Below are 144,179 nucleotides of genomic sequence, written 5' to 3'. Positions count from 1 at the left end.
CAACTTGAATGGGCACCTAGGAAAATCTTTCCTTAATAATAAAAAAGTGAAAAGAAGAGTCAGAGAATTTGTGAGAATACAAAACCACTAATCCAAGACTAATAGATCAACATCTTTTCTTTTGAGAAAAATTTAATTATGGTATGCTTTCTGCCATCAGTACTGATCTTGCCAATACTCTGAAAACTCTGCGAAACTGTAGATTCAAAATAAGAAAAGAAAAAAAATAAAGCCTGCAACTAGAAATAGTATAAAAATAAAGCCTGCAACCAGTTGGTAACAAAGAATTCCACACACCCACACAGGTCAATATGAGTACTTCCTCAGCCATTTGTCAGATCAGGACAAAATAAATCATTTCAGTTATACTAAAATAAAGAACTGAACTACATGTCAAGAGATTAGGCTCGAGGACTTGAGAGGTTTTAGCTCCCAGAAAACTCAGTATTAATTCTTCTATATATCACAGAATTACAAATTCTCAGAACTGAGAGGGCCCTCAGAGGCTGTCTAGTCTAAACTCTACATGAACAGGAATCTCTTCTACAAAACTCCTGACAGGTGGTCATCCAACCCTTGCAGAAAGATCCTCTGGGAAGGAGAGTCTATTACTGAAAAGAGAGAGAGAAAAAGAGAAAGTTGAGATGATAGAAGTATCAATTTGCTGGAAAAGACAGAAGGGGATGGCATTAGGGATGCATGTAGAAGAGTCCATTTTGGCAAAGGGAAGGGCTACCTCTTCATGGGAAACATGAAGCTGTCATTATAAAATGAGATAATAATTGTAACACACTTAACACAATGTCTGCTACATAGTAAATATTATACAAATGTTTTTTAAAAAACAGTTAAAGAAGCAGATAATTAGAGAACATGTCTAAATGATGTAAAGAAGGTGAGAGAAAAGGAAACTCTTAAATGGTCTCAATTTTTGCACGGAGGTAAGACTGTTAGTTGAGAGATAGGGGGTATACCATAGAAGATTGAATAATAATAATAATAGCTAGCATTTATGTAATGCTTCCAGGTATACAAAGTGCTTCACAAATCTCATTTTATCTTCATAAAAACTCTGGGAGGAAGGTGCTATTATTATCTTCATATTACATCTGATCAAGTGATTTGCCTAAGATTACACATAGTTAAGTGGCTGAGGCTGGATTTGAACTCAGATGTTTCTGACTTCAGTTAGAAGTCAGCACCCTATTTATCTAGTTAAGGAGGGATGAAAAGGTTTGGAATAACTTCTTTGGTGAGTGGGAGAACAAATCAGTTAGGGAGGTGTGAAAGATTGCCTTGCTAAAGTAAGGGTTCAGCTAAAACTATGTAACACAGATCTTAGTTGGCCCAGTCAGCATGATTTCATGATTTTCTCCAGCTTTGTGCAAGTATTTTTATCTTCATTTTACAGCTGAGGAAGCTGAATTTCAGGAAAGTTAAGTGACTTATGCAGAGTCAAGCAGCAAATAAAAGTCAAAAGTTAGGACTGTGAAGGCAAGCTTCTTTCACCTCTAAATGTAATACTTTTTCTTCTATAAATTGTATGAGTCAAATATATTTTGCATTTAGGTCTCATTAGTTAACATTATTTAAATTAACATTAGTAATTAAAACAAAAACATCATTTAAATATAAATATATTATGTAAATTTGTTTGTCATATATTTATACATATAAATAAAATAAAACTAAATAACATTAATTAAACATCTAAAAAATTCCAATTACTGTGCTCTATGCTAGAGATACAAAATAAAAAATGAGAGTCCTTGCTTTTAAGCAGTTTACATTCTAATAGGGGATATACCCAGAGGATTCGGCTGATTCATCAATTATTAAATTTTTAGTACAAATATTTATACTTTGGAAATCAGAAAATAATTTAAATCAAGACTTGATTTATTGTTTTGTTGATTGTTTAACCTTAATAAAGTGATGAAGAAGATGTCAAGTAAAAGTATGTCAGATTTAAATTTTGCCTTCAAAGAGCCAATTGCTAAGCATTTACCAGTACATCCCTGGACAATATACATAAGGAGATAGCAGCTCCTTATGGGAAGAGAGTTGATAATGAATGTGCAAGAGAGCAATTATCAATCCTCTTCTAGTGGCAGTAGTAGTATTGATTTGATTATTGTACCTAAAACATCGAGAAGAGAGTGAGAGAGAGTACATGTGTGTATATGTATATGAGAGAGAAGAAATAGAGAGAAAGACAGAGAAAGTTAGGCAGAGATAGAGAGACACCCAGAGAGAAACAGACAGAGTGTGTGTGTGTATATATATGTGTGTGTGTACATATGTGTATGAGAGAGAAAGAGACAGAGAGAAGCAGAGAGAGAGACAGAGAGTAAAGACAAAAACAGAGAGTGTGTTTATGTTTGGGAGGGGGGCAATCCATGGGAGCAGGGTAGGTGATTAGATGTTCATGCTGGATAAACAGGGGTGTTTTGGCAGAAGAAATGGAAAGCATAATCTGGGACCATTTAGATATAATGGGCCAGATGGTGACTGACACATTCATTAAGATAGATCCCAAAGCAGAGCTCCCTAAATGAGCTGATTAATTTTCACAGGGTGATATGGTTCTGAAGTTCTGATCCTAAGAATTGTTGTTCTTAGTGACTTCTTTAAATGGAGATTCTGGAAGAAGTTGTTCAATTAGAGAGATTGCAGAGGTTATCTTGAATGTGTGTATTCCAGGAGTGGACTGAGGCTTCAGATGAAAAGTTGGGCATGGGTGGCTGGAGTCTGATTGACAGGTGCCACAAAGAATATAATCCTCATTTGTAAACAGAATTTATGGACATTTTTGGTTCGTGTTCAGTTAATTGATTATACTAATTATTAAGTATTTACTAAGTATATAAATATGTGCATCTCCAAGGCTCAGTTACTGACTCAGAGATCAAGCAGACCTAATGCATCAAACATTTTCATCTTTAGCTTGAAAAACGTAACTTAAAAAAAAGCAAAAAGCTGAAAATAAAGTGTGTGTTAATCAAGCAGGAGATAGCTCAACAAACTGTGGATGTCAAAGTAAAAGAAAAGCATTGTGCTGTTAGAAAAGACAAATATGAAAGATTCAGAGAATCTTGGGAAAGCTTGTATGTACCGAGGCAGAGAAAAAAAAATGGAACCATGACAATAATATACACTGTGACTCCCACAATGTGAAAGAGACATTGGAAGATAGAAGAACCAAGGTAATAACCAAACTTGAGTCCAGAAGCCTGATGATGAAATGTACATATGTCCTTTCAAGAGAAGGATATAGAATGGGGCAGAATATTGTCAGACATATTCTAGGTGTCTTTTTTGATTAATTGTACTTTCATATTAGAAGGGAGGATTCTCCTAGGAGTGGGATAGGAGGCTTGGGAAATGACAGTGATGTTAAAAAAAAACATCATCAAGATTTCAGAAAGGCCTGGAGAGACTTACATGAACTGATGCTGAATGAAATGAGCAGGACCAGGAGAGCATTATACACTTCAATAACAATACTATATGATGACCAATTCTCATGGACCTGGCCATCTTCAGCAATGAGATGAACTAAATCAGTTCCAATGGAGCAGTAATGAACTGAACCAGCTACACCCAGCAAAAGAACTCTGGGAGATGACTATGAACCATTACATAGAATTCCCAATTCTTATATTTTTGTCTGCCTGCATTTTTGATTTCCTTCACAGGCTAATTGTACATTGTTTCAGAGTCCAATTCTTTTTGTACAGCAAAATAACGATTTGAACATGTATACTTATTTTGTATTTAATTTATACTTTAACATATTTAACATGTATTGGTCAACCTGCCATCTAGGGGAGGGGGTGGGGGGAAAGAGGGGAAAAATTTGAACAAAAGGTTTGGCAATTGTCAATGCTGTAAAATTACCCATGCATATAACTTGTAAATAAAAAGCTAATAAAAATTTTTTAAAAATCATCAATAAATCATTTGAAAAATGTAGCCTACAAAACCATTAATTGTCACTAAAAACGTGGCAGTTGCTGTCAAGGAGATAAGCATAAGGAAAAGTTTTTTTTAACAGAAATATCTGATTCAATGGCTCAGTAGAATTAAGTTAACGTATCATTCCCAAGAAGTTGTACTGGAATAGTGGAAAGAGTGTGAGGCATACCAGATACTCACCTCCCCTTCTTACACATTTGTGGTGAATGAAGACTAAATGATATGATGCAATAAAGTACAGATCTTAAAAGTGATGTTTGAATGTCAGGTTTTATTTTGAAATTAAATACAAATGACAATCACACAAAAACGGTTCATTGAGTTCTTATTTAAGACTACTGTCTGATTTTCTTCTTTCAGATTTGTATGTTCTTTTACATGACTGATGTTATATAGAATTCCCAAAATCCTGAGATTCACTTAAAAATTACCTGAGACAATAACTACTTATGATTTTCTCTGACACTTTTCATATATACCAGACATATCTCAATATTGACTCCAATGATACTATCCACCAGTTGCCTGAAGAAAGACCACTGACCAGGTCTATTTAGGATAATTTATTCATTCACCTAACAAATATTTTGCCTATTGACAGATTAGTTGCTTTTTGAATTTAGAGCCCTACACTAAGCATTAAGGAAATAAAACATTTAGATAAAGATGTCCTGCCTTCATAGAGTTGAGGGATAAGACACAAATACAAATTAATTATATATACCACATTACATGACAAGTTCATTAGAGAATTACAAAACAGAGTATTATATGAAGTCTGAGAGATACTGTTAGAAGCCATCCTTCATAGTGGAAGTGGTGTTTGAGTTGAGCTTTAAAGGATGGATAAGAAATTCAACAGACAAAAGAGGTGGGGAAAGACATTTTTGGTGTAGAGATCAGTAGGAACAAAGGCATGGAGGTGCAGGATATATTTGGGAGCAGAATCCTGGGTTAAATGGATGTAGAATGCTTGGAAAGGAGTTGGTTGGTTGGTGTCCTTTACTCTCAGACCAAAATGACATCACTATGTTAAAGTCAAGTTATACTGTGTCTGACTATAGTGGATCCAGACCAATACAATCTCAGAATGCTCTGTGACAGTTTGGGCACAAATAGTTCATGTGAACATTTAGGGTAGATTCTCTAAATCTGTGTATCTTGTATTTCTTTTGGGCTACTTCAATTCTATTTTGCCCATAGAATATAGAATCTTCTTTGATGCAATGTGTCATGCTGGATGGTCCTTTGCCAGTGACTTCCATGTTATACAGTCAATTCTAGAGCTTTTCAGAAAAGAGGGTAATAATATGAAATGTCTGAAGAGGTTACAATGTCAAATTATAAAGGATCTTGAATGTCAGATAAAGGAATTTAAACTTTATATAATAAGCAATAGTGAGCCACTGAAGATTTTTACACAGAAGAGTGATATGATCGGATCTGTATGCCATCAGCTCAATTTTGTCAGCTGTATGAAGGAGGGATGTGGGAGAGCAGGTTAGGGACAATTATAATAGTCTACAAATGGAAATGAGGATAATGGGTGTGAGTGCTGTTTCATATAAATAGACTGGACAGAACTTCAAAACTGATTAGGAGATGTGAGATTGAGAGAGTCAAAGATAACTCCAATTCAATTCAACAAGCATCCATGCTATGTACAAAGCATAATATTAAGCATTAGAGATGCAAAGATAAAAACAAAAACAAAAAAGTTGTTTCACCTAGGAATTTTAGATACTCGGTGAATATAACATGAAAATAAATAAGTAAATATTAAGGTAATATCAGGAAACAGAGAGTGATAACTAGAGTGATAAAAAGAGACTTCATATACTAGGGAATACTTGAAAGAACTTTAATGGAAACTAAGAGTTCTTAAGAGTCAGAAGTGAGAAAGCAGGATATAGGTCTAGAAGACAGCCTGGGCAAAGGTATTGAGGTGGGAGATGAAATTCTAAGTAGCAAACATCAAATAGGCCAATATATTTGCAATTTAGAATATGAGGTGAATAATGTTAAATCAATATGAAAAGTAGACAGAAGTCAAATTGGGAGAAGTTTTTAATGGTAGATTAAGAAGTTTAGGATTTATTCTAAAAGCAATAGGAAACCATATGGGCATGTTTGAACATAAATATTCTATGACTAGTTGTGTTTTGGGATTATTATTTTAGCTACTTAAAAGATTAATTAGAATGAGACTAATACAAGGTTCTTGCAATAACCCAAGAGAGAAGTGATAAGAGACTGAACAAAGATAGTAACTTTTTGAGTGAAAAAAGGGAACAAATGTGAGAAATTATTTGTATTAGAATAAAAAAATTGGCAACTGCTTAAATGTGAAAAGTAAGAGGAAAAAAAAGAGTTAAGGATAACTCTGAGGTTATCAACTTGGGTTACTGGGGATGGTCCTTTCCTTCACATGAAGAAGCTTCTCCACAGAGAAATTTGGAGGAAGGTTGAGTTTGAGGAGGGGGTGTGTATAAAGCTTTATTTTGGACATTTTCGAGATTCAAATAAATAGGACCATTACTTTTTGTTGTTATTCAGTTATTTCAGTCCTGTCCAACTCTTCATGACCCCACTTGGGGATTTCTTGACAAAGATGCCGGAATGATTTGCTGTTTCCTTCTACAGCTCATTTTGAAATAAGGAAAATGAGGCAAATAGGGTTAAGTGATTTGCTCAGGGTCATATATCTAGTAAGTGTCTGAGACTGGATTCAGCTCAGGATTTCAGACCTGGTATTCTACTCACTATCCCCTTGCTTCTCTCAGGGTCACCACTAACCCTAGGTAAAAGGACTTTGTCCTAGGGTATTGATTTAGAGGGGCTTTCTTCCTGCACTCCCCTCTAAGTTTCATTATATGTTCAGGCACTGTCCCTGGGTCATGTTCAGCTTCTATGGTACCCTGTCACTATGGGTTCTACTTTCTCAACTGGAGAGGAGTCAGATTTCCCCTTTTCCCAGAATTACTATGTTAGCAGTTATAGTGTTCTCTGTCCTGCAACTACATTCCCACTCCACATTTCAGTAGGGTAAAAATATTCTCCATTATGACTCTTCTGACTGGACATGCAGGACTTATACAATAGGCAAATAACTGTGGAGGATTAGAATTTAGGAAAGAAATTAGAGCTAGTTGTATATATTTAGGAACCACCTGCTTAGGGATAATAACTTGCTTTATATGAAGTCATAGGATGCTGGAATTAAGTCTGGAAGGACCTTAGAGTCCCTCCTCCACCATTCATTCTTTCTTTCTTTTTTTATTTTTGATTCTTTTTTTTAATCATTTTTATTTTCCAAATACATGTAAAGATAATTTTTAACATTCATTTTTGTAAAATTTGTGTTCCAGATTTTTCTTCCTCCATTCTTTACTTCTTCCTTCCCCAAGATAGCAAGCAATCTGATGTAGATTATGTATATATACAATCCTTTCAAACATATTTCCATATTTGTCATGTTATGCGAGAAAAATCAGATTAAAAGGGAAAAAAATCATGAGGAACAAACAAATAAACAAACAAAAAAATGAAAATAATCTGCTTCAATCTACATTCAGTCTCCAAAGTTCTATGTCTCGATATAGATGACGTTTTCCATCCTGAGTCTATTGGAATTGCCTTGAATCACCACATTCCAACCTCCTCTTTTTATTAAAAAAATGGAAGCATATAAAGATAAAGTGATAAGATTTGAACCCAGTCTCACTTTAAATCCAGGTAATGAGATTGCATAAAGTGTACAGTATAGTAAGAGAAGGGAAGAAGACCCCAAAGCAGCCTTTGGGGAAATTCTCAGTAATAGAATGGAAAATGAATGATGATCTAGCAAAGGAAATACTGACTTATATTTAATTTTCTAATAACTATATAGTATTTTGATTAAAGATAATGTAATAATATTAATAATGATGATACTAAGCAGCAAAAAGCAATGATATTTTGTGAAGGATAAGAATGCTTCTTCTTCTGAGAATAGATGCAAAGAGAGAATGGAAGAATGATGCGGAGAATTTTTGGAGAATAGAAGTGGGAAGCTGAATAATTCACATTGGATGGTCTCATTCTACCAGGATAAATAAGAGGATAAAACAGTTTGTTATAGGTGTGGGCTATGGCAATGTGATTGAATGCAAGATAAGAAGAAAAAAAATTGAAATATTCACAAAGGAAAATTAAATTGAGAGATGAATAAAAGTTTTAGGGCGTAAGCCTCTTTGCCTATAGAAAAAAGACTAAGGTCTTTTTTTTTTTTTTTTTTGGTTTAGTATTCTAGACTATTCCCAATTGGACTGTAACTCATGTCTATAGTCTTATTTCACACTATATTAAATCATATGGATAACACTCTCTCTAGAGTTCTGCACTCTCAGCTTGCATTAGCACTGGCAGAGTTCCCCTTGGGCATTGTGTCTCTGCTAGATAGGTTACCCAGCTGGGCTCCCAGTGTCTTCTCTTCATAGTACAGCTCTATGCTCTGCTGTCAAGGGTGACATTCATTGAAGCTGCTTTTTTTTCTTCAGTAACTTTCTCTGAATCCATGTCTCTCTGGAATGTGAATGTCTGTGACTGATGTAGTACCTTCCCTTCAAAGCTACATAACCCAATAGTGAAGGGTGGGGAGGTAGGGGACAGTGGAGAGGTGGGGGTGGAAGGAGAGGAGAAACATTCTTTTCTCTGTCTGCACCTTTCCCTCCCCTCTCTTCTCCATAAGAAGCTCTTGATTTGCAATTTTCCCACTCTTGAACTGCTGAAATTTGCCCAGGGTTTGGCTATTTTAAAGTCTCAGAAATAGAGATAATTTGTTTGCTTAGCTAATTGCATTGTTCCTGAACAGAGAAGTATATCTACTTTATAAAGGGGATTCATCTTGTTAATGCCTTAAAATTGCATTTATGCATTTCTACATGATATGACAATATCCACTGAACTCGAGGAAAGGGGCTATGTTCTAGTCATATGTTCTATACTTTTTCATCTCTTTACCTGTGAATCTGTATCCCACAATCTGGAATTACATAGATCGTATCTAATCTTGGTCGTGGATCTCCCAAATCATTATCTTTTTGGCTTATATTGTTCCCACTCAGAGTTGCCCCTGGAATATCTCAGAATACAATTCAAACATAGTCCAAGTCCAGGTTTTCACAGATGCAGGTAAAAGAACCCCTACCTCCTTTATAGGATCTTAAAGTAATGCCCACTCAAAGTAGGTGAAAGACAGCTTTTATTCCACACATCACAGAAAATGTAGAGTACTCATAGGAGCCAATGAAAATATAGAAAATATAAAAAATAAATACAATTCTTCCTTCCTAATGAGTGTCACTGTGCCCCAGGGATATATACACCTTTTGATTTTTATTTTTCTTGAAAGGAACCCTAATTTAGATTTATGGTAAGGGCAACCCTCTGATATTCATATATTCTTCTTTCAGCCCCAAGATATATACAGGCATACAAACACTTTTAGAAGGAAACAGATTTTGGAATTTATGGACAGCCAATCTACTTTCCATTCTATACATATTAAGTATTCCTCAGAGAAGACATTTTTTTTCCCATAAGCCATCAAAAAGGGTGGATCTTCTCAAGACATCTCTTCACTAGGATCCAATCCAACAAATTCACCTCTAATCAATGATATACCAATGGGCCTATTCAAATGTTTAATAGTAATATTCTCTTAAAAATTACCCCTCCCAGACTAACCTCTCTGACCTCTCATCTAAATTGTATTGTGAACCTATCAGACTTTCAAGAAACTATTAAGTCCCTTGAGTGAGGGACATAGCTTAATTAATTTTGAATCAAGGACTACAAAATTTAGCAAACCTTTTATCCCAGCAATACTAAAGAGAGTTTTAAAAAGGGAAAGGAACTCTATGTATAAAGATATTTATAGCTGTTCTTTTTGTGGTGGCAAAGAATTGGACATTGAATAGATGACCATCAACTGGGGAATGGCTGAACAAGTTGTGGTGTGATTGTGATGGAATATTATTGTGCTATAAGAAATGATGAGAGCTATTGCATACCCTTTGATCCAGCATTGTTACTACTGGGCTTATACCCCAAAGAGATACTAAAGAAGGGAAAGGGACCTGTATGTGCATGAATGTTTGTGGCAGCCCTCTTTGTAGTGGCCAGAAACTGGAAACTGAGTAGATGCCCATAAATGGGAGAATGGTTGGATAAATTATAGTAAATGAATATTATGGAATATTATTGTTCTATAAGAAATGACCAGCAGGATGAACACAGAGAGTCCTGGAGAGACTTACATGAATCGATGCCAATGAAATGAGCAGGACCAGGAGATCATTATATACTTCAACAACAATACTATATGATGATCAATTCTGATGGACATGGCCATCCTCTGCAATGAGATGAACCAAATCATTTCCATTTGTTCAATAATGAAGAGAACCAGATACACCCAGCAAAAGAAATCTGGGAAATGAGTGTGAACCACTACATAGCATTTCCAATCCCTCTGTTTTTGTCTGCTTACATTTTTTATTTCCTTCTCAGGTTAATTTGACACTATTTCAAAGTCCGATTCTTCTTATATAGCAAAATAACTGTATGGACATGTATACATATATTGTATTTAACATATACTTTAACATATTTAATATGTATTGGGCTACCTGCCATCTGGGGGAGGAAGTGGGGAAAGGAGGGGAAAAGTTGGAACAGAAGGTTTTGCAAGGGTCAATGCTGAAAAATTACCCATGCATATAACTTGTAAATAAAAAAGCTATAATTAAAAAAAAGAAATGATGAGTTAGGATGTTTTCAGAAATACCTAGAAAGACTTACATGAACTGATGCAAAATGAAGTAAGCAGAGTTAAGAGAACATTGTACATAGTAACAACAACATTGTATGATGATCAACTGTGAATGATTTATGTATTCTCAGCAATACAGTGATCAAAAACAATTTGAAAAAAAAACATAATGAAAAATGCTATATACTTGCAAATAAAAAAACTAATAAAGTCAGAGTGCAAACTAAAGTATACTTATTTTTTTTACTTTGTTTTCTTTGGTGTTTTTATTGAGGAGAGGTGTCTGGTTTTTTTTTTTTTTTTTTTTTTACAATATGGGTAATATGGAAATATGTTTTGCACAACTGCACATGGGTAAATAATGTCAAATTGCTTGCCTTCTCAATTGAGGATGGAAGGGTAGTCCCTTCTCTCCCTCTCTTCTCTCTTTCACTTCTTTCCTCTTTTTCTCTCTCCCTTTCACCCTTCTACCCTTCCTCCCTCTCTCCTTCCCTCTCTTTTCTCTCCCTTCCTCTTTCCCTCCCTCTCTTCCTCTTTCCCTCCCTCCCTTCTTCCCTTCCTTCCTTCCTTCCTTTCTTCCTTTTTTCCTTCCTCTTTCTTCCTCTCTTCTTCCTTCCTTCCTTATTTCCTTCCTTTTTCTTCCTTCCTTCCCTCCCTTCCTCCCTCCTTCATTTGTTCATCTGTTCCTTTCTTCCATCACCTTTCCCCACCCTTCTCCCAGAGCTAGACCATTATGTCTAAGTTTTGATAGAGCGTTGTTAAGCTGAATAAATCAATGAACAGCCTGTTTTAATGGAAAAAGGCCCTGGAATTGGGGTCAGACAGCCCAGCTCCCATAAGCCTACTCCAGCAAAGCCCTCAAGTTCACTCCAGACAGAATAATGTGTGAACTATAGTAAATGACTTTTTCTCCCTGTATATTCACAAAATGCCAGAGGCCCACAAGCAATAACATTCCCTCAAAGCCAATTCAGGGTTCACAGTAGCCTCTCAGCATAACCAGAAACAAGACATGTGTGGTATGTGACTCTGTGTCTGCAGACAACAAGAGCTGAAGGTTCCACTGAGGAAGCCTCAGAATGGTCAGAAAGCTCTAGACCTTGAAAGCCCTGGAAAGCAGCATTTAGGCAGTGAACAGCTACCAAATTGGGACAGCCTAGCCTCAGGGATTTTGAGGTTCCTAACATTCTTTTTTGAGATGACAGAAAGAGCCCTGGTTATCCAGGGCTCTAAACCTCAAAGGTTTGAGGTGGAGGATAACCCTGAAGTAGAGGTTGGGATAGAAACCTAGGACAACCAAGTAATCCGAAACCAAAAATACCCATGATATAATACCAATGACAAACTTCCTATATTATTAGGCTTTGCATTCTTTACTTATTTTATCTTGGGTCAAGAGCTGAAATATTTCATCAGTTGTAAGAGAACTCCTGGTGTAGAAATCCACCCCCTACTCACCTCCTTATTAATTATATTTGTCTATTTATCATACTTGACTTTACATTGTTAAATAACTTTTGAAATGTGCAAATCTGGTCTTCCCTGTAAGAACAGGCTTCCCAAGAGCTCATACCTAGTCTTATAATTCTTTTATATGCTCCACAGTGCCCAGACCATTATAAGAGATCAATAAATACTCACTCAATTGAATTGAACTCTCTGTTTCCTTTGCTCTGCAGACTCATGGCAATAGGTTATTAAAGAATCCAAAGTTTTCACAGATGGATTTCCCTTAGGCTCAACTTAATCACGTCTAGGCTCTTGCTTATTTCTATAGCTGCTTTAATGTTCTTTGGCTCTATTAATACATGTGGCAGATCTTGTACTGACTTTTTGTAAGCAGTACTGTTATTACTTAGATTTGAATTAAAAAAAAGAATTAAGGTTTTCTATGACCACAACTCATTCTGAAAAAAAAATTTTAAATAAAGCATACTAAATACACTAAAAGTAAAAAGCAAAAAATGCAGAAAAAATGAATAGGAACTCAAAAGATCAATTTCAATCAAAGGCCTTCAAATAAGAAGTTTGGGGCTACTGGCTATTATGTTCTAGGGAAATAGATACTCTAAAACCCTTATACACATCATAATGTGGAGGTAACTCTGGGTTCTCATGCTATGTCTATGAAACCCTAGTTCTTGGCAGGTCTTTCCAAAATGAAATGGCTGAGTATAGGTGTGGGAATGAACTGTGTGGCTCTGCTTCTTGTCAGAATCTAGATAAATGCAGTGAGCTTCATTGCCAGAAAGCTGGTCACCAGCCTGGCCATAGCAACACATGAAGACTGACTGCAAAACTGTGGAGGCATCTGTTGAGCGATTACACTGATCAAAAACCTGGGATCTTTTTTAGTATTGAAATGAGACTTTGACACAGCAAAAATATCATATGGCTCTTGCTAAGTTGATATTTTGCTAATTTAAAAATATTATTTTCTTTTTTCTTGAATGTTAATATTTTATTTTTCTCAGTTACATGTAGAAACAACTTTAGACCTTTATTTTTTTGCAATTTTGAGTTCCAAATTCTCTTTCAAACTCTCTCCCCTCTCCCATCATTTAGAAGGCAAGCAATTTGATGACGTTTATACATGTGTAGTCATGAAAAATGATTTTATATTTTTCAATGATCAAGTATAGATAAAATCCCACAGATCTAATGTCTATCACGAGGCTGATGATTCTCAAACTTACCTATCCTGATCCAATTTTTCTTCGGACTTTCCATCTCTCATCTACAAGTGTCTTTCAGAAATCTAAATTTGGATATCCTAGACATCTTAGACTAAACATCTCCAACCAAAACAGAACTCATCTTTCTCTTTAAATAACAGTCCCCCCTCCCAACTTCCCTATTATTTTAGAGGACAACACCTTCCCAGTATCTCAGACTCACAATCTAGATGTTATTTTTGGATTCCTCATTTTCTCTAAACTCCCATTTCCAAACTTCTGCCAAGGCATATTGGCTACTGCCTCTCTTGTGTAGACTTTCAATACCTCATACTTTGTTTGGTTATTGCAACAGCTTGCTTGTGGGTTCTGCTGTATCAAGTTTCTCCACACTCAAACCCATTCTCCATTTATCCATCAAAGTGATTTTCCTAAAGTGTGTTCAATTATGTCATACACCTTGCCATCTCTCCACCCTATCCCCTATCTCCTATCCCCTCTACTTAGTACATGCTAATGGTTTTTATCACATCCAGGATCAAATACAAAAATCTTCTGTTTGGCAATCAAAGTCCTTCATAATCTAGTCCTTCCTCCCCCCCCCCCCCGCCCCTTTCTATCTCTCCAAAAGAGATCCGGTAGCACTGGTTTATAGGCTGTTTCTTAAACAAAATACTCTTTATCTCTTGACTTAGGCTAGAATGCTCTCTTCCTCTTTATCTCCATCTACCACCTCCATTAGCTTCCTTGAAATGGTCCACTAAAATCCTATTTTGTTCAGGAAGACTTTCCTAGTTTCTCTTAATCCCAGTACTTTCCCTATTTTAATTGTTTCTTATATATCCTATATATATAGCTTATTTATACATAGTTATATGTTTGTTTTCTCCATTAGATTGTAAGCTCCCTGAATATAGTGTCTTCTTGCTTCTTTTTTTTTTTTTTTTAACCTCAAGCACTGGCATATAATAGGTGCTTAATGAATTCTTATTGACTGACTGATTTTTTTTTCCCCTTCTTATTTGGTTCCCACTGGGAGAAAAAGAATAAATAATCCCTATATCATATAAGCAGAGTCTGGCAAAAACATATTCCCAAATTGGACACACACAAAAATGCATGTCTTATTCTGCATACTAGTCCATCATTTCTCTCTTAGAAAGTAGACAGTCTTCTTTGTCTATAGTCTAGAATCATAGTTGATAATTTAGTTGATCAGAGTTCTTAAGTATTTAAAAAACTGTTCATTTTCTCTAAATCATTATTGATTAGAAAAATGCAAATTAAAACAACTTTGAGGTACCACCTCATACCTATCTATGGCTAATATGAAAATATGAAGAAGGAAGAGCAATTTTTTAAAGGAAGGTTAAAAATTAATAAATAATCAATGTATTTTAAAATTGTTCATTTTTATAACAGATGTTAGCATATAAATTATTTTCTAGGTTCTGCTTACTTCACTCTGCCTCAGTTCATACAAGTTTTTTTTTCATGTTTTTTGAAGTCATCCACTTCATTATTCTTTATTCTATGACATTTATTTACCACAATTTGTTTAGTCTTCTTCTAGTTGATAAGTATTCATTTATTTTTTGCCATAAAAAAGAGTTGTTATAAATATATTTATACATATAGGACTACTTCATTTTTCTTTGACTTGTCTGGGATATAGGTCTAAAGTACTGATTAATAACTTTATGTATGTAGCCTTTTCAAGTTAAATAACTTACTGTCAGTGCAGTGGCTGACAGTGTCTGACAACGTTGCTGAAAACATTATGCTAAAAAGCATGGGAGCAAATACACAGTTTGCTTTACTTCACTGGTGACTGGGAAGATGAAAGAGCATTGTCCATTATCCAGAATCCACGCAAGCCTGCCATCATGAAACTGATGTAGAAAACTCTTGTATACAGAATTCTGCTCTGCTCCTGACATTTCTTTTGAAGTTGCCAGGCAGCAAATACTATATTGACCATTCTTGGCTCTTTCTGAAGACAACTGGCTATTGGATAGATGACCATCTTCAGGTGAAGGATCAGGCCCTCAAGGAGAGCTCCAGCAAGAATCTTGCCAGCAATAACTAACAGAGGTCCACCCTTCACCTACCTTTGTGATTGTCACAGAACAACATTTTCCTTTATAGAAGTGAACCATGGAATGGAATGAAGTTGCATGCTTGAACTCCTGGGGGATAATCTCCTCTTGCCATATAATCTAGAAGATTTCAGTCAGCTTTTGCAAAAGTAGGGAACTCCCTGCCTTGTAAATCTCAGCTGGAATAGGATCAGTACCAGGGGCTTTGCCACATAAGAGGAACCTAATGACATTCAAAATCTTTTGTTCAGTTGGAAGTTTGGCTTCAGAGGGATTGACTTCAATCTGAGAGATATGGTCAAAGGCTTCAGCATTAATTGATGATGGTCATCTTTCCAGGATCATGTCCTTATCACTAATCCATATAGCTCCTTCAGCACTGAGTAGTTGAAATGCACCATAGGTCTTTGGTCCATAAATAGGCATGAAAGCATCATAAAAGCGCTTTGGATCTCTACTATCAACATAAAACTGGATTTCATTTATCTTCTTATCAAGCCCCAAATCCCGCATCTCTCTTCACTTGCACTCTTCTTTTGATGGAGTTAAATGCTGCCTTCTTAAAGACAGACAAACTATGCTGCTGGTAAATCCTGTGGAGTTCTCATTTTTTGTTTAAAAACTTTTGAATTATCCCATCATTTTTGTCAAACCAATTTTGATGTTTGTGAGTTCTGGCCCAAATGAGTAAATTCAGTCGTGTACATCAAAAGCTGCCCACTCCTTTTCTGTTTCACTGGTACCCACCATGTTTGGCTCAGCTTTCCCTCCAAGTTAGCAACAAATGGTTCACACTGGGAGAAGAGCTCTAATCAGTTGACACAAAATCTTCTGGTAGTCATTTTGGCTTGGGGTCACCACTTTTTTGCATATGAATGTTTAGTTTGGAGAGAATAAGTCCATGATCACTCTGTACCACCCAATCACCTCACGTCCTGTCTCTCTCTTCTTAAAATGACACAGCCTATTAAATACCAATGTCTGCTATGAGTTTGCATCCACAAAGTTTTATGGCATTAGGTAAATGGAAGACAGTATTGGTGATGAGAAGATCATGAGCACAAGTCTTTGGTAGTAGGTGATTGTTGCTATTGCTGTTTCTGAGTTTATTCCTCCCAATGACTCCCTGTCATGTCTGAGAGTCTGTGCTACTCTGGTGTTAAAGTGATCCAGAACTATAAGCGTCTCTTATTTTGGCACATTGGGGATGAGTGTGTCTAGGTCTACATAACATTTTTCTTTGACCTCATTAGGGTTCATTATTATGGAACCATATGCATTGATGATTGGGGTATGGTGCTTTCCTTCAAGGGGTGATTGTATCATGAGTCTTATTTTGAGAGGTATATAAGCTTGTTGACTAGATTACTTTTGATCACAAACTTATACCAGCTTCATGTCCCCAGAAAAATGTGCATCCCTCTCTCACTTAAGTAAGTAGCCTTCATCTGCTATCCTTGTTTCACTCAGGGCTACTACTTGGATATGATACCTGCCGAGTTCTCTCACTACAAGAGCTGTTCATCTTTTGGATTTCATGTTGTCCCTAAGTTATACCAATAGTGACTGAAATAGACCTTCACAAAAGTTTTTGTACATTTTTTGACCCCAGGTTAAGATCCCTATTTTTCAAATTAAGGTTTAGGATTAGGTTGGATGAAGCAGACAGTTTTTAGACCCTTCCTCACACATAAGGGTGAACAGTGAGGTCCTTCAAAAAGGCTGTTCAGACATCCAGGGGGCAGCTGAATCCCAGGGCTGGCATTTAGAAAATAAGATTATGGCCTGAACCTTCTATGAGCACGGTTGTGACTAGAGCTTCCGGTGTATCTTCACGTGGTGCTTTGTCACTCACCTGAACCACTTTGGGAGAGGCAAAAATAGTGAGGTGGGATAGGTAACGGCACATAAACTAGATGAGGCAGAGTTGTGCTAAGTTGTCAGCATCACTCACTCTTCTGGAGTCATCAAAGTCCAGGAGCAAGACAATAATCAAGATGACAATCAATAGATAAATATACCATGGATGACCTTGCTGTCTGACGTCTGACCAGGCTGGAAGTGTCCCACAAGCCTGCTCCAACTGCTTTCATGTACTTTGTTTGGAACAAATTATTCATCTCTGCTCATTCTATTAGGGAAAGTTGTCACAGACTTGTGATAGACACCCTCTTAACTCACTAAGAGGTTTAAAGCCGCCTGGGTTATCTTCAACTTGGTTCAGCCAGTCTACTGAAGCGGTTTATCAGGGTTTATGCTGGATATTACACAGCTTCGGGGAGCATGAGGTGAGAGATGGGGGGCAGGTAGATACTTAAGTGGAAAGGAGCTGTGAAAAGGCTGGGCAGCTCTCACACCAGAGGCAGTAGTCTTCCCTGACATCCATACACCCCAAACACTATTACAACCCAACCCAACAGAAATACAAGTTGGATCAAGAGCAAAATAGAAACTTTTGTGCACCATCAATAGAATAATGATAGAGTAGTTATTGTAAGGGAGATAAATGAAACTTTACCTAGCCTGAAAAACTGAATAGGTAAGAGAAGATGCATAAGAAATGAATCAAATGCATCAGAATGGTGCATAGATTACTAGTAAAGTACCTCATAGTAAAGCATCAGACATTAAGTCTGATTACACATTTCTAAATAAAAGGTCCCATTTATCTACTTCCTAAAGATAAGAATACCATTTATCCTTAGAAATATAGGTCAGTACTATGTTTCTGCAGTTTATTCAAAACATTTAAAAGTTATATCACAAAAAACCCAAACAAAACAAAACAAAAATCCAAAACTCTCAACTGTAAATATTTACAAGAAAATAATAATTTGAGAAGCAAAAATGGTCTGGAAAAAATTCCAGAGGTATAAAACAATTTATTATTAATATTGTAATTAAACTAGTCATCTCAAAGCACCTTAACTTTTCTATTGTCTTTATTGATTATTAGAAAGTCTTTTATGCAGTTTAGCACTCATGGATTATTCATGTATTGTAAACATGCAAAACAGATCCAAGTATAGTGAGAACTCTGGATTATTTGGTGTCCCACATGGAATAGTTCCTTATTTAAATATGTCACCAAATCAATCAATCAGCCAGTCAATCAATGGGCATTTATTTAGTTCTTCCTAGGCTGTTTTTTCTAAATTATTATTTTTTAAAATTTGTCATGGCCTATGCTAGCTTAGGATGAAAAAAAATGGGGAAAGGTAAGGAAATTGCAGAAATAGTACCTGCATTCAGAAAGCTTACATTCTAGTAGAGGAGCTAATGTCTAGAATAATTCATATAAAACATGGTATCTCTTAAGGAGACAGTTTAAATTCCTTTAGACTCTACCTAAAAAGATACTATGATTTAATCGATAGCCAGGATGACCTGAGTCTTACTTCTGTCATATGCTGATGGCTTGACCTTGGACAAGAGTCACTTAATCTTTCAGTGCTTTAGGCACCTCTCTGAAAATATAAATTGTTTTGAAGGTGCTAATCTCCATTGGAAGAGGGAATTTACTCACATAGAAATTCTTTACACCAAATCACCAGTACAGTCTCTGGATCACTATTATTCTACTTAGATAAAACCATTATTATCTCTCCTAAGTAGAATTAAGTCTGACTTCCAAATTAAAAGACTCAAAAAGGATATATCAAGATGTATCGCTCCACTAAAAAACAAAACAAAACATGGTAAATAAATTCATCTCATAAAAATTTAATAATAATAAATTAATATTTATATAGAAAATTTATAATTAGTGATTTAATAATTAATGAGAGGTTTCATTTAATATTATTTCATCTCATATTCAGATACTTTCTGTAACTATCTCCTCCTCACTCTCACATGTGGCCCTTTTCTTTACCAAGGTAACATTCTCCATATGCACAAGTTATAGAATTTCATCCTCTCTTCTCCAGGAGTTTTCCTCTCCCAATATCTCCATCCTCTCACTTAACTTTAATTGTCCACTGGCTGGGACAACTGGGTGGCACAGTGGATAAAATACCAGGTCTAGAGTCAGGAAAACTAATCTTTCTGAATTCAAACTGGCCTCAGACACTTACTTACTAGCTGTGTGATCCTAAGTAGGTCAATTAACCCTGTTTGCTGCAGTTTCATCATCTGTCAAATGAGCTAGAGAAAGAAATGGCAAACCACTCTAATATAAACATTCTAAGAAAACCCCAAACGGGGTCATGAAGAGTTGAATGTGACTAAAAATGACCAAACAACAATAACTACAAACATGCCCATGTCTCTCACTCTTCATAAAATTCTCCTTTGACTCATCCATACACATTAGCTTTCATCTCATTTCTTTTCTCCCTTTTGTGCTAAACTTCTTGAGAAGACTATCTTGAGTTGATTTCATTACTCTTTTTTTTTCTTTTTAGCTTCCTACACTCAGACTTCTGATCACATCCATCAACCAAAGTTTCTCTCTCCAAAATTGCCAATAATCTTTTAAATGCTCTATTTAATGGTTTTTCTCAATCCTTATCCTTCTTCATTTCTCTGTTGATTAATGGTCCTCTGACTGTTGATTAATGGTCTTTTTTGTTATCTTCGTCTCTATATGTTTCTGCAATACTACCCTATACTAGTTCTCCTTGTACCATTGTGATTGCTCCTTTTCAATCTCCTTTGTGGGATCTTCATCCAGGTCAAGCCCATTAACTTTGAGTATTGCCCAGGGTTCCATCCTAACCCTCTTCTCTTCTGTCTCTATATATTTCACTTGAGAATTTCATCAGTTTCCCTGGATTCAATTATCACCTCTGTGCTGATGATTCTCAAACCTACTTTTCCAACCTTCACCTCTTTCCTAACCTCCAGACATATCTTCAACTACTTATTAGACATTTCAAACTGAATGTCCCTTAGATATCTTAGACTGAACTCATTATCTTTTTTCCAAATCTCCCCCTTCCTTCAAATTTTTATATAACTGTCCAAGCCACCACCATCTTCCCAGTTCCCGAGACTCACAATCTAGATCCTCAACTGCTTCTTCTTTCTCACCTTCCATGTCAAATCTGTGTCCAAGTCCTGTCAATTTTTCTCTTTTATATTCCCACTTCTCTCCTTTGACAGTGTTCTTACCCTACAGCAGGCTTTTTTAATCTAGATTTGACCATACCATTCTCCTACTCAATAAACTGTAGTGGATCCGGGATCAAATATAAGATCCTGTACTTTGCATTCAAATCACTTTATAACATGACCTTCTCTCTTTCCAGTCTTCTTACATTCTAGTGAGTCTGATTTTCCTGTTGTTCCTCACACTAGGAAATTTGTTTCCCAACTCTAGGCATTTGCACCAGAGCTTACCATGTCTGGAATATTCTCCTATTTCCTGGCTTCTCTGCCTTACTTCATTCAAGTGCCAGCTAAATCCTATTAGCCTTTCCTGATCCTCCTCAAGGCTTATTATTTGTGTTCAGTCATTTTAGTTGGGTTCAATTCTTAGCGACCCCATTTGGTGGGTTTTCTTTTTTGGCATTTTACAAATGAGGAAATTGAGGCAAATGGGATTAAGTGACTTGCCCAGGGTCATATGGCTAATAAATGTCTGAGGCCAGATTTGAATTCAGGAAAACGAATCTTCCTGACTCCTGCTTTGGCACTCTTATGTACTGCACTATTTAGGTCCCCTGCTTTCTAGTACTCTTCATTTTGGAAACTTATTCCATCTTGGACCATTCAGTACCCTCAACAACTAAGGCTTCTTCTCACGAGCTGTTTCCACTCAGAAATCATATAATGTGGGTAAGATTCAAAAGCAGAATCAAAAGATCCTCACTGGAAAACATCCACATAAATTCAAGCAATGATAGTTTGACAAAGAATCATCAAACAAATGTAAGTCATGAAGATTTGTTGACAGAAATAGAAAGACTTTTGATGACAGAAACAGAAAGACTTATGATGACAACTTAAAACTAGATCATCACCATCAGAAATTTCAGGTCTGTTATGCATAAGGATGCCAGACTTTCTGATCAATTCATATTGTACAAGGAAACAAGAGGAATTATAACACCCCTGAAAGATGTAATAATGTATCCCCTGCTGAATACCTAACAACACATTATTTGATTGTTATAATTATAAATCAGAAGCTCAGTTTTTAAAATAAAATAATAGAAGACAAATCTCTATAATACAATTATAGACTTCAAATTACCCTTGAGGATTCACCAAATAAGCTATATTTGAATTGGACCATTATCACAGACAGAATTATTACCTACAATTTTCTGGACATTACATTAATCCAAAAAGATTTAAGGAGAGGGAAGAGGACAGTACCATGTTCCAGATATTGCACTTTAAGTTTTCATATATTATCTCATTTGATTCTCCCTACAGCCCTGTGAGATAGATTCTGTTATAATCCCCATTGAAACAGATAAAAGGTTTAATGACTTGCTCAAGATCATATAGCTGTTATGTAACTCAAGGCGCTTTTGAACTTAGACTTCCTAACTTAAGGCTTAGCCTTATTTATTGTGCTACCTAACTGCCTCTGAACGATTTCAATAAATGCCAACATACCAGATATTCATTCACAAATCTCCAAGAGGTATGAAACAAAAACCTTTCCAAATAAAGATACAGAAGAAGAAATCAAAATAATGTGGGAACAAGACAAGTACATATATCATTCCTCCTATCTGCTTTCAGATTGATTGAAAGATACTTTCAGTGAGTTACAGAAGATGAGCTTATATCCCAATACTTCTGCTTAATTATAAAAAAATCATCTATTTTATCTACTTCCCCAATAATCCACAGAACAATAAATATAAAAAGAGCAAGATAATGACTTGTTCCACAATCATTTGTATCTGAACTCCATTAAAAAAAAGATGAGAAGAATGAGATGAACAACAATAATAAATTCAACAGTAGAAACATTGCCAGACATAGTTAGAATGAAAATAAAGGGCCAAACAAATCAGAGTGAAGTAAATTAAAATTTAGGGTCTGGATTGGCTCTTTATACACTTAACACATTAAAGATTAAGAAGATATATTTCTAAAATTTTGTTCTCTAACCAAGGGCTTTAAGTCTCAGCAATAGAAGATTTTATTAGTGTTCATATTAATTAACTGAGAACTAAAAATAAAACACGATCATAGGGATAAAAGGGACCTTAGATGTTGTCTAGTCCAAATCTCTAATTTTACATATGAGAAAATTGAGGTCCAAAGGGAGCATTAATTTGTCCAAGGTCACACAGAAAGTAAATAATGGAATTATAATTCCAACCTATGTTCTCTATCTCCCATTGGAGTACTGCGTTTCCATTTCCTAGCTTCTATGTTACCATCATTATTTCCTACTAAATTATAAGCTCCTAGAGGTAATACTTTGCCTTCTTTTTTTCCCCTTTATTTTGATAGCCTCAGGATGCTGCACAATATTTTACACATGATAAAAGTTTAATAAATATTTGCTGAATTGAATCAAATCATCCAGGCAGTTCTCAAATGCTTTGTGGTTTATTTATAGACAATTGATATGTAAGCCACTGTTCCTTCACTGCTGGGAATGACTTTACACTGTCAAAATAACAGATCCATACAAAACTAAAATAATTTCCATGTCAGCCTGTACTAAATATAAATAATTAAAGTAAATCTATAGAAAAAAAAAGTGCCTGTAATGGATTGGAACAGAACTTTTAATTATAAAAAGTAGTTCTACAACAGTCCCCAGAATATTAGATACAACAGAATAATAACAGCATAGTGACTTGTGCCTGAACCATTTCTATTTGAATTCTACAAGATAAGAATTATCCTTCTAGATCATCTGAATTGTTCCTTAACTCAAATATGTACAAAATTATTTTTTGTACTAATTATTAATACAAATAGCATTTTTGCATTCAAAAAATTTCTTCCAGAGAACTCATTGGCTTAGTTATCTTTCCTACTAATATAGATACTTTCTTGTTCTGTGATATTCTTTTCCACATTCTCAAATAATTTCTTTATAGAAGATCTACCTAACATACTAGAAGTTTTCTTTTATTCGTCTTATTATTTTATGGTTGCTAGTGTAACCTACTGATCATTTATCCATTCTATTTCACTCTTGTTACATGACTAGGTCACTTCATTTTATGGTAATTTTTATGTTTGATCTATCAGTCAATTAATAAGCACGTGTTAAGTGCTGGACATATAAAGAAAGGCAAAAGACAGTCAAGGGGCTCACAATCTAATGAGGGAGAAAATAAGCAAACAAATATGTACAAATAAGTTACTTACAGGATAAAAAGGAAGTAGTGTAGGAGAGGCACTAGAATTAAGAGGGATTTAGAAAGGCTTCTGTGGAAGGTGGGATTTTAGTTGAGACTTAAAGAAGGTCTGGGAAACCAGGAAACGAGAGAGAGAGTCAAAGAGAGAGAGAGAGAGAAACAAAGAGGGAGGGAGGAAGAGAGAAAGAGAAACAGAAAGGGAGGGAGGAAGAGATAAAGACAGAAAGACAGAGACAGAGAGAGTCAGACAGAGGGAAAGACACACACAGAGAGACAGATAGAGAGACAGAGGCAGAGAGAGACAGACAGAGACAGAGACACACAGAGATACACACAGAGAGATAGAGACAGGGAGACAGACACAGAGAAAGAGAGACAGAGACAGAGAGAGTCAAAGATAGAAAGACAAAGAGAGACAGAGAGATAGACAGAAACACACAGAGAGAGTATATAGGGAGACAGACAGACACAGAGAAAGAGAAACAGAGAGAGAGACAAAGAAAGACAGAGAGAGCATTCCAGGAATGGAAGATAGCCAGAGAAAATGCTTAAAATAAGGAATGGAGCATGGAACAGCTAAGAAGTCAGTGTCTCTGGATTAAAGGGCATGTTGGGGAGTATAGTAAAAGAACACTGGAAAGGTAGGAGGGAGCTAACTTATGAAGGACTTCAAATGATGGAGAACTTTGCATTTACTTTTGGAGGTAATAGGACACCACTGGAGTTTATTGAGGAGGAGAATGATTTTAGGGAAGTCACTTTGGTAGCTGATCAGAATATGATCTAGAGTAGGGAAGCAGACCCATAAGTAGGCTCATAGACTTAGAACTGGACAGGACGTTGGAGGCCAGTTACACTCTCATTTTATAGATAAGGAAAATGAAGCACAGAAAAAGTTCATCGCCTTGCCTAAGCTCACACAGGTGGTTAATGGCAGAGCTAAGATTTGAATTTAGGTCTTGTGAATCCAAACCCAGGGTTCTTTCTGCTGTGACATGCGGCTTCTCTTCTATCATTTCTGGCACAAAATTATCAATAAACTATGGTCACTTACACTTCATCCATTATCATTTAGATCACTTGAAATTTTGATTCTTTAGAGACTTTGGTATCACAAGGGAGATTTGGATCAGTAGCAGTGGAGAGATTACCTCCATAGATGAAGTCATAGATTTATAAACTGTTGAGATAAAAATCCTACAGGTAATAAAAGGCATTCCTAAAATGCCTGAAATTTGTAGTACTTTAATACTCAGAGTACCTTAGTACTCATACACTCCAGCAAATCTGCAATCTCATTGAGGAGGGTGTCCCCTCTGGTCATACAGAATGCATTCTATTCATCCATTTATCTGTTTCACTTTTGTTTAAGACCACAGCAGTCATATTCAATGTGCTGGGGGCCTTCCTCAGTTTTTTCAGACTTTATGAAGATAGAAAATGTGGGCTTTTTACCAATTAGCCTTTACCCTAACCACATCTTCTATTTCAATTAAACATTTCCCTGATGGCATCCTTGATAATGATTCTTCTCCTAAATTCCTTATTTATTATATGGTATAGCTTGTTCACACAACCAGTCACCTTTCTGATATCCTCTGAATGATACTAATTCTTAATTCCTTAGAGACTATTTTTTCAGTATACATTTCTGTGTACATTGCAACCACAAAATAATATTAGTTGAAGAGCATTATTATAAATGTAGAGCTTTATTTCTGGAAGACATTTAAGGTCATTAAAAGAGTGCTGCAATTTCCTGAAGAAAATCTGGTCAGTTCTCCTTTTGTTTATTCTGTACAAAATATTATCCATTTATTTTCTCTGTCCAAGATGAATACAAACTGGTAAATAAGTAACATAAGTTGTTCTTATAACTACTATGAGTTAGATCTTGCCTATATTCTCTTTTTTTTATTAATTTTTATTTTTTTTTATTTAATAGCCTTTTATTTACAGGATATATGCATGGGTAACTTTACAGCATTAACAATTGCCAAACCTCTTGTTCCAATTTTTCGCCTTTTACCCCCCACCCCCTCCCCTAGATGGCAGGATGACCAGTAGATGTTAAATATATTAAAATATAAATTAGATACACAATAAGTATACATGACCAAAACGTTATTTTGCTGTACAAAAAGAATCAGACTCTGAAATATTGTACAATTAGATTGTGAAGGAAATCAAAAATGCGGGTGTGCATAAATATAGGGATTGGGAATTCAATGTAATGGCTTTTAGTCATCTCCCAGAGTTCTTTTTCTGGGCATAGCTGGTTCAGTTCGTTACTGCTCCATTGGAAATGGTTTGGTTGATCTCATTGCTGAGGATGGCCTGGTCCATCAGAACTGGTCATCATATAGTATTCTTGTTGAAGTATATAATGATCTCCTGGTCCTGCTCATTTCACTCAGCATCAGTTTGTGTAAGTCTCTCCAGGCCTTTCTGAAATTATCCTGTTGGTCATTTCTTACAGAACAGTAATATTCCATAATATTCATATACCACAATTTATTCAGCCATTCTCCAACTGATGGACATCCATTCAGTTTCCAGTTTTTAGCCACTACAAAAAGGGCTGCCACAAACATTCGTGCACATACAGGTCCCTTTCCCTTCTTTATAATCTCTTTGGGATATAATCCCAGTAGTAACACTGCTGGATCAAAGGGTATGATCTTGCCTATATTCTCATTGAGAATACCCTTGCTATACATTGCATGATAGCACTACTACCAAGACTTCTCCTCTCTCCACCACATAGGTCAGACTAGTTTTTCCCCTACAAAACAACAAACTTGTTTCTGGGATTTGCTTGGTAAATGATGCTTTCCATCTGGTTTAATGGTTAGCAAAGGGCATAAAAAGATCCACCTACATGAATTTGAGCCCTTCAAACTTAGTAGATGTTCCAAGACTACATTCATCACCAAACCCTATTTTGATAAGAAGATACGTTTCATATACAGGGGGTGACATCTACCCAAGTTAAATCCTATAGTATCCTTATTGAATATCCTTTAAGACTAAGTAAAACTCCTGTTATTACTATCAAATAAGTGTTTCATTTTGTTCCGACACCAAGCCTAAATTAATAGGGCACTGGCCAGAGTTGGGTGCCTTCATTACATAAGTAGGTAAGTCTCAAAGAGATTTTATATGAACGAGAAAGTAGGAATATAGGTTGGCAGTTGTTGATGTCTCAGCTGCCTTTTTAAAATGTTAATGAGGTTCAAGATTTTTTTTCAATACCTTTCACAAATTGTCCTCCTAATCTATGCACCAAATACTTCAAAATTTGCACAATTTTGTCACTTCCATCATGGATCTTGTCCCTGTATATCTAGTCTAATATAGCTGTTTTTCCTATGTATATTTTCTTTAATGCCATTTCTATTCGCTTTATAGAATATCTCATAAAGGATTCATGTATGATAGTACCTCTGACTTTGATAATGGACAAAGTTTGTAATAAAAATCTTTTCAAACCTTATCAATTTTTCTTCTCATAATTGTCCTCCTTACATTTTCAGTTTTCAATATCCTTGGAACGACATTGCTTAGTTGAGACTCTTTCTAAGCTTTTTTTGAACTGGCTTTGCCCTCTGTTGCTTGTCTATTTTTGAGGCAATATTGCTTATAATCTTTCATCATCTATTTCCATAAGATTTTACAGATGAGTTTATACACTAAACTGATGTTGCCCTTGATTGCCATATCCTTCTTGGCAAGCAAGTAGAGTGTTTTCTGAATAAAATGCTTCTAAGTCTTTTTTTATTTTCCTTGTTATAGCAATTGAGTTACATTGGTTAGACTTCTCTATATTATTCCTATAATTTTCATCTATATCCTTTCTTCCATATGTATCTCATTTTTCATGATTAACTTGTTTAGATAGGTCAGGATAGAAACATTTTAATTGCATGTTACATATTTCTGAGTTTTATTTTTATTCTTTAACTTTATACTAATTTTGATCTTACTCTTAACAAGTTGCTTGTCTGACTACACACAGACAGCTGTTGCAGGAATGATTACTACATCAATAATGAGTCATCATCTATTTGTTAAAAATAAAAACAACTTCATTTTTTGGGGTAATATATTTGAGTACTTGCCATGTCCAGTTTCTGTTCCCCACTAATCCCTTAGGATGCTATTGCAGAGGATGAAGAAAGTAGAGAAATTCTACAAAGAACTTGGCAAGGCTCTCCAGTTAAATTAAGTATACTTTGTTACTTGGTGACTTCTTTGCAAAGGTAGAAACAAGTGAAGGAAATATGCTGGAAATATGGATCAGGAATGAGGAATGAGAAAAACCAAAGACTTGACAGAAGTATCAAACATGCCATCACATCAATACTCCTGAGTATGGCAGAATTAAAATGTAATGAAGAAATATTTAACAAAATAAATACAAATACACTAGAACATAGATAATGTTAATATGTGGTTTTCTTAGTACCATACCCCCTACACGGATTCTTACATATGTTTTAGTAGCTTCATTTCTATTTGAGATTGACACCATTGTTGTAGACTCCACACTAGCCTTTGTCTATATATTCTGAATGCATTTTCTGGGAAAAAAAATGTGTGTATATACACACACACACATATGTATAGCCATATACATATATGTATGTATATACCTATATAATAGACACACAACACACACACACATGTATATGTATATACACATATATGTTCATCCGAATGCCCAGATAATCCCATACTCCTGAGTCTCTCCATGATCTCAGGCTTTTACATCTCAGTGTAAAGTAGCTTGTTGCCAGTCTTTAAAGGAAAGTGCCCTGCTCACCTCAGGAACTGGCCCAGGTGACTCCAGGGCTTGCCTCTTTCCTTCTTACAAGGGACAGAAGCCCAAGGGGACGACTTCATTCAGTTACCAGTGCAGGGAAGGATGTAAAAGCACGAAATGTTACTTAGGTTTCTGAAAGCCGAGTCAACAGTCTCTGGTTCAAAAAACTGGGTTTATCATTACCAACATTTTCTCTTGGTTGAACAGAGTAATTGGAGTTCTACTGAACATAGAAAGCCTAGTCCCTGCCCAAGAAATTTAGCATTCCAAGTGGATTAGGACTTGGCAGTTCCTGCTATCTCAGGCTGTACTCCAATCAGCTGCTGGTGCTTAGTATGCTGTGACATAGTCACCCTCAAAGGGAAAGGCTAGCAGCAAAACTTTGCTGTCAGCAATGCATGGTTGATTTCTGCTCTAATAGTCTGTTGTCCCAGTGTGCCCCTACGTCAGTGGGAGTTCTAGGCACTCAAGAAGAATAGGATGTCTGAATCAAACTCCATATTGGAATTTGGAAAGGAGAATTTCGCCTGAAGCCATTTAATTTTTTTTACCTGTTTTTCAGCCTTGAAGTATAATTCTGGGGGAAGTTTCTGCCATTATATGTCCTCGTCCTCATGTAATCGAATCTTCATCTGCTATTTCATTTTTATTCCCTCCTTTTGTATTATTCATGAATTATGAATTAAAGATGTGAACATGGAGGAGAGGAGACCAGTCATTACTGTTTTGACAAACTTTCTTTCAAATTTTTATTCCACTGCTAACACAGAACGCCAAAGTTTGTAATTCTGGAGCCACATTGGAATCTTTGAATTTAATGTGTCCTCTGCTTATTTTTTTTTTAATTAAATCTGACTGAATCTCAGAGTTGAAAGGAACCTCAGGAGTCATCTTCTAGTCCAACATCTTCTTGATGCCTGAAACACTCATACAATATCCTGAACAAAGGGTTATTCAGTCTTGTTACAAACACATACATTCATAAAGAAGCCACTATCTAATGAGACAACTGATTCCATTTTGGGATGACTCTAGTTGTTGGCAAGTTCTTCTTTATATTGAAATGAAATATGTCTCCTTTTAATTTTCACCCATTGGTGCCAGCTCCCTCCATAGAGCCATACAAGATGAATCTAAATAATTGGCTTTGGAGTTTTTTTTTTTTTTTTTTTATTAAAATGAAGGCCCTGGATCTGACATACTGTGAAACTTTATGTGTCATTTCACTCCAGTGAAGCTTAGTTTTCTCATCTATAAAACCAGGGATGGCAATCTTTACATCATTTATCAGCAAGGGATGTTCTGAGAAAACTACTTTGTTAACAAGTAAAATATAAATTTGGTGTTGTTCAAGCATATGTCTTCATATACCTGAAGACAGTTACTGGGTCCTCCCTGAATTTTTTGTTCTCCAAGCTAAATATGTTTTTTTTTCTCTTCAAATAAGCTTCATATGGCATGGTTTCAGTTCCCCTCTTCATTCTCATTGCTGCCTTCTAGATATATCATAATTGTTTATGTCCTCTTAAATTGTACTAGTCAAGAAATAAACACAATATTCTAAATCGGTCTGTTCAAGGAAGGGCACAGTATCTAGTCATATCACTTCTCTTCAGAACCTGTCCTTGGCTGTTCCCTATTAATTAGGCTCGGCATTAATGACCTATGATATGGTGTCAATCTAGCTTTCAAATTTTATCTCATATTACCCTGTCCTCTATAGCCTCTTCTTACTTATTTTCTGTCAAGAGAGACTCCTCCCTTGGAATTCTCCCTTGTATCAACAATCAACAGACTTCTGATTTCATAGAAGTCTACTGAGTAGGGACATTTTTCTTCTTTCCCCTTTCAGGTATGTATTCATTCTTTATATCGGTTTAGAGGAGAATGATTCTCTAATTCTAGGTCCCCTCCCTGTTCCTAAACATTGGGTGGTATCCCTCCTACCCATGTCAACACTTCCTATAGGTCCAGTGGTTCAATAGAGACTTCTAATTCAATTTAACAATTAGTCAACCATTTATTAAATACCCAAAGTGTTCCAGGTACTGTGCTAGTGGCTAGGAATATAAAGAACAACCAAAAAAATAGTTCTTTCCTCAAGCAGCTTACTTTCTGCTATACCTTCACCCCAACTTGTCCCTTGAGGACCTGTATTTTGGGGACCAATTGGGCAAAGTGATTGAAATTACTTAAGGTTGATTTCCCCAAGTTAAAGGGGTGGTTGCATAGGTGGGTGGGGATAGAATGAAGTCATAGTGGGGTCATTTTGTAAGTCTATTTTGAATCTACCACAGAACCTAAAACAGTTCTCTTCAATGAATTTTTGTGAAATTAATTGAATTGGATTGTATTTCATTTCAAAGTGGTGAAGATTTAGGTCTTCATAACATGAGCTTAGTTAAATAAGAGATGCTGATGGGACATCTAAGTGGAAATGACATGTATGTACCCAAGAATTCAGGACAGGAAAAAAAGATGAGAGGCTAACTCTGGAGACAGACTTGAGAGCTCTCTGCATACAGTTGGTAATTGAAATCATCTGAGTGGAACTTAGGCTAATGAAGTAATCTTCATACAGAAGAAGCTCTGAATTAGTTCTTGGGACACAATGGCAAAAGATCCAGGTCTCATAATTGTTCATGGGGAAGATATAGCATAGTGAAAGGGGTTGCCTTCCTCCCTATTCACTGCCAAGAAACAAAATAAGTGGACAATTTGGCATTCTAAATCATCTGTCCAGCCAAAAAGCAAAAGGAACAGGGCTTCTCCATAGCAACCCAGTCATAAATGGGCATCAGACAAGATCCAGAGCAACTGCTCACTTAGGAAAAGCCCTTCCAAAAAAGCTCAGTCAAGGTTCCAAAGTTCTTTTGGGGGACTGGAATTTGAGAGCTAGAAAAGATCTCACTACATAGACAGGAAAACTGAGACCCAGAAAAGTGAAATGATTTGCTCCCGTGGTGACCCAAGTAGCAAAGATGTAATTTGAATTCATGTCCTTTGATTCCAAGTGCTGTAACTCATTTCCTTGTGCCAGCCTGCCACTTCCTATAAAGGTATTGGGAATAAAGCACCTATTTGCTGGCAATGGGAATAAACCAATCAAGTATTTCAGAGCAACTGCCAAATCATAAAAATTTTCATTCATCTTATTATTAACCTCCAACTCCCTATTTGACATCTTGGACTGGATGTCTTGGAGACATCATAAATTCAACACGTTCAAAACAGAACTCCATATCTTTCTTCTTGAAGATTCTGTCTCTTCCAAAAGTCCCTCTTATTGTTGAGGGCTCTACCATCCTTCTAGTCCCCCAGGTTCACCACTGAGGTGTCATCCTTGATTCTCTCACCCCTTATATCCAATCTGTTGCGAAGGCTGGTTGATTTTACATTTGCAACATCTCTGAATACACTTTCTTCTCTGATACTGCCATTGCTCTCGGTTTATACCCTCATCTGCTTCTACCTGGACTATTGTGATAGCCTGATTCCTGCCACAAGTCTCTTCCCACTCTGATCCATCTTCCCCTCACCTGTCAATTACCTAAAGTTTAGATCTGACCATGTCACCTGCCCTCTCAGTAAACGCCAGTGGTTGCTACCAAACTCCAGGATAAGATACAAAATCTTCTGCCTCTTAAAGCCTTTTACAATTTAACCTCTCTCCCTCCCCCAATTTTTTCAGGTATACTTTATACCTTTATACCTTCTCTCTTTTCTCCAATGTATTCTCTGTTCCAGTGATACTGATCGCCTTACTCTTCTGAAAAAAAAGATGTGCCATCTCTGGACTGCAGATGTTCTCAATGGCTATACTTTGTGTATAGAATACTTTTCCTTGTCCATTCCCCCTTCTTGGCTTCTTTTGAATCCCAGCAAAAATCCTATCTTCTACAAAAAGGCTCTTCTAATCCCCTTTATTTTAATGCCTTCCCTGTGTTGATTATTTCTAACTTAACACACACACACTAACACACAGAGACAGAAACAGATACACAGAGACAGAGACAGAGATAAAGAGATAGACAGATACACACACACACACATACAAAGACAGAGACAGACACACATACACACATACACAGAGAAAAAGAGAGAGAGAGAGAGAGAGAGAGAGAGAGAGAGAGAGAGAGAGAGAGACTGAGAGAGAAACTTTAACAAATAGTTGTTTAACATGTTCTCCCTCCTTAGACTGTGGGCTCCTTGAGAACAGTATTCATCTTTTACCTTTCATTGTAAATCTAGCATTTAGACAGTGCTTGGCACATAGTAATTGCTTATTGATATTATTGGCTGACTACTATTACCACTCCCATTGCCACCACCACCACTCTTCCTCCTGTTCCTCCTCCTCCTCCTTCTCCTTTTCTTCTTCCTCCTCTCCCTCTTCTTCTTCCTCCGTTTCCTCCTTTTCCTCCTCCTTCTCTTACTACTACTACTACTATTATCCAATTTCAGCATTCAACAGAATGTAAGTTGAGGGAGGGGGTTTTAATCTTTATATCCCCAGTGACTAGTATAAGGTCTACTACATATAGTGGCAGGTTGGTAAATGAATATTTAATGTTTTAGAGAACTTTTTTTTTTTTTTTTTAGCAGTGCAATAATAGAGAAGTAACTTAATCCTGCTTTAGTCTCTTCATCTGTAAAATGGGCTAATTGTACTTTCACTGCCTACCTCTCAGGGTTATTGTAAACCTTAGAGCCCTATGTAAATGTGAATTATTATTATTACATAAAGTTAAAACAGGAAACTACTCTCTTTTTAGCTGACTTTTTGAGCTGTCTTTTATGTTATCTGTGAAAGGGACATTAATAGTTACTGAACATAAAAATAAATGTCAGTGTAAAACTTGAAATTACGGTGTTTTAGGGAGAGATAGGTGTTATTTTTCACATTTTTTATGTAGTGTGAGTGGCATGATATGGAGTAATGTGAAAAAAATTGTAAATAAGCCTGAAAAGTGCTTATTTTAAGACATGGCATGAAGCCAGCTTATGCGCTATCTTTACAATATTTGCAAAAATGTGTGACATTTGTCACTGTTTAAAGAAGAGACATTTTCTCACAATATTTATCTGTCAAAATGAGACGGTGCAACAGAGCCATAGTTGTGTTTCCTAGAACCTAGACTATGATCCTTTGCTTTCTAAATGAGATTGACTCTGCTGACCTTGACTTTATTGGAAGGATAATGGGTGGACAGAGAAAAAGAAGATAGCAATAAGGCTGACTCCAGGACAAAATGTTGACATCATTTTTCTTTCTCTTTCCAACTATGTCCTTTTGAATGTCTTGTTTGCCCTTCCACTTTGCTGCTTAGGTCCTGTGGTGTTAAAACTGTTTTTTTTTTTTTTCCTTTTCAGCCTCTTTCTAGCTGCCTAAGAAGACAGATAGGTATCACAATAGATAGAGTACTGGACCTTGAGTCAGAAAGACTCATGATACTGAGTTCAAATCTAAGCTCCAATTCTTATCAACTATTTTGAATATAGACAAGTCACTTTACCCTGTTTACTTCAATTTCCTTATATAAAATGATATGGAGAAAGAAATGGCAAATCATTTCAGTATCTCTGCCAAGAAAGTTCCAAATGGGGACATGAAGAGTCAGGTACAACTGACAATGACTGAACAATAACAAAGCTTCCCAAAAGTCTCTCTAGCTAATTTGATAAATGTGTCCATTCAAATGGGAAGAGTCAAGAAGAGAAGATAATTCCTTCTATCCCATTTTCTTCTACTTTTAGGTAGCATATGGGTATTTTATCAATGGTAGAAGGAAATAATGTTTTAGGTCATAGAATTACAGGACTTAGAACTGAGAAGACTAGTTATTTAGACCAACATGAGTAAACTGAGGCCTACAGAGTTTGCTCAAGGTCACACAAAAGTGGCAGAACTGAGATTTGAATACAGGTCTTCTGACTCCATATCTGGGGCTCTTGAAAATCTAGTCTTATGTATTCACTTTATAGATTAAAAAAAAGGTCTGGGGAAGTGGTGGTTTGCTCAAAGTTTTGCAGGTAAGTTGTAGGATCTGTATTTAAATCCTGGTTCTCTGAATCTAATTCTAGTACATTCCTTTACATAGAACCCCCTTCCTTAGACTGTCATCTCTTTGTGAGCAGGTAGTGTGTTTCCAGTGCTGCTTTAAGGCTCAGGCTGTATTTTAATGTTTATGTAACATCCTCTAAGTGAAGAATGTTTGATAAGAGAAACCTTTCACTTCATTTCATTGGACCTGACTATACCCTAATATGCCTTTTAAATGTTAGTTTGAGCAATAAATGGATACTACAAAAAAAATTATCTCAATTAATTTTTTAAATTAAATTAAAATTTAAAATTAATTTTTATTTTCAAAAGATATGCATAATTTTCAACTTTCACCTTTACAAAATCTTGTGTTCCAATTTTTTTCTCCTTCCCTTCCCTTCACCCCCTTCCCTAGACAGCAAGCAATCCATTATATGTTAAACATGTGCAATTCTTCTATATATATTTCCACAATTATCATGCTGCACAAGAAAATCATGTCAAAAAAGGAAAAAATGAGAAAGAAAACAAAATGCAACAAAAAACAACAATAAAAAGAGTGAAATACTATGTTGTGATCTATAGTCCCCACAGTTCTCTCTCTGGATGCAGATGGCTCTCTTTATCACAAGACCATTGAAACTGATCTGAATCACCTTGCTGTTGAAAAGAGCCACGTCCACAGAACTGATCATCACAGAATCTTGTTGCTGCTGTGTGCACTGTTCTCTTGGTTCTATTCACTTCACTTTGCATAAGTTCATATAAGTCTCTCCAGGCTTTCTGAAATCTACCTGCTCATCATTTCTTATAGAACAATAACATTCCATTATATTCATATGCTATAACTTATTCAGTCATTCCCCTGTTGATGGAGAGTTTCCAGTTCCTTGCTACTATAAAAAGGGCTGCTATAAACATTTTTGCACAAGTGGGTCCTTTTCCCTTTTTTATGATCTCTTTGGATACAGGCCCAGTAGAAACACTGCTGGATCAAAAGGTATGTATAGTTTGGTAGTCCTTTAGGCATAATTCCAGATTGCTCTCCAGAATGGTTAGATCAGTTCACAACTCCACCAATAATGTATTAGTGTCTTAGTTTTCCCGCATGCCCCCCCCATCCCCCAGCATTCATCATTATCTTTTCCTGTCATCTTAGGCAATCTAAGAGTTGTGCAATGGTACCTCAGAGTTGTCTTAATTTTCATTTCCCTAATTAATAGTGATTTAGAGTATTTTTCATATGACTAGAAATAATTTTAATTCCTTCATCTGAAAATCATCTGTTTATATCCTTTGACCATTTATCATTTGGAGAATTGCTTGTATTCTGTGATGACCATGTATTTTAAAATCAGCCAGAGTCAGGAATTCAGGTTAAGGGAAAATCCTCGATCTTTATTCTTTGTGGAGATGAAGGGGGATGGCAATAGGAAGTGAGAGCAGTTGTGACAAGAACCTGGCCAGCAGTCTCTCTCTGCCTCTCTCTCTCCACCCACCCAAATTATCTCAACGTCGTTTCCTATACAACACATCAAAACTGGCACAAAGAGTGGGCGGGGCCATTCTTTCTTCAAGCATATATTAATAGAGTATCATCCAATTGCTATTTAGCCTCACGTGCTTGGGACCTCAGTGCATCAACTCGAGCTTCAGGCCATTACAGTATTCTTATAAATTTGAGTCAATTCTCTATATATTTTTAAAATGTGGCCTTCATCAGAACCCTTAAATGTAAAAATTTTTTCCCAGTTTACTGTTTTCCTTCTAATCTTGTGTGCATTGATTTTGTTTGTGCAAAACCTTTTTAACTTAATATAATCAAAATTATGCATTTTGCATTCCATAGGGTACTCTAGTCCTTCTTTGGCCACAAAGTCCTCCCTTCTCCACAGATCTGAGAGGTATACTATCCTTTGTTCTTTTAATTTGCTTACAATATCACTCTTTATGTCTAAATTATGAATCCATTTTGACCTTATTATCTTGCTTAATATAGGATGTTAGGTGTGGGTCAATGTCTAATTTCTGCTATCTTAATTTCCAATTTTCCCAGCAATTTTTGTCAAATAGTGATCTCTTATCCCAGAAGTTGGGGTTTTGGGGTTTATCAAACACTAGATTATTATAGTCATTGACTCCAATTGATTCTTACATTATTTTAGGAGATATTTACAGGGATTATGGTACTAATTTTACAGATGAGGCAACTGAGGCCTAGAATGATTAAGGCACTTATTCAAAGTCACATATCTATTAGATTGGACACACTCAGGATTAAAACTCCATGTTCAATACTTCTTCCTTTGAAATATATTTACATTCAGATTTAAATAATAATATGAGGCAATATATGACATAAGCACAATACCTTGTATATGATATTATTGTTCAATTGTTTTTCAGTCACACCTGATTCTTCATGACCCCATTTCATGTTTTTTTTTTTTTTGGGGGGGGGTGTTGGTCAAAGATACTAGAGTGGTTTGTCATTTCCTTTTTTATCTCATTTTACAGATGAGGAAACTGAGGCAAACAGGGTTAAGCGACTTGTTCAGGGTCAGTCACAAGGTTGTAAATGTTTGAGGCCCGATATGAACTCAGAAAGATGACTCTAGGCTCATTGCTTTATTCACTGTACATAGTGTACATAGCTGTCTATTTTGCACATAGTAAGTAGGTGCTTAATAAATGTTTGTTAGTCAATCCTTTTACATTTGTAATCTGGAGGCAGTTGCAGCAAAAAAACATTGATGAAGAATTAGAAAACCAGGGTTCTAATCCTGAATTTCGCTTTTATCTTGGCCAAAGAATTAGAATAAAATATAAACTATTTGAGGGCAGGCCTATTTTTGTGATTTTTTGCCTCCTGTGCTTAATACAAAATTTTGTGCAGAGTTAAGAGTTAGGTAAATGTTTGCAGATTTGGGTTGAATTAGATAAGTTACTTACTTTATCTTTCTGGGCTAGTTTCCTCATCTATAAAATGTGAGAGTTTAGAAAAGCTAAAATCCTTTCCAGCTATAAGGTTCTATGAGGGGAATTTTAGATGAAGTAACATGGCAAGTTGGCAGGAGAATGGCTTAGGGACCAAGTGGGTTTCTCAGTCTCTCAAAAAATCATACTGAGGAAGCAGCTGCTTGCCACCTAATAGGTCATTGCTCCTAGACTATGGAATCATATATTTCTATAGATAAGACAGAGTTGGTCCAAGTTTTTGCAGAGGGGAAGTACAAATCCCTCCTGCTTACCCACCCCCTAAAGAGGTGTGAAAGCAATAAAAACTCCTAAATTTGATGGTGGTTATTTCAACCCTTGTCTTTGGACTACTAAATTGCCTGAAAACCCTGATGAAATAATTCTTTTGCCCTTGGGTTAAGAGAAAAAAAAGCTGTTGGAACAGAGAAAAGCCAGGTGATTAGGAGAAAGTGAGGGTTCTATGATATTTGCCCTGTAACTTAGTGATCCTTTTCATCTTGCCAGAAAGCAGTCAATAGTATTGTATAGGTAATTTGTGTTGTAGATCATTTCCTGAAAGCTCCCTAGAGTCATCAGGCAACAGCAACTGTCAATCACTGAAGCAGCAGTGGAATGTGTGGATTCTAGAAGTGGGAAGCACTACCACTTCTGATCAATCATTGGCCCTCCCCGTTCTTCACTTAGAATGAAATTTAGTAGACATATTAAAATGCAGCCAAGCACAATAAAATGCAGTTTGAAGTCTAAAATACAGCTTGTCAGTGGAGTATTTAGTAGTGTGCTTTAATATGCATAAGTGCAAACAAAAATTTAGTGTGTAGGCTACAATACACATTAGCAATTTCATAAGTGATCTGAAATTGAAGGATACAGGAGGGTTTAAACAAGAGGGGACCAAAAATGCTGACCAAAAATCTTCAAGACATTCTCCTTTCTGTTCTGGAATAGAAAACAGGCTTTCAGGCTAATGGTTTTCTTTATTTTATTTCATACACCTGGGTGCATCTCTTGACACCTGCATGCTCTGCTAGGGCACAGGAGATGCCTGCTGCTCTGGAAGAATTCTAATACTGCAGTACGGGGATAGAAGACCAGGTTGTTCAAAGCCATTGGGCAAGCAGGAAGAAACTCAACTTTGAAGCAGACTTTGGAAAGGGGATTCGGTTCAGCATCATCACCCAAAGTGGAAAAGGATGCTTGCCCCAGTGATTGAGCTCTATTGAATTACTTAGAGTATACTGAGAGTCAAAGAGATCAAAGCAGAGGTGCTGTTATGCTTACAGCTAAAGCAATGTCTATGAGTTTAGAACACACTGATTGAGCTCCCTTTGGTCACTTCATGGATACATTTGCTCAACACTGAGATTCTCTGGGATGCTGCTGCAATCTCTTGATCCCCATGATAGGAAGGGTTTTAGTCTTTTGCTAAAGAACATGTTCAATTCCATTTAATTTCCCCTGTCCTATGATACCAACCACTGACCTAGGAAGAGTGTCCCATTCAGTGGACTTTAAAAGAATGATTCCATCCATCTTTTCTCCTGTCTTGGAGGTAGCTGGTAATGCAATGGATACAACATTGGGTCTGGAGTCAGAAAGATCTGAGTTTGAATTTGACCTTATATACTCACTAGCTGTATAACCTGGAGATAATCACTTAACCACTGTTTTCCTCAGTTTTCTCATCTGTAAAATCGGGATAATTATAGCAATTGCTTCAGAATTGTACAAAGTAAATGAAATATTTGTTAAAAAGAAAAGAAAGCACTTAGCACAATATCTGCTATATTATAGGTACTATATAAACACGTATTTCTTTCCTCCTCTTTCTTTCTCTCTTTTTCATCTGGGGAATGGGTTGAGACATTCTTTTGGACTTCCTATAAGGAGTTGCCCTCAATCCCTTCAGCTAATGTAGCAACAGATATGTAGTCTGCTGTAATGTCCGGGCTAGCTTTCTGGAAATCCTCCGGATGGACCTTTGGTCTCAGTAGTCACCATGAGGATAGTCAGGAATAGAGTCAAAAGTCTTTATTGTCTCCTTCACAGTCTGTATCTCTCACAGTCTGACCCAGTCGTGATCTTAGTGGAGGAGTACAGGAAGCAGGAGAACTACCAGGAGGATGGTCAAAAATGGAATGTCTTATTTCCAATCCTCAGCCCTTAAATACCCTATTACAATTACATCATTACAGCATATTGATTATGTGTGAACTAGAGAACCATTACATCACTATATATATATATATATATATATATATATATATATATATACTAAAGAACCATCATTTCATCAATTCCACTGAGTTAACCTTGTTGTAAGTATCCTTATTTCAAGTATACTTCTCCAGAATTCTGGCCCTCTACAATCTGTCTAGGTTAAATCTGAACCTGTGCTGCTTCTAAAACTTTGGGTTTTTTTCTTTGAACATAGGTGATTAACAGAATCCTGAGATGGACATTTTCTCCTTTAGAGGAAACCTTATGAGTTTAAGAGCCAGTAAACGTTTCAAGTTTTAACATTTTATGCATCAACTTCCTGAGAGGAGTTTAGTAAAATAGCAATCATGGGTTATTGTTTCAATCTTTTTATTCTTTGTCAGTGCCTGCTTACTAACCTTTTGTTTATTTCAAATATTTTTAAAGTAGAGAAAATAAGTAGCTGCCTTAAAACTGATTTACATTGTTTATTGAGTAACTTTTTCATCACTTTTGAAGGAGATTTGAGTTGAAGTAAAACTAAACTCTAAATGATTTCCTTTGAGGCTCTGAAGGAGGGTCATCAAAACCTAGATAGTATAAGCAAAACAACTTCACTCCTATCTTTAGAGGTCAAGCACCCCCAGTATTCAACTCACTAATTTAATTAGTTTGCAGCTGGTCCTGCTTAGCAGGGGAGGGAATCTTTAGTCATTCTGGACTGAGGGCCTTATTACAGCATTATAGCATTTCCTACCTCCCCCCTCAGATTTGTGATTTAATTGTAGTAAACTGACGTTGAAGAAGCTCTCTCTTCTAAAGCAAATGTACTATTCTACAACTTAGAGAGAACTGACACAAGGCACTGGGAGTTACTTAACTTGTCCAGGGTTACACAGTCAGTATTGTATGTGACAAAGGCAAGACTCAAATCCAAGTCTTAATGCCAAAACAAACAAACAAACAAACAAACAAAAACAAACCTTTTTAGACATTATGATTTATTAACTCTTATTATAAGAGCTTAGTTTAATAATTGGTCAGAATCTGTGCATTATTTATATATCAATGATGTCTGGTTGTGAATCATGAGAAGAATTAAAGTAGAGAATCACCAAAATGGTAATTCAGAGGCTCATGATGGGTATGAATAGACTATACAATATTACCAACCAAGGACTGAGCAAGAAAAATAGTACAAAGGAAGTTGTCCATAAGATTTATGATGGGAAAAGATAGTGAGTGAGTCATAAGGTGAGAGTAAGGTATAACTGATGGACAGCTTGAATGCACCATTGGCATATTCATAAAACATCAAGAGAACTAGAAGAAACTCTTCAGTGTGTTAGATACATCCCTGTGTAGACATAGACAAGAGTCACTCAGGATAAAAGGGCTTGGGAAAATTGCAATCTATATCTCCGAAGGGATTATTTAAATCTATGAATTCACTGATCCATTGAAGTATATAGATGCATTTGTCAGACCTGAAGACCTTCTGAAGTTTCTGTTCTCAACTAAATGATGATTCTGAAAATAATTTACTTAATGCAATATCACTGAAAATCTTCATTACACCACCAACACAGAATATTTTATTGAAACCCATAAAAAATAAATAAAATTATGCCTAGAATAGGTGAGTGGCTCATTGCAAAGAGTGCTGGACCTAGAGTAAGGAAGATCAAATACAACCTCAGATACTTACTTACTATCTGGGCAACTCATTTAACTTTTGCTTGGCTTAACCCACATGGAGAAGGAGATGGCAAACCCTTCTAGCATCTTTGCCAAAAAAATACAAGGTATTAGTGTAAGGTGGTCTACAGGGTCATGAAGAGTTGGATACAACTGAATAACTAAACAACAGCAACAAACTGAATCTGCCTTGATGATTAACAATGTTCCTCCTATTAATTGTGGGTGTTCCCCAAAATTCCATCTGAGGTCCTCTTTTTTAATTTTTACATACTCTATTGAGACTTCATTAGTTATCCTAAATTCATTTTGATGCAGATAACTCTCATAGCTATATGGCAACTCTACTTTGTTTTTTGAGTTCTGGTCTCAAATTACAACTGCCTTTTCAACATTTTCATTTGGATGCCCAAAGCCAATTATAAAAATGGAAATCATTATCTTTTTGTGTCCAAACTCGTAACTTTCAACTTCTCTATTTATTTTCCATGTACCTCACATTTTTCCCAGGGTCATACAGCTAGTAAGTGTCTGAAACCAGATGTGAACTTGGAAAGATGAGCCTTTCTGACTCCAGGCCTGGCATTTTATCCACTTGCTACCTAGCTACCCCTCGATTATTATATTGATTATAGTAGTCAAGTCTTTCACAATTGATTATCATTTCAACATTGTTGCTCCTGTGTATGATTATCTTCCTGTTCTCATTTCACTTTGCATGAGTTCATATACATCTTAGCATGTTTTCCTGAACCTTTTAGCATCATATAGTTTCTTTCATTGTCTCTTTTAATTAGGTATATTTTTGCTTTTGCTTTATCTGGGATCATGTTTGCAATCCTTACTTTTTAACTTTATCTGAAGCATATTCGATTTTGTTCTTTGTTTTAACTGTGTGTCTTTCTGTTTCAAGTGTTTCTTATAGACTTTCTTGGGCTATAGAGCTCCTAGAGCTGTAGTGTTACTTCCAAGTGTGTGGGTTCTGGACAAGCCACCGTACCAGTGTCACAGACTTCTGCTGACCTCTTAAGTTTCCTTAGGCCAGAAAAATGTCCCACCCTGACCGTTTGTTGGCTCTGTTACTCTAAAATTTTATTTTATATGTTATTTTAAAGTTGTTTAGAGGGGAATGTTGGGAGAGGTCAACTGAGTGGCTATCCCTAATTTGCCATTCTGGCTCTGCCAGCTTTGGCCTTCTAAAATGTATTCTTATTTAGCCTCCAAGTTCCAGTTGCATACTAGCAATGTTGCGATAAAATTTAATTCAACATATACCAGCTCAGCTCAACTCAATTCAATTCAATAAGACTTCGAGATGCTTTTAAGGAAAACAAGGGCTGGGATTCTCTCACATTTCTTTTACCAAAAAACAAAAATTCTCTTTTTTTCTTTTCTATTGGCAATTTTATACTGAGCGGGACAAAAAGTCAGAGGTACTGTTGTGTGGTATTGTAATTATTAATGAGTAGATCTTAGAATCATCTAACTTTAGATTTGGGAAGTCCAAATTTTCAATTTTATAGATGAGGCAACTGAGTACATATGATTTTTAAAAGATTTAATAAGCATTTTATTTTTCCAAATATATGCAAAAATAGTTTTCAGCATTCACCTTTGTAAAACCTTGTGCTCCAAATTTTTCTCCCTGCCTCCACTTTCCCCTCTCCCAAAGACATCAAGCAATCCTACATAGGCTAAACAATATATGCAGTTTTTTCAAGATCCATTTGGACTAGATATTGTATATGTCACTGACTACATAAAAACCCTAAAAATACATTCTAATAAGGATGAAGTCCAGTCAGAGGCAAGGACAGTCTGCAACTGATATTGTTTAGTTAGAGACAAGGACAAGTTGAGAGGAAATATCTTTTGATTATAAAAAATGTATTCAACCAAATGAGGCAGTTGGTACATGATCCACTGATTAGGTACCCTAGGGTTATTGGTAGGAGAGGTAAGTAATTAGAAGATCTACATTTCAAGACTGAAATCCAAAAATGTAGTAAACTATTTACATTCTGAGGAATCAAAGTGTATTCACCCTCCTTGTTCTAATCCAAAGGAAGGTCCTGCCTTTAATGGGAACCCTGGGGATTATGATTTTAGTGTGGTCTTGCTTTTCAATAGAAAAACAAAATGTTGAAAGAAGTCAGACGGATCAAAGAAAGGAGGATTCATGAGGCTCATATTTCTCCTAAAACAGAAATTTAACACTAAATTTTTAAAAAATTAAATTGAAAAGAAACCATTAGTATTCTTGGCAAGGATTAATGTTTGAGCTTTTGGTGGGAAAGATCTTCCTTCAGTGGTAGCCTAAATTTTGGAAAATTGAAAGCAGTGAGCATGAGAAGTTGGTTGAACTTTTGATTAATACTCTAGAGCCTTTTCTTAAATTAAGACAGTGATATTAAGTCTTTGCTATATGTAGGTTTCCAAATATTTATGAAAATGTTTTATGCCACTGTCAAAGTCAATAGAAAAATTAGTATATGCTTCACATCCCATCCCATGTTTAACTTTATATAGACATACACAAACATATGTTTATTACCACCACAAAGCAAAGAATGCATTTTAAATATTACAAAGCTTTACATTTATGCAGCACATTTACTCAAGAAATTTAAATCACAGTGTAATATGAAAGCAAATTTCTGATGAAAATATACATGTACAAGACAATGTTATGCTGCTTCTCAAACCCAATGAGGCAGCTTTTCTCCTCTAAACCCATAGGGTGAGCAAAACATCCTCAGCCCCAACCTTAGGCCTTCTGCTATTTTTCTACATTTCTAATTCATCACTAAATAGGGAGGGATTTGTTTCCAAAATCATTAATTAGTCTGGTCCCCTTTTTGATCAAAAGGCAGAGAACTGACTAGGTTTAGTGTGCAGTGGATGGGAAACATTGTGAAAACAATCGTTCCACACAGAAAGTGAATACATGGCCTTGATCTCATCAACATCAATTCCCGAAAAAACTGAAATGTTAAGGTAGATAGAATGAGCAAAAAGGAAAACAAAAACTTTATATGCAAGAAGAAAAATACAGTATGAATAAAGATAATAGAGCATTTTATATTTTTTGAAATGTGTACATTTCTATTATTTCTCAGTCTATTGATCAGGACTTAACAGTGTCTGACACATAGTAAGTATTTAATAAATGTTCATTTATTGATTAATTGATGCACTTTTCTTTTTTAAACATCATTATCACTACCCACAACTCTCTTTTCTGCTGTCTTCCCTGAATAGCATTTTATTTTTCCAAATACATGTACAGATAGTTTTCAACATTCATTTTAGTAAACTTTGCATTGCAAATTTTTCTCCCTTTCTTTTTTACCGCCCACTTCCCTAAGACAGCAAGCAATCTGACATAGGTTAAATATGTGCAATTCTTTTAAACATGTTTCCATATTTGTCATGTTGTGCAAGAAAAATCAGACCCAAAGAGAAAAGAAATGTGAATAGAAGAACAAACAAAAAAGTGAAAATACTTTGCTTTGATGCAAAATTTAATTTTAGGGTTAGCATTTTTTGCTAATTTTATTTCCCTCTGTATGTGACTGACATTTTGTACCCCAAGTCTATTGAAATTGCCTTGAATCACTGCATTTTTGAGAAGAGCCAAGTCCACAACACTTGATCGACACATAATCTTCTTGTTATTGTGTACAATGTTCTCCTGGTTCTGCTCACTTCACTTAGCATCAGTTCATATAAGTCTTTCTAGGCTTTTCTGAAATCAGCCTGCTCATCATTTTCAATAGAACAATAATATTCCATTATTTTCATATACCATAACTTATTCAGCCATTTTCCAACTAATAGGCATCCACTCAGTTTCCAGTTTCTTGCCACTACAAAAAGGGTCACTATAAACATTTTTGCACACATAGGTTCTTTTCCCTTTTTTATGATCTCTTTGGGATACAAGCCCAATAGAGACACTGCTGGATCAAAGTGTATGCACAGTTTGATAGCTCTTTGGGCATAGTTCCAAATTGTTCTCCAGAATGGCTAGATCATTTCACAACTCAACCAACAATGTATCAATGTTCCAGGTTTTCCTCCATCCCTCCAACATCCATCATTTTTTTTTACAGTCAATTTAGCCAATCTGAAAAGGGTGAGGTCCCTTTCCTCCTAATAGAAATTTTTCATAACAAATAAATGAAGACAAGTAAGGCAAATCAACACACTGAAAATATGTGGTTCATTCTGCATTTGAGATCAAATACCTCTTTACTGATAGACAGGAAGAGTATTTTACTAATCCTGAGATTCTGCAATCTCAGTTGGTCATTACATATTCTTTTATTTTGTAAATAATATTTTATTTTTCCCAATTGAATGTAAAGACAAATTTTAACTTTTATTTATTTTTATTAAAGCTTTTTATTTTCAAAACATATGCATGAATGATTTTTCAACATTAACCCTTGCAAATCCTTGTGTTCCAATTCCCCCCCTTTCCCTTTCCCTCTCCTCTAGATGGTAAGTAACCCAATATATATTAAACATGGTAAAGATATATGTTAAATCCAATATGTGCATACATCTATCTTGCTGCACAAGAAAAATCAAATCAAAAAGGAAAAAAATGAATAAGAAAATAAAATGCACACAAACAACAGAAAGAGTGAAAATGCTATATTGTGATCCACACTCAATTCCCACAATACTCTCTCTGGGTGTAGATAGCTCTCTTCATCACAAGATCATTGGAAATGATCTGAATCATCTCATTGTTGAAAAGCCACATCCCTCCGAATTTATTAGTATAAGCCTGTTGTTGCCTTGTACAATGATCTCCTACTTCTGCTTATTTCACTTAGCAGCACTTCATTGAAGTCTCTCTAGGTATCTCTGAAATCATCCTGCTGATCATTTCTTATAGGAGAATAATATTCCATAACATTCATATATCATAACTTATTCATCCATTCTCCAAATGATGGGCACCCACTCAGTTTCCAGCTTCTTTCCACTACAAAAAGGGCTGCCACAAACATTTTTGTATATGTGGGTTCCTTTTCCTCTTTTAAGATCTCTTTGGGATTGAGCCCAATAGAAACACTGCTGGAACAAAGAGTATGCACAGTATGATAGCCCTTTGGACATAGTTCCAAATTGCTCTTCAGAATGGTTAGATCAATTCACAACTCCACCAATAATGTATTAGTATCCCAGTTTTCCTACATCCCCTCCAACATCTGTCATTATCTTTTCCTGTCATCTTGGCTAATCTGAGAGGTGGGTAGTGGTATCTCAGAGTTGTCTTAATTTGCATTTTTCTGATCAGTACTGATTTAGAGTAATTTTTCATAGGACTGGAAATGGTTTCAGTTTCATCATCTAAAACTTGTCTGTTCATATCCTTTGACCATTTATCAATTGGAGAATTGTTTGAATTAATATAAATTTGAGTCAGTTCTCTATATATTTTAGAAATTTAGCAGAACCTTTGAATATAAAAATGTTTTCCCACTTTATTGCTCCCCTTCTAATCTCATCTGCATTAGTTTTGTTTATATAAAAACTTTAACTTAATATAATCAAAATTATCTATTTTGTGTTCAATAATGAACTTCTTCTCATGGCCACAAATTCCTTCCTTCTCCACAGATCTGAGAAGTAAACTGTCTTTTGTTTCCTAATTTGTTTATAATATCACTTTTTATGTCTAAATCATGAACCCATTTTGACTTTATCTTGGTATATACTGTTAGGTGCAGGTCAGTGCCTAGTTTCTGCTGTACTAGTTTCCAATTTTCTCAGAAGTTTTTTTGTCAAATAGTGAGTTTTATCCCCAAAGCTGAGGTCTTTGAGTTTGTCAAACACTAGATTACTATAGTCATTGACTATTTTATCCTGTGAACTTAACCTGTTCCACTGATCAACTACTATTTCTTAGCCTGTACCCAAATGGCTTTAATGATCCCTACTTTGTAACATAGTTTTAGATCTGGCACAGCTAGACCACCTTCATTTGCCTTTTTTCTCCATTAATTCCCTTGAAATTCTTGACCATTTGTCCTTCCAACTGAACTTTGTTATTATCTTTTCTGAATTTGTAAAACAATTTCTTGGGAGTTTGATTGGCATGACACTGAATGATTTGATTAATTTAGATAGTATTGTAATTTGTGTTATATTCCCTCAACCTATCCATGAGCATTTGATATTTTTCCAATTGATTAGATCTGACTTTGTGTGGAAAGTATTTTATAACTGTTGTGTTCATATAGTTCCTGACTTCTTTGAAGTAGCCTCCCAAATATTTTATATTATCAACAGTTATTTTAAATGGAATTTCTCTGCTTATTTCTTGCTGCTGGACTTTGTTGGTAATATATAAAAATGCTAATGATTTACGTGGATTTATATTGTATCCTGCAACTTTACTAAAGTTATGAATTATTTCTAGTTAAGATCACACAGTTAGAGAGTATTTGAGGTTGGAGTTGAATTCAGGTCTTCCTGACTCCAGATCTGATGCTCTATCTATTGTACCACTTCCCTCATTTAATTAATAATTGTCTTATTTTCATTGATTTGGAGCATTCTTTTCTGTGGTTTTTATAGTTTGCATTTCTTCTTTTGACAACAGGTATGTTCCTGTTCTTTGACCACTAATCTATAGGAAAGTAACAATTCTCTACATACCTAGAATTTAATATATTCAACAATTTTGCTAGGCAATTTATGTCTGTGAATGTGGTGCCAAACTCCAAACTGAATGAACAAATGATTTGGCAGACACATTTAAATACAGAGTATCTCAAATTATATGTTCTGTAGGCATCTCAAATGCAACATGTTCAGAATATAGTCCTTTCTTTTCAAACTTTCCCCTATTCCCAATATTCTTACTGTTGTCATTGGATCCTACAGTCACTAAAACTTAAAACCTAGAACTTTCTTTTAGAGGCCACAAGGTGCTGCAGTAAATAGGATAGATCAGTTATGACTAAGCTCAAATCTGACCTCAGACACCAATTAGTTGTGTGATACTGGGCAAGTCACCTAATCTCTCTTTGCCTTAGTTTCAACATCACTAAAATGGGAATGACAATAGCATCAACTTGTCAAAGTTGTTATGAGGATCAAATAAGACAATATGTATACAGGGCTCTAAAAATTTTAAAGTAATGGCAATCAATCAACTAACAAATATTAATTAAGTATATGTTTTCTGTACAGTATTATATTAGGTGTTGGGAATACAAGGATAAAACAAACTTCTATCTATAATAGAAGAAGAAGATATAGACAAATTATATGAAGAATGTGACAAGATTCTCTAAACCAGATCAACATATATAGATGCTTGGTGACTAACAATGTAAAGTTGATCATATAGAATATGGTAAATAATTTGTTGGAAAATAGAGTTCCTCATAAGAAATGAAATAAGCCAAGGGTAATAGATTAAATTGATAAAGTTCTTATGCACCAGTAACTACTGTAGTGATAAAATGAAGCAAGCAAGTCACATCAAGCAACAAGCTCAGAGAGCTTATCGTCTAATGGGGAAAACAACACATACCATTCAGAAATCTTCCAAATGCATATAGTATCTATAAAAAGATATATACTTTTAAAAAAAGTCAGAATACTTTGGAAATGATAGTTACAAACAGCAGCAAACACATACTCCAATGAAACTGACTATATTTTGAAAGAAAATACCTATTTCTAATAGTCTTTCTCTCCATCCCAAACAAAGCTTTCATACTAGAGGACTTTAAGATTTACATCCATTTTCTTCCCCTAGTCTCCCACTTCATCAATTTGCTCAACTTTCATAACCTCACTTTTACATCAACTGCACCCAGGATTAGTCACTGTTTTGATCTTTCCCACACCCACTTCCATATTCAATACCTCTAATTGATCATAAACTTACAAGATCCTAGCTTTAGAACTGGAAGGGATTCTAGCTTTCTGTTTCTTCTCCTGGCTTACTTTTCCTGTGCCTATTCTTTATTCTTACCATATCTTCAAAACCTTTCATCCCACAGTGGTTTTGAAGGACATCACCCCCAATTTCACTTCACTTGTCTACTTTTCCAAATATTATTCTATAGCTAACCAGGATCATTATATACTGTCAAATCCCTTGTCCCTTTGTCCAATAAGTACTCAAGCCTTGTCAAACCCCTGCTCTGCATTACTTCTGCCATCTACTCAAATGGTAATGAATAGAGATATAGGAATTCCTGCAACTATGCTGACTGTTTCCACTACAAATTTGTTATCTGATATTTACTGAGCCCTAATTGCCTCAAGATAGTCCTCATTATTCTTCCTTAGTTGGCTTCTACCATATTCCCCTCTTATGCTAATTCAAATCTCTTTTCTTTTGAAGCCTCACTCATTTTACTTATCCTTGGTAGAGTTTATTGACATATTTTGCTAAAAAAAAAAAAAAAAAAAAAAAAAAAAAGTCATTTTGGATAGCATTATCTTCTTTTCTCTACTCAATGACCCTTGACACTATCCTCCAGTCTCTCCTTTACTATAGTCTCTGATGAAGAGTTTGTCAGTTCCTTTATTTATACTCTTAATTCCAATCCTCTCTCCTTTGGAAGATTGCTCCCCAAATTATTGTCTCTCTTTTTATAATTTTTAATTTTCCCCTATTTACTGGCTCCTTTCCTACTATCTACAAACATGCTTAGGTCTTCCCCATCATTATAAACAAGGCAAAATAAAACCGATTTTTTCTCAAACTATTCTTTTGTGCCTTTCTTCCTTTTTACAGCCAAACTCCTCAAGAAAAAAAAAAAAAAGTTGTCTATATTCCTAACTTCTAATTCCTATTCTTCTACTACTTTCTCAAGTCTTTATAATCTGGATTTTGACTCTTAAGACCCAAGTGAAACTGTTTCCTCCAAAAGTTATCAGTGATCTCTGAATTACCAAACTCATTTTCCCAGTCCTCATCTTTCTTGATCTTTCTGAGACATCTGACATTATATTGACCATCTTCTTTTCTTAAATATTCTTTCCCCTCTATTTTGATGAACTTCTCTTTGTTTTCTTCCAACCTTTATTTGTTTGATGCTCCTTCCCATCTTTTGCTGGATCATCATCTTTGTCCCACTCTCATCATCACTTTGTCCCATGAATACAGCTTATTTCTCTTTCTTAGGCTCTGTAGCCTTTCTACATGTTATTTCAGCAATCTCATCAACTCCTTTGAGTTTACTTATCATCTCCAGAAAGATGATTTCCAGGATCAATAGGTCTGATGCTACTGAAACTCTAATCGTACATCACCAGTTGCCAGTTAGATATGTCCAGCTGTTCTGTCGGCATCTCAAACACATCCTTAGTAGAACTTGTCTTTCCTGTTAAACCTACTCCTCTTATTTTCCCTATTTCTGTTGAAGTTACCACCATCCTTCCAATTACCCAGGTTTGCAACCTTGGAGCCAGTTATCCTTGACTTTTATTTTTCTCAGTTTTCTGCCCCCATCCAATCTGTTGTTAATTGTTGTCAATTGTACTTGGACAACATCTCTCAACTTCTCTTTACTCATATAAACACTGCCTTAGTACATGGTCTCCATCCCTTAAATCTCTTCCCTCTCCAATTCATACTCCTCACAGTTTCCAAAGTGATATTCATTAAGCATTTCTCTGTTCACAAAGCTCCAGTGGACTCCCTGTGGCTTCTGGATCAAATGCAAAATCCTATTAGCCTTTAAAGTTCTTCACACTTTGCTTTTCTTCCATCTTTTTACTACTATTTACACTCTTTGGGGACTTAGCATAGTACCTCTTATATAGGAGGCACTTAATAAATGCTAGTTGACTGAGTGACTCTCCTCAACACCATCCCAAGCCCTGACTTCTCTGTCTTTCTAAAATCCCAGCTAAAACTCTACCATAGCTAGCTAGGTGGTATAGTGAAAATGCCAGAGTTGCAGTCAGGAAAACACATCTTGATATGGTATAGCTTCTAGGGGAGATAGCAATAGGCCTTCTGACCTAGGAGTGCTCTTGTTCTAACAATCCTGTCTGTCAATAATTGTAGAGGAATATAATGATATTTCTTCCCTTGGATTTTACGGAAGATGTATTAGTAATCCTAAAGCCATCTGACCTAAAAATGTGATTGTTCTGACAATCTGTCTGTCAATGATTGTAAAAGTCCTCTGGCCTAGGAATGTAATAATATTTCTTCACTTAGATTTTAGGGAAGATATATTAGTGATCCTGAAACCCTGTAACCTAAGTGCTCTTGTTCTAACAATCTGTCTGTCAATGATTTCAAAATATTCTGTCCCACAAACTGTCAGATAATCTGTTGGTCAGCAATAGCCAAGTTCCTGAGACAATAATGAATAAAACCACCTCTCAAACTTATATGAAAGCCATAAAATTAGCAAATAAGTAACATGAAGCTCTGATTAATTTTGCCCTATAAATCTATCCCTTGTGCTTAGGCCCCTTGCTAATTTCTTTTGGAATTTAGTCCACTGCAATTGGTGTTACAATTACAATAAACTTTGCCCTTGACTAGGAAATGGGTTCAAGCCTGCAAATTCGTTTGAGACCAACCTCAACAGAGTCTTATTCAGTTCAAATCTGACTTCAGACACTGTCATTTAAATCTGTTTTCTTCAATTTCCTCATGGTAAAATGAGCTGGAGAAGGATATGGCAAACTACTCCAGGATCTGTGCCAGGAAAACCCTAAATGAGGTAATGAAGAATCCGACTGGCCTGAAACAAATGAATAATAGGAAAGTTCTTCCTTCTGAAAGGTCTTTCCCAGTCTTCCTTAATCTTAGTGCCTTTTCTCTTGAGACTAATTTATCCTGTGTATATCTTGTTTGTACATAATTGTTTGCGGGCTGTCTTCCTCATCAGACTGTGAGCTGCTTGAGGGCAGCAATTGTTATGCTTTTGCCTTTCTTTGGATCCCCTGCGCTGGCACGAGAACCTCCTGCCTCAAGCTTTTGCAGGAGCAGTCCTTCCCTCATGCCTGGAATTCACTCCCTCCTCACTGCTCCCACTTGAGAATCCTGGTTTCTTTTAAGAGCTTCCAGTGACAGAAACCCTATACTCATCCCCCCAAATTACTTTCTACTTAGTTTGTATCGATTTTAAGATTACTTTTATACAAATATGTTATTTCCCCTATGAGTAGAACGTGAGTTCTTAGTTTCATTTTTGTCTCAACTTCCTGAGTCACACGTAGTAGATGCTCATTAATGAATGAATGAATGAACGTTCGTGGGCACTGACCTGCTAGGTTTCTGATATGACGTTTGATTTTTTTAAGTGACTGCTTGGCTGTTCTTTTTGGGGGAGGGAGGCAGAAAAGAACTAGGTGGACGCGACAGCAGGGGTGGCGAGGGCTTTAGCGGAGGTCTGGGATGAGGAAGAGGGGAAGGGAGGAGGAGGGAGAGGGAGGAGCGCCGAGAATCCGAGGGGCTGGGAGCGGGGTTAGGGTTAGGGGGCGGAGGATCCCGCTTCTCGGCGGCAGAGGGCGCCTCTGGCTCCCGTGTCCAGCCTGCTGGGGCTGGAGAGAGGAGAGGGAGCGAAAGCTCGAGCGGCTCCTGCCACGTATTCCTCCCGGCCGCTGCGGCGAGGCTGGAAGCCGAGGTGAGTGAGTGGCGGCGGCGGCGCCCAGGGGACTGACCCTCCGGGCGGAGCTGGAGGCTTGGGCTAAGGGCAGGCAGGCAGGGGGCTGGCCCGGGACCTCTCCCCGGTCCTTCTCCCCCACCGGAGCCCGATCCCGAGCCGGCAGCCCCCGGCAGTTCCAGACCCGTCTGTCGCTCTGCCTAGCGGGCTTCCCCATGCAGGAAGGAAGGGGCCGAGAGAGGACGCGTTGCCGCCCGTCCCGGCTCAGGAAGTGCGGCCGGGGCCGCCCCGAGAGCAAGCGGGAAGCGGGCAGGGCAGCCGGAGCCGCAGCCGGAGCCGGAGCTGCAGTCGGAGCCGGAGCCGCAGCCGGAGCCGCAGCTGCAGCCGGAGCCGGAGCCGGAGCCGGAGCCGCAGCTGCAGCCGGAGCCGCAGCCGGAGCCGGAGCCGGAGCCGCAGCCGCAGCCGCAGCCGGAGCGTGGCGTAGGCAGGGCGGGGGAAAGTTGGGGCGGAGTGGGAGCTCCGGATGGGCCGGGTTGTGGAGAAGGAGGCTCAGCCGTGCGGAGGGAAAAGGTAGAACTGGAGGTGGGGAGCTGTGCATCGCCCGAGTTTGGGGAGGGGGCCACTTTGGGTTGGACCGAGTCGGGACTGGGGAGGGGCGCTAGCAGAGGTCAGGAGCCGGGATCCTTTAGAAGCGTCGGACTGGGGCAGTCGGGCTGCAAGTTTGGGTCATGGGGAAGTGTCGCCCACGCTGGTTCCTACTTACTCCAGGAAGTGACCTTTGGTCGGACTGGGGACTGAGCGATCCTGTGAAGGACAGATAGGTGGGTAGGAAAACAGACCTCTGATTACACCGTCTCCCACGTATCCCACGAATCCTCTACTTCTGCCTCGTGGGAAGTTTGTCCCAGGCTCAGACTGGCTGGCGTGCTGGATTTGGAGATGTCTGCAGACCCCAAGCAGTGTCACTGAAAAAGCGCCTTGACCGAAAAGAGTCAGCATAGTGTAAGGGAAAAAAGCCAAGAGAGCAGATGAGATCGGGCCTCTGAGCAAACTGAGAGTGGGTTAGCTGTTTGTGTTACCTCTTTTCTTCCCTATTACCTCACTGCAAAGTCTCCTATAGTACTTAATCCTCCTCTCTACAGTACTTTATCCTTGGGGAACTTTGAACCTATTTGAATGGTTAAGACTTTCCGGGAGGCTCAGTGTTTAATAGGATTAGATTGCTTGAAAATCTACTCATCTTTCACTTTTTCTGTTTTATCCCCTCACCTTCTGCTGTGGATAGCCTGGGCATCAGGGTCAAAACGTTATTTTAATAAAATTTCCCCTTAACACATTAGCAGTTTCCATAACCCAACAGTTCCTCTTGAAGCTTTCTATTCTAGAATGAAGGTCATCTTTGGAGTAAATTGCAGCTCTGTCCTTTTATCTGTTTATCTTTTTATCTGGTTATTGCAACAACAAGTGGTTCTGAGGATTTAGATTCCATAAGCCTGTTTCATACCTTATGCCAGTAGAGGTGAAAGGTGCTGGCTTTTTTCATTGTGCTGGGTACTGGCATTATCTGTGCTTCCCTGGACTAGACATTTAATTGTCTTCTCCATTAGATCTTGAACTCTTTGAGTGAAAGGATCTTCTTTTGCTTCTTTCTGTATCCCCAGCACTTATCACAATGCCTAGTGTGCAGATGCCTAATGGTGCTTCATAAATGATTATTAACTGACTACTTAGTTTCCTCATCTATAACATGATAGAAAGTCTCCAGGGTCTCTTCCAGTTTCAAATTCATGTCATCATGGTGAGTGTTGGAATGGGTTCCTAAGAGAAGCTGTGCAATCTCCCTCCTTGGAGAACTTTTAAAAGTGAGACTAGATCAATTGTGCAAATTAAAATCCTGGACCGCTACTGCAAAGAAATGTAGATAGGCTTAAAAGGAAAGTCTGGAGTCAAAAAAGGCTATATAAAAGGAATGGAAAATTCAACCCATAGGATTTTCAGCCCATGGCTTTCTAGAGGTGAAGTGTCTTGTCCATTGGTAGTGCCATAGTGGTCTGGCCTCAACTGGATTTTATGGCTTTAGATTCTTAATTAGCATAGTGGTCCTTGTGACCTCAAACTATGTGTTTTCTTATATATCTCTTTTGATTTTCACAACTATAGTATGGGGACAATGGAAAGAAGATACAATGGAATGTAGGAAGCTAGATTCAAGCTTGCAATAGCTAGTAGACCTCAGTTTCCCTCTTTGTAAAATGTTGTGGGGCTGTATTTAATGATCCTTCAGGTCTTTTTCAACTATATGCTTTTTTAAAATCCCGTGACATAGGCAGAACAAATATTTCTATTTCCATTTTACCAGTTCCTCTAAAGCATCCTAGAAGTTATGACTTGTCTAGAGTTATACAATCACTGGCTGTGGAATTTGAGCCTGAATCTTCTAACACCTACTCTAGTTTCTCTTTATATTTTTAACATTTACTTCCCAGCATTGTTGTCACCATAAAATGAGAAATGTCAAGTGTTTTGTAAACCTCAAAGATATATATGTGTGTATGTATACACACATATTCGTCATTCAAATATATATACACATGTGCATATATACATATAGATCTATTCTTTATATATAGGTATACATGTATAAGTACATATGTATTGTATATATGTGTGTATATATATATTTACATACATACACATGTCATCCACAGTCATCTCCAGTAGTCCTGATCTATAACTGGCCACTGGACCTAGATGGCTCTGGAGGGAAAGTGAGGTAGGTGATCTTGCCCATCCTTTCCTTACTGAAATCCAGTTCATTTTTCTTGTCATGGCAATGGTCCTCTTGGGGAATGAAGGACAAACAATACACATGTGAATATATATTAATATAAAAATAGTTACTTGTTGGATTATAAGCTCCTTGAGGGCAAGAATTTCTTTTGCCTATTTTTGTATCCCCAGTGCTTAGCACAGTGCCTGGCACATAATGCTTGATTTGTTAGCTATTATGAAAATGGCTAAACATTTATTAAAAATGGAAAGGATGATCCAACCTATAGATACACATAGTTGAAACACATACATAGTATATGTTCAGATAATCTATAAAGATTTTGGGTAAGAGGAGGAAACCTCCAAGCCTGGACTAAAAAATCCAGTTTGGTTGTCCATGATTTTCCCTGAAGGGTATCCACATGGACAAGCCCATATGGCTTGCAAAGTTCTTTTCAAGTTGAGTAATTCTGTGATTCCAGTGAGAGATAGACACCATTTACCTTTTTTTATACTCATGCCCGTTTTTCACCCTCACTTGGACAGTTATGGTCCCTCTGACATCTCTCAACCTCAAATCATCTTTTTCTGATAGGTATACACTGGTGAAAAGCCACTGTAGTGAAAAGCAAGCAAACAAATAATAATTAAAAAAAAAAAAAAAGGCATGAAACATCACTATTCTCCCATCTCCCGAGTAGAAGGAACGGCTGAGGTTCAGATTAGTTTTCCTGATGCTTTTGATGGTGGTTGTTCAGTCACTTTTAAAATAAATACTTTATTTAACCAAATTCATTTCAGTAATCCATTTTTTTTGGCTCTTGGAAATTTAAGGGGTAACTAAGATGTCTAAGTTAGGGTTGAACTTGATAGGGATCAGGAAGGATTCAGATACCCCTTCTGACACTCCATGTGACCACTGGAAAATCCTTTCTCTAGTGGTGACTCCTTATGTGTTAAAATGAAAAGGTTGGATGAGATGACCTTAAGATCTTTCTTTTTGTGCTCTAAGATTCCCAGAATAGTGTCATATTATAATAGTCATTAGGGCAGTATTATTTTACTGTTTCCAAAGGAGGCTGTAATGGGACTTTGGGACATATGGTAGCAAATTCTGTTGCCCTGGTAAATGAACCCAATTATTGCCTTAAGCACACAAATGGAAATTTTTGACTTTGTCAATATCTATTTATTCAGTTTTTTAAATCGCATCTTTTACAGGAATGCTTCAGGGTACTGAAAGCTGATATGTTAATTATAAGTAAAATTTTGCAAAACAACAACCAAGAATTTTATCTAACAAAATAGAAAAAAAAACAACAAAAAACTTGTAGTCTTGGTACTACCGATTGTGGGAAGACCACATAGGATAAATAGGAGATCTTATAGAAGTAAAACAATATATTTTATTGTATAAATCCCCTTCCATGTTTCTACCTTCTAAACTCCACCCTCTACCACCCTTGACAAACCTTTACCCCTCCTTATAGGAATGAGCAAAGATTGTGCTTCAGTGCTTTAGTCTTTGGGCCTTGTTTTTCCAGATTGATGTCCAGTCTCGAGTTTTTAATAGCTCTTATTATGTGAGACATCCTGTTGGGTGCTAAGAATATTAAGTCAAAAGTAGATTAATTCCCATGTTATGCCCCTCTCTCCAATTCCCTTTTGGTAGCACTTCACTGATGACTACTTTTGAAAGTACTTATAGATAGTAAATTTCAATTTTCCTTCTGACTCACCACTCCAAACTATGGGTGTAAAACTTTTGCATGGGGGAAAGTAGAATATGGTAGAAGGTAAAGAGAAAGGTGAGTCAGTGCTGAGTAGATGCATAGTTGAAGGAAGGCCTCTAGCTTCCAGATACATATAAATACAAATATTTAGACACAGGGTGCAAGGCATGGAAATAAATACTTTTTCATGATTGTAGAGGGGAATTGGAAAAAGAAGGCAAAATAGATTTCTGCCATGCATAAATAAACTATTCTATATTTCTCCCTCTCATTGAATAATTGAATATTTTCTAAACTTGATCTTTAATCTCTTCATTTTCTGACTTTTCTATTCCTAAACTCTCCCTGTTCTACTGGAGAGCCCAGGGAGAGAGGAGAAAGGGGGAAGATGTGGAGGGGATCAATCCTCAATCGTTTATTAAACACCTACTAGGTGCTTAGATCTTGTGCTAGGTATTTGTGGATACAAAGAAAAAAAAGGGAATAGTCCTCAAGGAACTTATATTAGCAGGGAAGTGAAGAGCAAATATATGAAAAAAAAGGACGTTTATCAGAATGTAAAATCCATGAGAGTAGAAGAGCCTTTTAAATGTTTAATAAATGCTTGATGGTGAATACAATGACAAAACATACAAAATTTAACATATATATAGATATACACATTTATATACATACATATCTATGTGTATGTATATATAAAATACATATGTATATATGTATGAGTGTGTGTGTGTGTATGTAACAAATTGATTTTTTTAGTAGGTGCCAGCCTGAACAATGGAGGGAGGGTGAGTGCTGGATCTGCATTTTTGTTAGTGGTTCTTGAGCTGTACTTGGAAGGAAGGTAAAGATAAAGATTCTACAAAGCTGGTTGAAAGAGTACATTTTATATATGGGGAACAACCTATGCAAATACATTGATATAGACAAAGAACAGTGAGAGGTGTTTTGGCTGTACTGTATGAAGGAGATTGGAAAGGAAAGGGAATAAACATTTATTAAACTCCTGCCATGTGCGAGGCATTGTGCTGAGCACTTCACAAAAATTTTTTCATTGGATGTATAATAAGGATGGGAAGTTAGGTTGGAGCAAAGTTGCAGATGATTTTAAATCCCAAACATGAGTTTCTAATTGTATATACTTCTCTCAGACTTTTACATCATTGGTTGAACACAAGTTCTATTGAGTCTAAATTGGAAAGACTTCAGTTATATATGCCCCATGATAAACTGTTGGGCAAGAACTAGACTGGCTACGTTGGGAATAGATCATTGCTACTTGACCACAGGGTGATGAATTTTTCCTTTAGGATAACTTTCAGAGACCATGTATAAAATTATAGAGGGATTAATCAACTATATAAATGGAAGCAGGGTCTCTGTTCACAAAAACACATCTTTGAAGTATGGGAGAACTAGGAAAAACTTTATTTTTATGATAATATTTTGTTTTTGCTAGCATAGTGGTTCAGGAACTAGTCTTAAAACCTGAAAGACCTGGCTTCAGATTCCACCTTAGATGTGTGATGTCACCTAATCTTTCTGTGTTTGTTTCCTTATCTGTAAAATGAATGATTAGGTTATCCTTAGGGTTCTTTCCAGCTCCATATCTGTGATAATATGATCTTAAATTATATAAGCCAAATCATTTCAAATTGCTGAAACATTTACGTCTTATTTGAGGTTTATAACACTCCCATTATGAGGAGAAGACAGGACAGCTTTTCCCTGGATGCTGGAAAAAGGGCAGGCAATTGGACAGGTAGGAAAAGTAGGGTGGAACTTTAGCATCCTTCTAACTTGATAATGCCTTCTTCCTCCAAATCTTTGTCAGATAGGGAACATTTAGTAAGTTTCACTAGCCCCTGGTGGAGAAATTGGGACCTTCAAAAAGCTGAGGGGTAATATTTCTTCTCTTTAAAATGAGGGGGAGGATCTATTCTGGGGTTCATTGGACAGGTAGGTGATACATGGGATCGAATACTGGGTCTGGAATCAAAAATATGAGAATTCATTTTCAGGCTTAGCTGCTAACTAGACAACTACAAAATGAGCTGGAGAAGGAAGTTGCAAACCACTTCAGTGTCTTTTGCTAAGAAAACCCCAAATGGGATCACAAAATACAACATGACTGAACAACTATTATCCTTTGGCAGTCTGGTAAAGCTTACAGACCTCTTCTCAGGAATCATTTTTAAATAATTGAAGGGAATGCTAAATTTCAGCTAGAGATTAGTGAAAATAAAACTGTCTTTTTCCTCCCATCTACATCCACAAATATTAGATTAAAAAACTTTCAACCAGAGAATCTCGGAGGTCACTTTTAGCTTCAAAGTCCTGTGATGGGGAGCCTAGGAAAGGAGTTTACAGGGCTAAAAGGGAGTGAGAAAAAAGGAAGGAGGAAGAGTTAAATGGGCAGTCAGTGCAAAATGGGAAAATATTCCATGGCTGAAATGCCTATTCAAGAACTTTTGTTAAATACTGCTATAATTTCCACCCAGCCCCTATAGCCTTTCTCACAGGGCTTTGAATTCCTTATGTTAGAGGCAAATTTTGACTACTTTGTGGTAGTATCATAAATGAGTTTCCACAATAAGTATGTATGCTGAAAAGAAAATTAAATTCCACTAGAATGTTTGTTGTGACTGATGTCAGAATTTTGCTGAGAATTTTATTAAAATTCACTTAGTCTGTGAAAAAGTACTTCTTAGTTCTTTGGATATTAATTAGGAAATAGTTAAAAATAAGAAATATCTCTGTTTTGAGATGAGGGTTTGTTCATTTCATCTTGAACCTTCACAACTGGATGTCATTCAGATATAATTTATATTTATGTAGTCAGTTTTGTAGAATCAGAGAAATAATTTTAGCTAATCCCTTTATTTTACAGAGGAAGAAACTGAGATTTGTTCCTGAGGAGGGTAAGCAATTTGACTAATGAATTGATCATCAGAATTTTTCCTTAGATGCCAATCTAACTATATCACTCCCATGCCATAAACTTCAGGGGCCACCATTTGTCTCTAAAATCAAATGTAATTTCTTCCTTTTAGTTCTTTGAGACCTTTGTATGTGACCCCAGATTATCTTTCCAAGTTTCCTCATTATAGATCATTCCCTCTCACAGTTTATAATCCAGTTAAACTGGCCTTTTCTCTGTAAGTCAAACACTACATTCTATCTACCTCCTACCTTCCTTCCATATTTGCAGTGCCCTTCCTCTGCTCTGTCTCTGTCCTCTGCTCTGTAGTCTGCTCTGTCCTCTCTTCCCAAGGATTTGGCTTAACTATTTTGTATTTATACTCTTTATATTTATTCTGTATATATTTGTTATCTCCCATATTTCTATTTGAAGCAGGGATTATTTGAAAAAAATTTTTTTTAAATTTGTACCCTAAGTGCCAAACTAGTGCCTAGAACATGTTCAGTTGTTCAGTCATGTCCAACTCACATTCAACTCTTTGTGACCACATGGACCAAATCATTTATAGGCTTTTCTTGGCAAAGATACAGGAGTGGCTTGCCATTTTCTTCTCCAATGAATTAAGGCAAACAGAGTTGAAGTGATTTGCCTAGCATCCCATGTAAATGTTTGAGGCCAGATTTAAACTCAGGGCTTCCTGACTTTAGGTCCAGGACTCTAAACACTAAGCCATCTATATGCCTTGTCTGGCACTTAGTAGGTACTTAATTAAAAAAAAAAAAAAAAAAAAAAAAAAAAGGCTTGTTGATTACTTGATTGCCTGAGCTAATAAGTGGCAGAGCCCTAGAACATGAAATCTGATTCCAGCTTTCCCTTAATTTTTGCCTTCCTTCTCCCTCCCCCAGTATTTTAAAATGACTTTATTTTAAATTCTCTTCAATTTTATTTCACTCTTTGCATTTGACTTTGTTTCATTTTACTTCTTATTCGATTGAAGCTGGATCAACTTTTATTGTCATTTCTGTCTTGACCATCAGGTCCTTGGGGATTCTTTGCATGGATTTCCTTTGGAGACAAGGACAGTTTTTAGTATCCTTTGATTTTTTTTTTTGACCCACAATCTTTGGGATTGCCCCTTGTTCCTTAGCTTCTATTAAATTTTCCCAACTCAGTTCTCCCTGGGTAGCCCCAGGCTTTAATTTTTGGTTACATTTTGAATAGATAGCATCTTGTCATTGGTGTTCTGGATTTTGTAAAGCAGGGATGCTTTGTTTTTTGTTTTTTCTCTTTGTTATAAAAGCTGAACAGTTTATGTCTTTACTAGGTAATAAGCCCTGACTTCCAAGGGATCAGGGAGAATCTTTTTGCCTGTAAATGGTAGCCTAGATTCCAACCTTTTTATAGATTCCTATGAAAGCCAATTGGTTATTTTTGTGCTTTTTTGTTGTGTACATTTTATTCCATCCCTAGGGCAGAAAATAGAAGTTTATCATGTTTTAAAAACCTGTTTATTACCAAGGCAATATTCTTGCTTGCATATAAAATATATACATATAAAACTAGAAGAGCACTTATCTTTTTTTCATGAGATTCTAGATCTACAGGTGGATCTACAGAAAAGATTATTTCTCTCTTGAATCAGGACCAAGGTTTTTTTCCCATTTCTACTTCCTCATAGAAATTAACCACTGTGGTAAATCTTTCTCAAAGACTTAGGATGGCTAGGACCTAATCAGACAGTGAAAGAAATTCCAAGTCTAGGCAAATGGCTGGATTCCTGCTGTTTGTGTTTACTCAGACTAAGTCTGGGAAAATGTGGATTCACTCTTTTGTTAGGCAGGTGACATAGAAATTGAGAAGTCTCTGATTAAGATTTGGGTGCTTAGTGTCTTGCACCTAAAGACTCTCATTATAATATTCATTCTCTCATTAGTTATTAACCAATCGGTTTTAATTCCCATCCATCCTTCCAAAGGCATATAAGCATTCAGTGGGTTCCATGAGTTTGGTATTCCAGAATGCCAGTGACCTAAATAGCACGCTATCATTATTAATAAAATGATTAATTATTTTAAAATTATGCCTCTTGAACTTTTTAAACCTCACAGAAGGGACTTCAGGGAAGCCATTTTACTTGATGACCCTCACCCATTTTACAGTTGAGAGAATTGAAACCTATGAGATTTAAGTAAGATTATCTCCAAATCACAAAGATAAAAGCATCCAATATAAGATTTAAACTCAGGTCTTTTGATTCTTCCTATTGTATCACATTGCTTCGGTTCCTCATCATGGCTGTTTAGGTAGAAAATCTATTTCAAGATTTTGGTTAAATTTGGATTTACTTTTTTGGGTGTGAAAAGATTCTGGGCTGCTGGCCCAGGTTGAGGTTTTTTGAAAACTTAGCTTCAGGGTTGCCAGCCTTCCCTTGGACCTGCTCAGGTTTTTTTTTTTTTTCTTTCCCCTCTTGGCGTCTTCACGCATTGGCTTGATTGTCATGTGGAAGATATCTTTAAAATTTTCTTCTGCTCTTTTCCTCTCACCTTTGTGGGGATGGGAGCTAACCAATCTAATCAAAGGTAAAACATGTCTCTTTACAATAGAAATTTATTTCCATTGTTTACATATACATAGGATCAATATCTTTCCTGTTTCATCCATTTCTCCCCTAAGACTTACCTCTCTCTTTCAAATAATTTTAAAATGTATTTTATATTTATTTTCTCTACTAAGATTGAATCTCTTTCCTTTCTTTATCCAAGGAAGTGTCCTCCTCCCCACTCCTTTAGGGCAGGAACTCTTCCTTTTTTGCTGTTTTTTATATATCTGTCTAGGTGCAGGGCAAGTAATAGATTCTTAGAAATTATTTTTGAATTTAATAATAGGAAGAACAATCATAATAGTAACTAGCATTTATATAGTACCTACATGTGGCAAGCACTGTTTTAAGCATGTTAAACAATATTATTTCATTTGATTGTCACAATAGTCCTGGCAAGTAGGTGTTATTATTATCCCCATTTTACAAATGAGGAAACTGAGGCAAACCAGTTAGATAACTTGCTCAGCCATACATGGAGTAAATGTCCGAGACTAGATTTGAATTCTAGACTTCTGATTCCAGGCCTAGTGCTCTATTCACTGTACCACCTAGATGAAGAAAAAGACACATACAAAATAGATTGGAGATCATCTCAGAGAGAAGGTACTAGTAGCTTCTTGTTGACTTGAGCCCAAGAGAAGTTAGCTAATTTGCTCAGTCACATAGTTAGTGAGTGTTTGAGATGGTACTAGATGGCCTCTCTGGTCTTTTACTCTATAATCCTATGAAGTGACACATAAATTCAAGTGAGACTTGAAAGAAGACAGGTAATTCTCGGAAGTAGGGATAATATATTCTAATTATGTACAATAGCTTTTTCTAAGGCATGGAGTTAAGATATTGAATATAAAGGTCTTTCTGACTCCAAGTCCAGTGCCGATGGGTGAGAGGCTTTGAACAAATGGAGCTATGGACAAAGGAAAAGCTTAAAGCTTGGAAAAGTCAGAATAAGAGAAGATGGCAAGTTATTTAGTTTACCCATCCCTAGCTGGCATTGCTCCTGGTTTTGAACCCTCTAAGGGGAAATAGAACAAGCCTAATTCCTCCTTTGTTGGAGATGAGACTTTAAACCAAGATCCCAAGTAGGAGTCTATTATAGTCCAGATTCAAGGAGATCTGAATGGATAGAAGGCAAGATATAGTCAGGAATATGGAGGCTAGGAAGCAAGGTAATAATCAGCAATTAGGAGGCTATATAGATTCAGGAATATGGAAGTTGGGAGGGAAGAGGGTCTAGCTGATGAGTACAAAGGGGAGAATTTAAGATACTTGGGATTTCTTTTTGAGTTGTTTGGCTTATCTTTTTGGTCTTTAGGAGTCAGGCTTTTGTACTTAAAATATTAACTTGGACTCCAAAAGCCTTTGTGTTGATTTTATATATCAATATTTACTAAATTAAAAATTAAAATGTTAGCATTGTCTTAAATAGTTTTACCCTTTCTGAACTCCTAAAAGGGTCTTGGGGATCTATAGAACATCCTGTATCACATTTTCAGAACCACTCTAGTTCATTACTAGTTGAGTAGTTTGTTCTTGTCTTTGAAGGGGGAGTTAAGAGAGGGGGCAGTGGGCTCTTGGATGATATTCCTCCCCAAAGTTTATACTTTTGAAGGAAATTCATCCATGGAAAGCATTAAGAAGTTTGAACAAAGATTTATATCAATTCTGTGTCAGAATTGAAAATAGAAAAAAGCCTAACATTATGAACTTTTCAATCTGGGAAAGTCCTTGTTTGTCCTTTCTGCAGAAGACCATGATATCAGGGCAGTGATGCCATAACATGTAAGTGAAATGGATTTGAGTGAGGGAGAGCTGTGCAAGGTCACCTGCCTCACTTTCACCTGTGGAATGAGACATAAATCAAGATGATGGAGAAGGCCCTCAGGAGAGGCTTTAGAAATCACCTTGACCAATTCTGCCACCCCCACCCATTTTTGAAGGTGAGGGAGCTGAACTTTATAGAGATTATGGCTTGTCTGAAGTCACATATCCTGAATCCCAGGAAGTTATGTGCAAAAAGCAGTATTTTGGGTATAACTTGCTTGCTACAGTGTTTATGGAAACTTGGAACTGAAGCCACACAAGTACCATATTCAGACCAATCTGTCATTCTATTGATGTTAATGTGTGTATTTTAGTCTATGGGATGTAAACTGTGAAAACGTTTTCATACACGTGTTTATAATACATAATGTTATTCACAGAAATTTCTCACTAAGTGAGCTCTAAATGTGCTGAAATTATATCTCAGCCATGTGACAGTTATTTCCTTTATCTTCTGGCTGGGTTTGCTTACATATTAGACCATTTCCTTTCTTTAAAGAATAATGCCCACCACTATGTCTTTCACATAATAGCAACTTAATTAAATAGTAATAACAGCTAGCATTTATATACTTCTTTCTGTTATATGTGATCCTCATAACCCTCCTGAAAGGCAGGTACTACTACTGTGCCCCTTTTACAGAAAAGGAAAGGAGGCTAGGAGAGGTTACTTGAGTTACTCAAAGGCACACAGCTAGCTATTTAGTGTCTGAGCTGAATTAAAGTCTTCCAGAGTCCAAGATCCATCAGCCCATCTGCCACTGTTACATCACCTAGCTTTCAACATCACCCTGAAGCCAAAACTGCACCTTTTGGGGTCTTTGTTATAGTTTTTATGGTTTAGTTTGTGGTTAAGAGTATCAAGGATCCTGCCACTTGAATCCCAAGTAGAAGAACTAGGAGTTGCTTTAGAAAGTTTTGTTAAGTTTTGATGTATTGCCCAGCAGCTACAGTGTTTCGCAATGAAATCAAGGGTAAGTGTAATGTAAAAGCTTCACAGTTAGGAGCATCCTTCTCCCTCTTCATTCTAGGCTTTACATGCTTGGGAAAAGTGTTCTTCCCAACAACACACTATGCCATATGATAATTAGGGAGAGCCTTTCATTTTCTGGAAATCCACTCCTCCAAGTGTCTCTTTATGTCATAATAAGAGTGGTCATAATAAAAACAAGATTACAGAAGATATAAATGAGCCTTTCCAAACTGAATGGTGACAAAGCCTCACACCACATCTATAAGGCTCATAATAGATCTTTGTGATTTCAGTTGATAAAACTGAACTGGAATCAGAGAACTGTTATAGAACTGTTATAGAAAAAACACAACCCCCCCAGACATGACATCAATCCATAAAAAAACCCTAGTAAAACGATAAAAGTAAAAAAGAACAATTTCATCTATTTATTAAATTTTATTAAACAATCCTTTATTAAAATTAAAATATTAAAAATAATGTTCACTAAAAAGTTTCTAAAGAAAGGATTAAAAGTTAATTATGAAGTAATTTAATTCTAAAGAACCAGTGAGTCAAAGAACAAATCATAGAAACACTACATAATTTCAACAAGCAAAATGACACTGAGAAAACAAAACTTTTGTGATTCAGGCCAAGCAAACTTTAGAGGAAAATACATAATGCTAAATACCTTCATCAACTAAAGAGGGAAGGAATAGGTCAATGAATTAGGAATGCAACAATAACAACAAAAATCTGGAGAAGTAGCACATCAAAAAAACCCAACTAAACAAAAGTAAATTTTGGAGAATAAAAGAAATAAATGAAACTGAAAACAAAACAAAAAAGTAATTATTAAATTCATAAATAAAACCAGGAGCTATTTTTTAAGTTGCAAAAATAAATAAATTACCTGATTTGATTTTTAAAAAAAGAAAAATTCACTACAAAAAAGGAACAATTTTAGTAGATTTTACAGTTGCCAGGTATTCATAACCTCCCAACTACATGGAATGAATTGCTTCTACGTACAGACCCTAGAAAGAACTTAAAACTATGTGAGTACTGGAAGAGGTTCCAAAACCTTGGCAGAAATTGTTTCATACAAGTCATTTCCAGGGTCTTTTCTCCTTTAGAATTATACTGAAGATGCCTTCAGGGAGTTTACTGAACATGAGCTCACATGACAACATTCCTATTCATTTCACATGACAATACTCCTATTCATTATGGAAAGAAGACACTTTATCCATGTGTGTAATAATCCATTATTAAGTATACAATAATAATAATAGATATAAGTAGTATCTTACCCTCTGACCAGTCTGAACCCCATTAAAAAAAAAACAATGAGAAGGAAAAAATAATGAAAACAATAATAATAACAATGATTAGTGCTATTGAATGATCATTTCAACACTTCAAGGAACTGTGGTGTCATTAAGGATATTTTTTCCACTTTTTAAAGAAATTAGTTCAGGCTGTTCACTGGAAAGTCAAATACTGAAGGTTAAACTTAAATGTTTTGGCCACATAATAAGAAGATAGGGTTCACTGGGAAAGATCCTGGTGTTGGGAAAGCTTAAAGGCAAAAGGAAAGGGGGACAGCAGAGGATTAGATGGTCAGATCATATTATAGAAGCAATGAACATGAACTTGGAGAGACTTTGAGAGAGAGTGAAGGATAGAAAGAATTGATCATGATTGAAAGACTGAACAACAATAATACCAACAAATTTTCCACCTATGTAGGCTATGTTCCTTATACATCTTACTAAATTACTATTTTCATGGCATGCTATGATTGAAAAAATTCATCTCTAAGATGGCTAGCCCTTAGTGATAAACCAACCTAAACTTATCAAGGCTGGTCCTTGGATGACATACATATAGTCCATCACTGGGATTATATCAGAAGCTTACCAGCTTCCTTAGCCACCTCTGAGTGTTGGGAATTTGAGCAGAGGCCTGGATAATTCATGTTGTCTACCTTTTTTAAAAAGTTTAAAATGTTGTTCTACAGAAACTTAATTGTTCTTGAACTTTTTTTTTTTCTCAGTGCCTTCTCATTTACCTATTCTTATTGAAACAGCTACATTACCAGTCTACAACAGAGAGAAGATAACAGGCTAGGGAAATGAGGAAAGTCATTAGAAAATTTCTCCCAAGCTATGAGTTTTCTTAAATCATTCACTATGGCTCTAACAGATCTTAGAATGGTTGTACAAAGATGGTTCTCTGAGTTTCTCTGGTACTCCCTTTCCATAAAGTCATGGTGCCATGAAAAGTTTGAGTCAACTTCCTAAGGCAACATTTGTTCTAAAGTATACAGAGTAGGAAGTTATATGCAACTGTGTCCTTCCTTTGAGAGGCTGAGTTAAAGAATAGTGTAGATAAGATAGGTTAAAGATAGGTAAAGTTAAAAAATATATAGATAGATTTCTCAAATAATAACAGATTGGCAAAATTCAGCTAAATGCCTCAACTATTTATTAGTTCTCTGCATAAAGTACTGTGCTAAATTTCAAGTTTAGCCAACAGCTAATTAACTCTTAAAGAGCTAATCATTGTATTGGGCCCATCTGACACATGCATTAGTAATTGCCCATATAGTACACTGTAGTAGATGATAATTGCATTATAGAGATACTGTGCAACATGATAGAGAAGAATTTTCAAGTTTCCCCTACTCTTAGTAATATTACCAACAAATTTAATTTATCTACTATGTTTCAAAGTATGTGAAGCATGTTATATTCATTGTACCCTGTGAATTTCACAACTCTTGAGTTGGTAGGGATTAGGGTTATTATCCCCATTTTACAGATGATAAAAAGATTGAGCAAGGTTGATTCTAAGCCCCTGGTCACTTAGCTAGGATTTACAGCCAATTCTTCCTGACAGTGCTGCTTCATTCTTATGTGTGACAGAGGTGACAACCAATAATGTGAGCAACCAAAATTTTAAAAATAGAAACTGAAAGTCTTCTGCTCTCAGAATGTCCAGCCAATTTTTTTTGAAGTTTTTGTTGTCAGTAGTGGCTGTAGAAACCTTAATTTTGCATTTTTTCTGGATTTTCTAAGGAAAAATCTCTTTCTCATCTGATGTTTAATTTCTTCTTCAGGGCTTAAAGAGAAGTTAAATTTGTTTAGCATGAACTGCCTGTTGATGGGTCAGATTTCAGGCTATCTCTAAATCTCACTTTAAAAATAAAGCAGGGCCAGAATTCAGATCCTTTTCACAAGTGTTTATTATGCATTTACTTTATGGGATTGTGTTTTGGGAGGGGAAGAGGGTAGGTGGTGGGTGGGGATAGGAATAGCTAAAAAGCTTGAATAAGTCCTCTCTTCCCTGCCTTCTTTCTTCCAGTTTACAGTCTAAAGAGATTACCCCATACAAATAATTTTAATAGTAAAATTGCTTGAGATATAAATGAAAATTCTAAGTGAGATTAAAAAGGTGTGTGTGTGTGTGTGTGTGTGTGTGTTTGCTTGCACACGTGTGCATAAGTGCAAAGCATTCTTGCTGTCATATGAGGAGGTGGTATTTAAACTTGGGATATAAAAGATTATTGTTCATCCTTCATTCTCCAAGAGGACCAAGACATTAGGGAGGTGATACCATGATATGCAAGTCATTAGGCTCATTTTCTCCTTCACAACTATCTGAGTTTGGTAGTCAGATATAGCTCAGTCCTAAAGAAGACCCCCAGATGTGGTGGGAGACCTTGGCCCTGTGTGTATGTGTGGGGGTAACTTGGGTAAAGTAACTTGCCTAGGAGGTATGTATTTGGGGCTGGATTTGAACTTGTCCTCCTGATTTTAGGGCTGGTGCTCTATCCACTATGACATCTAGCTATCCTGTGTCTTGGCTTTTTTTACCTACTTAGGCAATACCCTTTCAGTGGTTAAAGTTAGGTAAAAATTGTTGCCAAGAATGACCTCTTATCTAGTCGAAATAAATGAATAAATAAATAAATCTGGACCCTCTGGATTTCTGGCTAAAACAGAAAAGATTTTTATTTACATTTTACACTGAATCTGTCTGGGCCCAAACCATAAACCAACTGGGGCTTGGCCTAAAAGCAATTGTTGCTCAATCTATGAAAGCCGGAATAATTTGGATTTAAGTCTTAGTCCTTAAGAAAACAATTTACAACAACAGCCACTACCACCTTTTTTGAGGTTGGGGTGCAATCCGACTCTTCCTGTACCAGGCCACCAAAATGTTGAAGTTATCTACTGATGGAATAGGGAAGTACCTCAAAAGTATATTGGGGTTATAGGCCCAGTGTCATGGATGGTCTCAAAAGAATTTATAGGTATACACTTCCAAATCAAGGGGCAGAGATTTTATTTCTCTACTAAGAGCTGGCTAAATTAATTGAGAAGATAGAGTTGGTGAGGTACAGTTAAGCCCTTTTATAGGAAAAATGTATTCTGGGGTTTTGACATCATAACTTGGCTTTCTGATTGAATCCAGTAAAGGTGGGGTTTTCCAGAGATCTCCACTTGGGGTGTGTCTGAAATCAGAAGTCCATTTGAACCAAAGGTCTAGTTAAGAACAAAAGACCCATAAGAGGCTGAGATGATCCTGTCGGTGCTCTTCCCTGCTATTCTCTGGGAGTATTATAAAGCTATCTTTGCTCCTCCCTGTTTGCTCCTGGATATAATTAGGCTTCCAGATTGTTTACTGTGAATCAGGCTATTTCTGCTAAAGGCCACCTGGCCATCCAGGACATCACCATCACCTTGAGAAAGAAAAGCACAATTCCTTATACATTGCAAAGAGTGACTAAATGCTAACTAAACTGAATTGAATCTAGCCCTTACCAGGTAAATGCCTCTCACAGTTCTCTCTGTATGTCTGTCTGTTTCTCTGTCTTCTGTGTCTCTGTCTGTTTAGAAAGACAAAAAACCATTGCTTATCCTCAAGAAATTTAAATTTTACTAAAACCATGTATAAAGCTTATCTCACAGCCAGTTGAAGGATGTAATAAACTGGATAAGGCTTTTCACTCATTCAGTAAACTTTTATGAAGCAGTTGTGCTAAGTGCTGGGGATACAAAAAAAGGCAAAAGGTAGTCCCTGACCTCAAGAAGTTTATAATTTATTGGGAAAGAAAATATGCAAAGTAAGCTATTGATCTGATAATAGGAAATAATTAACAGAGGGAATTAAAAGGGGTCAGGAATGGCTTCCTGCGGAAGGAAACCTTAAGGAAGCCAGGGAGGTCAATAGTCTGAGCATAGGAGGCATGGAGGACTTCCTAAATGATTGGATTTGAAGCATGAGGGAAGAGGATGGAGTAAAAAAAAATTAAATATGAGAGACCAGTGTAATGGTGGCACATTCAAAAATTAGGCTTAAAAGGGGGAGCAAGTTTTGAGAGACAGATAATAACCTTGGTTTTGAATGTATAGATTTTAAGATTGTCAGTGGGATGCCCAGAGGACATCTTTGCCCATGTGAATCTAGAGCTCCATAAAGAGGTTAGGACTGAAGAGAGAGATATGAAGGGGCCTTTGGAGAATAAGTTCTACATGATTATTTGAGGAGGAAGAAGAACCATCATATTCAATTAGGGGGAAATCAGGAACAACTTCTCAAAGAATCTCAGCCTTCAAAGCTAAGAATTCTGAGAGGTGGAAGTAAAATGATCTACTTTCTGGGCTTGGAGACTAAATGACTTGTCTCTACGGTCCTTTTGCAGATATAATCTATGCACCTATTAATAATGTACTGCCAAAAAAAAAAAAAAATGGAAAGAGGAACCAGATGCCACTTATGGTGGCAGTAGAAAAGACATGACTGTGTAGTAAGTTACAATACTTGGTGACCAGAAATTGCAAGAGGATCAATGACTCCAGTTAGGATTTAGTGGTCAGGAAAAGTTCAGAAAGTACTGAAAAGTGAAAATCCAAAGGTCAAAGATAATGGTTCCCAAAACTGACTCAAAGAGAAGTCAGTGACCCCAGAAAACAGACAATTAATGTAGTAGGATAGAAGCTTGGGACTTAGAGAGTCAGGAAGGCCCAAATTTGAATCTTGCCTCAGACACTTAATAGCTGTCTGATCATAGACAAATTATTGAAATTGTCTCACTTTCTCCATCCTAGAAAATAGAGATAGTGCCAGTCTTCTAAAGTTATTGTGAGAATCAAATAAATAAAGTACTTTGCAATACAAAGACCTGGGGTCTGGAAAAGAGATTGATGATCTAGGGGGACAGTTTGTAGGAAGTTTGTGGGAATTGCATGTTAGGGAAGTTTGTGAAGTGAGTCTCGAGGCAAGCAGAAGCCAGGCTATGGTTCAGTTTTAAATTAAAGATATAATTAAAATAGCAAAGAGGTGGTAGAACTTGAGGGGTAACACCTTCCATTGCCCTCATTCTACCCAATAGAGTGGGAGACGATCATAATTGGATGAAGAGTAGGAAATGTAGTTGAATAAATAAAGAGAATAAAACGTTTGTAATATTTACTGTGTTGAAGTGGCACAGTAAATAAGAGTATTGGGACTGGGGTTAGGAAAACTCATCTTTCAGAGTTAAAATCTGTCCTCAGACACTAGCTGTGTGATTCTGGGTAAGTCACATAACTGTGTTTGCCTCAATTTCTCATTTGTAAAATGAGCTGGAGAAGGAAATGATGAATTATTTGAGTATCTTTGCCAAGAAAGCCCTAAATGGAGTCACAAAGAGTGACTCTCACAGAGAGTTTGGAGATTTCTGAAATAAAACAGCAATAATCACTGTGGGATATGAAATAGGGAGAGAGAGTTTGTGGTGCAAGGATTGTACACCTGCAGTGTAGGCAGATCTGAGGTTACAGTTCTGCTACTGTTAGTACAGTCTTTGGGACAGTGGGCTGCAGACACCTGGGGGATTAGTTGCATCTTTGAGGGCCAGTGATTGCATTTCATAGACTCACAGAAATGTCCTATCAGTCCTGACACTGGGATTTTTGTGTGCTCCAGACAGTGACCTCTCTAGGGAGCACAGATTTAGAAGAGAGTTATGAATAAGGAAATATGAAAATAGAATATCCCTTTGTTGGAAGCTGCCATTTTTTTTTCTTTGCTGTTCTGTCAGATTGAAATGGTTCTGCTCCTAGGGGCCCACTCACTTATATCTTCCTCCCTTAGGACAGCACACCTGGGGAGTTGTGGAGAATATTCTTGGATGAAAAATGAGTGTGCGTTACAAATATGTTTTGCTAGATACCTAATCCATTTTCTGAGTTATTTATGCAAAGCTTGCCTTTGCCATATAGCGCTTTAAGAAGAGCTGCCTTTTAAATAATAGAATGGCAATTCATAGTTTCAGAGGAGTTCAAAAGCTTTGCTGATGTGATCTGATCCCTGGCACATCCCCCAACATTGGGGGGAGGAGGGCCTAGTCTTTCCTTCAGTTTATAGAGAAACTGATAGTTCCAGGTTTGGAACTGGAAATGGTTCAGCAGTCAGAGGATCTGGTTCACATGGAGCTTCTAACTTGTTACCTTGGTGATCTTAGGTTTATTACCGAACATCCCTGGACCTTACCTTCCTCATCCGTAAAGTAAGGTGGGCCTTTGAAAGAGCCTTCTAGCTGGAGACCTGATCCTGTGACTCTCATTTTCCAAATCTGCAGAAACCTACATTGCTAATATTTCTAATTCTTCTTTTGCTAAGAGAAGCAAACTGGTCCTTGTGTGAACCAGTTCATTCCCAGGCCTGTCCCTTACCCAGCACACCTCCTACTGTTTAATTTTTCTCCCAGGGTTAACATTTTTCTGAGAAAAAAAGCCGCTGTGGTGATAATTTTCTTGTCGAGGTTTTAAAAATCTTTGTTGTGGGCCTGTCTAGTGGCAAGTATCCAGTTGGTGAAGATCATGTAGTTCTTTCCTCTTTAAATTGCATAACCTTTCATGCTTGTTTTGAACCAAGTCTCTGTTTTTTGAGGTCCTAAGAGAGGATGCCTTTTTAAAGTGTCTGCATTTTTGTTTTGCAGGTTAGTGGGTCAGAGAAGAGTTTTGGGCTGCCTGGAATTTCCTGGGTTTTCTGGCTGGTGAGTCTTTAGCTTATCCTGTATTGTATACTGATTAGTTTTCAGATGAATAGCCAGGTAAGATAAGGAAAACCTAAATTTTCCAACTTTAAATTTATATAAAGAAGTTGCTAGACAATCCTGAGGGTTCTTTGCATCAGTCCTTATTCTTTTTTTATATTTGATGGGCCCCCTTTGAATGAATGAGTACTCTATTTAGGGCATTTATTAAGGGCTTCCTGAATGCTAAGCTATTGTACATAGCATGGGGAAATAAATATATAATGCCTTTAAGAAACTTAACCTTCTAATGGAATGAGACAAGACATATTGTAGGATTCAGCTTTCAAGTCTGGTGGAAAAGTCTCATGGTCCTCTGGGTACAGCAGTTGTACACATACATGTTAATGTCTCTTCTTTAATGTCATTTCCACTGATAAAATAACTACTTTTTGATGAAGCACTGGACAATGCCAAGGACTCTAGTGCAAAAACGCTCTTTGGTAGTAGATCCTTTTTCAAAGGTTAAAGTTTTCAAATGTATTCAATAAAATGCATAGGATTACAAAGAAAATCAATTATGTTGAAATACAATTATCAAAATATTTTAAAAGGTAATGGACCTTCTGTTAAGATTCCCTTAGGGTTTTTTCCTTAGGCTCAGGCAAAGCCCCTTTTTTTAAAAATTTTTTATTTCTTATTTTTATTTATTTATTTATTTTTTAATAGCCTTTTATTTACAGGTTATATGCATGGGTAACTTTACAGCATTAACAATTGCCAAACCTCTTGTTCCAATTTTTCACCTCTTACTCCCCTACCCCCTCCCCCAGATGGCAGGATGACCAGTAGATGTTAAATATATTAAAATATAAATTAGATACACAATAAGCAAAGCCCCTTTTTTAAGGAGTTACAATGTTTCTAATGTTTTTGTGGAGGGTTGCCATATAGTGGAAGACAGATACATCTTTCAATTTTCTGATTTGGATTTTCACATGTATTACTGAGAGTGAGAATAATAATAGTAGCTAACATATGTAGAGCTTTATGTTCTGCAAAGCACTTACATATTGAGTTTCACAACAACCTTAGGAAGTTGGTGTTATTATCTGAAAAAAGTGAGGCAGAAGTTCATTTACTTATTTAGGGTCAGATAACTATTAAATATCTGAGGCAAGATTCAACTAAGGCCTTGCCAACTCTGAAGTCCCAGGATTCTGTTCACTATACCTCCTCTCTTAGCTTTCTGGGGCCACTAGCTTCTCTTTGAGTCAGTTTGGGGGACCATTATCTTTGACCTTTAAATTTCCTCTTTTCTACATCTTCCCTGACCAGTCACTCCTAATTCAGGCCATTTAGTCTCTTGAAATATCTGAGCCCTATCACTCATTTTACTTCTCTTTTCTTCTTCTTTCACCTGTAACTTCCACCCTATGCCATCTTTCTTTTTTTCTTTTTCTTTTAAAGCTTTTTATTTCTAAAACATATGCATAATCTTCGACATCCAACTTTGCATAACCTTGTGTTCCAAATTTTTCCCTCCCTTCCCCCACACTTTCTCCCCTAGATGGCAAGTAATCCAATATATATTAAATATATGCAATTCTTCCATACATATTTCCACAATTATCATGCTGCACAAGAAAAATCAAATCAAAAAGGAAAAAAAAAATGAGAAAGAAAACAAAATGCAAACAAATAAAAAGAAAAAAGTGAAAATACTATGTTGTATTCCACACTCAGTCCCCACAATCCTCTCTCTGGGTGCAGATGGCCCTTTCCATCACAATTCATTGGAACTCTGCCACCTCTTTCCATTTACTCCTTGCAGACACATCATCGAAATGGCTCATGGATTGATATCAGCAAGGGACCTTAGAAATGCTTTAATCTAGCCCACTCTTTTTATAGATGTGTTGGGGGGTGGGTCTCCAAATATTTAAGTGACTAGCCCAATATCATGCAAGTATTAAAATTAAGAATTTATTATAATTTTTACAACCACAAATTATAAACATACAGTAAATTTACATGGCATACACAGATATTTGTTGATCAACTCTGATGTTCTTTGGCTGTGACTCATAACTAGTGAATAAATAATAAATACATCTTTTGATGGGATGAACATTTGAGTATTGTTTTCTTTTGATTACAATGCCCTACATGAATTACATGTTTGAGAGTGGGATTGTTGTCTAACAATGAGCTTGCCTTTCTATCTTAGCATTTCTTGGATATGAGAGAACTGTGTTTGCAGAATAACTAGGTCATTGATATCTATTTTGAAGGGAATGTGACCACAGCTACATGAATATTTAATTTCCGGATCAAATCCTGTTGGACTGGTTTACTGGGGAAGCAGGCAGCAAGCACTCCCTGGTTGGTCATATGGGTATTTATAAAGTGTTAAGAGTCTGAGGGTAATGAAGCACTTGAGTTCTGCTTTCTAGGGAGCAGTATAGAGGTTTTTAAAAACCCTCAGGAAAAGGACTGCATCTTTTTTCCCCCTTAACTAGTTCTGTGGTATATTCTGAAAATCATTGGCTCTTAGTGACTGCTCCAATTTTTAATTTTGAGTGAATCTGGTTTTTTTATTCTTTTGCAGTCATCTGACATTTTAACTTTGCTAATGAAGATCTTTCTAAAGACCTGATAAGCTCTGCAAATTGAAGTCACCAGAGCTCTGAGTTCTGAATATATACCTCCTTGTTCAAGTATCAAGATATCACTATTTAGTGGAGCTTGGTTTAAAATTGATTAAGGAACTTCTAAAAGTGTGCAGGATAGTATTAGGTTCTCACTTGGTATAATCTAACAGGACTCAGGATTTGCGGTAGTTCAGTGAGTTTGCTCCAGTTTCCCTACTACTAATGTCTCTGGTTTCCTTTAAAGCTGAACTAAAGTCCCACTTCCTATGAGAAGCTTTCTCCAACTCCTCTTAATTCCAGGGCCTTCCCTTTGCTACTTACTATTTATCTTGTATATAGCTTTGTATGTATGTATTTTCAGATTCTCCCTGAACTCCTAGGGGACTATCTTTTGTCCCTTTTTCTCCCCAGTGCTTAGCATAGTGGGTTTAATACATGTTTACTGAATTGAATTGAATTAGGCTTTTGAATCTTTTTGTTATTTTTCATTCACATGTAGCTCTGGTTGAGTACTTAAGTAGCTTTTTCCCCACATAAATACCTGTTTATACTAAGTCTAAAAAATGTACACCTGACATGTTGCCATATTTACCTGAAAAATCCACCCTTTTCTCTCTGCCCCCTGCACTTCTCCTATTTTTAAGGAGAAATAGGATACTTTTTTTCTTTTTACAACTCTTGTCTCTCCCTCAACCCCTCCATTGTCCTTTTCCTGTTGGTATTGCCCTCAACAACAGCAGTCCTGGACTTCTGAAGGCTTGGAAAGAGCAACCAAAGAAGTGTTTAATTAAAAGTCTGTTTTCTGAAAGTAAAAAAAAAGACTGTGAAAAATACTGTTTACTGTTTTTCAGCTGCTCTTATTAAACTTTCAATCATTGTGTTCCAAAAGGGAATCCAGCCAGAGCAGCAAGAAAGGAAGAATCACTTTTTTTCCCCCTGGCTATAATCCTCTCAAGAAACAGGATCACCTAAGTGAAACTCAGATTTCCTCCTCTCCTCCTCTCCTCCCCTCCCTCCTCCTCTTCCCCTCCTCCCCCTCCTCCTCCTCCTCCTCCTCCTCCTCCCCCTCCCCTTTGTCCTTTTAATCATTAACATTATTTTTCTAGAATTTGGGGAATTATGCAAGTAATCAGGCAGATTTTATATCATAAAGGACTCATAAAACTTTAGACTCTTTCCTCAGTTCAGGTTCACCTTAGCATTTTGGGGTTAAGGTAGTGCTGAACTCAGAAATCTTTAAAGTCTCAATATTTTCTTCATTTTTGACCACTGAATTGGTGTCTTTCTTTGTACTTTGTAAAGATGAATGAACTGAAGTTGGAAGGGACCTTAAAAGCCATAATGGGATAAATTTGAGCAATGATGAAGCAGGTCCAAACTATTTGTCCAAGAGCACAGATAACTAAATTATGAGAAGTGGAATTTGAACTTAGGTCCTCTGCCCCTAAAAGCCAGTGAGCTTTTGAGTGAGCCAGGGAGTACCATGCTATGTTTTTGGAGGAAACTACAGATGAAAGGTTATATTTTGGGACTTTAGGAACTCTGATTTTATGAAAATCACTTCTTTTTGACTTTTCAGAGTTAGTAAAGCCCTGGGTTGATGGAGCCAGTGGGCTAATGTCAGGTAGTCCAGTATTGGAAAAATAGAATGATTTACAGCATTTGATTTACTGAGTTTTTCTACTTCTTCCACTCTTCTCCATGTATGGATTGACTTTTTCCTCTTCTCCTTACCTTTTCAAAAATTCTGATCCATCTCTTAAAAGCCAGTTCAGATACTGCCTTCTCCATGAAGCCATCTCTGATTTCCACCCTCTGCTTAGTAATTATCTCAGCCACCATTTATATAACCCTATAGGTTTGCAAAACCTTTTTTACATATACAAGTATCCCAAAAATTTTGGTGCAATTTTAAGCTAGTTTAGGCAAGATTCTAACTTGGATTTTCCTGACTTTAAGTCCATTGTTATATCTACAACGTCACCTAGTTACCCTTCTCCACTGACTGATCATGATCTTTTTTGCATTTGACTCTATGGTATTTTTTAGATACAGGAGTCCTCAAACTACAGCCCGCAGGCCAGATGCAGCAGCTCAGGTCGTTTATCCCCCTCACCCAGGGCTATGAAGTTTCTTTATTTAAAGGCCCCAAAAAAGCAGTTTTTGTTTTTACTATCGTCTGGCCCTCCAACAGTCTCAGGGACAGTGAACTGGCCCCCTATTTAAAAAGTTTAGTATGTTCTCTCTTCTGTATAGTTACTTTATGTTCTTACCGTTTTGTCCTGCTAGGCTGTAAGTTCCACAAGACAGGAACAGTATCTTAGTCAAATCTTGTATCACCCTTTGAACGTAGCACAACACTTTAGCCAATTAAAACATATATATTTGTTAACTAAGAAAAGAGAGTGGGATAGTGGAGAGAATATTGTCTTCAGGGCCAGGAAGACCTGGACTCAGTTTGAGACTTGCCCCTGACATATACAGGTAACTTTCTAAAACTATTAATTAAAGGTGGTTTCTGGTGTTTGTACTGGGAGTTGGTGATTGGGGGGAAACAGAGCTTTCATTGGGAAGGATCTAATTAATTAGGTTCTTAGAAATTGCTATCAGTAAAGGGATCTGCAAGAAAAAATAAGTGTCTTAGAAGAAAACTTTCTGGAATCAAAAGGTGACATTTCCCCCCTGAAACTGAAGTAACAATATCAACTATTAAAACAGAAAATGCATCATCTAGTATTTTGGAGGCAGCCTAACGAAAAGCAAAGCAAAGCAAATCCTGCCATCAGTAGATCAGATAAAAACTGCATGCTAAAGTCATTGACCATAGTCCCCCTGTGTGATTCTCCTCTCAGGACTATAAACATAAAAATAAACATTTGAAATGTCTAAGGCAGTGGTTCTCAAACTTTTGTTTTCAGTATCTTTATCTTATTAAAAATTATTGAGGATCTCTCCAAAGAGTTTTTATTTATCTGGGTTATATTTATAGACATTTACCATATTGGAAATAAAAACTATTTTTGAATTTGTAGACCCTCTAAAAGGGTTTCAGAGATCCCCAGGATTCTGTAGTCTAGACCATACTTTGAGAACCACTGGTCTAAGGGAATAGATAGTGTTTCCAAGGTGTCTGGTTTTACTCAGCCTTTGGTTCTTAAAATGGGTATCTGTTCTTCTGTTTACCTAGGCTAGAGTCTGGTTTCCCTTTGGAAAGTTCAGGTCCTCTGTTCTGTATATCCTATTCAGTAAGGACTCTTAGGAGAAAAGGACAATTTGATCATAAACACAGAGGAGGAGGGGCCATTTAGGCCAACTCCCTCATTTTGAAGATGAAGAAACTAAAGCAAGTTGTACACAATAGATCATCTTTTATTATCACATTAAGTTATGGAAACATTTGTTTTGTTCCATAAAATTAAAAAATGCAAATCTAATGCTCTTGATACTACCCCCACACCCAAAAGAAACTCAGGCCCAGAGAAAGATGAATTGCTCAGAGATAACCAGAAGACAATTAGCTAAGAGGGAATTAGAACCAGATCCTCTTACCACACCTAAGGAGAGAGGTACATTAAAAATAATGTCTTTCTAAAATAGTTGATTATTTTTCACTGACTTCTTTCTTTTGTCAGGGTTTTGTTCTTGCTCTGCCACCAACTAGTTAGATGAATTTGGACAAGTCAACTTGTCTAGATTTCAGTTCCTGTATTTATAAAATGCATTTAGATTTGATTTCTAAAAAGCTAGTGGTTAGGGTGGATAGAGCACTGAGTTTGGAGTCAGGAAGATCTAAGTGCAAATGCCATCTCTCATACTGACTGGGACCTTAGGCAAGATTTTTGTCTGCCTCATTTTCCTCATCTGTAAAATAGAAATAATAATAGTACCTATACCCTAAGGTTGCTGTGAGGACCAAATGAGACAATTTTTATAAAGCACTTAGCATAGTACCCGACACATAGATCCAGTAGCATTCTGTCATCATCATCATTATCATAACTGAGGGACCCTTCAGTTCTATATTGCTGTTAAATTATTGTAGGGCAGGGATTCTTAACTTGGGTGTCTGGGAATTTGTTTTATATTTTTAAAATGAATATATTTCAGTATAATTGGTCTCTTTTGTAATTCTGTGACTTTAGTTTTAATGTATTAAAAAAATATTACTCTGAGGTCTGTAGGCTTCATCGGGTACACACACACACACACACACACACACACACACACACCCAATGAAGAAATCCCTGTCTAGGGGATAATCTAGTCGTAGAGTATTTTATTTCCTTTGTAGGGACCTGAGCAATGGGCTTAAGGCAATTCAGATCATTATACATTTCTGAAAAGGGACATATACGATCCCTTTAGCTAGCTATTTTTTCTTTTTTTTCTTTCTTTTTTTTTCTGTTTCAATTGTTCCTAAATTGTCTTCTGCCTTTGTATGTCAGGGACCTGTGATTCTGTTCATGTGAGGACTCCCCTTCACTGATCTGAAACCCATTCATAATTTAAAGGCTTTTAGAGAGTTATTTCAAGCTCAAAGGAATTGTGACTTCACAGGATCATACAGTTAATAAATGTCATAGGAGGGATATGAATCCAGGGAGGTATTCAATGTCCAGTCCCCACGGGTTAGACCGCACTTCCTTTCCTGTTCATTAAGTCTCATTTAAGTGGTTCTCCTTAGCTGTACACTTTTAAATGTACATTTTTGTAGATGTGTTCTAACAGAAAGTCAGAGATGAGGGCAGCTAGGTGGTGCCATGATGCACAGGGCACTCACTGGGCCTGGAGTCAGGAAGACTCATCTTCAGGAGTTCAAATCCAACCTCAGACACTTACTAGCACTTAACCCTATTTGTCTTAGTTTCCTTATTTGTAAACTGAGCCGGAAAAGAAAACTACGAACCACTTCAATATCTTTGCCAAGAAAATGCCAAATGGGGTCACAGTCAGATCCGACTGAAAATGAAAAACGACTGAGCAACAAAAATAAGGCTGGTGGGTTGGAATTGAGTTAAATTCCAGATTTGGTTGGATGCAGTTCATGTGGTTGGAGTTTTACTAGTGCTCCAATATTGAATGCTGTCATAGTCATCTTAAGAATCAAGGCTACTGTGTCCTTGGTGAGTTGCACAGGACTAACCACTGAAACTTTGTTTTAAGTAAATTAAATAATAAATTTCCTTCATAGTCGGACCTTTCTGCTTTGGTATGGCTTTGACAGATCTTCTTTTGTGTGGGCCTCTTGGAAGAGCTTTGCGGTGGGGGCAGGGTGTGGATTGGTCCACATCCTCCTTGAAACTGTAGATCCCTTTGTTAAATCCTACTGTTTGCACCAAGCTATGCTTTGCATCTGTCTTCAGTCAACCTTATCTTGACTTTCAGTTTCTTCCAGAGGATGGAATTAATTGAGTTGTCTGCAGCCCACTTTCTGCCTAATTAAACACTGGCCTGACAAACCTTGCCAACCCACCTGGTTTTTGTATTTTTTTATTACCTGATGTTGAAGGTTGGCTTTGGCACTGTGTCATGCTTGTGTCTTACTGATAACTGGGAAGCTGAATTTGTTATTTGTCTTGGATTTTCTTTGTTAAGTCAATTACTTTTTTAAAAAAATAGTGCAGTATTGCCATCTCTTAACTTTAACCTTTGAATTTCCTTTCTGCTTCTTTTGGAAAAATTTTAGAAACTTTAGAGGTGATTGATTGATCCTATAAAAGAAATTGCAGCAATCACCTAACATTTACTCATTCCCCAATGTGTCTGTCCAGAGCACTGTGCTAAACTCCAGGAGAAAGAGATCCTTGGGTAAGATAGTCTGCCTACATGGAACTTCAGTTACATAGGGAAAAATATGAAGGACACGTGATTATAATACATCATAAATACATTAGAGAGGAGTAAACAATGCTCTAGGAGTTCTTCAAAGAGCTTAAATTAATAAGGAACAATATGAAGTGTACTTGTAATGATAATACAAATAATACATCATAAATACTCCATAGAAATATGGGAGTGTTTTGGGGATTCCAAGGTAAAATGGTCAACCTGACTTTGAGAAGTCTATGGAAGAGGTGATATTTGAGTTCATAGACTATTAACTTTAGACCTTTTACAATCCAGAAAGATTGGGTTTTAAAGGATAGATAGTGTTGAATGTTTAGGAAAATGTTGCAGTTGCACAGAATATAAATACAACTAAGTGAAAAACAAGAGTATTCTTAAATTTAGTCCAGATATGCAGTGAATTTCCAGGTCTTGAGCTTATTGTTTTTGCTTTAATAGTATTTCATTTTTTCCAATTACATGTAAAGACAAACTTTAGTACTTTTAAAAAATTTTTGAGTTCAAAATTTCCTCCCTTTATCCCTTAAATTTTCCCCCTCCCTAAAGTGGTAAACAATTTGATATAGATTATATATGTGCTATCAGATAAGACATTTTCCTATTAGTAATGTTGTGAAAGAAGAAACAGACCAAAAGGAAGAAAAAACCCCATAAAAATAAAGTGAAATTTCTATGCTTTGATCTACATTCAGACTTCATCAGTTCATTCTCTGAATGTAGATAGCATTTTCCCTCATAAGTCCTTGAAATTGTCTTGGATCATTGTATTGCTGAGAATAGCCAAGTCCTTCATAGTTGATATGTGTAGTACAATGTTACTATTTTTGTGTATAATGTTTCTGCTCACATCACTTTGCATTAGTTCATGTAAATCTTTCCAGATATTTCTGAAATCAGTCTGCTAATCACTTCTTAGAACACAGTAGTATTTCATTACATTCACAGCTTATTTAGCCATTTCCCAATTGATGGTCATCTCCTCAATTCTAGTACTTTGCCACCACAAAAATAGCTGCTATAAATATTTTTATACAAAAAAAATTTTCCCTTTTTAAAAAATCCCTTTAAAAAAATCTCTGGGATACCAGCTAATGAGCTTTTTAGAAGTTGAGATTAGGCACTGATTCTTCCAGAAGAGCAAGAGATCACTGGTAGGAAATTCATTCTCTGTCTTTGCCATATATTACCTTTTATATATTACTTGCCATGTAAACTGTGACATGCCGGTGAACTGTGTTAGAGCCTCGATATGAATAGAACCTAGCTCCTTCTGTTAGATAGTCGACAACCTATTTTGGTCCAGACATTTGATTTCATTACTTTGGGGAACTCTCAGTGTGAATGAGTAACTGTTCTGCTATTTAGAGTTTTAAAAGGTTGGTCTGGGGGTGAGACTGAGAAGTTTGGTCATTTGCCTATGGTAACAGCCTGCAAGTGTCAGAGACTGGACTGAGGCTAAGGCTGGCTCTACCAATTACACATGAGGTAAGATAGTCTGAAAACCTAGAGATTGCCTGTTCTACCCTTTTGACTGGTTCTGTGTAGTTGAAGAGCTTGTTTAAAAATACTACAGAATATTTGGTGGCTCCTGTTGAACCCTGACCTAAAAGTATTTTAATATTGACTGTAATTCTAGTCCAATAAATTAGGGGAATGCTTCACTTATAATTTACCTAGATTTAAGAGAAAGCTTTTTATGCCTAGCTCCTTGCTTACAGGTGACACTCCAGATGGTGGGGATTTTCCCTGGCTGTCCCCACATGTCTAGAATCCTCTCTGTCCTCATCTCTGCCTCAGCTTCCCTGGCTTTCTTCAAGTCTGAGCTAAAATTCCACCTTCTACAAGAAGACTTGCCCAATACATCTTAATGCTAAGGCCTTTTCTTTCTGATTTATCTCCAACTTATTCTTGTATATGTCTTGTTTGTCCATAGTGTTCATATTTTATTCATCTATCAGTGAGAAAAAGAATAAAAAGACATTTCATTAAGAGAAATTTGGAGGTGGACTAATTTTTCTTGCTTTTCTGGATATCTATTCTTCCCTCCTGCCTCTTCCTCTACAATAGACTACAAGTTCCTTGAGGGCAGAGACTAATTTAAAAAAATATATCTTCAGCACATAGTAAGTGCTTGATAAATTGTGGGTGAATGAACTCCCTAACCATTATAGTGTATAAATCAATATTATGAGGATTTTTAAGATCTCAGAATTTCCATTTTTGAGGACTTTTAAGATGGATAAATCTACTTATTACATAGATTGTTAAGGGTCAGTCTTGTTTAAAGGATCTCACAAAGCCCCTAATGAAATTGATTCTTGATTGTATCTTTTGACCCAGAATACTTTATTTTTGGGTCTGGCATGCAGGAGAATGGGAAGTTGGAATAGAATAGAAAATTGGAAGAAAATACATGGAGTAGTTGGATTCAGTTTAACAAACATTAATGCACTTTGCTAAGTATTGGGGAAATGCTGAAAATGGTGAAGTCTCTGTTCACAATGAGTTTACAATGAAGTTAATTATGGTTTGGGCAATTTTGAGTGAATTACAGACCAATAAGGAAGTATGGTTTTATTTAGGAACTAGGCATCCAATCATGCCTGTTGGACATACTTTTTAATCAGAATATAATGTGTATACAAAAGTATAATGTTCTAGCCTTTTTTGTGTTTTGTCTTGCCCCTTTAGATTGGAAGCTTCTTGGGGGAGGGGGCAGGGAGTAATCCTTAGCACTTAGAACAGTGCCTGGCACATAGTAGGTGCTTAATAAATGCTTATTGACTGACAATATATATTTATATATTGACTGACTGACTCTAATATCCTCCTTTTATGTCTTTTCTAGCACCAGTGTCAAGTGCATCATAAGTGCCTAATACTTGTTGACTAGAGCTTATTGTCTGTTCTAAACAGTTTATCACTTTATTACTTCACTAAGCAGTGCCAGTTGTTTCTTAATCTTTAGCCTCCTTGATCTATTTGCAGCATTTGATGCTGTTGATTCTTTTTGGGAGTATCTTTTCCTCCTTTGATTTCTTGATCACCAGTTTACCTGATATCTCTTGGATTGTTCCTTTTGTGGGATTTTCCCCTTTCCCCCAATCTACATTTGGATATCTAGTCCCATGGTTTCAGTCATCATTTGTATTCATTTGAACTATTTGTATTCAGTTGAACCACATGTAGCTCTCTAAACATTCCTCAGGGCTCTCTAGTCTCTTGTTTCTAAATGAGCGTGCTCCAGGATGTCTTCTTAACTTGTGGATCACTCAAATTTAACTCATCCAGACCATAAAATTCAATTTCTATTGAATTTCTATTCATCCTTCTCCCCATCCCCAACAAGCTGCTCCTTCTAACTTCCATATATCTCTTAATGGCACCACTATCTAATTATCCAGGCTCAAAACTACAGTTATCTTTGACACATCTCTCCCTCCACAAGACCTCTTCCCATCCTTTTCCACTCTGATTATGACCATTCTATTGCAGGCCCTCATTACCCTTTAACTCATTACCCTTTTAACTGGCTTCACTGTGAATACTTCCTTCTACCCTATTATTTAGCACATTGTCAAAGTAACCTTCCTAATGTACAAGACTGGATACTTCATTCCTCTACTCAAAAACCTGTAGTAACTTTCTGTTACCTAAAGGATAAAGCACAAATGGCTTACTTTGCCATTCAAGGCCACCTAATTTTGATTCATATTGAATCGAAAAAATTGGTTCTAGGTTTACTTGCCATCTTTTTTATTCTGACCTTTGGAAGTTTCATACTATTATTTTGTATCTCCATTTGTTCAAGGTCTAACTCAGATTCCATCTCCTCCATAATTGTAGGTGGTTATTATACTTATTTTAATGCTAGATGTATCTCTAAAGTGAAGAGAGACTGTTATTTTTCATCATTTAATCTGCAGGGACTAACTTGCTTTGCACATGGTAGGCACTTCATAACTGTTTAAATTGGATTGAAGTGCCTTGATTGTTTCACATTACTTCCCAGTGAATCTCTAAGCTGGGATGTGGAGGTGGTTGGTTGGAATGGACTGTGTTTGCTTTCTGCTTTCTGTATAACCTGTAGTGCCAATAGGTAGGCGGCTCCCAATGGCATTTGTGATGTCAGGAGGAAGTGAGTCAGATAATGTGAGGAAATGTACCAGTATAGGTCTGTCTAGAGTATACTCGAGGGGAGTTATTAAAGGCTTTTCAGTTAGTGAAATGCCACTGTGATATTTATTTTGTAGGGGAGTTTTTGAATTGGCAAAGAGCTTTATCAAAGCTTTTGCAGGAGTTCAGATACATTTGTCGTTGTTCAGTCATTTCAGTTTGGGTCGACTCTTTGTGGCCTCACTTAAAAGTTTTCTTGGCAAAGATAGTGAAGTGGTTTGCCATTTCCTTCTCAAACTCAGATGAAGCTACTGAGGCAAATGGAGTGAAGTGATTTGCCCAGAGTGACACAGCTAATTAAGTGTCTAAGGTCAAATTTGAACTCAGGTCCTCCTAACTCCTTTATCAACTACACATCTAACTCAGATGTAAGGTGATAATAATCTGAACTCTAAGGTGGTGGTAGTGTGAATGGATAGAGACTAGGGAGAAGCCTGTTCTGGACTCATGACTGGGAAATCAAAAGGCTTTGAACCTGCATAGTATGACATGACAACAAATGTATGAGTCTCAAAAACAGTCAAGTCAGGAGAAAGAGCTATTTTAGGGGAAGGATTTGGAGTGATAGTTTCTAGTGGAGATGTTCACCAGACAGTTGGAAATGTGAGAACAGAGTTTACAAGAGAAGAACAAGAGATGTAAATTTGGGAGTCATCAACAAAAAATAGATGTGATTTCCATAAAATATATATAAAGAAGCAGTGAATTGAGCATTAAAATGGAGATAACATCCACATTTAGGATAATCTGCAAAGGAGGCAGAATATGTAATTGGAAGGACTTTATAGGGTTAGGCTTAGGTCCAAGTCATATCTGAAAAGACTTCCCCTCCCTCTCCCCCCCCTTTTAAGCATCCCTGACAAGTAGTCTTTTAGAGTCTCCTGGAAGGTTTCCAATGGTGGAGAACTCATTACCAAAAATGAAGGACCAACTCATTTGTAAAATGGGGCACATGAAAGTGAGTTTATTATCGACTTAGTTACTCCAGCCTCTCAACCCAGCAGCTGGAGGGAAATGTCAAACCAAGGAGTTTGACATTGCCTGGTCAGGACTCCTGGCTGATGAGTTGAGGGAACCCGTGAATGACCAAACATTTAAAAATTATCTACTGTGTGCCAGGAATTGTGTTAACCAGAAAAGTGAGAGTCTCTGCTTTCAAGATGCTTACCTTGTTTAAACCTGCATAGCTGGTTGATACTCACAGAATAGGCAATCTCTTTTCATATGATTGGTGAATTCCAGGAAGAATGAATTGAAGGAATTTAGCTTGAAATTTAGTCTGTGTAAAATAGACTATACTAGTCAAAGGATAAATAGCATGTCTCATTTCTAACTCTTTCTTTCCCTCTCCTCTTTCCTCCACCCACTTCTTTGTAACAGACCCCTGGTGTGCTTTCCTGACCATTTTGCTGAGTCAAATGACCAGAAACTAAAACCAACCAAACAAAAACTCATGTTTCATATGCTATAAGTTTCATTTTTGCTTAGAGACTGGTTAGTTCTACTTTATTTCCACTAAACTCTTGCCATTCCTTGGCCTAGTCACTTAAGTGATCATAGTCATCTTGGAAAACTTTTGACCTTTCCCTTTTATTTTTTTATTCTGCCTTTGTATTGTTGTCTGCATTTGGAAATTTTCAGTATAATCTCATGCTAATTAGTGTGTCAACTGCCTATCTATTTGGAGGAGTTTGCCTAATTTAGCTTTGTTTATCTCTGTAGATAAGGGCAGCTAGTTGGTGCAATAGATACACAACCTTTGGATTTGGCATCTGGAAGACTCATGAATTCAAATCCAGCTTCAGACACTTAGTAGCTGTGAGAAGCTGGGCAAGTCACTTAACCTTATCTGTATTTGTGAGCTGCAGAAGGAAATGGCAAACCATTCCACTGATAAAAATCCCAAAAATTGGGTCATGAGGAGTCAGCCATGTGTGAACAGCAAACATCTCTCTAGATGAATCTGAATAGATTTTTCTTTCTTGCTTTAAACCTATTAACAATGTTTTGTTCTTCATATTCTGAAATGATGCTATAAGCCCCACTATTTAGTGGAAATGGGAGACAATCAACTGAGAGGGAATTGTGAGGGACTGGGAAAATATTCTTGCATAAAATGTGACTTTAGTTGAGACTTGAAGGAAACCAGTGACTTAATAGAAGAAATAACCCTGAAATACTTTTTCTAGTTCTCTGTGCTAAGTAGTGGAAGGAATATAGCCATGAACTAAAAGCCAGTGAACTAATATGCTTTAATCCTCTATTATCGTGGTTTTTTTTTTTTTTTCTTTCTCAGGTTTTGACTTTTGAGTTCTTTCCAGATCATAATAATTTTAGCAAATCAAGAAATCATTCTCACTATTTTCCCCTGAAGTCCAGCCCTCATTTTTATTTTTGGAGGCAATTGGGGTTAAGTGACTAGCTCAGTGTCACACAGCTAGTAAGTATCTGAATTTGAACTCAGGTCCTCCTGATTCCAAGACCAGTCCTCCATTTACTACCACCTGCTACTCCTGTAGTATCTTCTTTTAAACATCATTCTTTCTGGACTCTCACTAATCTCAATTACTAGTTTGCCAATTTCTCAGCTGTTTCCTGTAGCATCAAAGACTCACAGAGGTAGATCTGGAGATTTCAGAGGCCATCTAGATCAAGCTTGTCATTTAAAACAGACATGTTAGATGGCTTGGCCAAGGTCCCACCCACACATGGCAGGATTTGAAGCCATGTTCTTTACTCTAGAACCACTTTCCAGTTCCTTGAAGCAGAAATTTGACTTTAATTTTTTCTCTATATTCTGTAACTTATTGTTGGTTATTTTTCACTAAACTCCAAAACAGAAAGCCAGATTGAGGGCTAATCTTAGAGCTTTATGTCTTGCATCTGACCCATTAGCTGTGTGGCCCAGGGCCAGGTACTTTACTCCTCTGTTCCCTGGGCTGTAGACTATGGTTATAGAGAGGTAATGTGCCTTTCTGAGTTGTGAGGAAATCACAGGAGTCCCTCCCTCTTCCCACCTTCCCAGCTCTTAGCTCTACCCTGAAACAGCTGCTATAAAGTCATCTAAAAGCTTCAACAGCAAAAGGAGCAGAGTAAATGTCGAGAATGGGAACAAAAAGTGTTTTTTAGAACTATGAGTTGCCAGACGAAGAACAAAGAAGGGGTAAGACTGCTTAGAGTAGATAGAGATGACTGAGGTTGAAGAGAAGACCTATTTATTCTCTCTTGGTTGCCACCTGTATATTAGGGACATCACTTACACATTCTTTTAAGCCTGTTGTGCTGGCTGGCTTGCACTTAGCATCTTTCCGTTGCTTGTACCCTTTCAGAATCATAAGCTATTCCTGTGAATGATATGTATTGAGTAAATGTCAGTTTTTTAGCATATGGCAGACAGATGGTACATTGAGAGTCAGGAAGACCCCCTTGCAAATGTGGCCTCATAATACTTACCAATCATGGGATCCTGAGTAAGTCCATTAATTTCTTTTTATCTCAGTTTCCTTTAATTAATAGCATCTGTCTTCCAGAATTTTTGTGAGGCTCAAATGAGTTCCACAATCTCTGGACCATGTAACAATTTAGTCATTTTTCTGGTTATGTCTGACTCTTCATGACGCCATTTGGGGTTTTTTGAGGATCTGCAGCAAGCAGGATCAAGTGACGTGCCTAGGGTCACAGAGTTTTAGCAAGTAACTAAAGCTGGATTTGAACTTAGAAAGATGAGTCTTTTTGACTCCAGGCCTGGCATTTTATCCAATTTGTCCCAGAAGTAGGTGCTATGTAAATGTTACCTTCCTCATTATTGTTCCTTTAAACCATTTCTTTATAATACTTTATGATTCTTAAAAATTATTTGTATTTCATTCTTTTGCTTTAATATATTGGTTTGTCTTTTTCTTTGTAGCTTATTTTGTTTTCCTCCAAAAGACTAGGAAATGAATTTTGGTTTTTAGCCTCTTCTGTTTAAAAACCTTTTACTTCACCATTTACTTTCCTTCAGTTGTAGCTGGCCAGAGCTTTTCTTTGAAATCTTTTAACCTAAAGTCCTAGTATTTTTCTCTTCTAAGTTCTACAGAGATCCATTAATGTTTTAGAACTTGTATTGTGATGATGGGATCCTTGGTGCCCTTTAACTTGACTTTTCATCAGACTGATTCAATTGTGAGGGACTATTTTGTTCCTGGGTTGGTTGGTTTCAGAGATTTCTCCCAAATATTTGGAGTCCCCTTACCCCCACTCCCTTACCCTTGTATTTTATGTGATCAGATATATAGTCTGTAAAGGTGATGAACTTTTTTGTTTAACTCCAGAATTTGAAAATTTAGATTCTGGGAGAAATGTTTTAATGTACATCTAAATTTTGGGAATGTAGACTTCACTGAATCCAGAGGCAGAATTGGTTCAATATCTCAGCATCCTGAAAATTTAAAAGCAAAGCTGGCTTAAAAGATGAAAAAATAAATTCTAATGTTGTGATCATTCTAATTCATACTAATCTAAATCACACTAATTCAGCATGAAGGCAGGGAAAAGTACAAAGGGGAAGGTTACTAAAATTTAAAGAAATGAATGTGGCTACATAAGGAATTCATTGATGAGCTTCATTTTTTAAAAAGACAGTGTACAGTAGAGGAGCTCAGTATGGATTACTAAGGACAGGTAACCAAAGAACCATCTAGTCCTTGAATTGCATCTGGCTAAAAATCAAAAGGAGTTTGTTTGAAATAGATGCTAGGAGCAAAAACAAAGGGCTTTTGAAAAGCCTATTAGTGATCAGAGGAAGATAAAGAAAGGGATTGAACATCTCAGGGTAGATGGAAAACTAGTAATAGTTATGGAAGTAGAACAGAATCATTCCATTCAACTCCTCTTGTGCCTCTCCCCTCTTTCCCATTCCACCTCCCCCTCTCACCCCAGTTACTAAGGACAATGAATCCAGGCAGGAGAGTGTAGCCAAAAAAAAGTGGGGGGGGATACAGATTGGAAAGTACAGACCCCGTAAAAAGCAAAACAAAACTCCTCTCTTCCCTCAATGAATTCAAGTTCTCTGACTCCAATAAAAGCTGGAAATGTGACCATGCATAAGTCTCTGTCTGATTTGATGACTTCAGGAGAATGGAAGGATTGGAATTAGAAAGATGTCAGGATTTTTATGAGGAGGGAAGAAGACAATTGTCTTGTCCTATATCCTGTGAGCTCCATAATGTTAATTCTGGGAGAAGATCCAGAACAGATTACTGAAGCGATATTTTGTAAATCCTTAGAAAAGGAGCTGATAATTACAGGAAACCAGCATGAGTTCATTTAGTATAAATCTGGCCATACTTTATTTCCTTTGAGTGAACTCTTAATACCTATCTATTAAATCAATTGATCAGTAAACATATTTTAAGCACCTGCTTTGTACCAGGAACTATGCTAAGCACCTGCCTGTATTACCAGTATGCAGTCTAACTTGGAAGGCAACATGCAAACAAATATATACAAAGCAGACTATGAAAAGGATTAATAAGAAACAATTAACAGGGAAGGCACTAGAATTAAGAGGAGTTAGGAAAGATTTCCTGTAATTGGACAGTTACTAGGCTGTTTTAGAGACATAATATATCTGAATTCCAGCAAGGCTTTTAACCATGTTTCATGGTGTCTTAGTAACTAGATTGGAGGGATGCAAATTGCATGATAACATAATTAAGTCAATTGAGAACTGGTCAAAGAGTTGAGCTTCCCTCCATGGACATCTTCAAGAAGAGGATGGCTGATGTCGATCTCGAACAGAGTGATATGTGGCTCTGTCCTTGGCCCGTTTCTGGTCAGTATTTTTATTTATAACTTGAATGAAGACATAGCTGGCTTATAAAATTTGCAGATGACCTGAGTAGGGAAAGAGAAGCTGATAGTTTGGGTGACAATAAAGATTAAAAAACATTTTGACAGAATGAAACTGGACTGAAACTAATAAGGTGAAATCAAAGAGGAATAAACAAGTTCTGGAGTTCACAGTCAGTTGCAAATATATGTAGACATGTATACAATTTATTTATATACACTCACACACATATATATTTATAAGCATTCATGTATGTCTTTATATATCTATATGTATATATCTTGTCTATCAGGGGACATGACTAGAAATTACTTCAAATGGGTTTTTTTAATGGACTTCATGTTCATTTAGCATCATAAATGTGATGAAGCAGCCAACAGAACCAACTTTATCTTAGTTGGTAAGAATATACAGCACTGATTGACAACATTGAGAAAAAAGGATAATGGTAGACCTGTTTTCTTCTTATGTGGTCAGAGCATATCAAGAGTAGTGTATCTGATGCTGTACAATACATTTTAGAAGAAATATTTCACAATCTGGAGTATATTCAAAGGCAGTTGATCAGAATGATAAGACAGCTTGAAATCATGCCTTGTGAAAATTGGATGGAATGAAGGAACTGGAGATATTTTGGGAAAAAATTAATAATAATAATAACAACATCAGTAAATGAGGGGGACCAGAAAGATGGGGTATTAATTGTGATTTCATTGCTGTAGGAAACTTCTTTGAGGAAAGAATTGTTTCTTATCAATTCAAATCTATACCTCTCTACAATGTAAGAATCTTATTGAGTGACCCAAAAAACTGAGAAGTTGATTGACTTGCTTATGGTCACACAGCCAGTATATGTCACAGATATATTCGAACCCAGGTTCACTGTGCCATCTTGATGTCCCTTTTGAGTAGCATTGGAAAGGCAGGCTATGATCATTGGATGTTACAGAAAGATAGAATTTTATGCAGTCATAAATCCTACTAAGGGACCCATATTGTAATCTAACCCTACTTCTGCCCCATTCCCCATTTTACAGATACAAAAGTGGAGGCCCAGAGAGATTAAAGTATCTCATTTGAAGGTACATGGTAGTATTATCAGAGCCAGGGGCTTCCTGATTCCAAGCCTTTTCTACTTCTCCATGAACCCTCTATACCAATCCTGCTGAACTAACTACTCTGACCCCTGAAGTGCTCATTTCCTTTCTGCTAAGGGGTGTGGGGGAGGGAGGGGAGAAGCATTATTCAGTATTCACCATCCGAAGAATCTCTAGACTTTCTTTTTGAAAAAATGATTCATGATATACCAACTTTTGACCTAGATTGTGTCTCAATGTCCTTTCCAAGTGTGAAATTCTGGGAATTTATGAGATGGTTGACTATGGCATTCAGGGATCCCAAAATGGAATAGCCCACGTGGCCATTTATCCTATAATTGGTCCTGATGGCCTCTCACCCATTGAGTTATAGACTAATGTCACTTAATCTGTTTTTTCACACTTATCCATTGCAGGTTCTTTCCTCCCCCCCCCCCATTTTGGGAGGAAATTGATATTTTGAAGCATTATTTTTAGCAGCAGCTTTTTGTGCTGGTTAGCTTGCTCCCTCAAACCAAAAAAAACTCCTAACCCAGTTTCTAATTTGACTTAGAATTGCTTACATGTTAGGGGAAATGCTAATGCAGTATTTATGTGATTTAATATTTAATCAAAAGACTTAATGTTGATACAATAAAATTGGGTTGCCTTCAGAAGAAATAGAATATTTGAGGAGGGAACATGTATATATCTATACATGTGTGCCTGTGCTGGTTGAATGCAGTGGGTAAATGAAACCAGAAAGGTTTGCAGCCAGATGGCTGGGGAGTCAAGACATTAGCAGAAAGATTAGCCTGGTGTTTAATTTGATGTTTCATTTTGTGAAATCACCTACAGAGAAATAAAACATTTACATGTTTATTAATCAGCATTTGCTGGCTTCTGGCATGGAGCCACACATCTCTGGGCCAAACAAGCATACTGAATGAGTAATAATCTCCCATTGTCTGTCCTAATTTATGGATGGATAGACAGAAAAATGTTTGCCATTTCAAGTTGTCCTATTACCTCAAAGCCTTAAACTTTTTCAGTGCTTTTATCCCTGCCAGTATCACCAAGACCTAATAGATTTTAGAGAAATGGATTGAATGGGGGGAGGGGAGAATCTGTTGTGGATTGCTGATTTTTTTCAGGTGTTGTGATTCGATTGAATTAAGACAAATCATTATGGGGATGTTGATTCCTTTGACTGTGAACTTAAATTGTTTTTCTGTCAGTTTCAGGAGAATATGCTTAGTAGGATGGAAGCACTTTGAGAATAGTGACTTTTTCCTTTTGACTTCTGTCCCTAAGAGAGGCAGAGGGGTTTGCTGTGTAGGATTGAGCTACCCTCATAGCCAGGGCTCAGATTCTGCCATCAGCCCCTCCTAATAGTGAGACTCTGGACAGATCACTTAACCAATTCATTGTTCTAGGAAACTTACTCAGAGAAGGTGCTGACCCATATTGGTAGCAGGAGTTTCTTTCCTGGGGATTTTCCCATACTGTGAAGTACAGCTCTTGTCCCTCTCTTTATCCCCAGGACCTAGCATGGTGCTTGGCACTCAACAGTAGAAATTTAGTAAATGCTTATGAAATTGAATCAAAAAGTTGAAATAGGCCATGGAAAAAAAGCCATCACCTTTGGACTTCAATTTTCAGGCTTGGAACATTAGAGCTGGAAAGCAACCTGAAGGCTACCCAGTCTGGTCCCCTCCCCACCCCCCCTTCCCATTTTACAGACAAGGAAACAAAAGAAAGAGAAGTTAAGTGAATTGGTTTTATGGTCAGGCAGAGCCCTGGGATGCCCAGACTTGGGACTTCCTCCATACAAAGTTGTTTTGAAAAGATAACTATTACTTTGTCAGTTCTTAAGAACTCTTCTTGCTGTTCTGAATGGAAAAAATTTTTTGGCAAAACTGCTAGTTGCTTTTTTTGGAGCTCTGATATTAGAGAATTGGAGGAGCGACTATTTTAGTATAGCAGAAACACAGCGCTGACCTCACAGGGTTTTCTCAGAAGGATTATTTAGGTTTTCTTTTAGACTTGAACACAAAACAGCTGAGGCAGAGAATGAGCTAGTGAGAGCTACAGAATTGAGGAGACCACAAATTAAAAGATAATTTAGTCAAATTAAAGCCAAAACCTTGTGAGGGGTGAGGATGGGAGGGGGATGCATTGTAGCTCAGCCATTGCTAAGAAAGCTGTGGAGACTGGCCTGGGGAAAGGGATTGAGGTTTGTATCTGGCAACTTGCTGCCACTTTTTCTTCCCCCCTTTCCAATCTGCTCCCAGCCTGTAAGCTGAGAGCCTTAGCTTCTGGTCTGGAAGCAGTAGGAAAAGAAGGGCTGGGGCCCTCTGGGCTGATAAGCTTGGTGGGGACTGATTTCAAAGAGCAGGAATCATCCAGCAGTGCAGCCATCATGGAGCTGGAGCTTCCTGTGAGAGGGTGTGCTTAGTCTTGAGCTCTGGTTTGCTGACCAGAATATGAACCAGGTCACACCTTGGACAAATCAGACAATGTCATTGTACCTTGGTTTCCATCTTCAATGAGGTGGCGTGGTGGATAGAGAGCTGGGCCTGGAGTCAGGGAAACCCATATTCCTGAGTTCAAATCTGGAGTTAGACATTTACAAGCTGTGTGACCCTGGCCAAGTCACTTAACTCTGCTTCACATCCTTGTCTGTAAAAAATGAACATGGGAAGGAAATGGCAAACCACCCCAGTATCTCTACCAAGAAAACTCCAAAGTGAGGGGTGATGAAGAATGGCCACAAAACAACTCGGCAACAACATTCCATCGTTTATAAAAGGGTACCTTTGTATTTGATGATCCAGTTCTAAATTTTTATACTTCCAAACTGTAAGTTGATTTATTTCTTCATTTTTATTTTTTGTTTGGTCCTGCAATGTCCTTATGTAATTAATTCCTTGATGTGGAAACTCTTTTCATCAAGCAGAACAATTATAACATAGCTCATCTAGCCTTAGAGAGTGATTTGACCACAACTTCATAGTTGGTAGGTGGCAAAGGCAAGGTTTGAATCCAGGACTTCTGGATTCCAAGATTAGCCTTCTAAACACCCTACCATGTTGCCTCAATACAAAGAAACAAATTTAAGTTCCATTGAGCTGACTTTACCCATTTCTCCTTCGCTAGGGCATAACTCCAATCTTACAGCCAGTCTAAAATGCCTAGTAGCCAATAGAAACCCGACCACAGTCCTGAAACCAGATGTCTACACCAGATGCTACTGAACAAATATCTTCAACTTACTTCCTGACTGAATACTTAATCTTTGGCATGTATTTCTCATTTCCTCTGCAAGGGGATTTTAGCCTTGTCCTCTATATGGTGACGTTGCTAAAAGAGTTATCTGTTTATAAATACATTTTTCAAGTTATCTTTAGTTTTTAAGTCACACCCTATCTTTCCCACATAGCTTTCTTTGCTTCTGTTGGAGCCTTTGTGGCCAATGGCCCCAGACTGTAGTGAAAGCCACCTAAGAGTCAAGTTTTTAAGAGACAGAGGTGAGAAAGAACTTTCTCAGACTAGGAGACAGCCAGTACACAAGTACAGAGAAGAGATGGGGGTATTGTGTATAGAGAAGGCTGGTTTGACTAGATTGTAGAGTGTATAAAGGGGAGTAATCAGACTGGAAACATGTACATGACTAAATGCAGTTTCAAAAGGGAGGAAATGCTTATAACTTGGAAGAGTAGGGAAGATCTAATGGAGGAAAGGGCATCTGAATTATCCTGCAGAAGGAAGCTAGGGATTAAATGAGGTGGAGATAAGGAGAGAGTGAATTCTAGATATAAAACACTGTTGAATGTCAGATGAATATTGTGTTGCAGGTGGGGGAGTTAACAGGCTAGTTTGACAAGAAAGGAGTATGTAAAGAAGAATATAAGAAATAAGACTGCAAAGGTAGGTGAAAACAGATTATGGAAGGCTTTAAATCAGGCTAAGGATTTTATATTCTGTCCTAAAGGCATAAGAAACCTTTGCATATATTTGATTTGGGGAGGAGAGAGGAAAAGGGTGACATAGTTAGATCTGTGTTTTAGGAGTATCAATTTACCAACTGTGTGGAAGATGGATTGGGGAGAAGAATAAAGTGAAAGCACAGAAGAGACCACCTACCTGTTCTTAATCTTTTTTGGGCCATTGAATGGATCCTTTTTGGCAATCTGGTAAAGTCTTTTAGCCTCTTCTCAACATATTTTTAAATGCATTTTTTAAACATAGCATTTCAAAAGAAATCAAATCTATTGAAATAGTTGGCAGTTTTTTTTTTTTTTTTTTTTTTTTGTATTAAAGTTCATGGACCCTAAGATGATAACTCTTGCAATAATTTCATATGGGAGGCGATACAAGTTCAAATAAGGATAGTAGTTGTGAGTGTACTAGACGGAATGGAGGAGGGTGAGATTGTAGAATGGTAAGGTCAAGTACACTTATCAGATAATTGTATTTAGGGTTTGAGAAGAGAGTGGATTAGGACTTCACAGTGCAAACCTGTGTGATTGAAGGGACCATAGTACATCGGTAAAAATGGGGAAACTTGCAGGAGAAACATAAGAGTTCGTTTTGGACATGTATTGGAGATGCCTAAATGTCATCCAGGTGAAGATGTCTAGTAGATAGTGGCCATTCTTTAACCCTCCCCCAATTGTTAGCACTCCTCTAAGCCCTTAACTCCTATTAATTACTTTGTATAAATTTTGTATTTTTTTATCTGTGTTTATGTTGTTTCCCTCCCAGCAGAACATAAACTTGAGAACAAAGACTCTTGCAACTCCAGTACTTCTCCAAGTTCTGGGAGAAAGTAAGCTGTTGTTCAGTCATTCAGTTGTGTGCTATTCTTTGTGACCTCATGGACCATAGCATGCCAGGCTTTTCTATCCTCCACTATCTCTCAAAGTCTGCCCAAGTTCATATTCATTATTTCCATGACAATATCTATCAGTCTCATCCTCTGTTGTCCCCTTTTCCTTTTGTCTTCAGTTTTTCCCAATATCAGGATCTTTTCCAATGAGTCCTGTATTCTCATTATATGGCCTAAGTATTTAAGCTTTAGATTCAGTACTTGACCTTCACAGAATATATGCTAAAAAGGTATCTGATGAATTAAGTTAAATTGAATTGAATTAATATGAGACTGAAAGTCATGGGAGAGATTAGGTCTATATAAATAGATTTTTTTAATAAATGATTTTTATATTAAATTTAATAAACATCCTCTAAAATAAGCATTTGCATATACAAAATTGAACAGAAAAATGATTATATATAAGACTGGGAATCTTTATTATGTATGACTTGATTTTCTTTTTAAATAGAAATTTAACATGCAGTTTTCAAAGCTATCCTGCTTGTCTGTGATCCCTTTTAGTCTTCCTTAAATTCTCTTCTCTGTATTTTAAGAACATGTTTCAGTTTCTTTTTGACAACCAATTCCTATTTCCTCGCTCTTCCCCATCTTCCCCTCCTCTCTTAAAATTGAAGAAAAAAATTAAAACAAAACCTGTTACTAAATGCAAGAGTCCAGAAAAAAAAATCTGCATTGTTTGTGTCTTGAAGGTCTTATTCTATACTTTACCTCTCTGATAGGAGATTTATAATATGCTTCCTCATCAATATTCTAGAATCACACTTGGTCATGGCATCTTATGGTTTTCAAAGGTTGGTGTTGTTATTGTGTAAATCATTCTGGTTCTGCTCACTTCACTCTGCATCCATTCAGACAAATCTTTCCAGGTTTTCTTGAAGCCATCCCCTTCATTAATTTTTATATCACGTAGTATTTTATTCATTCCATTCAGCTGTTCCTCCATTAGATATCTCTTCAGTTTCCAGTCTTTACCACCATGAAAAGAGCCATCATAAATATTTTCGTGCTAATGCATCTTTTTATTCTTTCTCTGATCTCTTTGGGAGTATGCACCACTAGTGGTTTCTGTCTACATAGATTTGAGAGTCATCTACATAGAGAGCTCTTCTGACTGAGAGATGCTGTAATTCTTTGAGGTGATCTTTGAATCCATGAGAGCCGATGAGTGTCTTTTAGGGAGTCATGTCTAGTGCGACTTTTATTGTTCCTGTTGGCCCATTCTAGGGGCCATTCTGGGGAATAGATAAGAAGGAAGAATCTCTCAGGAAACTCTGTATTCATTGAATTAGACTCCCAAACCACTATTTCAGCATGAGTTCTATACAGACTCAGAGAAGGAGGCACTCATTTCATATAAGCTGATTTGAACAGCAATCCCCTTTTATGACAAACTCAACAGCTTCTACTTCATGATATTTCTCCAATGAGAGGAGAATCCCCTACTTCCCAAGCCAACTCATTCCATTTTGGGACAGTTCTGTTAGACGTTTTTTAGGGATCTGAAATCTGCCTCACTACAGCTCCATCCCATGGGTCCTTGTTCTGCTCTTTGTAGTCACATAGAACAGCAACTGCCAGTTTCTAATTGGAGGCAGCTCATTCTTATGATAATGGCATGCATGTAGCTGGAAAGTCAAGTCATCAGGCACTACTACAACTACATTCAAGACACTAATCTATGAGCTGGTGATTCAAAGAAAGGCAGAAAAACAGTTCCTGCTCTTAAGGAGCTCACATTCCCAAAACAGAACCATTTCCATTGGATGATAAGTGGGTTCAGTAGTAGTTTCACCCTGGGACTTTTGTCTTGGTGTTACCAATTGCACACCTTGTCCTCCCCCTAAGGTCAGCATGATTTCAACTTTTGTATAAATCTGGTCTCATTGCTTCTGAATTCTTTTATATTTTCCTACTACTTGTACAATTAAAAACTCATCAGGCCCTCACCCATTACATAGCACACCCTCTCCACTAGACCCCCGCACCTCCTTAGGAGGTATGAGCTCACAATTTGATGACAAATAGGTGCTATGTCCTTGCTTCAGAATTTTTAATTCTGAGGGGCCTCCCAGTGGTCACCATTCTGTGGGTTAGCAAAATAGGTGTGTTTTGTGTTTTTTTTTTTTTTTTTCTTTTTTTGCTACAGTTATTCTGGGTTTCAAACAAAAGCAGTTACAAAAAATGAAGTATTATGCATCCAACTGTGTTTTCTTCTTTATAATTCACGTCGTGGTACATAAGAAGCTAAGGAAGATGAATATTGGGATTGCTTTCTTTCTAGAGCAAGGATCCTTAACCTTTTTTGGTCATGGATCCCTTTGGATGCTGGTCTGATGAGATCTATGGACTCCTTCTTGGAATAATGTTGTTGTTGTTTTCCTTTAAATAATTGGAGGAAATGCTAAATTTCAGTTACTGGTTAGTGAAAAATAAAGATATAATTTTTTTCTCCTGTCCAAATTTTCAGTCCCTGAAATCTATCTATAGATCCCTTTGGGAGTTTGTGGACTACAGGTTGAGGATTTACTATACTATAAGATCAGAAATGCTTCGGGATTGGGGGGAGGGGGTAATATGTAAAGGGAGAACATTCTCTTAGATATGGACATCTTCCTCTTTTTTCTGGTGATAATTTCTCTCTCTAGTCTACTCAAATTCAGTCTTTTCTATTCTGGAGACCTGTATCTTTGCCTGGAATTCTTGCTAGAAGTGACAGTTTACTGTCTTTCTGGTTTATTTTGTTGTTTTTTATGTTTTTTTTTTTTTTAAAGGTTCCTATCTTGCCTAGGCTGGAAATATAGTTACTCACAGACTTAATCTGATTACTTTTCAGCATGATGGCTTTAACCTGCTCAGTTTTCAACTTGTGTGGGTTTGCTTTTCCTTTGGCAACTTGGTGGCTCCCCACTATGGGAGCATTTTAAAACAAACTTCTCAGCCAGCAATGGGGGAACTATGCAGGGGAGACAGCTCAGAACAGTAAGGCATTAATAGGTCATACCCATAATCTCAGCTACCAAGAAAGCTGAGGGGGAGGATCCTCTGCACTAGCTCCTTCAAACACACAAGTGTCTTGCCTATTTCACTACATTTACTTATTTCACCAGCTTTGAAAACTGACTCTCAAAACTGGGCATAGAGCCCCCATTGCTTGCTGAGAAATTTCTTTTAAGATGCTGCAGTTTTCATAAAAGGGGCATCTAGGATAGAGTGGATAGAGTGCCAGGCTTGAAGTTGCAAAGGCTCAGCTAGCCTCACACACTTACTAGCTGTGTGACCTTAGGCAAGTCACTTAATCCTATTTGCTTCAGTTTCCTTATCTGTAAAATGAGCTAGAGAAGGAGGTAGTAAAGGACTCTTTGTGTCTTTGCCTAGAAAACCCCAAGTGGGGTCATAAAGAGTAGGGCATGACTGAAAAATGACTAAGTTTTACTGAAACAGTATGAGACTTTAAAAATATCCCTTTCTTAGAACTATGTCAAATAAATTATTCTTTTTTTTTTAATTGTCCTGACCATTTGTAGGCCACTTTTTCTTCTCAAAGAATGAAAATTTTTATTGTCAGCCCAAGGAAAATATAGATGATATATGTGGTCATGGGCCATTCCAAAGTTAACTAAATTACTCATTTAGTGTAATAGAAAATCCCTAACCTAAGAGGCCAGATTTTAGGTGTGGAAAAAAAATGCTAGATCTGGAGTCATGGGAGCTGGGTTAAAATCCTTTCAGAATTTGTAGGCAAGGCACTCACTCCTTCCTAAGACTCAAATGCTTCTTCTTTCAAATGAGTTGGTTTCAGTTAAATGACCTGAATTCATTCTAACTTTAAATCTATAATTCTAAGCCTTTTTATAACTTTGTTACTTGACCATATTGGACTTCAGTATCCTTTTGTTAAATAATGAGACACTTTAGATCATCTCTTGTATTCCTTCAAGATCTAATTTTCTTATGATTATATATATGACTTTTAAATTATTTGTATGTAGGATCATAGATTTAAATCTGTAAAAGACTTCAGAGATTATTGAGGTCAGTGGGTTCAATACCTTCATTTTACAGATGTTAGAAGAGAGACAGAGACAAAATGACTTTCAAGAGTCACATGCCTAGTGAATTTTAGGTGGAATTTGGACCCAGGTGTTTCTGACTTCAAACTTAATATCCTTCCATACTGCATATAAGCTTTCCATATGTGTTTTTGTTCATGCTTTTCATTTTATCTCCTAATTTAAAAAAAAAATAGGGAATCAAACTTTTCCTTGAGTTTCAACTGCTTTTGTCTCCTTTCTTTTCAAAAGGATCACAATATAGTCATTTACAGAACTTTTTTCCTGATTTATATAGGTGAAATCATTAATATAGGCAAAAGAAGTTATAGGAATTGACCTGCCTATTTCCTAAAGCCATGAGACCAGGGGCTTTGTTTCATCTGTACCTTGTATCTCTCCCTAATGCTCAGCACAGAAATCTACAGAGCTAATAAACACTTTTAATATGCGGCTTTTTAATTGAATTTTTAGGAGTACAGATTTCTTTCTTTGTTTGCCACTGTGAGGTCTGCTACTAGCTACATTATTCATTCTGCAAGAATGCTCAGACTTTGGGCTCTGTATAATTACAAAGGTGTTCCACATCTACCTTGTCCCTCAGGATGATTTGTCATACCTTTCAGGAAGCACAGGTGTGACTTAAGTATTAGGGGGCTGACCCTGGCCTTAATTTGCTTTCCTGAAAAAGCAAATAATCTTCTTCACTCCAGATTTTCTCCCCTTTATTTTTGTTAGGGCAATTTAAATGCAAGAGAATTTAATTAGTTTACATTTATGTCATGCTGCCTTATTTTGCTATAAACTAAAAGACAACCAACAGGAATTTGATAAGCCTAATCTATCTCTGTCTAAAATTCTCTACCCCACCCTTCTTCTCTGTCTAAATAATTGCAAATGGGTTGCATCAATCAAGGCAGAAGATACTAGTGCTTTACTGCTATTTAGAATTCTTTAGTAAAATTTAGTAATAAAAAAAAAAGGCACAGCTTTTAACTAGAAAACAGATGTTGTATCACATTTTGATTTGTCCACTGCTGGGAAATAAGAAAAAATGCTAAAGACCCGCAGTTCCCTCTATTTCAGAAAAAAAAAGCAGCAGCTTTTCCACCACCAACCCAATCCCCATTTTGGTCATTTCTATTCTTCCTGATTCCATCCCAGAGCAATAGATTATTGAGTAATATTCCTTCCTCATACTTTTTCTTTTTGCTCTTCTTAGCCATAAGGAATTATAGAGCCTGCTAAGAGAATTGGTTCATTCTAAGAGTAGGTTCCATATACAAATTTATCCTAGCTCATCTTTGGAGAAACAGTGATAGAGTGGAATGGGTTGGGTATAGGAATGGGGGTCAGAAGACTTAACTTAAGGCTGCAACTTGTCTGACCCTAAACAAATATCAGGGTCTCAGTTTCCTTTTCTGCTAAATGAGGGGGCTGGGCTAAATGAATTCTAACATACTACAACTCTATCTTCCCTCTTGCCCTCCAAGCAGGACAGCCCTCTAGAAATATAAAGGGTTAGGTTTTAGGTCCAAAAAACACAGAATTTCTACTGGGAGTCTTAGGAAATGTCAGCATTCAGAAGGTGATAAGCCCGCAGATGGTACTTTTGATTTGGATAGATCCCTTTGCACACTTTATTTCTGCCGTTTTGATGTAGTGCAAACACCAGCTCATTGGCAAAGTTATTGTTTTTTTCCTAATTCCCAACCAGTATCTGCACTACTGAAGATTACCATAGAAACAGTCCTTAATGTTGTGTTGCACCTGCTGGGTGTCAGGCATTCCCTTAGAAGGGATTCGTCATTCCATCACTTAGGATGTCTATTTTTCAGTGTCAGTTGGGAAATCATTGCCAGGGCAGGATGTAGTGACCTTCACTCTGACTCCTAGCAACCTCCTGAGACCATGATGCAACACTGGGTACCTGGACCAGAGTATAGCTAGGGAGAGTTAAAAAACAACAACAACAACATGTAGACCCAGAGCTAAGAGAGACATGAAGTGATTTAAGGCTCTTAAGATGATTGAATCTTTAATGGAAGGTTGAGAGAAGCTCAGTTTCTTCTTTGCTACTCCTCTATGCTCCCCCATTCTTTCCCTATGCTTCTCCTTCTCTTACTTCCATCCCCTGGCATCAACATTTCAGAGCTTCTAGGGGCTCAGAGATTAACATATCTTCTTGCAGGAACCTAAGGGCTTTATGGACCTAGATCAGGGTGTAGTATAGTCTTCTTAAGTCAGGAGGCAGCCCAAGGTAGGGAAAAGGGCATCCTAGATTTGGGAATCAGGACTGAGTTTGAACCCCAGCCTCTTATTAGAACTGTGTAATCTTGGGCAAATCAGTTCACCCCTCAGCTTTGTGTAAAATGAGAATAGCTGCCTCTTTCACAGGTTGTCATGACCAGAGAAGACCATATATATAGGAAAAATACTTTGTAGTGATCAATACAGGGAGGGAACTACTATGTATATTCACTCTGTCTTTAATGTCATTTAGTATATGTTCAATATAGAGTTTCATTTTAGGGCATTAATTACAGTTTGTGACTGGACTAAATCATTCCATGATTCAGTATGTGATCTTGAAATATCTCTTGTTAGGCTCTGTGTTGCTTAAGTAATCTTTTTTTGTGACTAAGTAAACTTTTATGTGTTCTCCCCACTCTCACCCCATCTACTTTTTCTTTCTCTAGGCTCTGCTTTGATCTGAGCCTTTTATCTTATTTTTTTCTGGGTTTTCACTTAGGATTTGTATATTGTTTCATTCCTCATTAATTTATAAACTCCTTTAGGGCAGGAATTATGTACATTATATTTGTTTAGTTGAATTTGGAAGCAATGGATTATAGTTTCCTGGGCCTGCTGATCACATCCCTTCTCTCTGGGACAATGTTAGGGATTCCTAAAGCAGACACAGGCTCCTGGGGTACAGGCTGAGAGTGTCCATTGTCTTAATGGTTAACAGGTCCGGAATTAACCAAACTTACTATCCACTGACCATACTACTCTTTAAGTTCTTGAGTACCTCTGAAGAACACCTGATTCCCAAGATGCCACCTTGCAGATACTTCTGTTCCTTGAAAAGTAATTGAGATGTTAACAATGGTTTCAACATCTCTGTCTACTGCTCCTACCAACTTTCAGGTTACATATGAGATGATATGCTGTAGCTACCATTGTGTTGGTCCCGAAGAAGTAAGCTGAGTTTCTTCTCTCTGTATATAGAAAGAATAGACATAATTTGTTATGGTTCCTTTCTTCACATTTAGAAACTGGTACATTTTCATATAAGAGAAACATCATGATCTATTAGAGTGAGCACTGACTTGACAATCAGGAGAACTAGTTTTATTTTTGCTTTAATTAATAGTGTGACTTTGGACAAAGCATTTCCTCTTTTCTTTCCTCATCTCTAAAAGAAGGTTGGATTAAATGGTTTTTAAGGTGTCCTTCAGTTTTTCATCATCCTTTGATTCTATTGTGAATCTCCAGAGTAACTATCCTAGACATGAGAGCTCATGTCTAGAAGCTCGACTGTCCCAATCAATGAGACCTCATTTGGCCAGGCCATACTCTTCACTAGAGCCATGTTTTGACCTATTACCTTGGCTTTCTTCCTTGGCTCCCCATCTCCTTCTACCTCTTTATCTCTACCATAATCAAATCAGTGCTACCATTGCTTTTGGAAGGGAAACATCTGTCTATTGTCTACTGCCTTATGTTTCCATTAAGTATCTCAGTAACTTTGCAGAACAAAATTCCCTTCCCTGATCACCACTCTATTCCATATGTTGCCTTCTCTTATAAGAAAGTAAGTTTTTTAAGGGCAGGGACCATCTCGCTTTTTTATTTTTACTCGTACTCTTAGCACTTAATATAGTGTCTGGCACATAGTTTAAATCCATAATAAATCTTCCTTCTTATCCACATTACATAGATCTTGTAATATAAATCCTACTTATCATTTAGAACCTGGTGGTTCGAGTTCCTCTTTCACTGAATTTTCTTTTCCTGGCTGCCCCAGCATTCCATGATCTCCACTTTCACTGAACTTCTGTGATGTTTTTTTGTCTTCATGATTCACTTGCTATTTAGTGTCTACATACCAGCTTTGCAGATTTTCGCAACTAGTTGATAGGTTGATAGGCCCAGCCCATGCCTAATAGAATTCCCTCTTTGCCTCTTTTTCTTTCTTTTTTTGGGGTGTTCCCTTATTTCTGAATCTGTCCTCCTGCCTCCTGCATATATTTCTTTTCTTATACCTTTCAAACTCACCCTGAATTTCAGTTGCCTCCTTATTATTAAAAAGGGATCACCAAGCTTTGCCCCTGTCTTTAAAGGCCATCTTCAAGTTGTGCTTCTGGTTGGACTTTCCCCTTAGTGGAATGGCTTGGAAAGGGTTCTAGTACAGGTTTTATGACTGAGAATAGGATGAAAAATGCAGGAAAAACTATGGGGTTGTGCCCTTGCCCTCTTTCCCTTTTGCAGAATTCACTTCATACTTAAGCATGTCATGTTTGTGTGTTGTGATAAGTACTGGGCTTATAAAGATAGAAGTGAAGTAGTCTTAACCTTTACAGATCTTACTGGGGACCAGTTTCCTGAATACTGTATAGACATAGATAAATTAAATTGAGGGAATCATGAGGTGGAAGAGAGGAGAGGTCCAAGAGAGGCTCCGGATGGAGCTCCACAAGGGGCACTTGGGCTGAGACTCGAAAGAAGCAAAGGATTCTAAGTGGCTTAAATGAGGAGGGGGACACATTCTAGGCATGGATTTTATGAGGGTACAGAAATGGGAGATGGACTGCCATGTTCAGGGAACAAGAAGTAGGTTGGTTTACCTAGAACATAAAATAAGATGATAGGATTAGTCTGGAAACTAGGTTGAAGCAAGATTATGGCAAGTTTAAAATAGTAGGCTGTGTATGAGTTGTTAGGTTGGTAATGTGAAGAGCCCTGGATTTGATGTTAGAAGGTCTGGGTTTACAATCCTGTCATTTATTATCTATGTTAGTCACTTCTCCTCTAGGCTTAAATGTCTTCATGTATTATAAATAAGGACTGTAAATTGGATGATCTCTAAAATCCCTTCCAACTCCCAAATCCTACAATTTTTCCCTGGTTTTTTTTTTTTTTTTTTTGCTCTTCATTGCATATATTTTTACATGCTTATTTACATTATTTCTTTTGTCATGCTTATGGCACAGTAAGAACACTTGTGTGCTGTAATGAATAGAGGCTCTGGTAAAAGAGTGTGAGAAAGGATCATGAAAATTTAGTTTAAAATCTGCCTCTGATACTGGGTAAGATGTTTAGCCTTTCAGTGGGCCAGACAGCTACAATAATCACAAATCTAGATACTCTCTCTAATCTCCCCCCTCCAAAAAAAGAAAAAAGTCACAATAAGTGTTACGGCTTCCATTCAAATCTTACTTCATTCTGGTGAATTTGGGTTCTTGAAAGTCATGCTCTTGGGATACATGCAGGTAGGTAGAGGTTTTGGCAAGCTTGAAAGCAAGCCTTTAAATGTGTGGGTTTTGTTATTTGAGGATCATTTTAGTTAAGTTAAAATAGGCTTTTTACCACATTAGCTGCATGGATGATTTTTTTAGGGGCACAAAAATTCTTTCAAGACCATTCGCTAAGTTCAAAGGATCATTGATATGGATATATGATCTTGGAGATCATTGAGTCCAACCTTCCTCATTTTGCATATGGGGAAATTGGTATTAGAGTGAACCAAGTATGTTAGTGCCTTGTCCAGTCACAGAGCTAGTAGCTAAGGGAGGAGTAAAACTCAAGTCTTCAAGACTATAAATCCATTTCTCTATGTATTGCTCTACCCTGAAAATTACAGAAGGGCTATTGCCTGAATTGATGAGGTGACTTCTTATACTTAGTAATATTCCATCCCATATACTTCAGGGATCTTTAATCCCCCTTGATTCCTCTGTATCTTAGACTGCCTTCAAGAACATTGTCTTCCACAGGTGATGTGACTAAAAATGTCCATCTCCCTTTGACCTATCTGGTACTGAATCTCTCCAAAATTAGCAATGCTAGTCCTTTACCATTAGATATGTATTCCTTAACTGGGTGCACAATCAAAAGCTTTATGGCTCGATAGGATCGGTCCAAACTAGTGCCTCTCTCCATTCTGTGATGAGGGGGAACATCACTAGAACAACATTAATGTGCCACAATTTATTCATCTATTCCCCTATTCTTAAATATAGAAGTTTTTTCTTCCTCCCATTTTTTCACCATCATAAAAATAGCAACTATGACTATTTTTGTGTAGAAAGGAGCAAAGGTAAACCAATTTTGAAAGCATCATTAAGGCTCTCTTCTGACTTTTTTCATTTTCATGTGAATTCTGACAAATTTGATTCCTTAGCAGTGTCTTCTGACTTGGAAGATAGGGTTGAGGAGGAAGAAGGGAGGAAGAGGTGATGCTGTAGAACCATCATTCCTTTTTGCTCTAGTTTTTATCAACAAGACAAATCTTTTTGGAGTATGCTTGTCCACAGCAGCATAAGTGAAAGGCTGTTTAAGACAAAAACAGCTGAGCACACAGAATCATAAGGGAAACAATTTCATCTCTTCTTGAAATATTTTCTGAATGCGATTATGCTTTTCTTCTTTCCTCTTCTGCCATCTTTCTTCCAACTTCCCTATTTCAGGAGTATTTTCAAACTATCTGATTTGATTCTTCCATCATCTTATCCGTGTTGATATCTTGGGATTATCTATCAGTTCATTCATCAGTACAGATTGTAACTCATCCATATCTTCTCAATCCTTTGTGATTTTTAATCTATTCTTTTTCATAGATTCTCTACAGAGGTTACATATATTCCATGGTTATTAGTATAATTCTGCAGTTGAACCTCTGTCCTTATTAAATGACTGATCAGCCTCCGTTGTTGATTACACATTTTTTTCATTGATAGTCCTTATTTCACATTTTGACTACAAGATCATCATTGGAAATGTATCTATTATGCTTGTGTCCACCATGCTTTTTGAGTTGCCTCAAGTTGCCACTTGAGGGACCTACAATTTTGATTTTCTGGAGATTCAAATGTTCCAAATTCTGCATCATGGTTAGGATGGGAAAAGACTGCTAAATTTAGTTATTTCTATTATATTCATGTGAACTCAAACGGACTTGTTGTTTTTCCTTTAAATGGTTTAAATTATTAATAGGATTATTATTTTTTCTAAGTTGTTATTTTGTTTTTACATCATTTTAACTTCTGGGTATATTCATTCTTACTCATCCTGTCAGAGAGATATGACAAAAGAGAAAAAAAGAAAGCAGTTCAGAACTAACATATCAGTCATGTCTGACATTATATGCCTTGTTCCATACCCATAGTCCTCTAAATCTACAAGGAAGGTGATTCCTCATCTCTTTGGGGACCATATTTGATCAATATATCTTCATGGCACTTAGTTTCAAAAAAATTTTTTTTAAATAGACATTATGCACTATAGGGTGTCTTGCTAAAGCAGCAAAAGATGTGACTAAGACTTATCAATCAAAAAGCATTTCAGTACAAATATAAATAAATAAAAGATGGTTAAGGGGAAAAGATATTAGCAGTTTGGGGGATTGGGGAAAACTTCCTGTAGAAGATTGTGGTCCTTAAGCTATGTCTTGAAGAAAGAGAGATATTTTAATATATTAAGGTGAGAAAAGGGATTCATTCTAAACTTAAAAGATGATCAGCACAAATGTATGGAGATGAGAGATAAAGCATTATGTATGAGAAACAGAGAGTAGGACAGTTCAGCCAAATCGCAGAATGTGGAACTGCGAGTACTATACAATACGATTTAGAAATATGTTGAGATCAGGTTGAGACATTTATATTTTGCTCTACAAATAATAGGGAACTAAGGAGTTTATTGAATAGGAAAATGGCATAGTCAGATTTACACATAAGAAAAATCACTGATATCTGTATGGATAAGAGTTTTGTCCTTGTCATGAGGGACACTGTTCATAGTCTATAGAAGAGCTAATTTAGGCATAAAAATACCTACAGTACAAAAGTATGCAAATAAATGCCAAATTAGTTTTATTTCTATTTGGATATTTTTACTTAATTTAATATTATATATTTACATTTAATATTATGCATCTATACATTTAACCCAGAATTGATAGGTGCAATTTATAAATAAAACATGAAAATACTAGGTACTCTGCTTTTTTCTTTTTTTAAATAGTATTATATCTTTCCAAATACATGTGAAAATAGTTTTCAACATTCACCTCTACACAACCTTGTGTTCTCCCCTCTCCCCAAGACAACAGACAATTCAATATGGGACAAACACAAGCAGTTTTAAACTTATTTCCATATTTGTCATGCTACACACACACACACACACACACACACACACACACACACACACACAAATCAAAAGGGAAAAAAAATACAAGGAAGGAAAAAACAAGCAAACAAACAACAAAAAAGGTGAAAATACTATGTTTTGATCCACATTCAGTCTCCCTAGTTCTCTTTCAGCATGTAAATGGCAGCTTCCATCCTAAGTCTATTAGAATTACCTTGTATCGCTTCAAATATATCACAGTTGAACATCACATAATTTTGTTGTTACTGTGTACAATAATCTCCTGCTTCTGCTCATTTCACTCAGTATCAGTTCATATAAATCTTTCTAGGTTTATCTGAAATCAGCTTGTTCATCATTTCTTATAGAATAATAATATTCCATTACTTTCATATACCATAATTTATTCAGCCATTCCCAATTCCTTGCAACTACAAAAAGGGCTGTTACAAATGTTTTTGCCCACATGGGTCTTCCCCCTTTTTTATCATCTCTTTATGATACAGTAATTACTCAATTTTCAAGTTTTCCCCATCTTCTTTCTCACACATCCTGGAAATCCTTCTGATTCCCCATTGTGGTCCATGCGTGATTTTAGCTGACAGGATCACCCTAGCTAAATTTGAAAGCCCATTACCAGAAGTTAGATGGCTAAGTAAGGAATATTGTAGCCAAATGCGAATGACCCTTGGTCTTGTGCAGCTTTCTTAGTGTTGGTTACAGATACATGGGAAAGGTAGCCAGGGGTACTAAGGATCACTCAGTTCTTAGAAATTGCAAGCATTGTTAGCCTCCTTCATGTGTGATTTTTGTGTTACAACATGGCACACTAATGGAGGAATGAAACCATGTCCCTAAAAATGGTTGATCCTAATGAAAGCAGAAGACATAATTACAGCTAAAAGAAAAGAAAACTCAGGTTCCCCTTGAAGAAGGGAACCCACGTTTTGGTGGTTTTAGCACGCTTCCAGGGACAGGAAAAATCGTGGAAGGCACAATTGGTTAGTCCTCCTTGTACACACGCCTAGTGTAAGCCAGCATACCAACATGAAAATAAACTGAAACTTAGGCACTAACATCAATTGTACAAAATAAGAAAATTGAACAGGGTAGCTGGGTGGGCCAGTGGGTAGAACACCAGACTTGGAACCAGTAAGACTCATCTTCATGAATTCAAATCCAGCCTCAGACGCTAGCTGTGTGAACTGGGCAAGTCACTTAAGCCTGTTTTCCTTATCTGTAAAATGAGCTGAAGAAGGAAATAGTGAACTACACCAATCCATCTTTACCAAGAAAACCCCAGATGAGTGACAAAGAGGTAGTCATGAGGTAGTTGACCAACAACAGAAAAAGAGAAACAGGAAATCAAATCTGTGTCTGAGGAGTTCAGTAAGAAGGTGGGCACAGGGGAGGATAGTGAAACTGATGGGGGGAAATGCAAGTTAGTCCAAGAAAAGAAAAAAGCCAAAATCTTGTGGAGTTCTCAGAAGACCCAAGCCATGTATATCATAAGTACTTTCTTCCAGAAGAGAATTGGAAAGTACTGGTCTTGGAGAACACCAAGCCATCCAGTATAATAAAAAGATTGCTGTGATTGGAACCCTCATTCTGCCATGTCATGAAATCTTGGGCACATCATTTAAGGTCATTAGGTTCAGTTTTCTCATCTGTAGAATGAGAGGGTGGAATTCCTTGGATCTCTAAGGTTCCTGATCTTTGCTCTGTGATCTGTGTGTCCTGGGAGTCAATTTATGGGGCAGATGGGCACAAGAATTGTGAAGAACAAATAGCCCTGGAGGAACTATAGGTACAGCTTGTTATTGTTTGTCCCTCATTCTGGAACAATGTCATCACACAGGGAGGTGATGCTGTGCCATGCAAATAATTTGGATTTAAGTGAGGGAGAGCTGTGCACAGTGATCAAGGCTCATTTTCTCCTGGAGCCATCTGGGTCCAGTGGCAAGATAGATCCAAACAACTGCAAATGGCCCTGGATGCAGTGGAAGATTTTGGCCTTTTTAAGCTGAAGTCTTTAACAGGTCTTAGTTTAACTGAGGCACTTTCTATGATTTAGGCTAAGAAAGGAGGTAGGGAATGGCCTTTTTAATCTAGTTTTTAAAAAAATCAGTCTGGTAGGAAAAGACCCTCAGGGTTCCTGAGCAAAAGAGAAACAATTGACATTTATATTCACCTAGTCTAATAGTTTCAGCTGTTATAAATGAATGGAACACTGGATAGATGATTTCATGAGTCTCAACAACCATGGAAGTCAGTTTATCTAGAAATACCATCTTGGGTTCTGGACATTTTCCAGAAAAGGGTGGGCAGTAATAGTTTTGAAACATTTGTCTTCCTTACTCCTACTCTCTGGTGTCCTAGCAGACAATGTTCTCAGTTTATACTCTAGGATAGGGAACCTCTGGAGGAAATTTAAACTAAAATTTTCTTATAGGAGAGCTTCTGTACACAAAAGTATTTGTAGATAGTAGTTTTCCCAGGATATGATTAATCTACCATGGTTCCTTAATCTACTCTCTCTCATCTAAGAGAATCTCAGGAATGTTTTAGAGGCTCATCCTAAGAAACATCCTTTAGATCCCAGCTTCTTAAATTGTGGTTCATGATGCTATATGTAACTGAATGTGGAAGTTGCAAAATTATGATTTATTGTCAGTAGATGTTTGATTGTATGCCCATTTTAATTCCTTTATGCAATTAAGAAATTCTGCTTTCGCTATGCTGACTTTAGAACTTTCAGTCAATGACTGTTTATTAAGAGCTTTTATTGTGCCAGTTACTGTGCTAAGTGCTGGGGATACAAAGAAAAAAATAAACTTATATTTGTTTCCTTCAGCAGCTCCTATTCTGACATGGGTGGGGATTGGGGTATGGGGCAGAAACAATATACAAGCAACCATGTACATACGAGAGAGGTACAAGTTAAATTTCAAACATAACTATAGGAAGTGTGATATAGGTTCTTCAACCTCAAGTCACTTATAATGAGCATACCAGATGAAGACCATTTGAGTTACACTGTACTGATCCTGCTAATAGGTCTTATACCAAAGATGAAATCTCTTTGAGGAGAGGGAAAAAACCCACAAATTTATCCTAATAATTACACAAAATTATCATATATCAAAAAATGTTTACTTTGAAAGGGTTTTTTATTTTACATTTCTTTCAAAGATGCTTTCCTCATTTTTATCATTTCTGTTTCCCTTGTATTTGTCACAAAAAGAGCAATTATGATAAAAATGAGTGGAACTAGGAACATAGTAAAATGCAGCACTGTGGTTTTATACAAGCCTGCAATGGAGGTGGGGTAGCATAACCCATATTTGGATTAAGTATATATCAAAAAGTGCCAGTTGACGTAGTACTAATTATAATTATGTAAGCACACAAGAAGTCACAGAGTAGAAGTGATATGAATTGGGTAAAGCTTGAAATAAAACACAGAAGCATGGTAGTTGCACCACATTAATACCATTCTGCCCCCTTCTACCACCATCTTCCATTGCTGTGTATAAGCATGAGCTTATTGAATTGAATTGAACTGAGCTGATTGCTAATGAAGATATGGGATTTCAAACTTCCTGAAAATAAGGAATGTTTTAACCAGAAATTAAACTACGTTGCTTTCCAAGGTCTCTGTGCACAATAGGTGCTAAATAAATGTTTGTTGAATTTGTCTTTGAAGAAAAAGAGATTTTAAATGAGGATCAATTGGGAATTGCCCTTGAAAAATCTTGGAAGCAGTAAATGAAAGGGAGGGTTCAGCCAGGTGGTATGGTGTATTCTCCCTATCTTGTTGTGCCCAAGTAGTTCCTCATTTTTGTTTTTACTAGAAAACCAGTAAACCTGCTTCATATAGTTGTTTAAAATCATCTTGAGGTAGAGGCTTTTCTTTTCTCTCTCTCCCTACCTCACTCATGTTTGGCATCCTTAGCTATTTGTCGAGAGTTTGCATTTTCTAAATGTGGACTATTAAGAGGTTGCATAACTAGAAAGCACTGAGGAGGGTGCAGAGAGAGAGAAACAGAGACAGAGAGAGAAAAGAAAGAATGAGAAATATCATTTTTGCTTTGGGCATATGATTTTTAGGGAAAACAAAATCATTATACTGTTATTTTGTGTGCTACTCTAATAAATTGATGAATGAACACCTTGTTCTCAGCTAAAAGCTTTTACCTCTCAAGACAGTTTATGGGATCCAATGACAATGTCTTAATAAAGGTATTTGTCAAGAAAATTGGAGTTAAATTGAGTTGTTGACGCATTGAAAGCTAACACACAGTCAGGATGCAGAAAAATGGACAGAGTAGAACATTGGACCAGATCTAATAAAATTACATTTAATAGAAATAAATGTAAATTAGTCTTGTGATAGAGTTTAGAGAGATCACCTTCACAAATACAGATTCAGGGAGGCATGGTTAGGCAGCAGTTTGTCTAAAAACAGGCCTTGGATTTTAATGGGCTTTATTCTCCATATGAGTCAAAGATGTGAATTGGTAGCCAGTAGAGCTAGCTTAGGCTAACTTTGGAGAGAGCTGACTTCTGGGAGTTAGTAGCTAATAGTTGCACAGTCATCTCCTAGTCAGAGCATATCTGTATTATTGTATTCTCTTTTGAGCAACACATTTTGGGAAAACCATTGATAAAGTGAAGGTTGTTCAAAAGAAAACATATAGAAGAACGATAGAGAAAATCAAACACTGGGAAAATAGGTTGAGTTAGGGAGATGTTAAGACTAAGACTAAACTGGGGAAGAGTTGGGGGGGGGGGGAATAATAGCAGTCTTCCATATTCTTGAAGGGAAGTCATGTGTAAAAGAACGTGAACTTATTCTGTTTGGCCCTGGAGGACAGAGTTAGAAACAGTCATTTGAAGTTGCCAGGACACAGTATAGGTTTAATGTTTAGGAAAGATAGTTTCCAGTAGGATGGACTGCCTTGATAAAGTGTGGGTCCCCCTTTTTTGAAGTTCTTAAAGCGGAAGGGAAGTAACTATTTGAGCAAGCCTAGGTAAGGATTCTTTGGGGGACTATGGGTATGTAATATTTGAAAAGTTTGAGAGATATAGTTTCTGGGTAATTTAATCATTTTATTAATAAAGCTAACAGATTATTAATTATTATTAGTGTTTTTCGGAGGCAATTGGGGTTAAGTGACTTGTCCAGGGTCACACAGCTAGGAAGTATTAAGTACCTGAGATCAGATTTGAACTCAGGTCCTCCTGACTTAAGGGCTGCTGCTCTATCCACTGCACTACCTAGCTGACACTTGCTAATGCCCAAAACCCCTCATGGTGGTGAGCTCACGGTTCATATGTCCTGGTGGTGGTGATGGTGGGGTCCTTCCTTCTCAAAGAGGACATCACTTTGTTAGACTCGTGTTAAAGTGTGTCAAACTGGCTGATCAGACCAATACAAGCTTGGATTGCTCTGCCACCATGAATTTTTAGGATGGCTTCTCTAATTTTGAGCATCTTGAGCTCCTTTGGGCTAATTCCATTCTGCTTTGCTCATAAAGTACTGCACCCTCTTTGATGAGGGCACGCCATACTGGGCAGTCCTGTGCCTGTGCCATATGCAGGCTTTCCTGAGGGTGTCAGTCAATTCTGATTGTTAATGATGAATGAGAAGTGGGCTATATTACAGAAAGTCTTGAGGGTACCTTGGATCAAAGAAACTTAACAATTAAGTGTCTTGATCAAAGACATAATTTCTCTATCCCCTGACAAAAAGGAAAATACACATTTTTCTCAGATCTATAAACCTATAAACTCTAACCACAATGAGCTGAGATCTATCCATTAGCTTAAATCTGAATTTCTTTTACTGTCTTTGATTAGATCTTTAGCTTGGTTAAGTCTTCAGAGAAAGATTTCCCCACACTGGTTGATTTCCGGATGAGGAGGTAGAAAGGGGGAAAAACATTGTTCTTGATTCAATAATTAGTAATACCAAGAGAAATAATAATTTCTCTCAGGTTGGAGAAGATGGATTGCTGATGAGGTGAGGTACCTGACCCAATTCTGAAATATTCTGATTCTGTGAAATGGCTGCAGGGGTAGAGACAGGGTAGTTTAGCCCCTTCAGGAAAATTCTAGAAAGGAGAGGGAAAATATACACAAATAATTATTAATATAAAATAGTCCGAAAATTTAACATGGCAATTGTATGAAAGAACCACAATGAAAGGATGGATCATGGAGATCCCAGAGGAAATGATCATAACAACTAAGCAAAATGGGGGAAGATTTCATGGTGTGGCATTTGAATGGAACTTTAAAAACTGGACAGGATTTCATAGGCAAAAAAGGAGTGGGAGAAAGTTTTTCAGGGAAAGAGAATGGTGTAAAGAAAGGCACAGAATTGGAAAAGTGAATGTATGGAACTGCAGATGTAAGCAGAACCAAGAGAATAATGTGCACAATTCCTACAAGAAAGTAAATGAAAGAAATGATAAATCGAATTCTTAGAAATTTGAATGACCACTCATGACCCTAGACTATATATCAAATGCATTTCACTCCTTATGGCAGAAAACTGGGACACTACTAGGGGGCAGAGTGCTGAATACTCAGCCAGAAAGTTGTATTTGCTAAAGGGGTAGGGAGGAGAAAGGGGTTGGGTGGAAGGATCTATAAATGACTCCTATACATACAAAAAACATGAATAAAATTTTTAAATTACTTATTCTTATAGTGAAGAAAAAAGAACAAATAAAGAATAAGAATTTATCACTGTATTTTTCCTGGGATAAAGGATACTGAAATTAGAGATGGTCTAGCATTAATTCTTTTTTTTTTTATTTTAATAGCTTTTTATTTTTCCAAATAGTTTTGAATTTACCTTTGCAAACCATTGTGTTCCAAATTTTTCTCCTTCCCCCCATCTCTTTCCATGAACAGTAAGTATTGCAATATAGGTTACACATGTGCAATTCTTCTAGACATGTTTCCATATTCATCATGCTACACAAGAAAAATCAGATCAAAAGGGGGGGGGAAACCATGAAAAAGGAAAAAAAAATCCCAAGCAAATAACAATATTCCCCTGGTGCCTTCCCACCTCCACCCCCATGATAAAAATACTATACTTTCACCCACATTCAATCTCCATAGTTCTCTCTCTGGATGTGGATGGTACTTTCCATCACAAATTGCCTTGAATCATCTCATTGTTGAAAAGAATCAAATCCATCACTGTTGATCATCACATAATCTTCTTGTCCCAGCACTGATTCTTTACATAGACATGTCTTTAAAGTAGAAAAGAACATTTTATCCATCTACCTACCTTAGTAGAAATATCCCTAAAGCATATCTAAGGTTCCTTTTAATTCCATTTATATGATCTTGTGATAACCAACTCTTTCCTCTGTCCCTTTCTGTAGACTGTTATCTTTAATTTGCTCCTGAGTAGATTTCCCCTTCACAATGGAATATATCAGTGGCCAATTTCAGTTTTAAGGCTACTCCCATCTCCCTTTGTAAATTAATAAAAATAAAAGTTCTGTATACAACAAAATATTGACATTTTGACTTTTTTGTAGTAGTGAAGAATTGAAATAAAGTAGATGCCCATTGTTTGAGGATTAAGTTAATAGACCGTGGTATATAAATGTAAAGGAATAGTATTGTTCTGTAAGAAACCTTGAATATGATGACTTCAGAAAACCATGGAAAGACATGTGAACTGAAGCAAAAATGAAGCACAGATAGGAAAACCATATATGTGTATAATAAATAATGTATGTTTCTATACAGAAATGTATTCTCTCTATGTGTGTGTGTATATATGTATGTGCATACCTGAATGTGTGTATGTGTATACAAATGAATATAACATTGTTAATGGAAAGAGTGAGTGGACAAAGAACATTAGAAATTATAATGACCAAGCTTGACCCCAAAGAAGAGACATGGATGTGCGGGTTGAGTTTGTTGAATTTTTTATCTCTTCTTTTTCTCCTTTATTATAAAGGATGAGTCTGAAGGAGAGGATTATATTGGGAAATGTAGGCAATGTAAAAAAAAAAAAAAAATTAAAGAAAAGAAACTTGGGCCCAGAGAGGATCCTGCAGATTTTTGTCTTTCCACCTCTGGAAAGCAATTATTCTCATAATAATAATTATTATTAATAATACATCATTATGTTATATATAATAAATAATATTATTATTACTATATAACATAATAATTAGATAATAAATATTATTAATATTGATCTAATCTATTCTAATAAGAGCAATTGGGTAACCAGTGAACTAGGACTGATTAGATTAATTTATTTCAGATAAGTAGGTTCCTTAATGTGAGAGAGGATTTGGGTTAGATTCCTTCAAATACTAGACCTTGAGTTCCCTGTATCACAATTCATTTAGAAATCCATAAGCTTAATGTCCATCCGGTTTCTGTTACCTGACAGCAGCACAACTAAAAAGACTTGGTGGATTCTAGGATCTGTTTAGCCTAAACTCTTTATGTTCCCAGTCTTGGCTTTCTGACACTTCATACTTTCCTCCTTAGGTGTTTCTTCTAGGGAGACATATTCTTTTTTATTTGGGACTCCTCCTTAATGAATACTAATTATTTTTAAGATGGGAGGTGTGCTGAGACTATTATTAGGCTGTTTCCCTTTGGAATCATAACAGAATACCCACTAGTTAATAATTGTTCAGGTTAAATAACTATTACAGCTTTACCCTTTACTACTTTAATAAAACAGGTTTTTGGATGGGAAGACTCATTTCCTCCTCTTTCCTTCTCCCCCTCCTTTTTTTCCTTCTCCTCCCCCTCCTCCCTCCTCCTATCTCAAATTTCCTTTATCTCTTTCAGTTTTTCACCTGCAGGATGGAGGGTAGTGGTGATCATGGTAGAGAAAAGAGCAGAGATGATTAGAGTGTGAGGTTTGCAAGAATGAGCCAGAGGATGTGTCAGATGGTCCTTATAATTTCTAATGTTCTTTAGGGGAAATATGGCTGGATTTTGTGATTAGGCACTTGGTAGGCCCATCAATCAGTCAACAAGCATTTTATTTTTATTAAGGCCATTATGTCCTATACTATCCTAGGTGCAGAGGAGACAAACAAATAAAACATTCTCTGCTCTCAAGGATTTCATGTCCTACCTGGAAAGGCCTCTGTAAGCTCAAGCAATTGAAGTGTACTGTATGTATAAAATAATAACAATGTTGTAGGATGAACAGTTGTAAATGACTTTGCTACTCTCATCAGTACTTTGAAGGACTTATGATGAAAAATGCTATCCATACAAAAAGAAAGAACTGATTATGTCTGAATACAAATACAAAAACATACTTTTTTCTTAATTTTTTTTCTAGAGGATTTGTGTGTGTGTGTGTGGGTAAAATGGAAGGATCCATGTTTTCTTTTGCAACATGACTTTTTTATGGAAATATTTTGCATAACTTTATATTGCCGTCTCAGTGGTGAGGAGCATATAGGGAGGAAGGGAGAGAATGCAGAACCCAATCTTAAAAGCAAATGTAAAAAATGTTTTGCATGTAACTGGGGAAATAAAAATATTAAAACATGAGGAAAAAAGGATTTCACATCTTGTAGGTTAGAACACAAGTAACAAGAAAAAGCATTTGCAAATAATTAAAGAAATTGTGACAAAGGGGGCTTTAGTACCTTAAGAGGAGTTAGGAAAGGTTACTAATGGGTATGTTAGCTGAACTTTTAAATAAACTAGGATCCTTCAGTCTGCTCAAAGGCATGAAAATAAGATAGGAATGTTATAAATGAGATTACAGAGCGCATGAACTGCTATTAATGAAGTATCATTTATTAAATGCCTACTATGTACAAGGCATCTTGCTAAATGCTTTTGGGATACAAGGAAATTAAAAATAAAAAAAACAGTTCTTATTCTTAAGGAGTTCCCAGTCTGGTAGAGGAGGCAATATGCCAGCAATGATGCACAGACAAAATGCATACGGGGTAGATTGGGGATAATCTCCAAAGGGAAGCAGGATTTGAAAAGGCTTTTTTTTTTTTTTTTTTTTTTTTTCATCAGATGTTCCTTTAGCTGAGATTTGAAAGAAATCTAGTAAACTAGGAGTTGAAATGGAAAGGGACAGATTCCAGCCAAGGAAAACACGCAGGAGATAAACCTTAGTATGGGAGGAATAGCAAGGAACCAGTGTTACCAGATAGCAGAAGGGAATCATCTCCAAAAAGATCAAAGATGAATAATATAGAACAAATCAGGAAAGATGGATTAGAGGCAGATTCTGAAGAGTTTTTGACACTAAGCAGAAGAATTTGAATTTTACTGTAAAGCTCATAGGTCAGTAAAATTAACTGAGAAACAGAGAAACTGGATTAGACCTGTACTTTACTAACATCACTCTGAAAGTAACGTGGAGGGCAGATTGAAGAGTGGAGAGATGGAGGGACATCCTTTAGAAAGCTATTGAAGAAGTTCAGGTGAGGCTCTTTAACTAGATTGATGACTGTGAGTCTGAAAAGGAGAACAGATGTGAAAGATGCTTAATAAATCCTTGTAATTGTAAGAATTTGGTACAACATCCTAGTCACTGTTGATTGATAGAGTATTCATAACTTGGAAACTAATTGAATGTGTGAGGTAAGTGAGAGTGGGAAGGCATGAACTGCTCAAAAGTTGTAAAAACCTTAAATGATTTAGAAGGATAGATGATATCCTCAACTGAAATAAGGAAGTTCAGAAGAGGAGTTGGGTTTGGGGGAAAAGATGATGAGTTCTGCTTTGGATATTTTGAACTGATTTTAGTATTGTCCTTAACTTCCCAAATTTCCCCAAGTTGATTTACTTTCCTGTCAAATTTGGGAAACACCAAATTTGGTGTGAGGCTCATTGAGAGCACTGAGATCTGCCTTCAAATTCTGTAGAATCTTGGGCAACTCATTTAACTTTGTAAAACCTCCATTTCCTCCTCTGTAAAATGGGGATCATTCTTGTACTACAAATCACAAGGTGATTACAAACTTATTAGATAAGTGAGTAGTAACCCAGTATGGGTGTAGAAATCTACCTTAGCTTGCAGGAAAGTGTAAGGAAGGGAGTACGATGATAGAAGAAAGAGCATATTGGGGGAAGGGATAGCTAGAAGCAAAGCAGGGACAGGGTGAGAGAGAGAATGGAATATACAGGAGAGAAATACAATTAGCAATAGTATTTGTTAAAAGAATTTTGAAACAAGTTACTTATTTCTCAAATGTAGAGGGAGCCGAGTCAAATTTATAAAATATAAGAGCCATTCCCCAGTTAATAAATGGTCAAAACATATGAACTAAGCCCAAAGAACTATAAAATCTTCATATCCTTTGACCTAATAATACTATGATTAGGCATGAATTCCAAAAGAGATTTAAAAAAAAAAAAAAAAAAAAAGGAAAAGGACCTATATGTACAAAAAAAATATGTATAATAGCTCTTTTCTCAGGGCAAAGAATTGGAAATTGAGGAGATGCTCATCAATTGGGAAATGGCTGAATAAACTGTGCTATGTGGTGGAATACTATTGTTCTGTGGGAGATGGTGAGCCCTTAGAAAAACCTGGGAAGACCTCCATGAGATGATGCAAAGTGAAATGTTCTGTGAACAAAATAATGGTAATATTGTAAAATGATCAACTGTAAATGGCATAACTATTCTCAGCAATACAGTGGCACAAGACAACTCCGTAGGACTTAACAATGAAAAATGCTATCCATACCCAGAGAAAGAATTGATTGTGCCCAAATACAGATTGATGCACACACACACACACACACACACACTTTTTGGGGGTTGGGGGGGGTGGGAGAATCTGTTTTCTTTTACCACATGACTTTTATAGAAATGTTTTTCATGACTTCAACATGTGCCTTCTCAGTGAGGGAAACTGGGAAGGAAGAGAGAAAAATCTGAAACTCAGTATTTTAAAAACAAATGTAAAAAATTGTTTTACATGTAATTGAGGAAAATAAAAAATATATATTTTTAAATTTTCAGTTCAAATCCATTGGGGGAAAAAGATAAAGTAATAGCAATTGTTATTATTATCTTGTACTGCCCAACTAAGTATCAGAACTAATCTAGATCAGGTCAAACCCAGGACATCTGCCTCAGTTGGCAGTGAATTCACAGGACTCTTAATAAATCCTATGTTAATAGATCCTCCTTTACTTTAATGATATTATGAAGATATAGGAGAAAATGCGAATTAAATGAAAGTTGTCTTTGTATTCCTAATTCTCTTTTTCATGTTGCTATAAACCCAGTACCTTTATGTTCTCATCCTCCTTCCCCCCAGCTTCTCCCCCCACATCTCTGTCTGTCTCTCTGTGTGTATCTTTCTATCTCAGTCTCTACCTCGCTTTCTCTCTCTAAATAATTTCATCCTCTTTTAACAGATGTATTCCGGGAAGAACCTAGAACTCATTGACACTAAAGGGTAATTAACTCCTGACAGCTTAAATGGTAACCTTTCCTTAGATTTATTTGTATTTACAGGGATCAAAATCTTAACCTAAATAACAAAGCTCTGTAGGGATGGAATTTTAGTCATTTCATGCCAGAGGTATAGGGTCATTATGGGGGGAGGGGAGGGAGACTGTTGTGGAGAGGATGAGATTGGGGACCTTCTCAGCACTTCTGAAATCATGTTTTGTAGATGGATAGTTGTCCTATGCTGGCATAAGGCTGTGTTCATAGAGTTGTTTTCCAGGTCCTTTGTCTGAGGAAACCCCTCAGAGAAAACCTGGGTGGGCAGGGGGATGGATGAGTAAGGCAATAATTGCCTTTCTCTGAAAACCACATGCCATAAACCTTCAGGACTCATTTCCTTGTCATCCCCAGGATTTGCCAGTTTGGGAAAGGACCTTCTCTGATTCTCACTTGACAGCTCATAAAAGCATTCTCTCCCTCAATATTTCTGCCATCAACCGGAATATGTAATTAACTTACTGCAATTTAGCTTTGAGATGGATTTTCCTTTTTAGGGATGCCATAAACAACTATGCCTATGATCTCTGGGTCGTTAATGAAGTTTGTGTTGTAAGGGGGGGAAAAAAGAAAAACCTTAGTGAACACTGTGGAAAGTAATTAGACTTGGCAAGACCTACCCTGACTTTGGGGCAAGATATTTACCCTCTAATAGCCTGTTTCCTTATCTGTAAAATGGATTTAATAATAACAGTAATATTTTGCTCACAGGTTTGAGGTTCAAATGAAATAGTATATGGAAAGCACTATATACATGTCAGGATTTTTGTTGTTTGGTATTTAAGGAACTGCTTCACTGTAGTTCCTATATCCAGAGGACCAGGGATTTTTTTTTTTTTTTTTTTTTTTTTTTTAGTGCTGGCTAATTTTCCTTTTTCCCTTAAGGGAACAATTTTGCTGACAAGGTATATATATTTGTCTAGTGGTCTTGGCTTTGCCTGTCAATAACAGAGTGATAAATATTCAATACTTGATTTTGTCAAAGACTTCTTTGCAACAGTTCAACCATTTTTTTTTTTTTTTTTAACTAAATGAAATAACAGATTCAGATAAGGAAAACATGCACAGTGATGGGCAGAGGAAGAATGTCTCGGGGTAATAATAATACATAGTTTTTATAGATCTTTTATGGCTGTGACCTCATTTGATAACTTGATCCAGGCCTGTGAGTTAGGTAAAACTGAGAATATTATCTCCAGTAGTTAGAAAACAGTCATTAAAAGGTTATGACTGTTTTTCTAAGGTCACACAGCTAATGAATAACAGATTCAGGATTAGAGTACAGGGTCTCCTTCCTCCATAGCCTCTTAATTATAATATTTATCTATAGAATGGGAGTGTGAAAAGTTGTATACATTATCTTTCCAGAATTCCTAGCTGATTGGGAGAGTTGCTTGAGTCTCTGGTAAGTTCAATAAACTAGCATATCTCAGAGGTAACATGGGTTCATTTCCAAACCACCAAAATAAAGTAAATATCATAAAAAAAGAGAGTGACATGAATTTTTGGATGCCAAAGTGCATATAGAATTTGTTGTGTATTCTTTGTTTTTGAAGAAGACCAATGACATCAGGAAGGTGATGTCTATAAAAGTTATATTTACACTGTGCTGTAATCTGTGAACTATGCAGTAGTATTATGTCAAAAACAATGTCCATATCTTAATTAAAAATGCTTTATTCCTAAAAAGTGTTAACCTTCACCTGAGCTTTCAGAAAGTTGTAATCTTTTTGCTAGTGGAGAGTCTTGCCCCCCTGTTGATGACTGCTGAATTATGAGAGTGGTGATTGCTGAAGGTTGGGTTGTCTGTGGCAGTTTCTTAAAATAACATAGCAATGAAGTTTGTTATATCAATTGACAACATTTTACTTGAACACTTAAGAGTCATTGCAGGGTTGTGTCTCAAGGAATAGGAGGCCTGAGGAGAGAGAGAATCAGGGGACCAGTAAAGGAAGCTGTCAGGCCATATTGCCACAAGGAGACGGACTATGTCTTTATGGGCCAGGTTGGAAAGAACTGGTCCTGGGTGTAGGGGATTGGGGGGTGGCAGAAAGGTGGAGAATAGAAGAGAGAATTCTGTTGGCATAATAGATAAGAGTTCTTGGGCTTATCGGCCTGTCCATTGGCAGTTGGTCTTCATTTGGTGGTGGTAGAGATGAGGGCAGGCAGCTAGAAGCCAGTAAAAACTGAGTTGAAGCTAATTGTCTAAGACCTCAAGCCCTTTTATAGGAAATTATACTTATTTTTCTTATTTCTTCCCTTTTTTTTTGACTTGTCATCTGTGAAATAGATTATCGTCATTACCAAAATACTTGAGGTAGCTGATTTTCTCTTAAACTGCCATAGAATAAAGAATTATTGGTTGATACAGAGCAGTTTGACATTTACCTGGAAATAAAGGACATAGGAGACAGCTAACTAGGTGGCTCAGTGGAATAGGTATTGGACCTAGACTCAGAAAGACCTGAATTAAAATCCAACTTCAGACACTAACTAGCTGTGTGACCTTGAGCAAGTCACTTAACCTGTTTGTCTTAAGCCCTTTGGAGAAGGAAATGGCACACTACTTCAGTATCTTTGCCATGAAAACCCTATAGACAGCATGGTCCCTAGAGTCACAAAGAGTCAGACATGACTGAGGGACCCACCAACACAACCAAAAAGGACATAGAGCTGGACTGTTTATAGTTAACTGAGTTCTCTACAGACCTTTCCCTCGTTTCTTGCTTCTCTACTTTCAGAAAGGAACAGTTTTAGTTGTAGGCTATTCTAAATCCTGTGGTCCTTGGCTTGCCAACTTTTTAGGGTATCCTAAGTTAAAGGGGCTTGCTAGATTGGGTCAGAGGTAGCTCCAAAGCCTTTCCAACTCCAAGAGTCTAGGAGGCATTCACTGACCCCAGCATGTGTGTGCAGCCGCAGGTGATGGAGGAGAAGGGGTACCCATGGCTCTTGTCTTTTTATGGGAGAAGGCACCTGTGTCATTGGCAGGTATTTAACAAAGTCACAAGTCACATCTTTCCTAATTTCCCTGGCATTTCTTCCTGGCTCTTTTGGTAAGCTGGGGGAAAAAAAAAAACAAAACATTATTGCTAAATACCATGGACATAAAACGAAGCAGCTGCATGTGATGAACCAAAGAGCAGAGGGTTTGCAGCTAGCTCTGCAGTGCTGAATTTATGTTTCCTCTTACCTAAGACGGCTTTCTTCTTCACATATCAAGTGTGGGAGCTTTGCCAGCCACTCTTCTGTTTAATGTTATGATGATGACACTAGGAAGAGAAGAGATGGCAAGGTTTTATTTGAGGTTTGGTTTTTTTGTTTTTTGTTGGTTTTTTTCCTGCCTTTTATTTGTCATGTTTCTCTGTATTCCTGATTTTAAAAAGATAGAGGCTTTTCAGTCATCTTCTTAGCTATTCTCTTTTAAAAAATGATCTGAAAGACCTTGTTGAAGGAAGTTTTTCTCTGGGTATTGTTTGGGGTTTTTTCTTTTTTTCCAGTACAGGTAGTTATGGTATATTGAAGAAAAGTAGGTATGGAGTTAGAAAGAAAGCAGAATTCGTTTATTTCCATTCCAAGGAAAAGTCTCTTTGGAGAAACTATTCATACTTTTTTTTTTTAATACTGTTTGCTTTATAACATTTTTTGTTTATCAGAAATATATTTATTGATAGCAACATCAACACTAGATTAAAATTGGATCCCATCTTTCTAGGATAGTCATACTAAAACTGGGCTTTGGGTATTATTCCAGGGGATAGTGACCTTGTAGATGACCCTGTATACATAATTCATTTGAACTCATAATGAAATTATTAGGACTTCTATATTTTCAGTCGAGTCTACCTTAGTTAACATTGAAATCTTGTGCCCCCTGTTAATATCTCATATTAGAACAGAAGTAATTGTATAGACTCCTTCAAAGATGTATTATGTCACTGTCCCCTATATACATGTTCTGCATGGGAGATCCTGTCCTACCATGGCTGATGAGGGACCATGGCTCATGCAATCTTGCTCTTAGAGCAGTTCTTGGAATGGGAAATTGCTTCATTGAGGGAAAAGCTTGACTTTTCCCATAGCTTTTCTGTTATTCTGTACTTTGGGTGTAAATTTATGCTAAACTCAAATTCCTTGTATGAGTAATTGGCTGCCTTTCACCAGACTGGTTGGTCCTTGAACCTAGTAAGTTTGCTAACTGATCTGGTCTACGTTGTGCCATAGGGGCCAGCCTCTCCTACCTATGGCTGTGTGACTCTGGTGAAATCATTTATCTTTTTAACTGCCATCAGGTAACCCTTGGAAAAGACTATGAGTTAGAGTACAGTTGCCGATCTGTATTGGGAGAGGAAGTTTCCTCTAGACCTAAAAGAAAGAATGCCATGCTAACAGATGACTTGCATTAGATAGCCTGTGTAACCAGAACCTTTGAGACTCAGGCTGTCAGAGTCAGTTATATTTATTTTTTATTGAATGGAAAGCCTCTCTTTTGCTACCAGGTGAAATTTATAAAAATTGAGGTTCCTATCCTGCTAACTAATTAGATCTGCTGTCTAGGATGATGGAGAATGTGGATAAGTACTTCATTCCTGCATCTGGCAAAGAGATAACTGAGGAAAGGGGAGCCAGTAGCCGAGACAATTTATAGATATAGTCATCTGTCCAAATGACCACAAGTAGGCCATATATTTGCGGCTATGCCCTATCCATCCAGGATGGAAAACATCCTGTATCTTCTCAGTCCTGCACGCACCTATACCTGTATGAGAAATCTACCTTCAGAATGATGGGACATTGAACACTTACCATCTCTTTGCTGTCATTTCACTTTAACATGTATATTTAACAATATTTTTCAACTTTATTAAGTATGTATATAGACTATTATGTTAGGAAAAGAGTAGCTGTGAAATTCAAAAATAAGATGCAGTCCCTGCCCTTGGGAAGCTACAGGAGCCACAAAACAAAGTATGATGTGTGAGGTCCAAATGACAGAAGTATGGGCCAGCCCAGACTTTGGTTTTTGAGTTGGGAAGGCAAAACAAATTGGGCACAGCCTGACCTAGGCAGACATGAGACTAGCCTTTGTATTCAGGGAGCAAGGAATCTTCCCTTTGGGAAGGAGTGTAAAACTCTTGGAAGGAAGTAATGAGATTAGGCCAGAAAAGCAGATTGACACGATTGTGGATGGCCCTGGATGCCAGGTGCCAAGTTTGAGCTTTCCTTAACAGTCAGTAGCAGAGGTGTGAGGTGACCTGATCTGTGCATTAGAAAGATTTTTCTGATAGTGATACAAAGGACAGATGGGTGGAAAGGAAAGAGAGGGCACAAGAAGACAGGCAGGTTGTAATGGGGACTTGTACTAGTGCAGCAACAGTGAGAACAAAGGTGGTGACATGTGAGAGGAATTGGCAGGACTTGTAACTAATCAGATATGAAAGGGAGAGGAGAGAAAAGATAGCTTCAAATTTGTGAAGGTGGGAGGGACTGAATGACGCCATTTGTCAGGAAGAGAGATGCTGAGGAGGAATGGATTTTGAGGTGAGATAATGAGCTTGGTTTTTTACATTCGGAGCTTGAGGTTCCAGTGGGGTGTCTGGGTAGAGATGGGATGTAGAAATGTGTCTGTAGCCCAGAAGGAAGGTGGGGACTAGAGATATCACACTCACTCCATATCACACTTAGTGCTGAGCTCTGAGGACACATGTATAAAGAAGCCACCTATCCCCAAGGAGTCAGGGGAAAGGGATGGGTGGGTGGGGACTGCCCCTGAAAGGGTACAAGGTTTCTGTTAAGGAATAGAAAGGAAGGACAAAGCCCCATCAGAAGTGAAGTTAGGCAGGACTGAGCCCATTAAGGAAATAGTGAACTAAGGAACTGGCCAATAGGGAGATCTTCAGTCAATTGGCAAACATTAAGTACCTAGGTGGTACACTAGGTGGTAGTCCTAGACTTGGGAAGACTCATTTTTCTGAGTTCAAATTCAACTTCAGGCACTTAACTAGTGCAAGCCACTTTCCCCTTTTGCCTTAGCTTCCTCATCTGAAAAATGAGCGGGAGAAGGAAATGGCAAACTATTTCAGTATCTTTGCCAAGAAAATTCCAAATAGGGTCATGAAGAGTCAGATACACTTGAAAAATGACTCAAAAACAAGCATACCAAGCTCTGGTTTAAGGGATGGGGATCCACAAAGAGGCAAAAGACAGTCCCTTTCCTGAAGGAACTTAAAAGGGAAGGCTGCTCCTGAGGAGGTAAAGTCCAGAAAAGAAAATATGAATGGGGAATAAAATCTGTAGAAAGTGATGTTATTGTCAGACAGGATTGTTAGAGAATGGAGGAGAACATGGACTATGAAGCCTCCTCTCTCTTTATTTTCATCCTAAGCTTAGCAACTATCATAAAAACAAATGATCAGATAAATAAGCAGGAATAAAAATAATGGAATTCATACATAAATCCTTAAGCTCAGAGGAATTGATAACCATTGTTTGTGTTTTGGAGATTGGGTTCCTCCCTATCTTGTTCAGACTGGAATGCAGGGACCATTTGCAGACCCCTCCTTCTGCCCCATATTTCTGGATATCTCACCACTGCTCAATCCTCTCTTGCCTATTTCAGCACAGAATTTCTGGTCAAACAATTCACTAATTTCAGCTTCCTTCATCAGCAAAGATTACAGACCTGCTTCATCAAACCCAGTGAGCCAGTCATTTTCTCTTCCTCCTCTTTACTTGCTGAACACCTTTTCCTTTAAGGCTTAGTACAGGTGCCATCTCTTACTAGAAACTGTCCTTGATTCCCTCTCCACCCCCACACTCCAGCTGAAAGTATTCTGTCGTCGTGACTTCCTGGAACATGTTGTCTAGACAGCTCTCTTAAGCCCTGTTACGTTTTCCTTTGTATTGTTTGTATTATTTTATTTGCTATAACAGTATGACCATCATTTAGCAAGCACAGTTCTTGCATACTTCTAATCATTTTTTGCTGATTATGTACATTTGTGATAATTTGGAAGGTTGGAGTGATTATTAACAAATAAAGGGATCAGTCAGTAAGCACTCAGGCATTATTAAGTGCTTATTATAAGCCAGCTCCAATGCTAAGCACTGCAGGTATAGAGCCTCAGAAAAGGCTTCTGGAAGAGATGCTGATAGGATGACAACAACGATAGCAACATCTGTATAACACTTTAAGGTTTGCCAATTGCTTTAACAAATATCTTCTTTTATCCATATTATAACGCAGAGAGATAGGGGCTAGTATTACCCCATTTTACAGATGGGAAAACTATAGCAGAAGGCAGTTAAATAACTTGCCCAGTCACACAGCTTGTAAGTTTCTGAGGCTGGATCTGAATTTGGGTCTCCCTGATTCTTGGTTTAGCACTCTGTGCCCAGTACCACCTAGCTGTACCCTGAGCTGAGTCATAAAAGAAGTTAGGGATTCTAAAAGATGGGAGCTAGAAAGGGGGTGCACTCCAGACATGAGAAGCACCTTGTGCAAAGGTGTGGAGATAGGGCATGGAGTGCTAAATCTGAAGAACAGCAACTGGTTGAGCTGTGACACAGAGTGCATGAAAGGAGAAAACGTGCAATAAATCTGGAGCCAGATTTTGTCATGAAATACCAATCTGAGGGGCGGAGCCAAGATGGCGGAGAAGACACACGCGTCTTTCTAAGCTCTTCTCTTACCCTCTTTATCAATAATATATCAAGCCTCAAAAATAGTCTTGACTGCTACAATTCGTAAAGATAAGAAGTAGAACAACTCACCAGTCGAAAAAATCTGCAGTCTCACCAAAAAGGCTTCGGGGCCAGGGGGAGATCAGCGAGACTGGGAGAGAAATTAGGTTCCGAGGAGAGTCTCAAACCGAGGGTGAAGGCACAGATCTCAGCACAAGCCGCAGCCCCAACCCGCAGTAAGGGGCTTTTCCTTGGGGCAGCTGTGATCCTACACGGCAGGAGGATCGAGCCGGTTAGCCTCAATCTGCGCAGGGGGAGCTCGGCTTGGGGCCATAGAGCTTTTTTTTCCAGGGCCGATTTGCATCAGGCAGAGCGCTGGGCAGAGTTTGTGGCTGTCTGCGTCTGCAGTCAGCTGCTAATACCACAGTCCCACAAGAGGTCTCGCCTGGGCGGTGACACTTTCACCACTTAGTCTTTAGCCGAGGGCAACTCGATAATCCACTCAGCCCTACTAAGCAGTTTGATAGCTCGGCCAGTGCTGAATCCACCTCCTGTTGGGGAAAGGGAAAACTCTCACACAGAGCACTCCCATACCTTGGAGCCGGAAATCGGTTTACATCTCTCCCTATTCTGCAGAGGAAGCTGGTAACCCCTTGCCTAGGAGACCTACCCCTAAAGGCTTTTAAAACATGAATAAAAAGATGAAAAGAACAATCGACAGCTTCTATGCAGAAAAAGAGCAGGTCAGCAAACCTGAAGAGACCTCAAACAGCAAAATGCATCAGACTGTCCTCCTTACAGAATGCTCCTCATAGAAGAGGCCATTAAAAGTCTCAAAAGAGGTTAGAAGATAAATGGGGAAAGGAAAGAGAAGCCTTCACAAGAGAGCAACAACTTCCTGAAATACTAATTGAAAAAATAAAGAATTCACTACAAAGTAGGATTTGTGATTTGGAAAAGACAAAGAACCTGCAAGAAAGTAGGATCCATGAATTGAAAAGACAAAGAACACGCAAGAAAGTAGGATCTGTGAATTGAAAAGAAAATAATTCACTAAAAGAAAAAATTAGTGAAATGGAAAAAAATTCCATAGACCAAAACAATACATTCAAAAACTCAATTGACATATACAGAAAGAAGTAAAAAGCTATTGAAGAAAATAATTCTTTAAAAATTAGAACTGAACAAATTGAAACTAATGATTCATTGAGACAGCAAGAATCAGTCAGCAAAACAAAAAAATGACAAACTGAAAAACTACTAATTATCTACTTGCAAAACGACAGACTTGGAAAATAGATCTAGGAGAGATAATCTGAGGATTATTGGACTTTCTGAAAACTATGATGAAAAAAAGAGCCTAGATACTATTTTACAAGAAATCATCAAAGAGAACTGCCCAGATGTAATAGAATCAGAAGGTAAAATAGGCATTGAAAGAATTACTCAACACCTTCTGAAAGAAACCCTAAAATAAAACCCCAAGGAATATTGTGGAAAATTTCAGAACTATAAGATTAAGGAAAAAATTTTACAAGCAGCCAAAAAAACCATTTAAATACCGAGGTGCCACAATAAGGATCACCCAAGATCTGGCTGCTCTTACATTAAAGGAAAGAAGGGCCTGAATATGATATCCGAAAGCACAAGAACTTGAGATGCAGCCAAGAATAAACCACCCAGCTAAGCTGAGCATTTTCTTCCAGGGAAGAAGATGGAATTTAATGAAACAAATGAATTCCATTTGTTTCTGAAGAAAAACCAGAACTAAACAAAAATTTGATCTCCAAGAATAGAACTCAAGAGATGCAGAAAAGGTAAAAATAACTCTTGAGAATTGTATTTCTGTTGTGGATATACAAAAAGAATACATGTATAATTTGATTGTACTGATATAACATAAAAAGGGAAGTAGATATGGAAAAAGGATGATGGCAGAACAAGGTGGAAGAAGGGATAAAAAGAGGGGAACCACATCCCACAAAGAGGCTAAGGAAACTTATCATATCTGAGGGAATTTAGAGAGGGGAGGAACATTGTGTGAATCTTACTCTCATCAGAGTTGGCTCAAAGAAAAAATAATTGACATTTGTTTTAGAGAAAATTCCTCTCGCCTCATTAAAACGGGAGAGGAAAAGGAAAAGAAAAAGAGTAATAAGGGAAGGAAGGGGAAAGACTCAAAGGGGGAGGGAGGGATTATAAAGAGGATAAGTATCGTGATACAAGAGGGGTACATAAGTTTAAAAGGGGAAAGAGGGTTGGGGAGGCAAAAAAGTAAAGCACAATCTGGGGTTATTAGGATGGCAGGAAAACAGATTTAGTAATTCTAACCGAAATGTAAATGGGATGAACTCCCCCATAAAGAGGAGGCAGATAGCAGACTGATCCAAAGTCAGAACCCTACAATATGTTGTTTACAAGAAACACATTTAAAGCAGGGGATGCATATAGAGTAAAAGAAAAGGCTGGAGCAAAATCTATTATGCTTCAGGTGAAGTCAAAAAGAGGGGTAGCATCCTTATCTCCAGATCAAGCAAAAGTAAAAATTGATCTAATTAAAAGAGATAAGGAAGGTAACTACATCCTGCTAAAGGGTAGCATAAACAACGTACAATATCAATATTAAACATATATGCACCAAGTGGTATGGCACTCAACTTCCTAAAGGAGAAGTTAAGAGAGCTGCAAGAAGAAATAGACAACAAAACTGTAATAGTAGGAGATCCTCAACCTTACACTCTCAGAATTAGACAAATCAAACCACAAAACAAATAAGAAAGAAATTAAAGAAGTAAATATAATATTAGAAAAATTAGGTATGTTGATCTTTGAGAAAATTGAATGGAGATAGAAGGAATATACTTTCTTCCTCAGCAGTTCATGAACCTATTCAAAAATTGACCATATATTAGGACATAAAGACTTCAAAATTAAATGCAAGAAAGCAGAAATAGTAAATGCTTTCTTCAGATCATGATGCAATAAAACTACATCTAACAAAAAGTTAGGGGAAATAGACCAAAAAGTAATTGAAACTAAACAATCTCATCTTAAAGAATGATTGGGTGAAGCAGCAAATTATAGATACAATTAATAATTCACTAAGATAATGACAATGATGAGACATCATACCAAAATTTGGGATGCAGCCAAAGTGTAATAAGAGGGAATTTTATATCCTTAGAGGCTTACTTGAATAAAACAGAGAAAGAAAAGATTAATGAATATGGGTTGCAACTAAAAAACTAAAAAGACCAAATTAAAACCCCAATCAAATACTAAATTGGAAATTCTAAAATTAAAAGGAGAAATTAAAAATATTGAAAGTAAAAAACTATTGAACTAATTAATAAAACTAAGAGTTGGTTCTATGAAAAGCCAATAAAATTGATAAGCCTTTGGTAAATCTGATTAAAAAAGGAGGGAGGAAATGAAATTAGTAGTCTTAAAAATGAAAAGGGAGAACTTTCCACCAATGAAGAGGAAATTAGAGAAATAATAAGAGTTATTTTGCTCAACTTTATGCCAATAAATTTGATAACCTAAGTGAAATGGATGACTACCCAAAAATACAGACTTCCCAGACTAACAGAGGAAGAAGTAAATTGCTTGAATAGTCCCATTTCAGAAAAGAAATAGAACAGGCAATTAAACAACTCCCTAAGAAAAATCCCCAGGACCAGATGGATTTACATGTGAATTTTACCAAACATTTAAAGAACAATTGGCCCCAATGCTATATAAATTATTTGATAAAATAGGGAAATGAAGGAGTCCTACCAAATTCCTTCTATGACACAGACATGGTACTGATACCTAAACCAGGTAGGCTTGAAAACAGAGAAAGAAAATTATAGACCAATCTCCCTAATGAATATTGATGCTAAAATCTTAAATAAGATATTAGCAAAAGACTACAGAAAATCATCTCCAAGATAATACACTATGATCAAGTAGGATTTATACCAGGAATGCAGGGCTGAGTTCAATATTAGGAAAACTATCAATATAATTGGCCATGTTAATAACCAAATTAACAAAAACCATATGATCATCTCAATAGATGCAGAAAAAGCATTTGATAAAATCCAACATCCATTCCTATTAAAACACTTGAGAGTATAGGAATAAATGGACTTTTCCTTAAAATAATCAGCAGCATCTATTTAAAACCATCAGTAAGCATCATATGTAATGGAGACAAACTGCAACCATTCCTAATAAGATCTGAGGAAACAAGGTGCCCACTATCACCGATTATTTAATATTGTATTAGAAACGCTAGCATAGCAATAAGAGCTGAGAAAGAGATTAAAGGAATAAGAATAGGCAATGAGGAAGCCAAATTATCACCTTTGCCGATGACATGATGGTATACTTAGAGAACCCAGAGATTCTGCTAAAAAGTTATTAGAAATAATCCACAACTTTAGCAAAGTTGCTGGTTATAAAATAAACCCACATAAGTCATCAGCATTCTTATATATCACTAACAAAATCCAACAGTCAGAGTTACAAAGAGAAATTCATTTAAAGTAACTACTGATAATATAAAATATTTAGGAATCTATCTGCCAAGGGAAAATCAGAAACTTTATGAGCAAAATTACAGACCACTTTTAACACAAATTAAGTCTGATCTAACCAATTGAAAATATTAAATGCTCTTGGATAGGCTAGCAAATATAATAAAGATGATAATATTACTTAAACTAATCTATTTATTTAGCCATACCAATCAGACTCCCAAAAAACTATTTTAATGACCTAGAAAAAATAACAACAAAGTTCATATGGAAAACAAAAGGTCAAGAATTTCAAGGGAATTAATGAAAAAAATCAAATGATGGTGGCTTAGCTGTACCAGATCTAAAACTATACTATAGAGCAGCAGTTACCAAAACTATTTGGTATTGGCTAAGGAATAGATTAGTTGATCAGTGGAATAGATTAGGTTCATGGATAAAACAGTCAACAAATATAGCAACCTAGTCTTTGAAAACCCAAAGATCCCAGCTTTTGGGATAAGAACTTACTGTTTGATAAAAATTGCTGGGAAAAATTGGAAACTAATATGGCAGAAACTAGGCATTGATCCATACTTAACCCGTACACCAAGATAAGGTCAAAATGGGTTCATGACCTAGGCATAAAGAATGAAATTATTAATAAATTAGAGGAACATAGGATAGTTTACCCTCAGACCTGTGGAAGGGAAGGTTTTATGACCAAAGCAGAACTAGAGATCATTACTGATCACAAAATAGAAAATTTCGATTATACTAAACTGAAAAGTTTTGACAAACAAAACTAATGCAGACAAGATTAGAAGGGAAGCAAAAACTGGGAAAATATTTTACAGTCAAAGGTTCTGATAAAGGCCTCATTTCCAAAATATATAGAGAATTAACTCTAATTTATAAAAAATCAAGCCATTCTCCAATTGAAAATGGTCAAAGTTGATATGAACAGACAATTCCTCAGATGAAGAAATTGAAAATATTTCTAGTCATATGAAAAGATGCTCCAAGTCATTATTAATCAGAGAAATGCAAATTAAGACAACTCTAAGATACCACTACACACCTGTCAGATTGGCTAAGATGACAGGAAAAAATAAGATGATTGTTGAGGGGATGTGGGAAAACTGGGACATTGATTCATTGTTGGTGGAGTTGTGAACAATCCAACCATTTTGGAGAGTAGTTTGAACTATGCTCAAAAAGTTATCAAACTGTCATACCCTTTGATCCAGCAGTTACTACTGGATTATATCCCAAAGAGATTATAAAGAAGGGAAAGGGACCTGTATGTCACTGAATGTTTGTGGCAGCCCTTTTGTAGTGGCTAGAAACTGGAAACTGAATGGATGTCCATCAGTTGAGAATGGCTGAATAAATTGTGGTATATGAAAATTATGGAATATTACTGTTCTGTAAGAAATGACCAACAGGATGATTTCAGAAAGGCCTGGAGAGACTTAACTAACTGATGCTAAGTGAAATGAGCAGGACCAGGAGATCATTATATACTTCAACAACAATACTAGATGATGACCAGTCCTGATGGATCAGGCCATCCTCAGCAAATCAGATCAACCAAATCATTTCTAATGGAGCAGTAATGAACTGAACTAGCTATACCCAGAAAAAGAACTCTGGGAGATGACTAAAACCACTACATTGAATTCCCAGTCCCTATATTTATGCACACCTGCATCTTTGATTTCCTTACAAGCTAATTGTACAATAATTCAGAGTCTGATTCTTTTTGTACAGCAAAATAATGTTGTGGTCATGTATACTTATTGTGTATCTAAGTTATATTTTAATATATTTAACATCTACTGGTCATCCTGCCATTTAGGGAGGTGGGGGGGGTAAGAGGTGAAAATTGGAACAAGAGGTTTGGAATTGTTAATGCTGTAAAGTTACCATGTATATATATCCTGTAAATTAAAGGCTATTAAATAAAAAAAAAAAATAAATAAATAAATAAATAAATAAAATAGGGGAAAAAAAAAAGGAATAAAAAAAATAAAATAAAAAAAAAAAAAAAAAAAAAAGAAATACCAATCTGAGAAGTTTGCATTTTATCCTAGAGCCTCAGTGTTCAAGACTGCCCCCTTGAGGGATGAGAATGGAAATGCTGAAAGGTTTCATAGGATCATAAACTTAGAGCTGAAAAGAATTAGTCTAATCACATTTTAAGGAAAGGATAAGGAAATTGGGGGCCAGAAAGGGGCAGGGATTTATTTAAAGTCTCCCAGAAACTAAGTTATAGTGAAAGGCAGGATTCTGATGCACCTTTTCTGACCCTGGAGTCAGAGTCCTTAGTGATGCTGTCAGCCCAGTCCCACTGTCACAGTCCCAAGGCTGTTGGATTTGGGAGGATTCTCCCTGGTGTGGAGGGTGGCAGACAGTGGGCTTCTTCCCGCATCTGCAGAGCATTCCTCTCCCATTTCAAGGGGGATGCACAAAAGGAGGTTCTCTGCTCTGTGATGCTCAGCAGAGACCAGCTGATACATGTATTGCCACTTAGACTCCAAGTATATTTGTTTGTCCTTGAAATCCTGACCAGCTCTAGGTGAGCTGGAGCAGCTGGTTACTTTTATTTCTTAAAAATTTTTAAAGCTCCAGTCACTTTTAAATTTACAGTACAAACGTTCAAGAGTTAGTCATCACCGTGGCTGGTACCTTTGAATATCCCATAGAGTTACTTGAGAAAGTTCCAGCAGCCTTTAAGGAAGTAAAGCAGAAATAGTTGTCTATGTCCAGATTTTTATTATATTTTAGAACACCCTCTCAGCTGAATAATCTTGTTTCTCCCTCTCCTCCACAACCCCAAGCGGTGTCTGTATGGAAGCTTCTGCAAGGTGTCTTTTGCATTACATAAAAGAATTTGTACAAAAGTTGTTTTCTAAAGTATGATGACCCTCTAAACACTGTGGAAGAACTTACTGCTAATGGCTTGTTTCTTGAAAATCTAAGGGCAAACACACACACACACACACACACACACACACACAATTCCCTCAATTCATTCTTCCTTATTTTTAGGTGGAGTTGAGGACCTTGAGTTGTGTCCTTAGGTTCTGTTTTTTGTTGAACTTACATCATTTGGAGTCAATAAATAAACACTGGCAGTACACAACCAGGACTCCTGACTTCCACCTATTATCTGTGAGTCCTTGAACAGTAATGGGAGTAATAATATCTAATGATATAGCACTTTAGGGTTAGCAGATTTCTCTACATATACAGGCTTTAATAACTTAAAACAGTACTAAGACTTTTGTAACATCCTATTGTCTTAAGCTAACTCTGTGTCTTACTTTCCCTCCACTGGTTCAAGATTTTCTGTCCAATCCAAATTATGATGACTGCAATATGTTGACCTCCAGGTCACTTTCCCTCCTTTCTCAAGGGCTTACTTTCTGTCACCAACAAAGATTTATTCGTTTATTAATCACATAATATATGTTGGCATTGTACTAAGCACTGGCTCACCTTCTCTGCTCAACAATTGCCCTTAATTCTGAGGGACTATTTATTTATTTATAAATAAATATTTATATATATGTTCCCTAAAATTCCTTAACCTACCAATTCCTTAGTTCCTTACTTTATTCCATTGGATCTTACCATTATTCACAAGTTTTTACTTGCCTCATTAGAAGCTGACATTACCCTTTCTGACCATAACTTCCTCTCAATCTGCCTTTTCCTACACCTCACCTTTTCCTAAACTCGTTCTTTTCATTTATAAAGACTTTTAGTTCTTCCATGAGATTGCCAACAACCCACTTGTTAATCATTTCAACTCCACACTGATGTCTATTCTTGAATTCCTTGCCCCCTTGTTTGATTGTCGTCATTTCTTGCAAATCTCAGCATTGGATTTTTCCCATCATCATTTTCCTCTGCTCTAATTCACCATTTGCTGTTTGGAACTGGAAAAAGTCACAATCATGCATGCTGACTGAGTACATTATAAATTCATATTTTTCAACTTCAACTAGGCCCTCACTATAGCATGAAAATCTTTTTGTTACTCTCTGATTTATTCCCCATCTCACTTCCCACAAAATCAATTCCAAATCTTTTCTTCCCTCCTCAAATCTCCTTTAACTCATACCCCAATTTTGCCATTCAATTTGATTTTCATCTTCTTCCAGTCTCTTCAATTTTAAAAATCCCATTGATATCATCTCTTATTCTCTCCTTTCCCCCAGTCATTGACAGAAAGATGGCCGTTGTTTTTGCCAAGTCTGACTCTACATGTGGACTTCCCTTCTACTCCTATCTTCTTCAGAAGATTGAATCCTCAATCTCAGTCTCTCTTCTTATTTTCAGCTTCTCCTTCTCCATGCTGGCTCCTCCCCTACTGCCTTCAAATATGTTCAGGTCTATTTCCTTCATTCTTTAAAAATGTTCATTAGAATTACCATTCCTCAATTTATTATCCTATTTCTCTCCATTTTGCAGCCATATTCTATGAAAAATGTGTCTGTACTTACTGATTCTACTTCTTCTACTCACTTACAACTCAATTCTGCCCTTGCCACTCAACTGAAACAGTTCTGTCCAAAGTTACCATTGATTTCTTAATTACTAGGTCACACATTCATTCTTCCCAATCTATCTGTATATTGCTGATCATTCTCTCCCCTGGGATTCTCTCTCTTCTCTGGGTTTTTGTGACTTTCCTGGTTATTCTATCATTCTGACTTTTCCCCCTCAATCACCTTTGCTGATTTATCATCCATCTCCTATCTCCTAATTGGAAATATTTCCTAAAGTTGTGTTCTAGTTCTTTTTTTCACTTTTCTCTCAATATTCCAAGTAGCCTCATCAGCTGCCATTGATTATCTCAAATGCAGATGTCTTCTAGATCTATAAATCTGTCTATGCTCTGAGCTTCATTACTATTTGATTATTGTATGTTTTCAACTGAATATCCCAAAGACATCTTTAATTCAAAATGTCCAAAATTGAACTCAATCTTTTTAAAAATAGTATCTTATTTTTCCCCAATTACATATGAAGACAATTTTTAGCATTCATTTTTAGAAGATTCTGAATTCTAAAATTTTTCCCTCCCCCTCTTTTCTCCCCTCTTCCAAAAATGGTAGGCAGTTTAGTATAAGTTATACATGTGCTATCATGCAAAACATTTTCATATTAGTCACAATTGTGAAAGAAGAAATATTAAAAGAGAAAAAGCCATGAAAAAGAATAAAGTGAAAAAAGTACACTTTGATCTACTTAACTTTTTGTTCTTTAACTGGTTGTGAATAGCATTTTCCTTTGTGAGTCTTTTGTACTTGTCTTAAATCATTGTGTGCTGAGAAGTTGATCATCACACAATGTGGATACTGTGTACAATGTTTTCTGGTTCTTCTCATTTCATTTTGCATCGATTTGTGCGTTGTCTTTCTGAAATCTGTTCACTAATTATTTCACAGTGCTATTCCATTTTGTTCACATATTTGTTCAGCCATTCCCCAATTTCCAATATTTTGTCACCATGAAATGGGGTGCTATAAATATTTTTGCCTATGTAAGTCCTTTTCCATTTTTTATGATCTCTCAGTGGTTTTGCTGGATCAAAAGTTAACATTGTGTGGTTATCCTTTGGGTATATGAACTTACCTTTTTCCCTCAAATCTTCCTCTCATCCAAACTTCCTTTTGTCCAGGGTACCATTATTCTTCCAATCTCCCAGTTTCTTAACCTTGGCATTATCTTCAATTCTTTGATCTTTTTCATTCCACAAATCTTGGCCATTGTTGCCTTTACAACAAGCATCTCTTACATCTAGCCCTTTTCTCCCTTCCCATTGTTACCAGTTCATTTCAGGCCATCACCAGTCTAGATTGTTGTAATGCCTTCCTAACTGGTCTCTCTCCATTCTTAGCCCTCTTCCATTGTCCATTTTTCCTCAGTGCGTATCTGAGCATTTGATTTCCCTGTTCAGTCGATCTGTTGTCTATTAGATCAGACAAATCCCTGGTTAGTTTTTAAAACCCCTTAGTGCTTAACTCCAATCTGTATCACCAGTCTTAATGGACGTTTCTCTCCGTTAGATACTGTGTTCTAACCAAATTCCACATTGTATCAGACTCTGTCACTTAAGACTTTGGTTAAATTTTTCCCTCTCTCTAAAAGTGAGAGAGTTGGACTAGATGGCTTCTTTGACTTCTTCTAATTCTTTCGCCTATACCCTACTTAAACATAACTGTTGTCTTAGTGTTATCTTATTTTAGTATTTAGGATTATTTGTAGCACTTTTAGCTCTAATGACATTTCCTGTTGACCTCCTTCCTTATAAATCAGAAGTACAATTTTTTTCTTTTTTGCTGAGGCAGTTGGGATTAAGTGACCTGCCCAGGGTCTCACAGCCAGGAAGTGTTAAGTGTCCGAGGCAGATCTGACTCAGGCCCTCCTGACTTCAGGGCTGGTGCTCTCTCCACTGCGCCCCTGCGCTGCCCCCACAAGTACAATTAAAAGAAACAGATGGCCCCCTTGCCAGGTGGGACCACGAGGGCCTCCTTCGGCCAGAGAGGAGGGAAGCATCCTTCACTGCGGTCCCTGAAATCGGATCTCGAGGCCCTCAGGACGTATTCTTCTTAACTAAGCGGAAGGGTCTGGGTCGGGCAGGAAGTGATGGGAGCGAATGTTCCCAGAGAAGCTGCAGGGACCGGGGCGGTTTAATGAAGCATTGAGGCCTCGCTAGGCGGCCGTCGGGGCAGTGCGGGGGGACGAGCTCTCCCGGGAGGATGGCAGATGCTCCCCAGCATCCACCTAAACGCCGTGTCCTCTCTTCTTGCTTGTAGGTCTTCCCTCAAAAGCCGCGCGCTTGAAAGAGGAGGAGCGGGGCCCATTTCTGGGGAAGCGGCTCAGGATGAGGCAGCTCAAAGGCAAGCCCAAGAAGGAGACGTCCAAAGACAAGAAGGAGCGGAAGCAGGCCATGCAGGAGGCGCGGCAGCAGATCACCACGGTGGTGCTGCCCACGCTGGCCGTGGTGGTGGTCCTGATCGTGGTGTTCGTGTACGTGGCCACGCGCCCGGCCACCCCCGAGTGAGCCGGCGCCCCGTCCGGAGGAGCCGGGAGCGGGGGGCGCTTCTGCTGCCCGCGAGCCCCGGCGCCTCCCGCCCTGCGCTGAGTCCGGCCTCTCCGTTCTGTCATCGGAAACGTCTTCTCGGGGAATGTGCCACACACCTTACGGTCCGCTTCATGTGCCTTTCAGACTTAAAAAGGGGGTGTTTCTTTCCGAAACCGGCGTCTGTGCCGCTCCGCCCGGGGAAGGGGGAAATCTGCCCGCCACAGCTCTGTGTGAATCAGCTTCCCACCGTCCCGCCATCCGGAGCGTGATCGCCACGGCTCTCGTACGCGGCCTTCGCCGCCCCCGAGGGACTGGCCGTCTCTGAGCTTCCTGTGATTTGAAATATATCCATTCAAAGGTGAAATATTTATTTTTGGAATAAAGGAGACTATAGCCTTAAACGTGACGTTTCTCTTGTTCTTCTGAGTCTGTAGTCCTTGTCTTGGTCGTCCATGAAGGGCAAAGTTGTAACAAGTACTGAAAGTGAAGTCAGCTTCTGGCTTGTCACTGACGAGCTTTGGGACCCTTCCCCTCCACGGGCTCCCTCTTATGTAAAGTGAGAGGATGGCCTCGGTGATCTAAGAGTCCTTCTAGTTTTAATATTTCCCAGTAACTCCCTCCCCCCCCCCCATATTATTCTTTGTTCTATCTCCCTCCACCCATGATTCTTCCTTTTTACACACATCCTTTTCTTCCCTCCTGCGGTTTACTGCATTGAAATGATACTCCTGCGTCATTATTGTAGAATCTGCCAGCCTAAGTGTGTAGTCCGCCCCAATCCGAAAACATCTTAGTTAGGGTGTTCCTTCTTATGTTCTAGGAAGGCCACACAGACAAAGTGCTATCCCTCTCAATGATGTGATTATTTCCCGAGTGAACCATTTTCAGATCCAATTGAGAGTATCTTAATCAATACAGGAAAAAAATTGCCTGTTGTTGGATTGTTTGAACAAAATTGAGTTATGATTGATATGCTTTAGTCAGGAATGCTAATTTATATCCATTAAGCTTACTTATTTAAACATTTACAAACAGCCGCATAAAGGTGGTCCCCAATGTGGCAGGCAGGCATTTTCTGTTCCTCAATGAAAACATGAAATACAATTAAGTTTACATTTCAGGTGGGTGTGAAATATAAATTGCCCATTTGGGTCAGTTCCTGAAAACAAACAAAAAACTATGAAATGGTGTTTTAGGTGTTGGCTTCCTTGAGGAGCTTGACAACTTGAGCAGCCCTTTAAATTTTTCTTTTCTGCCTTTTAGAACAAATTCCTACTTGTGAATCTTGCTTCTGTATTCTCTTTCTTATTACTGATTACAGAGATATTTGTGTGCATAGAAGCACTTCTAATTTCCCTTCCTGTCTGATTCATTCACTCATGGCATTATCCACAGCTAAAGATATAAAACATCTTTGTTTCTTCTG

At 37.1% G+C, this 144,179-nt stretch overlaps 1 protein-coding gene and 1 long non-coding RNA gene across 3 annotated transcripts; one reads left to right on the top strand and one right to left on the bottom strand.

Annotated features, from left to right (window-relative positions):
- Nucleotides 1-50,911: 50,911 nt before the first annotated feature.
- On the top strand, nucleotides 50,912-143,154 carry SMCO4 (single-pass membrane protein with coiled-coil domains 4). The gene is made up of 4 exons (XM_031961390.1): nucleotides 50,912-51,034; nucleotides 53,083-53,231; nucleotides 74,013-74,069; nucleotides 142,485-143,154. The coding sequence occupies exons 1-4, from the start codon at nucleotides 50,912-50,914 to the stop codon at nucleotides 143,020-143,022; spliced, it is 867 nt and encodes a 288-aa protein (XP_031817250.1). The 3' UTR covers nucleotides 143,023-143,154.
- Nucleotides 102,609-142,056, bottom strand: LOC116422499. 2 transcript variants are annotated; one of them, XR_004233180.1, is made up of 4 exons: nucleotides 141,301-142,056; nucleotides 126,657-126,735; nucleotides 126,362-126,524; nucleotides 102,609-105,801 (listed from the first exon to the last, which is right to left on the bottom strand). It is a non-coding gene; the product is annotated as an uncharacterized LOC116422499 (long non-coding RNA). The 2 variants fall into 2 exon arrangements; XR_004233181.1 differs by lacking the exon at nucleotides 126,362-126,524.
- Nucleotides 143,155-144,179: the final 1,025 nt, after the last annotated feature.

The sequence above is a fragment of the Sarcophilus harrisii genome, chromosome 3 (assembly GCF_902635505.1).
Source record: "Sarcophilus harrisii chromosome 3, mSarHar1.11, whole genome shotgun sequence".
Classification (NCBI taxonomy): Eukaryota; Metazoa; Chordata; class Mammalia; order Dasyuromorphia; family Dasyuridae; genus Sarcophilus; species Sarcophilus harrisii.
Note: the sequence above shows the minus strand (reverse complement) of the source record. Positions and strands in the feature narration are given on the sequence as shown.

What these genes read in the sequence shown, in the direction of transcription:
- SMCO4 (XM_031961390.1), top strand. Translation starts at nt 50,912, where the DNA reads ATGTCCAGCTGTTCTGTCGGCATCTCAAACACATCCTTAGTAGAACTT. An exon ending in CCATCCTTCCAATTACCCAG is followed by an intron (nt 51,035 to 53,082) that starts GTTTGCAACCTT and finishes GGTTAGGGTTAG; the next exon opens with GGGGCGGAGGATCCCGCTTC. An exon ending in TTTCCTGGGTTTTCTGGCTG is followed by an intron (nt 74,070 to 142,484) that starts GTGAGTCTTTAG and finishes TCTTGCTTGTAG; the next exon opens with GTCTTCCCTCAAAAGCCGCG.